The 144179-nt window shown below is 35.7% G+C and overlaps 1 protein-coding gene across 3 annotated transcripts; it reads left to right on the top strand.

Moving 5' to 3' along the window:
* The first annotated feature begins 30966 nt into the window (after positions 1-30966).
* Positions 30967-122322, top strand: PCDH17 (protocadherin 17). Of its 3 annotated transcripts, XM_058670673.1 has the most exons (5): positions 30967-34075; positions 34202-34285; positions 66371-66429; positions 66564-66736; positions 121407-122322. In XM_058670673.1, the coding sequence occupies exons 1-5, from the start codon at positions 31715-31717 to the stop codon at positions 122087-122089; spliced, it is 3360 nt and encodes a 1119-aa protein (XP_058526656.1). In that variant the 5' UTR covers positions 30967-31714; the 3' UTR covers positions 122090-122322. The 3 variants fall into 3 exon arrangements, with proteins under 3 accessions (XP_058526656.1, XP_058526657.1, XP_004577500.2); XM_058670674.1 differs by lacking the exon at positions 34202-34285; XM_004577443.3 differs by having other exon boundaries at positions 30967-34285.
* Positions 122323-144179: the final 21857 nt, after the last annotated feature.

The raw sequence follows: 144179 nt of genomic DNA, 5'->3' as shown, positions 1-144179 counted from the left end.
AGGTCTGGGACAGGAAAAGCCAGGAACCTGGAACTCCATCCTGGTCTTCCAAACTGGTAACTGGCATTTTCCACTGGCACATACAGAAAGCCAGATTGAAAGTGAAATAACCTCCTGCACCATCAAGCAGGGGTGGCGAACCACCATTTTCCTGCACTGATGAGCTGACCAGGGGGTTGTGGGTGGCCCATGTGAGCCCGAGGATATGGGCTTGGGTGAGGGGAGAACTAGGGGCATAGCACCAGTGGGCATGTGGGGACCTGGGAGCTCACCCCTAGGCAGGTGGGGCAAACCTAGGGATTTCACCATATGCTTGGTACTGGGAGATAGGGGAGAGCAGAGCCTCAGGTCAGCATGCTGCCCTGGTGTGCTGGTGGACTAAGCCTGGAGAACATCAATGGACCTGGATCTTGGGTGTATGGAGGGATAAGGCACCAGACAGCACATGGGCCAAGAGCTTGGGACTCTGGTGGGCAGGGCGCTCTGGATCACCACTGGGCCTCCAAAGGCTGGGCTGGAGAACCCATGCATTCTTGGGCACAAGGATTGTGGATTGATTAGGGAAAGGAGCAAGGGTTATGGGTAAGGAAGACCACAATAAGAGTATCTTGTAGGTGAGTATTGACTCCTGAGGGACTCCCAAAGACAAATGCCACTGTACTTGCCTTTAAGTGAGAAGACTGAGATCTGGTAGTTTGGAGGGGAGAGAACGGAAGACTTATAGATCAGACCAATGCACCAGCCCACATGAGAAACCTGATCTGGGCTTGTTAGCATGGAACATTGCTGACCAGAACATGCCAGCTCACACAAAAGCTAGGGATGGGGGACTGTCTGACAGGGGTAGATCCCAGTATCTGACTGATTGTCAGAACAGGAGATGGGTCACATTAGGCTTGGCCATGACACTAACCAGCACACAAGATGACCAGGTCTGGGGAAATATTCTATGGGGGATATGTGGACCTAACCCTGTGGAATTACAGCTTAAGAGTTGGATGGTGAGGGGCTGAGCTAGGTGTGGCTATGGAACCTGCTGACATGGATACTGGGAACAGGCTGGGCAGGTCAGGCTGCAGCACCCACATGTGCACCTTCAAATGGTATGGGGTCGGCCAGGCTGGAACATGCACCAGCTTATACAACAGCAGGGACAGGTGGGGCAGGCTATGCCGGGTAAGGGCCTAACATCTGCTGGCATGCGTGAGATCTGGGTCTGAGAGTGGACCATATGGGGGAACTTGGGAAACTGCTCTAGTGGGTCATAGCTCCCACTGGTGAACATGTGGCACAGGCCTGTGTGTTGGGCAGGCTAAGCAAAGCAGTTCCATTCATTGGTAAGTGTGTGGGTTGGTTTTGGAAGGGGACAGACAGGACAGGGCCAAGCAAACAGCACATTGGCAAGTGCAGAAACCAGGCTGGAGTGTAGGTCATGCTGGGCTAGGCTATTGCACCTACTGATTTGCATGAATCAAGGATGGAGGCAGATGGAGCAGGGCCAGGTTACAGCACCCACCTGTAAGAGTTGGGACTGGGGCCCAGCCAGGTCAGGCCAGGCTATAGCATCTGAAGGTAAAGAGCAAGACAGGTGAGGGGCTATGCCAAGCTGGGTCAGAGCACTGTCATGTGTGAGATCTGGGTCTGGAACAGGCCTGGTTTGGGAGCTCAGAGGACTCCCTGGTTAGGTTGTGGTTCCCATTGGTGAGTGCAAGGGCTGGAGTTGGAGCTGCTGTCTGATCTGGACATAGCTGTAGTATTCCTTGGCACAGGTGTGGACTCATCTGGGGTGCAACAGACTGGACGTCCACTGGTTCTCATGGGTATAGGACAGGCTGGGCTAGGCCTTTGTCCCTACTGAGTCCCTCATGTCTGAATGTGGACCAGACTTGGCTGGGCCATAGCACCCAGAAGTAAGAACCAGGATGGTTGAGGGACCTTCAGGAAAGGCCACTGTTCCTGCTGGGACAGGAGGTGGAGTGATAAAGGCTGGCCCATTGACCTCCTGGTAGGCATGAGATCTGGCATTGGGAGAGGTTCTGATGGAGGAGCTTGGGGAACTCTGCTGCAGATGAGTGCAAGCAAGACAGGGAGCAAGCCAGAACCAGCCAGGTATTAGTACCTACCATCATATATTTGGCTTAGGTCTTCAATGAGCCAGGCTGGGCCAGTTCATTTTTTTTTAAATTATTTTTTAATAATCTTACTTAGTTGATTAGGGAACAAAGTGTCAAGGGCTACAGGGTGAAAGTGGGTAATACCATTGTTTCCACATCAATATCATTTTACCCTGTATCTGGGGTCAGGGAAAAAAAACAAAGGGAAAAGCCCCACCCAACCTCCCACCCATCCCAGATCCCCAACGGTAGGCGCGCTCTGAGGGTCCTGCTCAAACAGTTTTGATAGTTCATTAGTTCTGGATTGCTGCCAATCTCTCAGTTCCAATCACAATGAACCCTATTCAGAATCCACTGGCTGACAGTCTCTTCATGGTTGGGGTTCTAAGATCAGCAGTTCAGTTGGAGGGATCTCCAAAGAAACTTCATCTGAGATGATCCCAGGCCTGATTCTTGCGCGAGTTTGCTAGTACAGAGTCCGACACCGTCCATCACACCAATCAGCTTATGCTCATGCTGGTCGTTGGGATTGCTGGATTCGTTCTGTTTCCAGCCCTGTCTTCCTCGTGAACCAACGGGTGTTATAGTCCAGTTCAATCCTGCCCACTTCATACTCGGTCCTCACACAAACCGGTTGGAGCTGCAGCCTAGTTGGGGCGACTCCCCATTGCCCCCACCAGTTCTGCCCCCTACCCTGGTTCCCATGCTAGCCAGTACACACCGCAGGCTTGTCAAGTCTGTCCCACATCCTGTTTAGCTCTCGCACGTGTCGATGGGCATTGAAGCCCAGCTCAACCCAACCAACCTACTATCCAGCCCACACACCTACTGGCAGGTGCCCTTCTGTACAGCTACCCCTGCCCCTGTCCTGGTGTTTGTGCTGTCCAATGAGAGTGGTAGCCCCAAAGGAGGTGCCCACTATTTCCCTTCTAGGCCACACTCACTCCCAGATTATGCACTCTTCAGGTAGTTCTGGCATTTGACTTGACAGAATTAGCTCCAAGTGCCAGCCTCTGCCAGCTAGTACTGCGGCTAGCTGGGCCAGTTCATATCACCTGCTGGTAAATTCAAGAATCAGAATGGTATGTGGGTTATGCCAGGTTGGGCTGCAAAATCAGCCAGGACTGTGGGTTGTCTGGGCTAGGCTAGGCTATACCCTACCAGCATGAGCTGAAACTGTGGGTGGGCTGGGCCGGGCCAAGCTACAGCACCCACTTGCAAATGCCAAGGTGAGGCAGACCATGCCAGACTGGGCCACAGCACCCAACTAGCACACATGTGAGACCTGGGAGGGCAGGTGCAAACCTGACAGGGGATTGGGGGAGCTCCCCTTCTGCACCATTACTCCCACTGGTGAGCATGAGAGCTAGGATTGAGAGCAGACAGGCTGAGCAGAGCTACAGCATCTATGGCCTGTATGTGAGCTGGATAGGGAGAAAGCCAGGCTGGGTTGACTGTACCTACGGTGCATGTATAAGCCAGAATGAGTGTGTGTTGATTGGGCTTTGCTACAGCATCAGCCAGCAGATGCTGGCACAGAGGGAAAGTTCTGTCAAGCTAAACTGTAAAATCATCAGAAGAGTGTAAGATCCAGGAATGGAAGTGGGCCCATTAGGGAAACAGTGGGTGCCAGCCTCTTGGAGTGCCACACCCATTGGTGAGCATGAGAACCAGGACTAGATGCAATTATAGCTAGACAGTACCAATGTGGACTGGATAGTGGGGCTGGTTGGGGTGAACTAGGCTTAAATGCCCATTGATATGTATAAGAGCCAAATGGGATGTGAGACAGACTGGACCAGTCTGCTCTACATACTGGCAACTATGGTAATCAGGGCAGGGGGCAGGCCTGGTGGGGGTTTGGGGGGTTACTCCAACCAGGCTGCAGCTCCTGCTGGATTATGCGAAGACTGATTGTGTGAGTGACAGGGTCAGGCTGGGCTGCAACACCCAATGGTTTGCATAGAAGTCAGGGCTAAAGACAGAACTGATCCAGCAATTGCAACTACCAGTGTGTGTACAGGCTGGTTTGGGTGATGAACTTTATTGGGGCTTGCATTCGTAAGCACACACAAGAATCAGGTCTGGGATCACCTCAGATGAAGGTACTTTGAGGATCCTCCCAGCTGAACTGCTGAACTCAAAATCCCACCCATGAAGAGAATTGCAGGTTGCATGGTATGAACTTGGAGTGCATGTGTCAGAGCTGGGCCTCTTCAGTGAATTAGACAGAGCAGTGGATAGTATGTCCGGGTGCACATGGAGGATATGGTAGTTCACTGAAGCCTGCAGAGGGCACCTGGTACCATAACAGAGGACAGAGGACAGAACAAATTAATCAACTACCTCAGGCAGGCATTGGCATTGAATACTTGGGCAAATGGAGTTTCTATGTTGGACTATGTCAACCAGTGGAGTCTAGAGAAATTTAATCATGATTGGTGTGGCAAGACTGACAGCAATTCAGAACTGCTGAACTATCAAAACCACTTGCGGGGAGCCTCGGAACATGCCCTACATTGGGGATCCTTGGATGATTTGAAGGCAGGGTGTGGCTCCTCGCTTTATCTCATCCCTCCCCCCAGGTAGAGCAAGGATAAAAGAAAATGTGGAAACAATGATCTCACCCACTTCCCTCTATCCCTTGACCCTTCACACCCTAATCAACTATGTAAAAATCAGCAAAAATTAAAATTTTAAGAAGTGCAGTAGCAAGGACTCCAACTGGCACTCTGAAAGAACATCACAAGCAGCAACTTATTCTGCCATAAGTAGGATGCCAACCTCAGTTATTCCAATTCTATCACCAGCTTTTGACATAGTGGAGTTTGTGTCATGTAGTTTAGGTTTTTCTCGTAGAAATATAAGAAGCATGCAGTAACAATAAACATGACTTTGTGTGATGTAAAACAAAGAGAAATTTCCTTAAAACATAAGATATTCTTTAAACTTATTAGTTTTTTAGATCTATTCATCTTTATTTGAAAGGCAAGTTTTACAGAGAGGAGAGATAGAAAGAGAAAGCCTTCTCCTTTCCCCTGGCTTAGTCCACAAATGGCCACAATGCCAGAGCTGTTCTGATCTGAAGCTGGCAGCCAAGCTAGTCTCTCACATGGGTGCAGGATCCCAAGGTCTTGGGCATTCCTCCACTGTCTCCCCAGGACAGAAGCAGAGTTGGATCGGAGAGGAACAAAAACAGGAACAGTTGCCCAGATGGAATATCAGTGCCACAGGCGTAAGATTAGCCTGTAATGCCACCACGCTGCCTCCCAGGCAAATGTTACTTTTTAAAAAATGGTAACTCTGAACTATTCACACTGAAGGAAATCCATCATGTTAACAGAGCGTATACAAGTGATTCCAACTAAATATTTTGCACTTAGTAACAATTTGGTACCAAGGCTAAAAGCTAAGATAGTTTAAGCTTGAATCTTACTTTTTGTGTATTTCCTCAGTACTTTCAAACTATGGAAACATACATGAGCATGGAATATAAATGTTAATATGCTTCATTTTATAGAAAATTCAAATTGATAATGTTCATCCTTTTGGTGGAAAGGGAAAAATGGAGTAACAGTCTTGTTCATTTGCTGGGATGGAGGAATGATTGATTGATTGCTTAATATTTAAGCTGTTCTTTCATGTGCATGAAATTAACTCCTCTGTTGATAGGGTGGCTGTCATGCATTATGCTTAGACAGCTTAAATAAAGAATTATTTCATTAAAGGAACCAGAGTATCATCAATGTTATTTGTAATCCATACAAATTATGCTACTGATTGTCATGCCATATTTTATGAAGCTTAAATGAAGTTCCTTAAAATTAAGCAATAGTTTTGAGGCAATAATTCTGTGGCATCCCATTTGCAAGACAGGGGTTGCTGTTAGAAGATGTATTTTAATCCATGGCTACAATTTATTTTTTGTATGATAATTATTACAATTTATGAATGATGAACTTTATAAGTGATATTCATAGCTGGTGCCTGGACTAGCTGAAGCCAATCAAGAGGCCATAACCACAGCTCTTCTCTTGATTTATTGTGTGCTAAGATAATCGATTATTCATATTCTTTAATTCTCTTATTTTCAAAAAACTGTTACAGAAGAGGGAATAGAATACAGCTAAAGACACGAAAATAAGTTGGACAACATAATTCACTTTTCATTGAGGGATTATTATCTTTTAAAAACATTGCACTAGCTTCTGTAGGGCACAAGTAAGATAAGTGCCTTTGTTTTCCAGGTCTTAATAATTTGGGTCTGAAGAAACAATTAAAGAAAAGTGAAAACACAGAAAAAAATAAAGTGTGTTTAAGAAATTATAAACACGGGCCCGGCGGCGTGGCCTAGCGGCTAAAGTCCTCGCCTTGAAAGCCCCAGGATCCCATATGGGCGCCGGTTCTAATCCCGGCAGCTCCACTTCCCATCCAGCTCCCTGCTTGTGGCCTGGGAAAGCAGTTGAGGACGGCCCAGGGGAGACCCGGAAGAGGTTCCAGGTTCCTGGCTTCGGATCGGCGCGCATTGGCCCGTTGCGGTTCACTTGGGGAGTGCATCATCGGACGGAAGATCTTCCTCTCTGTCTCTCCTCTGTATATATCTGGCTGTAATAAAATGAATAAATCTTTAAAAAAAAAGAAATTATAAACACAATTGAGAGATTTTACTGAAGAATTAAATCATTGGAAAAATTAATAAACATACTCATGAGTATTTTAGAGAAAACAAAACTCATTATTTTCAAATCCTGACATTGTCACTTACCAGTTATTGTTCAGAAGTATGTAATTCAAAGCCTATTACTGATTTCAACTAAACTACATCACTTATTTGAGATCCTTCTTCCTTTTCCATAAATTGTGTAACACAGATGTGCCTTGCTAGTAATGTTAGCACTAATATGCATTTTGCAAATGAATGATTTGACCAACAGAAAGGCTAAGAGACTTCTCCATGAGTGCACAGCTGTAAAGTCACAACCCCAGATTTTGATCGAAGCTCGTCTCCCAGAGTCTATGCTCCAATCAGTGCATCCAGAGAAGAAATGAGCTGAGGAAAGGAAGAAGGGCTGTCACAGTAAGCAGTGAGTGGCAGTATTTAAAATCACTTTACTCACTTTCACAGGTTAAAGTTTTTATTGGAATACTATACTTACGTATCATAAAATAAGCAGTAGGTAATATGGTATCACTTTAGTAAAGCCATAGAAGTAATTTGAAAGGAAAAAAATATTAGATGAGGATCTTGGTTTTTTTTCCACAAAAATAAACTTTAGAAAGTATGAAATTACACAACTGAAATATCATGAGGCGAAGATTTTGAAGGTGATCTTTCTGTCTTTATCCTCACTGAAAACCGTTTTTGATATGAAAGAACCTGAAGAAACATCAGGCAGACCAACTCCGGCTTTCATGGTTCTGCATATTTCTTTTTATGTAACCATTCTGGGACAATGATCTAGGCAGGGGCACTTCCATTAGATGATTCAATATATCTCAAAGCATTCTCTTTCTATATCCTATCATATAAAGGTAGTCAAGAAGTTTTCTCTGTTAAATTATAGTTTATTGTGCACATTTTAAGAAAATGTTAAGAACATTTACTATTTAATTATTTCTGAAAATAATACATTTTAGATGCAATATAACATTGTACTTTCACGAAGTCACGGAGCACTAGAACATCATATTGAGTAAACTGACTTTACTGAGTACTTATGAGAATGGTTTGAAAAGAACAAAATTGGTTTCAGAGCAAAAGAATATTTTATATAGGTCATTTTTGATCCATTAGTATTCCAGCGCTTGATCCCACTTTTCTTAGATATCATGACCTTTTTGTTTCCTATTCACCATATGTGCTGAATTCAATATATTATGCTTTAATTCAAACTCATTAAACTACACAATTAGCTGCATATTTAATGCTTTTTCCTTACTTTTTTCCCAAAATGATTTTCAAAGATTTACACATTCAAAGTAAATGAAATGTCCTTGAGGAAGGCTCAGTAACTGGGACTTAGTAAATATTATAAAAACAATAGTTTCTTCATCAGTATGTGGGACCACTTTCAAAAAGCTTGAGGAATATAAATTAAATGTTCTCTGGGAGAAATGGAAAAGGTTAAAATTCATCATTTTAACTGATAGGCTTTCAAAGGGAAAAAAAGCAATGCAAAGAATACTAAATACTGTTTCAAGTTTAACACCTTCCCCAACATATTTTCTAAGGAAAAAATGCTTAATTTTTTCTATAATAAATTTGGTTTTATGATATTTTTGCATTAAATTTCCTTACTTTTATGTATTTCTTTTTAAAGTTTTACTTATTTGAAAAGCAGAGTGACTGTGAAAGGAAGGGGATAGAAAGATAATTTGACTGACTCCTCAGATGCCTGGGGTTAGGGCTGGGTCAAGCCAAGTTCACAAGCCAGAGACTCCATTCGGAGTCCCCATTTGGAAGACAGGGATACAAGCAGTTGTGTAGACATCATTACCTGTTTTTCATGTACATTAGCAGAAAGCTGTATCCTAAGAGGAGGTGGGACTTATCCCAGGCATGCTGGTAGCATGCAGACAGCAACTTAGTTTATTGAACCACAACAGTGTATATCAGAGTTGTAAAACTGTTGACAGGATCAGGGTCAGCACCGTGACGTAATGGATTGAGTTGTCGCCTGTAAAGCTGGCATCCCATGGGGACATCCCTGCTGCTTCACTTCTGATCCAGATCCCTAATCATGCACTTGGGAAAGCAGTGTGAGATGACAGAGACAGATGCAGAAAGAGTCATACTCACTTATTACTCTCCACATTTTCAGTTATGGCTAGATAACACGGAAGCCAGGAGCCAGGAGCTCAGTTGAGATCCTCCACATAGCAGTCACCCAGGAGCCTGAGCAGTAACCTGATGCTTTCCGGGTACACAATACCAGGAACTTCAAATCAAGACCACAACCAGGACTCAAAACGAACAATCAGATTTGAGAAGCAGATGTGCTAATCAGTGTCTTAAATACAGTGTTAAAATCTAGCCTAACTTTTTCAAATTTTCTTTTTTTTTAAAATTTTTTATGATACAGTTATTAGGTTCAAGAATTCCCCTCCCCTTTCCAGTCTTAACCAGTGGGGGATTTAGCCCTGCCATGCAAGCATGGTTTAGCATTTTTAAATATATAAATTTGATACACTACATCAAAAAATGAAGAAAAAAGTCATATAGTAGTCTCAATAGATGCAGAGAAAGCATTTGATAAAGTCCTACACCACTTCATGCTAAATACTCTAAGCAAGATAAGCATAGAAGGAAACATTCTACAACATAATCAAGGCAATTTATGAAAAATCCAATGATACCATCATAGTGAATGGGGAAAATCTGAACCTTTCCCACTATAATCTGGAACTAGATAAGGATGTCCACTATCACCACTGCTATTTAACATAGTACTGGAAGTTCTCACCAGAACTATTAGACAAGAAAATAAATTTCATAAATTCAAATCAGAAAAGTGGGAATCAGACAATCTCTGCAGACAAAATTCTACAGAAAGAAGTATCAAAAGACGCAATAAAGAGACTACTAGAGCTAATACGATAGGTAGGAGGGACAAAATAAATGAATGCGAATCAGTGACCCTACTGTATGCAAACTGCAGGGCTGAAGAAGAACTAGTCAGTTCATCCCCTTTCAAAACAACAGAGAAGTCACTTAAATATCTCGGAATAAACTTAGGAAGAGGGAGACCTCCATAAGGAAAATTTCAAAGCACTGAAACATAAGAAGACCTTGAAAATGTTGAAATATACCATGTTCCTGGATGGACAGGGTAAACATAATCAAAATGTCCACAATACCAAAAGTAATGTATAGATTCCACATGATTTCAATGATTTCTAAGCCAGTGTTACATAGGTACACAAAAAATTTAATTGATTTAAAATTAAAAGATATGAAACAAAGCAGAGGAGGTTGGTTCAAGTCCTAGGGCCCTTGAGATCACATGGGAGATTCGGAGGAAGATCCTGGCTTGGATTGGCTCAGCTCTGACCGATATAGTCACTTGGGGACTCAAACAGCAGACAGAAGACGTCTCTCTACAAACTCAGCCTTTCAGTAAATAAATAAATAAAATCTTTAAAAGATACTAACAAATTTTAACTAACTAGCTTTATACACTTGGTATTGGAAAGGCAAAATTAATCACAGCATGTGTCACTCTCAGTACTGGATCCTTTATGCATACAGCCATGCATTTTTAAAGTTCTGTTTTTATTACTATCATATCTATATAATCCCATGTTGCTAATGAAAACCAGGGTGTTGGTGACATCTGTTTTTCAGGCCATTCAGTTTTACTTTGTCTATAGAGCATAACCCAAATTGAAGGCAAAGTGCCCTAAAATTGAATGTTGTCGATTATGAGGCCAGCAGACCTGGAAAAATGTGTTGTTCTTTAGCTGCAACTGAAAGAAACAGAAATGTCTGCATCTGTACAACTGAAATCACTGTAGTTTTGATTATTTTTAAGTCAGTTACCTGTGTAAGTTATTACTGTCTCTCTCAGATTCTTGAAAAAGTTCTTTCATACATGTCATTCTAGGTTGAATGTTTTTAATTTATTCAATGCATTTAATTTGAATAATTCATACTTACATCGAAAGGTAGATGAAAAGTTCATGCAAAACAAAATTAAAAGTTTGTATTGGTGCAATTTGAAATGCATTTTGAAATTCATGTACATGAATGCTTTTTCCAAAGGTCACAGAAAATGCCTAGTGTTAATATATATGTATGTATGTATATGTACTTATACGTATACACACATATATACATATATAGACATATATACACACATATATACATATATACACACATTTATTTCAAAAAATTTTACCAAAATAAAATATTTAATTACATTTTCCCATGAACTTTTTGAAGACCTAATACTTTATTTCACAGAAATGAGTTGTAGCACTTACCGTGAGGACACTCCAGATATTAAGACCTCTTACAAGAAATCTCAACTTCCATTACATTCTCCGTGAGTCCGCAAATGAAAATATTATTTGAACTCATAGGTCAGTTTTCCTTTAGCATTAGGTTTGATTAATGGTCCCTGCTCACGGCAGTGGTGTGAGTTAGGCTGATGATCCCCACAGGGCTGTTGAGCCTTCAGATTTGCACACACACCTTTTACCATTAGTTGGCCTCTGGAAGTGTGACTGAACATTCCACAACAACTTATAAATCATGACAATTAACAACTTCCAAGCTGCCCATCCAGAGCACCTGGCTTGACATGCCATCCGTTACTTTCCCTTTAAAAACCCTCTAGTCAGTTGAATCTAGGGCAGCCATTTAACATTTAGAATGATGTCCTTTTCTTAAGGTGTGTGATGGTTGATGAAGACAAGCTTTTGTTTTAATTATCAACAAATTCTGTGATGCAATATAATTTGTGCAGTGCTAACGGCCCATTCTAAGTAAAAAAGAACACAGCTAAAACAGTAATTAATGTCAAAAACTAGTCAAAAAGGCGCTACTTAATTAAAAAGTTCTAATCTTTGATTAAACCTCATCACATATTCTCTTGATTGCTAACTGTTTCCGCAAACAGTAGTATAATTGGGCACATAGTCTATTGTCTCTACTAAATGACACCTGCAAATTATATAAAATTACTATGGTGTACCCAAAAAGCCAAAAATTAATCCTAAGTCACATATTCATTTTAGTTGCTCTCTTTTTAACAGTAAAAGTGGAAACCTTATTTTCATCGAATTTTATATAAGCTAAAAAACAGAAAGATGAAACAATTCACTTATGCATTTCAAATCCATGTAATCAGAATATTTAAGATTGACTATGCCTTTTGAAGTTAAATTTAAAAATAACTAATAAAAACGTTATTTTTGTAAAAAGGCTGTAAGAAATAAGAAGCATTGAGTGAACTCATCATTACACTTATCTTTATAAATATTTCAAAATCTATTTTTTTCACTCCACATTTACCTTTTCAAATTTCATGTTCTAAAACACATTTTTTACTGCATATTGCAAACACTGATTGAAAATTCAGTTTTCTTTTATATAATGCTTTACATTATGTTTATTAACTTTGTGGTCACAGGTTCTGATTCCACAATAAGACTCACAAGCTACAGCATAAATGTTTTTATTTGATGTAGATTAGTAAAAATTAAACAGCCAAAAACCCCAGAAACATGTTAGTACATCACTAGGAAAACTTTCTTACGTTTGTTGGCAAACAACTACACTATATGCAATATGGCAACAAGATACTCATTCAAATTTGATAATGTTGGTTGTAAAATTGATATTTTATACAAAGTGATTTTGCTCTGCTTTAATCCATGTTGACATTTTTTACTATCCACATCCAACCAATTCTATGGCATTCTTTCGTATGGCCAGCTTAACCTATGTCATTCTAAGTATCACTGCTATGTCCAAAGAATGATTTAAGAAAAGATAGAAAGTGTACACTCATTTATTGACCTCTATTGCACTTATAAGATATTTAATGTTACTAGGTGCAATGTCTATAACAGTAGAATATGAAATATATTTTATTATGTTGATTAAAACAGAAAAAAATAACGAACATTTTAATAGTACTTGTGTTTGCTTACAACAATTTGGTATCTTTCAAATCATCCTCAATACTATGATCAAATTAATGACTGAAGAAACAAGAACGCATTCTTGAGTCTATATAATGGACACTAACACACAAGGAAGTGAAAATAATGCTAATAGCATCACTCTCTCCCTAATAAAACAGCTAAATACACCTTGATAGTATACTAGATTTTCTACCTTTGTCTGCTCCTACAATAAATCATGTACAATGTATATGATGTAATGTATCATGTAAGTGTATTGTGATACACTTAAATGTAGAATGTTAAACTTGTAACTATTACTAAAGGATGGTACTATGTGTAAAAAATATGGAGGGAAATCAGAGAACAACCAGGAAGATGGCATGGGAGCACAAGGGAGGAATTCCATACCTACAAATTGCACCATGGAAAGTAACACAAAAATAAACTAAATGTAAATGAATAAAATGTAATTAAGTACTTGCTTGACATGCACATCACTATGGCATTACATCATTTTTATATATATTGTTTAGTAAAAGTTCCCTAAAATTTACTGGTATCAGTGAAAGGCGAAATTATCTTTATAGGATAATCGAAATAATACAAGTGTAAAAACACATAAAATGATCCTCAAATTTATCTGTTCAAGTATTTAACATATAGTTTCAAAATGATAATCATCCACTTCAAATGAAAATACAAATATAAATGCTTTTTGAATTTCGATGACTTGCAAATTTTACAGATTACTATAATCTTTTTACATGCAGTAATCTAGTAAATTTCCTTAATCTAAAGATAATTTTTATAATGAGAGGTTTAAAGGAAAATTTCCACCACACCATTTAAGCTAGCAATAAAGACTTTATTCAGGCCCCAGTGCGATAGCATAGTGGTTAAAATCCTTGCCTTGCACGCACTGGGATTCCATATGGTTGCTGGTTCTAATCCCGAGTCCCGGCTTCCCATCCAGCTCCCTGCTTGTGGCCTGGGAAAGTGGTCGAGGACGGCCCAAAGCCTTGGGACCTTGCACCCTCATGGGAGACCCAGAGAGCTCATGGCTCCTGGTTTCAGATTGGCTCAGCTCCAGCCGTTACAGCCACTTGGGGAGTGAATCATTGGACGGAAGATCTTCCTCTCTGTTTCTCCTCCTCTCTGTGTATCTGGCTTTCCAATGAAAATAAATAAATCTTTAAAAAAAGAAAAAGACTTTATTCAAAACCATGGTGTTTTAAGAGTTTAAGCAGAACTCTACTGATATAAAAGGCAGGAAAGAATTTAAATGCAGGGATAAGCAAGTTCAAAGGAATATGTATACACATATATATATTCATACCAACATTCGTATTCACACTTATTTATTTTAATATCCATGTTAATTTATATTTATTGGTATTTGTATCTCATTAACTATGTTAGTACTAATAATGCTACTGCAAAATTTTGGAGTTAATATAACTACCACCTACGTCCATACATATGCCTCCCTTCATGAACATAAAGTATGGCTCCCTTAGCTCAACCTGCATCCAGGTAGCCCATTGCTCAGCACTACAAGGAATGTGAAGAAAAACCCCCACATAGGCTATACATTGACTTCAACTTCTTTGGCACAGTATTGCACCTTATTTGGGTTTTCCTAATGGCTATTTTTAAATGGAAGCAGATATGGAAGAAGGACAGAAAGGAAAGAACATATAGCTGTAAATTCTGCTTAAATTAAATGCTAAGAGGCAGGAATTTGGCACAACACTAGCGATTCTTTGCAATATTCACATCGGAGCTTCCAGGCTTGAGTTCTGACTACACTTTCCCATTCCAGCTTCCTACCAATTCACCTCCTGGGAGGCAGCGAGTAGTTGGCTGCATGATCTACACGTGGGAAACACAGTTTGAATTCTGGATTCCTGCCTTCGGCCTGGCCAAACCCTTGTTATTGTGAAGATTGGAGGAGTCAAGCAGCAAATCCAAAATCTGTGTCTTTGTCTCTCCCTTGTCTAGCTGTCTTTCAAATAAATAAACATTTTAAAATATTTTAAAGGAAAGTGAAGAACAAAAGGAATAGAAAGAGTAATCTTTTTCCTTAGTGCAGTTTGGCAAAGTGTTGATAAGTAAGAACTTCCTCTTGTGTTGCTGATTGGTTACTGATTTCACCTACTTTGTTAGCATCATGTATTTTCATGTTTACTTCTCTGTTTTAAGGTGTATCTATTTATTTGCTTGCTTGTTTGTTTGTTTAAAATACAGTTAAGGAGAGAAAGTCTTCCATCTGTTGGTTCATTCCTCAAAACAGCCAAAATAGCAGGGCATGGAGAGAACGAAGTCTGGAGTGTGGAACTCCAGAGCTTCCCACAAGTGTGACAAGATGCAAACATTTGGGCCATCTTCTGCTGTGTTCCCAGAACATTAGCAGGGAGCTGGATCCAAGGAGGAGCATCTGGGACTGTGACCAGTGCTGAAATGACATGCCAGCCTCACAGGAGGTTGCTTAACTGGTGCAGCAGAATGCCAGCCCTCTTTTCTACCCCCAATGCAGGATAGTTCCCTGAAGGGCTAACCTGGTGTTGCAGGGTTCTCTGCTTTTGCATATCTAACAAGTACCTCATTTCTCTTTCACTTCTAAAGGATAGTTTCATTATACTTTGGTTATAATACTCTTGGTTGGAAACTTCCTTTCTTTAAAGACTATGAATGTGTCATTCTACTCTCGCCAACCATTTAGGATGTATCCTGAAATGTCTGCTGTGAGTTTAGTTGTTTTTTTGTTGTGTGTACCTTTATGATTTTCTGTTACTATCTTTGGAATTCTCTTTTTGTCTTTAACTTTTAACAATTTGACCACAATATACCTTAGAGATTTTCCTATTCTCCTTTCCTTCCTCTTTTTCTCCCTTTTTTCTTTCTCTTTCTTTCCTTCTTTCCTTCTTTCCCTTCCTTCCTTCCCTCCCTCCCTCCTTCCCTTCCTTCCTTCCTTCCTTCCTTTTCTTTTTCTTTCTCTCTCTCTCTCTCTCTCTCTCTCTCTTTCTCTCTCTCTCCTTTCCTTCTTTCTTTATGATTTTGTCTCTTCGGGGTCCTTTGACCTTTTCTATATCTAAATGTCAATCTGTCACTCAAGACCTGAGAAATTTTCATTTACCTTCTCTTTAAAGATTAAAAAAAATCCTTAATGGTATAACATATTTAATCTAGACTTCTTTCATTTTCTTTTAAATTCTTTTCTCTTTATTTGTCTGAACAGGTTGTTCAAGAAATTTTATCTAAAAAATGAGAAAATCTTTACTTCATTTGCTCAATTCTGCTACTGAAGTTCTTAATTATGTATGTATGTATGCATTTTAAAAAAAAATTTCACTGATTCAATATTTAACTTCTAAAGTTTCTATTCGGCTCTTTTTAATGATTTTGTTTCCTTAGTGAATTTTCCATTTATGTTATTCATTGATTTCCCTATTTCTTTACTTATTCTGATAAGCTTTTTGCTTACAAATAATTTTGTTCTTGCAGAAAAGTTATAAGAAAATTGAAACAATAAATATAAATGTTAGCAGATTTCTTTTTAAAAATCTATTTTATTTGTTATAAAGGCAGAGTATGAGGCAGCTGAGGGAGAGAGTCTTCCATGTGCTGGTTCACTCCTCACATGGCTCCAAGAGCTGTGACTAGGACAGGCCACAGCCAGTAGTCAAGAGCATCTTTTGGGTCTCTCTCTCACCTCAGGGCAGGAGCGCAAGCTCTTATCCTACACTTCTTTTCTGGGTACATTAGCAGGGAGCTGAATTGCAAGTAGAGCAGCCAGAACTTGAACCAGCACCAATATGGGATGCTAAGTGCACAGTCAGTAGCTTAATGTGCTATACCACAATACTGGTCCTGGATTTAACATAATAAATACTTTAATAATGGTATTCTAAATTTCTCCTTTTTCTCTCTAGATAGAATGCATCCTTAAACATCTGTATCCCTGTGAGCATGTACATATGTATCATGTATATACACAGACATTTTATTTCCTGAATCATAGCTTTCTCTGTTATGATGATTTATTCCTACATATTTTATTAGATATATATCCTCAAAATGAAGACAATGAAGTAATGACGTGTTGTTACCGACATTAAATGCTGTTAACATTGATACTGAATTAGTGTTTTTTTTTCAATACAACAAAGTGATGGGATCAGCTACCTTACATGAAATAGTCTATTTAGCTCATAGGACATCCAAGATCAGATAATTCCATTAGTACAGTCTATTGTGAGGATTTAATGATGAAGGGTACCATAAAAACGATCCTGAGTGGGAGTAAGAGTTCACATCTTGAGAAAAGAAAGAGAGCAAATTATTCAGGACTTGGGCTTACTCCCCTACATTCAACTATTCCCAGAAATACCTTAATCTTTTTGAGGCACCACTTCCCAACAGCACCAGATTAAAGATCGCGATACAAAAACTCTTGCAGATACAATCAAAGCACATCCAAACCAGAGCAATATTCCTTCTCTAATCAATCATGGGCATTCCAATTCTGTTTGCTTATCAAATCATGTCCTTTATTACACATTAAAGTTTTTTAAAGCCAACATTAAATTATCAAATATCTTATGTCTGTTCTAATCAGAAAGAATTCTTATCCTTTCTTTGTCTTTTATGATAGAAATCTTGAAGAATACAGTCCATCATTGTAGACAATATTTGTTTAATACTAAATACATATTATTTTGGTATAGATAATAGATTTCTTAGAAATGAATTTCATTTCTGAAACACTTCTAGAAACATAGAAAATATGTTAATATTACATCATTTTTACTCTAAAGAACACTTTAACACCAATCCTCATTCTTATTAGGAAGGAATGAATTATTATAATGAATCAATATAATGAAATATAATGAATCAATATAATGAGTAATCAATATAATGAATAATAATCAATATAATGAAATATAATGAAACATACTCATTCAAAACACCATCTTTTGATAAGGATATATATGCCTAATAATTGATTACTTGAAGAAAAATGACATCTGCAAAAACCCAATTAACATGATCTCATTTATCCAGTAGTGGGGTATTTCAGTTTTAATGAAACTATGACTAATACACGTTTTGAAAATCAACATTAATATTATTTTGTATAAAAGACAAATTTTAAATAAAATTACTTTTAAAACAAATCTAAATGCTTTAATCACTTTTAAAGTGTTTTTAAAAACTTAGATATTTCACAGCTCAGTAGGGTCCTGACATTAAGCATGTCAGGTACAGGGTATACTGTACCTCTCAATGTATCTATTTTACTCTGATTTCCTTATTTGTGATACCAAAAATACAATATCAAGTATTTTATTCAATATAAGATTTTTTAATAACAAGTTCCCATTACATATTAAGAAAACATTAATGGTTTGGACTATGTAAAATATTATTATTAATTTGATTGTTTTGGAAATAAAAGAGTCGAACTTCACGTGATGAAGCTAACTGAATCTGTATGAAATAGCTATCAAAGTCATTTACAGAAGTTGCCTTTTGGATCAAGCTGCAGAAAGTCACACGTAGACCTGTCCTCTATATAATGAACCAGTGTGTCAATTTCCTCACACCAAAATCATACAACAGGCAGAATACTGCTGCTAATTGGTGTATTTTTTCTTTGAAAAGTGAAAATTCTAACCTTTTATTTGACAGATGTTTGGGTAAAATGCCACATAACATTTTGAGAGCTTATCTATGCTCTTTATAGTTATGTTTATGCTGCCTCACATTCAGAGGCAAACAAACGAAAAAGTAAACAAAAGTAGAAATATGACCTCATAAGCCATTTGCAAAAAACATGTAAAATAAAAGAAAGTTAATCTCAGATATGTAACATATTTGATGAACTAGTCAAATAAAATATCAGCCAAGATAAGCACATTTGTTACCATTTGGAATACATAAGAACAAATGGCATTTATGATGTGCAAGAGATAAGTAAATAACACTTATGAAAATAAATTCATAATTTTTAAATGTTTACTGTATTTATTTTCATCACAATTTAACTATAAACAGCTCATAGTCTAATAATGATGGCAGCTGCTTTTTAGAGCTAGCAAAGCTTTTCCAAATATAATCTGATTCACACAAATGTGGGAGGGAGAAACAGCAGATTTTTATAATATTTTTGAGATGAGAAAATTCAATTTCTGAAAAGTTGATTGACTTTCCTACAGGATCATTTGAAAATCGAGCTTTACTGATAAAATTTTCCACATAATTAATGACACATATTACCCCGAAGAGTCCACCACCACCACTCATCCCAAGATTTTATAAGGATGTATGCACAATGAAGATAGTCAATGATACTGTGATGTATGCTGATCTTATTTCAAAATGTATTGTTGAACAAATTCATCTGTAAATGCTTCCACTCAAGATTCTTATGAAGTCCGCATAAGCCAGTTAGTTTGGTTTATGTTAGTTTATATAGTACTGGTGCCACAGACAGCTTTAATCCATCAGAATAATGATAATGATAAGTGTATCCAACTGAACAAATGTGAAGGTATAATGAAGTAATCCACATTTGCTAAAGGGGAAAAAAATGTTCTGCTATTGGGGCACTGATCTAAGCGATTCAATAAAAAGAAATTAATCCGATCTTGGACTTTACATATACAATAGTATTGAAGCATGATAGCTTGCTATACTTAAAGAATTCAGTCAGAATTTTTTCAAAAGGCAAGTAAGTAACATTTTTTGTTTCTTTTGAAATGTTACGGTATCTGAAAGTCAGTGAGTTCTTTTTTTATTTATTTATTTTTTGTGCTTTGCACTTTTTTTTATTGTATTTTTGTTGACAATCTTTACATAGTTAATTGCGGTTAAAAAAAAAAAGGTTCAGGAGATATAGGGAAGTGGGTAATACTATTATGTCCATATTGTTTCCATCATGTATCTGAGGTAAAGCGGGATATTGAGGGAGAAGCCCCACCCGGTTTCCCGCCCACCCAAGTCCCGGATGTGGGGCATGCTCTGAGATATTTGCTCAAGTGGTTTTAATAGTTCTCCAGTTATGAATCGCTGCCAGTTTCGCTCGATGAGGTCGTCCACTGATTGATATGGTCCATCATAAAGTCACCGTTTGCCCCATATTTCGCTGCCAACATATAGCTGAGATGAATGATTGACTTGTTCTGTCTTCTGTCCTTTTCTGGTTAGAGTTCTGAGTCCAGCAGTTCGATTGGGGAGATCTCCAAAGAAACCTTGAGGTATTCCCAGACCAGATTCTTGTATGTTCTAGCAAGCACAGGGCCCGGCACTTCTTTTATTTATCCATAGGTTAGTCTCTGTCTCACTAATATTTCCTCAACATTACATCATAGTTAAAAATGTTAGTCAAGTACCTATACTGAAGATGCTAATATTCTGCCTAGGAACAAATCATTTAATATGAATGTTAATGGTAGAAAAAAGCAGAGAATGTAGTATAAGCAATTAACTATTTTGGAACTCCAGAATTTTGGAAAGCTGATTGATATCTGTGGGAAATAAACCCTGCCTGGTGGTAAGAAGAGTGAAAACAAACATAAAATTCAATAATACTTCTATTAGTGATAGTAAACTGATGGCAACTAAAGGCGTTAGTGTTGGAAATTGTGTTATCAGGTTATTTATATACTTTTTAAACGTAAGGGATGCTAACAACATTAACTTCTATATCACAGCTCCAGCTAACTCAAAAAATCTTTGTTTACCTTTCCTGGAAATAAATTGACTTCCTTTCCCCCATCTGATTTATTTGTTTAGAATTTCTGCCATTTATAACCATATTTTGAGAATGGTATCCTGTACCTCTCAATGTATTTACTTTACTCTGATTTCCTTATTGTTTCACTCAATCCATTTCTCTAAGTAGTTGAAAAATAGCTGAGCTTTTTCCGGCATTTCTCTATGTCTTCTGTACTGCTATCATGTTATCGATTGACTCATTACGCATTTCGCAGCACTTTCATTCACAGCCATCTATTCCAGTTTAATGGTATCACTCTCTCTGAAAATCATTATGACACCATGAGCTTCATTTTTTTTTAATTTCTTGCTTATGCATTAATTCTACTTCACAGAAATATAAAGCAAGATTTTTCAATGTGATCTTGAAAAGTTTACCTGCAGCACCTGTTATGCAGTATGACACACACACCCTGGTCATCCTTTCAAGGAGAGATCACTAAGGCTTAAGACAGCCCCTTTAGGATATCTCAGACTTGTACTAAACCCAGACAGAAGTAGGGACTTAGTGCTCCAGCACACTTCTCAAAACTGCTACTACTACTAAAAAAAGGGGAAAAAAATCTAATCACCTCTTTCCAAGGCCTATTTTTTTTATTTGTTTCTGCTTTATTCAAATGTGTTTAATTGTGCAGAATGTTTTGTGATTTTTGTTTCCTATTTCTTGCTTAGTTTTATTTGAAAGGCAGAATTACAGATATGGAAAGAGAGAAATAGAAATCTTTTTTCCTACTTCATGCCCCAGATCCCTGCTGGGGCTGTGCTAGACTGATGTGAAGAGCCTAGACATCAGTCTTGGTCTCCCTTTGCTGCCTACCTAAGCACATTAGCAGGGAGCTGGGTGGAAAGTGAAGCACTGGGGAACAGAACCAACATCCATATGGGATGCTGGTATCACAGGTAGTGGCTTTACCTTATTTGTCACAGTGCTCTGCCACCCATTCTAACTTAAAAAATGATAATAAAAAAAAGTCACTTGAGGTGTAGAAAGGCAAATAAACACATAGAAGAAAAGAGAGAGAGCTCCCAACAAATGGTTCACTCTCTATGTTCACACAGGCTGGGTGTGGGCCACAGCTCCCATGAAGGAAACAGGAAGCCAATGCTTCCAGCCAGCAACAGAGATGCAGCCAGCCTCCAGGTCTAAATCAGCAGCTAGCTTGAACTAGGAGCCAGGAACAGATCGTGAAGTGGGATCTGGGTTTCTTAGCCTTGAAGCTAAATGTCACCTCCCATGGAATTCTTTCTATTCTTGAGGGCATGACTCTGGAGTCTGGGGCATTAAGACTTTGAGACTTTGCTTCAATCTTGACCCATTTCATCTCCTTCTATAAACTACCTTTCATTATTCAAATATGCTATTTGCTTTTTGATGATAAACATGTTTCTTTGCTTTCCTTCATTTTTGTGGTAATAATTGCAGTAACAATTCAACAAGATTTGAGACAAAATAAGAGTGAATATAACTACACATGTCACAGATGGTCTTTAAAACTAAAACAACGGTTTTAGAGTTTGCTTCATTTTAAATTGCTTCTCCTTTCAGCTATATAGGCATCAAGAACCAACTATTTAGGTTTGATTCTCTCAAGCAATTTCATTGGTCAGCTGAACTCACATGGGGAACTATATGCTGTGCTATCCAAGCAGTTGCAGTTCTACTTTGGAATCTATGGTTCACAAGGAATTCCATGGGTTGCTTTTTCACGAATGCCCCTTTAACAAATATCTCATATTTCAAGTATATGTAAGTGCCGTGGAAATGGATTTGGGTTTTAAATACATGTAACATGTTCTTAGGAGAGTCCATTGATTCAATAACAGAATTATCACATTCATAATATAGTTAGTTAATTTATATTTGTTGAAATGGCTGAACCACAAAATAAACTTTTAAATACTTATCATTTTCATGTCCTTCTTGGTTCTTTCCTGTTCACATCAGCAGTACCCTTTACCTGTAACTAGAACAGAATTATATTGTCCATCTTTCCTCAGTCACAGAAAGATCTCTATGTCTTAGTAGACACGTTGGTGATAAACGTGAGTTGTAAAACAAGAAGACTGCACCTGCTATATTTTATGCCTCTCTGCTGATTATGGTCTACTTACCTCACAATTGCTACAATCTAGTAAGCTTCTCACTACAAATGAAGGCTCTGGTGATCAGTTTAGGAAGATTATTTTCTTTTAAAATGCACTTCTCAAAAACTTAAATGAATCATTTTGAGTGTAGTTCATTATACAACTTCCTCCGACCTCTCTCAAATTTCATTTTTTGAGGTTTATTTATTTACTTGTGTATCATTTAAAAGGCTGCTTGAGTTGGAGAGAAAGAGATAGAGAGATCACTCAGCTACTAGAACACTCCTCAAATGGTGGTGAAGGCCAGGGCTGGGCCAGCCTAAAACCAAAAGCTACCAACCCCAGGTAGGTCCCGCAGGACCCACGGGAGTGGCATGGACCCAACCAATTGAGTGGAGTTGTCAACTGCTCCTTCCCAATGCTGTACATTAACAGAAAGTCAGGTCAGTAAGATTGAGAGGCCAAGAGTCAAACCAGACACTGCAATGAAGCTGCCTCAGGTGGCAGCATAATTTATTGTGCCTCAATATCTGCCCTTCCTAAAAATCTTAATAATAAAAGAGCAAGGCCACTTGTTTGACACTTTCTAAGCAGAAGTACCTTTATGTGTTTATAACCTAGCATACTAGTCAAGCAAGTAAAATTCCAATATTAAGTTTGTGAATGTATTTGTATAAGCTAAATTTATGGATAACCATCACATTTTCGAGAAGTGGTTCTGTAACATTCAGTGAATTTTAGAATGGGTTCTTGCCACAAAAGAGCATTTTAAACTGTTCCAACTGTTTTATGAATGTATTTTCAGAATATTATTAAGTTATAACTACATAAATGTTTAAACAATGTAACGAATTTGAATTCCTTCCTTTTTTGTACCATTATCTAATTCCTGTGTAATGATCACTTAATTAGGAAAAGAAAAATAGAGCACCCCAATTCATCTACATTTTGCAGTCAATGTTTCCAAAAATCAGTCTATATTATTCTAGGAAATATTATTCAATATTTAAATATTCATCCACCTTAATTACTTTTTAAAATATTACACTTAAAATGATCACATGTTGAACTTTCACTTAAAAATCCATCGGGGAGGAAAAAAACCCCTATCATCCATGCTACTAAAGTTAAACTTCATTTCTCTAACAGCTAAGTAAAATATTACAAATCATGCTATATCTATTTTGGTATTGCTATTTGCAAATGATTCTTCTTTGCCTGCCTATTTTTCTATGATTTTCTAGAAACAGGTGATAATCACTCAGAAAACTGTGGATAGTCTTCAAGAATCTGAGATTAGACATCAGATTTCTGAAGCTTCAGAAATCAGTCAAACCAGGTAATTTCAAAAAGCTTACATTCTAGTGATTCCTTCTGTTTAACATTGTGGACAATCTCAGCAATATCACTCAAGTAAGAGCAGAGACTGCTGTAATAGATGGATATTTGTTTATGTGTGTTTTAAGGGCAAAACCTATACAAAGGTGCTTTATCCAAAACAGAAGTATGCTATTTCCAGGGCAACAGACAATAGCTGTTTAACAGTGCTTGGTTTTTCAATTGTTCTATTCCGAGAGTTTTTAAAAGATGAAAGAAAATAATATGCCTAGCTCACAGTGAAGAGGAATTTACATAAGTGAAACATAATTATCCAAGAAAGACCTTGTCTCTGAAGCTTGGGAGGGCTAATGATTATGATGATAATTAAAATCCGAAGGATTTGTAGAGCACATATTTGTTTTCTGAAGAGCTCAGCGTATTTTCCGTATATTCTTCCCAGATCTCTGCGTGATAGCTATGTAACAGTGTGCGTGAATACTTTAGAACAATGGCAACACATGTATGACTTGTTATAACCATAAGTGATTATAAGCTTTGGATTTCTGCCTTACCTGAAAGGCAGGACCTCCTGTGACACAGCTATTGAAACATCTTTTCAGGCCATTATTGTGAAACTGACTCTGAGGAAAGAGTGCCACCTACTGAAGCAAATTCCTGGGTTCTATCCAAGGGCTGGTCTCCCAGCTATAGCATTGTCCTAACATGTTTAAGCATAGGATGTCATGGATTACTGTGTCATGATAAGAGAATTATATCAACTCTGCTTCAATTTACAGCTAATTTATGTTAATGACTCAGAAATAGCATATGTAAATTATTTCGTTCATCAAATTTACAGTTATTTTAAAAGTAATGTACAAAGATTAAGCAAACCTAATAGACCTATTAATTTTCCAAATGCCAGAATGTCTCTATTGTCAACATGACCACAAGGGGGAGGTGGTGTGTAACTTCTGATGGGGCAGCAGAGTTGAAGTTCTATAATTAATTGAACCCATTTTTTTCTGATTAAGTTAGGAAAAATTCAAACATAGCACTTTGTATTTATTAAGTTCAAGATAATATCTATTAAAAGTACATTTTGCTGAAGGCAATTTAACTCCCCTTGTATCCTAGCAAATATATTTGAAATATTGTAGCATATTTGGGAGCTGCCTCCCCATGGTCTACCAATACCCACAGACACAGTTCATTTTAACTACACTAAATTGCTTTCAATTATAAAATATAAATATAAAATATTAAGTTATATTTTACATTTCTCTCAACACTTCCTAATACAGGAATTGATCATTTCTGCCAACATAGGTTTTTCTTCTGATTTACAGGTTTAGAAATATTTTAGCACTTATGAATTTATTTATTTAGTGAAGTTAAAAATAATCTGTTAAAGTTATAGACTACACCTTTTTGTTAGGTCCATCCTGTATTTACTCTGCATTTTCACTGATAACATATTTTCATGTGCTTGGAGAGGGCACATAATATTTGCATGACAGAGAAGATTAGTACATATAATTTTCTACCTTAGATATTTTTCACATACCAGCATTTTATCATTTAATAAAATCTGTAAAATGTAGATATGTTTAGATGCATTTAGATACCAAGTCAAAAATGCAGTTTATAGAAATGTTTTATAATTATTTACTGTTATAAAAATATATGTATTAAAACATTTAAGTTCTAAGATATTTCTCTTAAAATGTTAAATTATGTAGACAATTTGCATTACTTATTATTGTTTATTTTTGTTACTGAGAAGAAACATGTTACAGCAATTGTCTGGTTAGTGATGTGGATTTCTCAGTTGGTAAAAGGTTAAACTTTGATAGTTATTCCTCGGGGGCTAGGAATTAGAGATAACCACAAATACATCTCAAATATAAGACCAATCAGGGGAGCTAGTCCTGAATGAAATATTATCATTCACTTCACATTTAAATATGATTGTGAAGATTTTTATAATAATTCTAATATCAGTAATTCAGGTATTAATTGTTTTTCTGGAGTACCACATTAGCAAATAGAAATGCATAAAGCCAGGTAATTAAAGAAGATAAAAATGATGGGGGAGAAAAGAGGTAATGGAAACAAGCATTATTTTTCATGCAAATAGCCATTCCATTGAAACATCAGCAACAGAAATATCTCCTAAGAGTTGTATTTTATGGAACGAAAAAATATAGCAAGTTGCTAAAGAATGTTAGAACTGCTCTATCATGACTACGTATACGTGCTCTCAGACTCCTCAGCTACAATTAGTAAACAGAATAATTTTAAAGAATGTCTTCAAAATTGCTAAATCACATAGAGTTCCATTAAATTATACGTTTAAGAATTTTAATCAGTAAAGCTGTCGTGAATGGTAATGCAGAAGTATCAATCATGCTTCATGAGTCTATAAAAACACTGCGGTGTTTCTCTGTGTGGAGCTCATGGAAGCCTTTGACCTATGAACCTGACGGCGACCTGCATGTTTTCTTAAGTAAGCAGAGACCATTTTGAAACATTTTCCAAATGCTTTTTCTGAATAATTGTGCATACATATAGTGCAGATAATCATGTAAGCACTCTAGATGTTCAGCATACATGTATGAAGAAGGGAAACAATTTTAGCTTACCATGGGGACTAATATCTTTATTTGAAATAATGATTATTATCAGTCTCTTCATGAAAGATGCGAGATCCTTATGTAGAACATCACCTTATCCTGGCCTGCTCAGTGTAATGGCAACTGTCCATGGCTTTCTCCACTATGAAAACCAGTACAGTTTTTGAGCTGTTTAATGATATTGATATCATGTTTTCTTTCCAAACTATGCCCAATATTTTAAATGTTGTTAAAGAGACATTCCTCAATAACTAAATTTTAAGAAGAAAAGATAGGACTTGTGACATGCTTAAAAATTAGGAGTGGCCATAAGGTCTGGTTAAGGGGAAGGCCAACAGTTGGAACTAAGATATCGATTGATTAAACCTGATTTTAAAAATAAAACAGTTGTCATACAGAAGAGTACAAATTACTTAAATTCCATTCTTAAAAGCACCATTACAATAAAATACACAAAAAATTATCTGATCAGTTTTTTTTTCCCCTCAACATCCTGTGGTATTTACCTTATGTTTGGTAGTTCTTTTTCCAAACACTAGGGGGAGGTATGACATAATAACTCTGGAGGGGTAATGAGGGATCAGGACAATTTTCGTACAACTGGGTTTCTAATTAGACACCTTCCTCATCTCTGCTCAATTGCAAAATACTTTAGCTCATTAATGCTAACCAATAAACCGTAATATCCTTTTCTAGGAAAATTTCAATTTCCCTGTTCTTTTGTTTTATGGAAGCATCCCAGAAGGATGCGCAGTGCAACACAAAATGCAGTAATAAATGATTAATAAATCTGTGTATAATCACCACTCTTAAATTATCTGTTGCATGTAAGGTCTCAAAGCCTCAGCTCACAAGTCCATGTCTTTGGACAGAAACTACCCCAAGGAGACATGGCCCTACAGTTGCATCTGGTGGTGTGATAACCACTCAAAGCAAAACACCAAGACATCTACAAAGTTCTACCTTCCTTGCTTAATACAGTATATGTATGATAAAATACCTACTTGGAAAACACAGACATTTCAGGATCTTAACGTCTAGCTGTAAAGAGCTTCTCTTTGAATTTTTAAAGTGCAAAATCTCCCAAGGGAGTGATAAATTTTGGATCCAGATCAAACTGCAAATTCAGACTATAGGTTATCTTATTGAAACCGGGAAATAAATAGCTCCTTTACTCGAATCTTTAAGCAATTATCCCAACAACAACCTTCAGAACTTCCTTGTAATTGGTCTGGATTTGATTTTCTTCGGATCGTGAATGATTCATGTTACAGTCTTGTACGTTAGTCATTCACAATTCATAAATGGCAACTTAACTTCGGTATTTATGAATTGCAATCAATACTCTAGCAATCAAAAACTCACCTTTTCTATTTCAATGCTTCAATTTTCTTTTTTTCACTTATTTATTTTTTCTGTTGATGTTTTTAACTCTTTCCCAGAATGGCTGGATCGCTAGCTTGATTGTGTTCACTTGAGTTGGTTGGAGAGAGAGTCGTGTGTGAATGAATTACAAACACAGGCTGGAGAACATCAGCTGGGAATTCTGGTGGTTGGGTGTGTGTGTGTGTGTGTGTGTGTGTGTGTGAGAGAGAGAGAGAGAGAGAGAGAGAGAGAGAGAGAGAGAAGGTGTGAATTACGAATCACGATTCCTAGAGATCTGTCAATCTGCTTTTATGTTTTACAGGTCACTCACTGCGAAGGAGCTACAGAAAATGTGATGTTTCAAGGGCTATTTCGCCTTAAGGAGATAAAAATCAAACTGCCCTGAGGAACTCTGGGGTTGGAGTTGCCCGAAACACCAAAACTGTTGTGCGTGCACGTGTTTGTCTGCCTTACCTTGACCCTGGGCTGAGACGGAGAGGGGTGCGGAGTGAGGAGAGGCTCCCTCAGCGCCAGGTGGGCTGCCTTTCTGCTAAGTGCCAGGGCGCAGGCTGCCTGGGGAGCGGCGGCCTCCCTCTCCAAGGGCGCCTGCGTCTCTCCTGAAACACTTTCATAAGCCAGTGAGTCGCCTCGCGTGGGCGCCTGGGGACGACGGCTATTTCTCTGAGGAAGGAGAAAGTTCGGTGTTGACTGGAGTCCCTCGCGGCGTGTTGGCACCGACCGCGCGGGCAGCAGCGGACCTAGCGAGCCCCCCCCCCCCGAACTCCCACATTCTGCAGCGCACCGGGAAACACGGCCAGCCCGGGCCGAGCAGCACGCACACCGCTCCTCGCTCGCTCGCTCGCAGCCAGGGGCGAGGGCGTGTGCCACACACCGCAGCTCCCACCTGCCGCCAGCCTCGTGTGTGTGCATCAGTAAATCCCCGTGCCACTTGTTTTACTATCAGGGTTATGCGTTCTCTTTCCCGGGGAGGGGGGAGTCGGGGGAGGCCGGCGGCAGGGCTGTTCCCGGGACTGGGAGGGCCCAGGAAGGCGAGCAGCCAGGCAGCCCCCGGCTCTGCCAGCCGGGCCGGTCGCCCATCTAACCGAGCTAATCAATGGCTCGGAGGCGCCGCCGTCTCTGGCTCCGCCCCCGCCGGGCTCTTCGCCACCTCCCATTGGGCGTGGGCCGAGGAGGCGGGGCCTGGCTCCTCGCGCGGATTGGCTGGCAGGGAATCAGTATCAATGTTTAAGCAGCGGCGTGAGGTGAATAGAGTCAGTCAGGGAGAGACGCTGAGGAGAAAGCCGGCCGGGAGCCGGGCGGCTGCGGCGGCGGCGAGGGCGGCTGGGGAGGCGCTTCTCCAACTGTTGAGTTTCAACCCCCCTCCGCTGCTTGGCTGGCGGATATGGATTTATTTGCTTTGCAATCCGCACGTTCTTCACAGGCTTTGGGGTGATTCTGACAGGCACCAGATTGAAAGAGACCACCCGTGACAGAAAAGGAAGAATTAATTTTTTTCAAAACAACAACAACAAAAAACCCTCCACAGCAGACTGCACAATAACTAAGCCCACCGACCCTGGACTTTTTGACTAGAAAAGATTGAAAAAGAGAGAGAGAGAGAGAGAGAGAGAGAGAGAAATCGTGACTGTGGTGCAGGACTAAGCTGTGGGGAATTTCTGGAAGCCTGCTTTTCCCCCTTTTTTTTTTTTTTTAAACCCAAGACTCTGGCTCTCTGAGGTGCCTCACGCCTAACCAGAAGGACAGATTTTTTTTCATAAATAAATAGACAGATAAATAAATACACCTAGCAAAGCAGACGCCTTGCTTTTCCAGAGCCTCGGACTCCGGCAGAAAGAGGTAGAGTAAAAGTGCTGCTGGATTCCTCTCTCGCTCCTTTGGTCTCGCTTTTTCTTTCTTTCTTTCTTTTTTTAACCCCAACACGTAAACCTGATTTTTTTTTTTTTCCTTCTGTAGGGTGAGTCAGAGAAAGCGTTAGAAAGAAGCCGCAACTAGGGTCTGTGGAAAACCGTGAGGCGAGAGCGAATGTGATTCGTTCCGGCGACCGGAGCACCTGCATTTCTGGATGTGTCATTCCCGTAGGTCGAGGCGCCGGGAACACCCGAACTGACCAGCAGAGCGGGGGTCCAGCGTGGCGGCAGAGCGGCTCCTCACACCCCCAGCCCGCCCGGGGAGCCCAGGGAGCCCGAGCCAGGGCGAGACTGCAGGACACACCACGCCAGACCGCAGCCCACTCCTGCAACTGAAACATTAAAAAAAAAAAATTGAAGAAGAGAAGGAAAACCTGCACGTTTTTCGTTTCCAAGAGTCATCACTTTTCGTTCCTCGCCAAGGTTTTCCTTTCTTGATGAAGAGGACTGGGAGGCTGGGCCGTTGGAAGGAGATGCTGAATAGAAAGAAAAGAGAGGCACTCGACAGTTAGGCCCTATGAATGCAGAGACTGTTTCCCTTCTAGCGAGAGACTGAGCGAGAAAGAGAGAGAGAGAGAGAGAGAGAGACTGTGTGTGTGTGTGTGTACGCGCGCGCGCGTGCCCGCGAGGACTACGAGGGTGGCTCCCCCTTCCTTTTATTCCGCCTCCCCCTCCCCCTTCAGATCTGCACGTCCAACCATGAGTTGCCTGTTGATTTCCTTTTGCCTGGGAAGAATAGCAAACTGGAATTAAACTGCTTGCAGAGAAGTCCTCGCAGGCGGGGAGAGGATGGGGTGGTAGCGGCGGTTGCTGGCTCGGCGTAGGGAAATCGCAGTGTGTTCTAGGAAGAGGGGAGGAGAGAGATAGCTACATATTCCCTCCTCCCAACAGACTCACACCACAAATGCTGATCAGGCTGTGGCTTTCTTGATTTGGGGGTGGGGGTGAGCCTTTTCCGAGGAAGAGAGGGCGGAGCCTGCAGGGGGAGGAAACTACAAATCGGGACAGTTCTTTGCGCTGCATTTCCCCTCCTCTATTTGGCTGCTGGGAAGAGAGAGAGAGAGAGAGAGAGAGAGAGAGAGAGAGAGAGAGAGAGAGAGAGAGAGAGAGAAACGCTTGGCTGGGAGATGCAGTCCACCGCCGCCGCCGCCTCAGCCAGCAATGCAAGATTAGATCTCTAAATGCAGCAAAACACTGCCTGAAAACAGAGCAGCCTGCGCAGCGAGCAGACATTTCACGGTGCGCCGGAGAAGATTCTGAAATAATCTGTGACTCTCGCATCCCCACCAATTTCATCACGGTAGACCAGTAACAAGTAAGGATTTCACTTTCCGATCTGCCTGGAGACACACCTCCCCTCTCCTCCCCCACCCGATGGGAAGACTCTTCCGTAGGCTGTCGGCGGGAGTGGATTTGCGGCTCCCTAGCGGGAGAGAGGGAAACCTACTGATTCTTCCGCTCATGATCAACCCTCCCAGGCGTGATTTCCTCCTTCTCGCCGGCCTCGTCGTTCAAGTTTGAGCCTCCCGAAGTCCGAACGGCACGGACAAAGCCCCGGGCTCGCCCCCAGCCGCAGGGAGCCGCCGCCTTGCTCCCAGCCCCTGCAGCTAGCTTCGATGCACCGCTGCTCTCGCCCAGTGCGGATGCTGTAGATCAACAGGTTCGGGGGGAACTTGAGCGGAATCCGGAGAGACTGCCCAGTGCCGCAGCCCGGCTGCGGAAGAACCGAAGGACCCACAGACTTGGGACTCTCAGCTCCCGCGCTCGTGGAGCCCGGGGCCCCAGCCTGGCGCGCACCCGCCAGTTCTGCCCTCCAGTCCGGCTGCTCCTGCCCCCACCCCGCCGGTCTGGGATGTACCTATCCATCTGTTGCTGTTTCCTCCTATGGGCCCCCGCCCTGACGCTCAAAAACCTCAACTACTCGGTGCCCGAGGAGCAAGGGGCCGGCACGGTCATCGGTAACATCGGCAAGGATGCTCGCCTGCAGCCGGGGCTTCCTCCGGCTGAGCGCGGCGGCGGCGGGCGCAGCAAGTCCGGCAGCTACCGGGTGTTGGAGAACTCGGCGCCGCACCTGCTGGACGTGGACGCGGACAGCGGACTCCTCTACACCAAACAGCGGATCGACCGCGAGTCCCTGTGCCGCCACAACGCCAAATGCCAGCTGTCGCTGGAGGTGTTCGCCAACGACAAGGAGATCTGCATGATCAAGGTGGAGATCCAGGACATCAACGACAACGCTCCCTCCTTCCCGTCTGACCAGATCGAAATGGACATTTCCGAGAACGCAGCCCCTGGCACCCGCTTCCCGCTCACCAGCGCGCACGACCCAGATGCGGGCGAAAACGGCCTCCGCACCTACCTGCTCACCCGCGACGACCACGGCCTCTTCGCCCTGGACGTCAAGTCCCGCGGCGACGGCACCAAGTTCCCGGAGCTGGTCATTCAGAAGGCGCTGGACCGCGAGCAGCAAAACCATCACACGCTGGTGCTGACGGCCCTGGACGGCGGCGAGCCGCCGCGCTCGGCCACGGTGCAGATCAACGTGAAGGTGATAGATTCCAACGACAACAGCCCGGTCTTCGAGGCTCCCTCCTACCTGGTGGAGCTGCCCGAGAACGCCCCGCTGGGCACGGTGGTCATCGACCTGAACGCCACCGACGCGGACGAGGGGCCCAACGGCGAAGTGCTCTACTCCTTCAGCAGCTACGTGCCCGACCGAGTCCGGGAGCTCTTCTCCATTGACCCCAAGACCGGCCTCATCCGGGTCAAGGGCAACCTGGACTACGAGGAGAACGGCATGTTGGAGATCGACGTGCAGGCCCGAGACCTGGGGCCGAACCCCATCCCAGCCCACTGCAAAGTCACAGTCAAGCTCATCGACCGCAACGACAACGCGCCGTCCATCGGTTTCGTCTCCGTACGCCAGGGGGCGCTCAGCGAGGCCGCCCCGCCCGGCACGGTCATCGCCCTGGTGCGGGTCACCGACCGGGACTCGGGCAAGAACGGGCAGCTGCAGTGTCGGGTCCTGGGGGGAGGAGGGACGGGCGGCGGAGGCGGCGGGGGCCTGGGCGGGCCCGGGGGCTCCGTCCCCTTCAAACTGGAGGAGAACTATGACAACTTCTACACGGTGGTGACGGACCGCCCGCTGGACCGGGAGACCCAGGACGAGTACAACGTGACAATCGTGGCGCGGGACGGGGGCTCGCCTCCCCTCAACTCCACGAAGTCGTTCTCGGTCAAGATCCTAGACGAGAACGACAACCCTCCCCGCTTCACCAAGGGGCTCTACGTGCTGCAGGTGCACGAGAACAACATCCCAGGAGAATACCTAGGCTCGGTGCTGGCCCAGGATCCCGACCTGGGGCAGAACGGGACCGTGTCCTATTCCATCCTGCCCTCCCACATCGGCGACGTGTCCATCTACACCTATGTCTCCGTGAACCCCACCAACGGGGCCATCTATGCCCTGCGCTCCTTTAACTACGAACAGACCAAGGCTTTCGAGTTCAAGGTGCTGGCGAAGGACTCGGGGGCACCCGCGCACCTGGAGAGCAACGCCACGGTGAGGGTGACCGTGCTGGACGTGAATGACAACGCTCCGGTGATCGTACTGCCCACGCTGCAGAACGACACCGCGGAACTGCAGGTGCCGCGCAACGCCGGCCTCGGCTACCTGGTGAGCACCGTGCGAGCCCTGGACAGCGACTTCGGCGAGAGCGGGCGCCTCACCTACGAGATCGTGGACGGTAACGACGACCACCTGTTTGAGATCGATCCGTCCAGCGGCGAGATCCGCACGCTGCACCCCTTCTGGGAAGACGTGACGCCCGTGGTGGAGCTGGTGGTGAAGGTGACGGATCACGGCAAGCCCACCCTGTCCGCCGTGGCCAAGCTCATCATCCGCTCGGTGAGCGGCTCCCTGCCCGAGGGGGTGCCCCGGGTGAACGGCGAGCAGCACCACTGGGACATGTCGCTGCCGCTCATCGTGACTCTGAGCACCATCTCCATCATCCTCCTAGCGGCCATGATCACCATCGCCGTCAAGTGCAAGCGGGAGAACAAGGAGATCCGCACTTACAACTGCCGCATCGCCGAGTACAGCCACCCGCAGCTGGGCGGGGGCAAGGGCAAGAAGAAGAAGATTAACAAAAACGATATCATGCTGGTGCAGAGCGAAGTGGAGGAGAGGAACGCCATGAACGTCATGAACGTGGTGAGCAGCCCCTCCCTGGCCACCTCCCCCATGTACTTCGACTACCAGACCCGCCTGCCCCTCAGCTCGCCCCGGTCGGAGGTGATGTACCTCAAACCGGCCTCCAACAACCTGACTGTCCCGCAGGGGCACGCAGGCTGCCACACCAGCTTCACCGGACAAGGGACTAATGCGAGCGAGACCCCTGCCACTCGGATGTCCATAATTCAGGTAGGACACTTTTAGTGTAGCTGGGACTTCACTTTTTTTTTCTTTCCTTCTGCTTTTGGAGCTGTCCTGAAATCTTTTTCACAGGACAAGCCACACTATCACAGCAGTGACGGGGATGTGGGAGTGGGGAAAAGTTTGGAAAATGAACTGGTTTACACTTCTGACAGTGTGTATACAATATATTGCGCATATAGCCCTTCCCGTATAAATAATCGAAGATCCAGTCCAAAGATGTAAATGTCTTAACTTCTGTTCAAGTTTTAAAGTTTATTATTACAGGTTTATAAACAGCAGTGTTAGGATTCATTTTTTTTCCTTTGGTATTTGTCCACCTTGCTTTCCATAACAAACTGTTCTTAGATTTTTTTTTTTAAAGCTTTAATTATTACATATTTTCAATGCCAATTAAAAACAGGCCAAAAATGAATGAAATTTACACTCAAACTTAAGTAGTGAACTTCTAGAAGTAGAAAATAGCAGCCAATCAGAATTCTAGAACTTAAATCAATTTCGGTTGAATTCTCAACCCTTCAAAAAGTCAATTTTATATCTCAAAAGTGCTTAAAAGAACATGAGTCTCATTCTTCAGCTGAAACTGCAGCATCGTGCATTGGTTCAGCTGAAGCTTTTGAAGTGTGAGTTATAATTTGAAACATCTACAGAAGTGTGAATAAATGCAGTCTTGGGGTCATGATCATCAGCTACGCAGAGAAAGTTGCTGTTTTTTGTTTTTTGTTTTTTGTTTTGTTTGTTTTTATCTGGTTTTTGGATTCACTGGGAAATGAGGAGAGCACACCTCTGGGTCGTAGGCTCATTTTATGCAATTGAAAATGAGAAGCAAAGTGCTCTGAACGCCTGGTTGTGTTTCCCTTGCATACTGTATATTTTCAGTATATCTAGGTGATATTTAATATGAGCTATATAGTATGATACAGAATTACCATAATGGCAAAAACTAAAGGCAAAGCGTTAGGATTGGCCCTAACATGGGGGGAACTGTTTTGTCTTTAGTCACTGTCTAATGTAGCCACTATTGAGTTGTGACAGAGGAAAACTTAATTCTTGCTTATTATGAATGTGTGTTGCTACAAATTACTCTGGATGAGCAGTGCTTGAAATGCAAAATTGAACTTAACTAAAACTGACACTTCAGGAGGAAAATTAGTTTTGGGTAAATGAAAATAATTTGTTATAATTTTATGCTTTGAAAGGCAAATAACTTTTAATGACACTTGAATCTGTAATGTTTTCATTGTTAAAATGGAGTCGTAAAACTTCACAATATTATCTTTTGTAACATAGGTGTTTATTTACACTACTATCTAGCAAAACATGTTTCCTATGAAATTATGATGTCCCTAGCAAAAGCTTGATACTACAAATCTTGGCTAAAGTATCAAATATTAAATCTCACTTCTGTAGTACTTACTGGATATCCTTACTCATGTTTTTGAAGTGTACATGAGCCTGAAAAGATTCATTGAAAGTTTTTCTTTGTGTAAAATTGGGATTTCTGGTAGCGTCTGTTTAGAAAGAGATATGCTAAAACATAAATCCACAAACCTGATGCATTTTATAAAAACACGAGTCTTATCTATCCTTTTTGTGATTCTACCACTAAATATAAAAAGATGTGACAGAAAGTTGGTGATTAATCTTCCATCTTAGTTGCCATGAATTGAATTCTCTGCTAGTTTCTGGCAAAAATGAAGCTGATACAAGCTTTGCTTTTGGTCAAGGTAGTCCAGAACAATCTTGGATTGAAACATCCAGAAGTTTTTGAGAGGTTGCTGGTGCTTATATGCTGTATCTATAGACACATTTCTTTCCACAATATTCTTCTTGAAGGTGTCCATTGCTTAGGGTTGTTGTTGATCATACTTCTCCTTAGCAGCAAAACTTAAAGCAAAACACACATATACACAGGTTAAACCAAAAACACAAGACCAACCATCATAGTATTCTTCTAAAATTTTAACCCATACAAAAAGACACAAAGTGAGGTTATTTCTAAGTCTTTGAAATTCTTTGCAAAGTGGATCAGTTTTCTATATTTTTATGTGAGTTTTTTTTAATTCCTCCAAGGAATGCTGTGTAATTTGCTACTGTACTGATTTCCTTTTAAATTGATCAGATTTACCCTAAAATACATCCTGGAGAGTGTATTAACTACTATGTCTTTCTTCACCTAGTGTGCTTCAAACACATTGTGCTGAAGTGAAATACTTAAAGCATTCAAGTATCCCATAGTCTTGTTCTAGGTGCACTTATTTGTGTATATATTTCATACAGTCTGTTATGGAACCACACTGATAATCCACACATACTTCTGAAGGCAGACTTTTGATCCACAATGGGTACTTATTTTAACAAATTTAGTTCATCTTAATTTTCTGGAATCTTGTGTGCTTTTTAGATGGTTCACAATATATTCTGATTTTTGAAGGGTAAGCAATTTCATAATTTTGTTATAATATGCTGTTACTTTGCAGTAATGAGAAATTTTAGAATTTTATTAAGTTAAAGGCTCATATTACAGTTTAGGTTGAGATATCTTTATAATTCAAAGCATTTCTGTGCATCCTGGTTCTAAAAAAGTTTATATTTGCAGGTTTATAGTGATGAGAGTATTTTTGCTGAACTTGGGTGCAGAATAATGGTACAAGCTGGTGCAGAGTCAGTGCTTTGTGAGGAGAAATTTTGCTTTAGGTATTTTTCAAATTCCTCAAGCAAACTAAAGTCAGTCAGTGTTTACATAGCAAATAAGTGAGTAAAATATCCACTATAGTGTGAATCGTAATGCGAGAGTTATAATAAAATAGTTTACTCATATAAAGTGATAGAACTAATTTAATAAACATGTAATTTGTAATGCATAAGGCAAATAGACTGCCATACAAATCTGTAAAAACAGATTTCTAGAAGTAATTTTGTTTAAGTAGTCTCATGTGTTAATATGAAATCTAAATTTGAGCAGAGATCCCTGTTAATACCCGAGAGTAACTTCTTACTATGGTTTATCCAAATTAGTTGTTAAGACTCAGGGTAACTTTTCAACAGGTGTTTGCAAAGAAGGTCTCTTTGGGAAAAGGGTGAGAAAGCCAAGGACTTCCTAGTAATAGGACTTTTCAATGTGTTTAAACATCTGTTTTGCTTCTTTGGTAGCACTACTAAGACATACTTTCAAAGACAATATATTGAGCCAGCAGTAAAAGTTCTATGTTAACGTTTCATAAGGAATACATTCTTACTTAGTAAGTCCTAAAGATTCACACTGAAATTGGCCTTAAAACTTTTATATCAAAAAGGGAAAATTCCTTGAACTTATTTATGTGGCCTTTTCAATAAAGGAAAACCAATCTCATGGTAAATTCATAGAATCAATACAAAAACATAAACATAAGATTTTTAAAAAGGTGTAGAGCTCAAGTATAAATAATAAACTATGTGTATCAGAAAGGTGTGAGAAGAAAAATGCTTTCTATAGCACAAATATCTACTTTCTGCCTTCATCCCCATTTCTTTAACAAAAGAGGCCCTAGAGAAACTCATTCAGGTTATTCCCCAAATCATGATCTTCAGTATTCTAGTGGATTAATGAAGTTAGTAACAAACACAAAATATGAGAAGAATTTCATCATTTATAATTTTGGATATAGCTTGCTGTGATTTTTATTCTGAGGGATCGCTAATTACTTCCATCAATTAGTTTCTGTATATTTCATTGACATCTCTATTTATAGGGATTTTGGTGAGCTGCATCAGAAGAGAATGTGTTTTTCTTACTACATGCCTTCTGGAGTGTTGATTACTTATTTTTGTTAAATATTTTGAAAAGTAATTTTTAGTCACTAATATAAGTATTCAATCATCAAATATTTTCTATTTTATTATACATTAACTGTAATACAAAAAAACTAAATAAAACTAATTACTATTTAGATGTTTTTTGAAGATTTAAATGCAAAAGGTATTACTTTTATCTTTATTTTTACTCTTGTTCTTAATTTTTCTTATATCTATGAGAATTTTAGCTTCCCTGCAAATCTATTTGAATTTCTCCATTTTTACCACAAATGACAGCCTAGAAGGTATGAACTAGAAACCTACGTGAACTAGAAACCACAGGATTTTGTTTTTAATACTAGTTGATGTAGCTTCCTACATTATAACTTTTTATTCATCAATTCTTGGTTTACAATAAAATAAATGCCAGCAAAGTGACACTTAATCATTCCTGCACTGAAACTGAACAATGTAGGAGTAAGATAATTGTTCATTTTACTTTGGTTGTACAGGTAAAGCTTTGTAATTTTAGTAAATATTATATGCAACTCTACACCATCAGTTTTGGGATTTTATTCTTGCCATTTTTTAAAAAATAATTATGAGGTACTTTTGAAATATGTAAGAAAAATGTTTTTGATAATTCTTACTTAAGTACTTGAGCATAACTCAAGTAAATAGTCAAGAAAAAAATACATTTCCTAAAACAAGTGGCATCCTTTGACTGTATTGTTAAGCTTCCCTCAGCATATTTTGTAGAAAATTTTCTCCATAAATTCACACCATTATGTTATTCATTTTTTATTATATAGGCACAAATTCTAATGAATGACATTAAGCAATTTATTTTTTGTCAGAACAATTATTTTAAAAATAATCCCAGCTTTATCTCTACTAAGGACAACTATATACATTTTAAGAGTGAAAACCTTCAAGATCTTCAAATAAATATTTAATAGTATTTAAGAATGCAACATATTTTTCATATTTAAGACTTTTACAAGATTTTGAGGCTTCAAGTTTTCTGTTGTTATTGTTAAAGAAATATACTGTGGTAGAATTATATCTTTAAGCACAAAGGCATAAATTAAACATATTTATAATTTTTAAAGTTAATAAAATTTTCCATGTGGCTATTAAGATCAATCTGCCTTTATTTATGTTAACAAAAAAAACTTTTTGAAGCACTTTACTATGTGTGCAAATGTGTATATGTATTTATATCTTCATTGTTATGTATATACTCATGCAAGCAGAAATATTAGTGAATTTTTCACTTTTACCTGAAAAGTACGTGTTTAAGGAAGTGACTCAACTTTCTCCCTTGAAAATATGTTAAAATTTGAAAATGTCATGGTTTAATTTTGGTCAATTTAAAGTACATTAAAATAGAACCAATCCTTTTAAAGAAGAGAGGGTGTTAAGAATTTTAGTGGGCATTAGTTTTGAACTGAGGTACCTTAAGGGAAAAAAATTCCTTTTATGCAAATCTCTTGTTTGGGATGATCAAAGGATTGCTGAAAGTGTTATGATAATATATGCTGTAAGCCTGATGATGAAACAATCAGAGGAGAAAGAGAAGCCACTGTACCTGGGCCCAAGCCAGTTAGGAAGTTAAACTTAACTCCCTAATGCTGAAAGTCTTGCAATACACTCAATAGCAGGTAAATTCTTGCAAATGCACCCATTAATTATGATATTAGTCATTGCTCTAGAACGTATTCCCTTTGGTGATACTTATGTTTAACAAATCCCATAGGGCATTATCGTGCAGTCATATTTTAGTAAAGTCATTAGGGAAACAATATTTTTTTGTATTGAATTCCTTCAACCAGTGATGTTGGAGAATGGCATGAAGTTCATTTTGCCCATCATTTTGAAGAGAGTGTGACTTTTGCCACCCACCTACCAACACTTACAAAGTTCATCAGACCTACACTAATCTATTGTCAACCTACTTTAGTAAAGAAGACTTTGACAAGAGTTTTCTTCAGTAGCATTCAGTATTTTATAGTTAGTCATAGCTTTCACCACTAGCTTTGACAGTGATGTATTGCTATCCTTTGGTCTACTGAAATAAATCATCGATAATAAAGAAGTGTTTAATGACATCAACATCTCTGCTGTGACTAAGCAGAAATGTTTCCTTTATTTTTGTTGCTACAGAAGTAAAACCTCAAGATTTTTTAAGAAAGGAAAAAAATCTCTAATAAAATTGAGTTGCAAAATTTTAGCTGTGTAAGATTTGTTATCTACTTGTGAATAATCAGTTACTCCTGTGATAGACAATAAACATTGTTTTAGACAATATGTAAGAGAATTTACTGATAGAATTTGTCTGTTCTGGTTCTGGTAACATTCGGACTACTGCATTTGTAGGGCTTGCCCTGAATCTATCTCAAGCAGTTTTATTGTAGAGTAATTGTACTTAGCAATCATTGAAGACCTGGCATGGCCATGCTTAGCATGATTGGCAAGTTTGCATATATTTATTGAATAAAAATAAGATGGCTAAACAGCATACTTATGGGAAAATGAATCACAACAATAAAAGACCATTCAAGTTAACAAGCTTTGTGATCAAAGGATAAATACAGGTTGGCTAAATGAGACTTTAAATGTAACTAATCAACATAATTAGAATTTGGTCTGATTAGAGGAATGGAATATATTAAAACAATATAATGGCATTAGAAATGAATTTTATTTCATTCAATTTTACATATTTAAATATATATTTTCTTTGTATTTCTGTTGATAAAAGAATCTCATTATTCATATTTCCATTGTGTGAATAATATGCAAGGTAAATATAATTTTATGCCTGTCTAATTTGAATATATGCTGTCTGAGCAATATTTAATAATGTTTTCAATTTGTATTATATTTGATTGAGTTTAATTAGTGCAATGCATTAAAAGGACCATTTAAAATACAATTTCTTATTCTCATTATCAGCCCAAAACAGCTGATAGTTTGAAAACTAAAGCAGTACAGATAAATTCCAACTTTTAAAGCTATACATGTATAATTCTTTTGTAGATATTTATTATTTTTAAGAAACCCTGGCTATGTGATTGTAAATTGCATTCATACATCATGCAGATTACTACTTCAGGCTTTAAAATAACAAATACAACTCACAATCTGACTAAATGATTTCTTTCCCATGATTGTACTGATTTAGATATATTTTCTTTAGCCTTTGGAACATGATCACTTCAAAATGAAATTAGGCATAAAGTATAATTTGATCTATTTCTTTATATTATTTCTACCTGAAATCTTAATAATTCTTGCTAGTCAATGATCTGATTATATATATGCATTAAAAGAACATGTTCTTCAATTTAATAAAACTTAATGTGTAATATGTACATTTGAGATTGCAGTTACATCCTAAATGTCAACAATTTGCTTTTATAAAATGAAACTGTGATAGGTATTTTATTGCAGGCAGAAACAGTTAAAGGGACCAAAATATTTTTATTGTTACAGTATAGTTTCAGTTTGTAAGTTCTTAAATTTATGTTTGCTGAATATTTAAATTAATTTTAAAAGCCTGTAGTCATATTTTCTACCCTTAAGATACATGTCTAATAACAGTATCCAGTGTAAATACCTTTGCCAAAAGATGTTTGTTTTATTTTTCACACAGAATTTTATATCTGAGTACACTGAAGTTATTTTATGACTGAATATTTGATATATTTTTGGTATTATTTAAACACAGAAGACCAATTACATAAGTCAAGCTCAATTCCTAAAGCAATTCACCTTCGATTTTCATGAGAATTATGTAAACACATATGTAAAGTGGCAGTGGTTCATATTTCAATCAATAAAAGTAGAATTAGAGTGAGAAATAAAATAGTTAAAATTTATTAAGAAAAATATAGCTTATATGAACTTTGGGACAGAAAGAAATCACCTTCAAAAACTAGATACTTTTCAAGTAAAATCTGATAGTGGCTTAATGAAACAATTTTATATAAATACCAGTCTTTCAAACTTTCTACATATTCTTAAAAAGATTTCTCTGGATTTTCACAGTAAAATACATATTTCGGAGAATTGTATTAGCTTAGCTTTCTGGGGCATAATATTTCTTCTTTTATTTTGCTGTTGCAGTTTTTCATTTATTTTAAAGCAAAGTCAGAAATTTCTGAGTGTGTAAAGAAATGTGCATTAACACCTACATGACATACTATGCATGAAATGCATTTACAGTTTTATAAAACAGTGAAAGCATCTTCGTGTTACAACCCAATCCAAGTATATGGTAAACTGAGTGAAGATACATTCGAAAAGATACTTAGTGAGGATATTTATGAAAACAATACACATTTTAAAACTGATGTTTAGATTGAAAAATAATTGTCTATAATCATGTACCTTTAAGTGCTGTCAGGTGCAATTATTTGAAATGTTTTCAGTTCTTGACCTTAGGAAAGCTAGTGTTCATCATGGATGAGAATAAAAGTGAAAATCAGGGAAATACAATATCTAAATCTGACTCAAAGAAATTTTCGAGACTCTGCCATTAGCCGACTCTACATTGTGGTCCTGATATTAGATGTAGCAATACTACCAAGTGAAGCACCGTGCGTAGGTAGAGGAAAATGGAAAAGGACAAGGAATACTTTTAAGGAGACTTTCTCTTTCCTTTTGATTTTCAGCAATAGGCTTTCCACCATTTTTTATAATCAAGACAATTACATAGTAATTTGGATTAGAATGCAAGCCCAGTTCCCCATCTGAAAACCCAATTTGTTACCACCTGTGGCTATTTCTATTAAAAAAAAAGAAGAAAGAAAGAAAGAAAGAAACATAATTACTACGAGTCTCAGCAGTCTTAGAGTAAATTTTTGCAATTACACTACCTCCCTTGGACAGATGTGTGAAAATGGCAGATTAATTCCTGCCAGTATCTTTCTGTTTCTCGTGCATTTTTAGGTTTGGTGTCGGCTACTTATTAAAGTGACTCTGTTTGCTCTGGTTAAAGGTTATGTCATTGTTTCTATAGTAAGTCTGTAGAAAGAAAAATCCACAAGCCAGTCATTAAATTTTGCCCTAGGCAAAAAGTTGACATGTAGTGTCTCAGCAAAGGAGTAGATATTATTTTTCATCATACTCTTCTGTTACCTGGTTAAGGTTGATATAAACGGTACTAAGACCATTTGGCATTGTTAATAAGGGAGGAGTTAGACTAGCAAGTAAAATGAAAGGAAGAGGTTATGTAAAAATAATACCTAATTCAGCATAGCAGTGCAAATATTTTCTGTTCAAAGTTTATCTCAAAACTGCATGATAGCTAAAGATTTTTTTATTAATTATTTTGCATTATGTGACAGTTTCATAGGCTCTGGGAATCCTCCCACCCCTCCCCACGCCCCTCCCCCCTGGTGGATTCCTCCACCTTGATATAGTATTACAGTTCAAATTCAATCAAGATTCTTTCCTTGCAAACATATACCAAGCATAGAGTCCAGCTACTTATTGTCCAGATGGGTTGAACAGTTTCTTGGGGGGACCATTTCTGTTCTGAAGTTAGAGCTGGTAGAATATCATCCCAGTCAATTAAGAGTCCCAATATAACATCAACAGCAATTTGTAACATTATGGAATTGACATGGTTTTGAGTAACCAGTATGTTAAAAAAAAAAAAAAAGCAAGTTCTTAACCACAACCTATGATTAGCTCATTGACATTTCAATTTTAGTTTATATACAGGACCGGCTGCTATATACCTTAAAATGGCTATAAGGTACCATTCAGCTGCCTTGTGTCTATTTCATTTTAGTATTTAGTCATTTGTTATGTTGAAGTATAATTTTGCTGATCTTGGCAGATTTTAGGATAATCTAGACTGGCTTGTAACTCTAACAAGACATTTGTCAACATTTAAGGTGCAGAACATTTTGTTGGGGGGGGGTGTGTGTGCAGGAAAATCCCCAACACCATGGTGAGGAGTGACTAATCTTTGTGTCCCACCCAGCGAGGCATGAGCCAATCCATGCCAGCTCTTTCCTGTCAGATTCCAAGCTCTACTTTCTGTTGTTTGTCTATTTATTTTAGGTTTTTTTAGTTTGTATGATTGTTTGTTTGCTGTGAGGGGTTTTCAGAGCCTCCCCGATGGTCATTGCGAGGGAGGGTGGGGGTCCAGAGGTGGAGCCAGGCTCGGACCAGAGAAAGCTCTCCTCCCTGGTCCCGAAGGACATTTATTGTTCTTCTGTTTCTGCGGACCGCTCAGGGCTTCTGGTTGTCTTTCCGATGACGTTGGTTTCTGCACGATAGTGTTTGGACTTCTTTCATCCCCTGCGGAAGCTCCGGTTGGGGGTGGGTGACCTCAGAGTACTCGGCCTCCAAGGGCATCCAATTCCCTGTGGCCTCCTTGGCAGTTGGGATATAGTCCTTGTTGCTCGTATTAATAGTTTGTGGTGAAGGTCTGGGAGTCTTCATGGCTGGGATCCTAGCTTCCTCCTTACCACCTGCTCCACTCTGGATTGTCCCCCTGCTCCACGCACATGACCTCCTGTTAAGAGGTTGTCAGGATTGCACCCGATTCCCCTCTCATGCATTGGTATAGTAGTTTTACTATTGTTTAGTGCTGCTTTGAGTCTGTTGTCTATGAATTACCAGATTTGATCTTGATAGGATAGCTAAAGATTTTTAATGCCAGTAATATGGATATGCATTGTGGTACAAATGAAATCACTGCTTATAATAATCACATTCTATATCAAAGTGTTTGGTACCTGGCTCTGTTTCTAACCCAAGTTCCTGTTAATATGCACACTGGAAGGCATCAGACGTAAGTTGAAATGCTTATGTCAGTATCACCCACATAGTAAGATCTGAATCAAATTCCTAGTCCATGCTTTGGCCTGGTCCAACCCTGGATGTTGTAGGCAGTTTTTAACTCTGCCTTTTTAACAGACGAAAGCAAACAAGAACAAAAAAAATTATCATTAGATGAAACCATTATAGAAGGGAAAAATTATGAAGATTTTACAATTAACTGGCTAACAGGTAATTTAGCACCCTACTAATTTCATTTTATTTCATATATATGGAAATTAATGTGTGTATAAAATATAGATGTGATATATATGCTTTGTTTTGAATAAGGATCTGATTAATTTACAGACCATATAATGGAATAGATTGTGTTTGAACAATTTAACAATGTAAAGTTTCTCAATCAGTGTTTTAACTCTTTATTAAATAATTTGTTTCAAGGAAGTGTGTATAACAAAACACATTGATGGGATTCTACTCAGTAGACACTTATATAAATATATGAATTGTTTAAGAAAAAACTGACATTTCTATAGTTAAGCTGTTTTCAAGATCACTAATCAGTTTTGTATTAGAGTTGATATCCAACACAGATCTAAGCTAGAGCAAGGTCTAGCACATGCATTTATAAATAAGAAGTCAGAATAAACAGAAATAATGCCTTAGTGGAAAATAATTTTTTTCAATATGGGTTAATTTGACATTTTTTGTAGTTCCCACTTTTTAAGTGAAAATGATGAAAATTGCCTTTTAATTCTTTTGGTACCATTACAGATTCATGGATAAAATCTGGTGTTCGAGGGTTACAAGCATCACAACACAAATAGTATGTCCAGAAAAGCATGTGCTGATTATAATTATCTTTGTATCATGTGTCCCTCTTCCTTGGATGGCATATATACTATTCAATTCAGATGTTGTATCTATTTATCAAGTCTTTAAGGGTCACCTAGTGCCAATTTTATTTGAAAGGTAGATTTACAGAGAAAGAGAGAGAGAGAAAGTTCTTCATCTGATGGTTCGCACTCCAAATGGCCACACAGGCTAGAGTTGAGCTAATCTGAAGCCAGGAAACAGGAGCTTCTTCCAGCTCTCCCAAGAGAGTGCAGGGTCCCAAGGCTTTGGGCAATCCTCCACTGCCTTCCCAGGCCACAGGCAGGAAGTTACATGGGAAGTGGAGGAGCCGGGACGTGAACCAGTGCCCGTTTGGGATTCTGGTTCCTAAAAGGTGAGGATTTACCTACTATGTTATTGCACTTGAAAATGTAATTTTAAAATGTTTAGGATTCATTATCAGTATTCACAAGCAAGAGAGACTTTCTGTGAGCTCAAACCAAGGTTATTAATCATTATATAAGATCAGTTTCCAATTAAAGTGTTCTCAATGTAGATATGTATATCCACATTTGTCTAAACATTATAGTTCAAATCAATCTATAAATTCACCTTAAAATATTTAGTATTGTTTGGGGGGAAAAAGGCACATCAGCAATCAACCCTACTCAGTGCAGCTGCATGGAATGTAGCATATGCTTTGGCATAAGGTTACTGCAGGAAAACTCTGTTTCAGGAACACATGTCTTCTTAGATATCTTCAACCATAGAACCTATATTGATCTATTTGTTCACAATTTCTTTATATGTGTGACTTAGTTTTTACTACACACATGTGTTCATTTAAATAGCATGGCTCAGAATCTGGTTTGAATACAATTTCCAAAAATTGTAGAAATCTGAATATTTAATCAGTATTTACATCTTCAGTTGTCCACTAGTCTTCACATTGAAACATATATTAAAAATAATTGGATGGGTGTTTGGCACAACATGCATCTCAAATCAGTGTCTTGGGATTTGGTTCCAGGTTCTTCATCCTGCTTGCTTCCAAAGCATACAATGGAAGCAAACACATACTGGCTGGAGCACTTGGGTTCCTGGCACTCATGGGGCAACCCATACAGGAATGTCTGGCTCTAGAATTCAACCTGGCATTTATAGAGGTTGGAAGCTCTCTGTTGCTTTTCTTTTCAAATAAAATGAAAATAAATCATAAATTAATTTCAAAACACATATATGTGGGTCCCTCTAAAAGGTCTTGGAGACGAAATTAAAAGAAATTAATTTTGAAACACATGCATTTATAGAGCCTTCAAAAAGTATATGGCCCAATGTGTACTACGAAAATAAAATGCATGCACTTACAAATAATTTGCACCGAAAAGAAACTTATCTTTTAATTTGAGTTTTCACACACTTTTTAGTGTGTGTCCTCACATCATTTGCGTAAAAATGTTGAAAACATCTTGAAACATAAGGGAAGTATTATACATAACCCAAAATGTGCAGGGAATCAAAGGGATGGAATTGTTTATGTCTTACACTGCCCTGTTTTCACTTTGTTCTCTTCCTTGCTATCTTCTCTTTAATTTGTAACATCCCAGTCAAAGATGCACTTTTCAGTAAGATATTTATGACCTTTTATATTTACATCTGATGTAAAATATTGTTTAAAGCCCATGTGTGTTAATCAAGAATGATGGCATTAATGCTTAGCTAAATGTGCGTGTATGCCTAAAATCCATACAGTTGATTCTAACATAGTAGGTATCTGTTGAAAAAAGTAATAATCTGTTCAAAATTTTAAAAATATACTTAATAGACCAGAAACTTCTATTTGCTATTTAAAATGAAATATTCATTCAATCTCTTTTAACTAGGTTTGAGTATGAATTTCACGAAGCAATAAAATAGATCTTTACATGAGTCCTTCTCTTCATGAGTGTGCTCTGATAAGATATAGTGGAGATACAATTTTTTATTTATATATATAATTTTGAGGTATATATAGATAGATATGTATATACGATATATATATCTATCTATATATACCTGAAAGGAAAAATTAGAGAGAAGGAGAGACAGTGAGAGAAGCAAATCTTTTAACTGCTGATTCACTCTCCAAATGGCCTCAATGACTGATCAGAAGCTGGGAGCCTGGATCTTCTTCTGGATGTCTTATGGATGCAGGGGCCCAACAACTTGAGCCATGTTCTGCTGCTTTCCCAGACCATAAGCAGAGAGCTGGATTGGAAGTGGAATAGCCAACACTAGAACTAGCACTTGTATGGGGTTCTGGTGCCAAAGAGAAGCTTAGTCTATTTAATCGTAACACCAGCATTAGGTACAATTCTCATTCTGTCACTTTTGAAAATAGCGTTTTTCTTTCTTTCTTTCTTTCTTTCTTTCTTTCTTTCTTTCTTTCTTTCTTTCTTTCATAAGAACTCCTCAATATACTTTTTTTTATGTTAATGCCTGCAAGTCAGGGTTAGCATATGTGTCAGCTCCTCAAACTTCCTATGAATCCCTGAACTTAAACTTGACATTTGTTTTCACTCATTCTTTCACCTGAGAAATCTGATTATACATAATACATGATATTGTGGTTTTTGTTTTACTGGACACAAGTATGAGATGAAGAAACCTGTATTGACATCCCTAGGTGATGTGGATATCAATAATTGCAAGGTAGAAATATCATTGCATTTGTTTCACTGTAATAAACCTGTTATCTTGTTGGAGCATTAAGGGTAAAGTCAACACATGGAGCCAAAGAGTATACATGAACGTACTTAAATTCAATCTTCATATTTCATTTCACCCATCTGCTCCAAGGAAATATAATCAGAAATTGGATTCATTGATCTTTAGCTGCTATTTTGAACCAGTTTTAAAATTTGGGTTTTTAAGCTTGTTGATGAAGTCAATATGCTAAGAGCCATACTCAGTGTATTTTTAAGTCAATTACTATTTTTAGTTTTGCAAAATCTGAAAAATAAAATGAGGCTTAATGGGCTAATGTATATTTGATAGAGAGCTAAACCTAGTTATTTAATCCTTAGCATAGTTAAAAGCAACTCATGTTCAACTTCATTGAAGTTTCTATTTAGTAGCGAACTGCTCAAGTTTTTACTATTATTTTATGCACAGGTTTTAGCTTGTCATTGGTTATTCTCTGGACCCAAGAGTCTCTAAAATTATGCTTTACAGCATCCAGTTACACTAATTAGGTATCATAGTGTAAGAAAAAAATCAATACAGCTTTTTAGTATTTCAAAAGGTTGTCAAATTTTGAAATCATGGATACCCGTCACACCTTTTATCAAGCAAATACAGTACCATAGAGCCTTTCTTGGATATTTGTTGTGTCTTTACTTAGAAGAATGATGTATGAGAAAACTATGTACCCAGTATAAGAAATACCTTATTTAAATTGATGAAGATTTCTCGTCAGCATTTGTGCATTGCTCTGCTCACTGAAATTTTTGTGTCTTGGAAAAGTGTCATGATTAGACAGGTGTTTCTTCAGCCTTTTAGATCAGATTTCTGAAATATTTATATAATAGTGAGCCAGATGTACATGGCTTAACCTTATAATCCCATTTCACGGCTTTTCTAAATATTTAGAAACTTGTTACATGTGAGGCTGATTGTTTTGGCAGCATATCTCCATTAATAGGATTTAGATATTTCTTATTTGCAAGCCAGTGCTGTTAATCTAATCTGTTGCATTAAATCAACAGAGAAGTTGAAAAAGGAGAATCTATCCAAAGTGTAATTGACAGAGATGCTTTCTTTATGGCCTTTAAATCTTGTTTTTATTGACTCCATAATATCAGAATATTTCTAGTACAGTGAATAATGTATTTTTTTGGATATTCCACTAACTCTGATTTTGTTGAGAAGTAGTTACTGCTCACATCTCTTCTATTTCTATCATAATCTTAGTATAAGCCATGTAAGATCATGCGTCTGTTCTTCAGTGGTACTCCATTCAGCATCATCTTAATTGCAAAGCTTACTATAATTTGACACGTGAAATTATTTCAAATGCGCTCATTTTTTAAATGAATAGAGGCAACCGAGTAATGTAATAATGTGTCAAGATTTTCATTATGCTTATTTATTGGTTCTGCAATAATAGGAAAAAAGCTTATTGTTATGCTTTCAGCTTCAGCTACTTATGTGCTGTAGTATTGGGTGCACCATTTTATATTTGCAATGTTTTGTCTTCTGAAGATACAAAACATAAGATTAGGATCCTTAAACTAGTTTAGGAAGAAAAGACTTTATATATATTATGCAAATGTAGCTGGGTCTGACTATACTTGAAAAAAAAAACTTACACGCCTCCAGAAGAAGGAGGAAACCCATTTTTCCAAGGTATATATGACAACTTGAAATCTTTTGGGGGGTAGAAGGGAGGCTTAGGGAAGCACACAATCAAAGAGAACAACTATTTTTTTTTCCATTTCTTAGGGAAAATTATGTGCTTTGCTACTTACATTCACGTTTATACAAATCTATATTTAATGCATAGATGAGAAAGTGATAGAAGTATTAGAATTGAGAAGCCTATAAAGAAGAATTTTTGAAGCATTGGTGAGATGTAAATACTAGAGATTTTGAACACTGAATGTTCTACATGACAGAGACGCCAGAATGAAGCTATTCCACCGAAATGTTGTACCTCTAATCCTTTGTTGTTGAGATTCAGGAGCTGCTAGTCAGGCATGTTCTGGATTTAACCAGGAATTTGTGGTTAACCTCCAGGGGTGCATCACTGGCATTTGACTTAAAGGCCAGTTATCCTTCTCTTGTTTGACTTTCAGTGATTCAGTAATTACCCCACCAAAAAAAAAAATTTCTCTGAAGTAAAATGACAATTTCGCAAAATCCTGATATGCAGGAATTCATGTTTTGCGTCAAAATACTTTCAAGTTGTTTCCGAGTATGATACAAGATTTTGAAGTTCTTTTTCATATTTTAAAATTTTAACTACATTGTTTGCCATTTTAAGTGGAATTCTCAGTTTAAAAATTGTACTAAAAAACTGATGTGTACCAACATCTGCTCTATATTAAGAAGTCATTATATAATTATGCACTGGAAACTAAGAAAGTTGCACTTACATATATTAATTGCCTGTAACTTACTACTCAGAGATAATTATTGCCAGCCACTTGTGTGGTTCTGTAATTCTTTCTCTTCAGCCGTACTGTCTAAAGGACTGAGGCTTGATTTCAGTTAAAATGATTTATATGCTTGGTTTATTCTACTTAGTGTGTTAATATTTTTCAATTAGGACAAATATATTTTTCAAACTTTCATTGTAACTATGAAAGCCCTTACAGACCACATCTCACATCTGAAGGCAAGGATTTTGATTAATGGCTTGTGAGCCTGTGTATATTGTCTTCATTTATGTGCAAGAGCACATGTTTAAACATGTATACATGACTAGAGATTTTACAATAAATGTTTTGTACATATGTATATTTTTTAAAGATTAAATTTTTATTGGAAAGTCAGATTTACAGAGAGAGAGAGAGAGAGAGAGAGACAGAGAGAGACAGAGCGATCTTCCAACGTCTGGTTCACTCCCCAAATGGCCACAACAGTCAGAATTGAGCTGATCGTAAGATAGGAGCCAAAAACTTATTCTGGATCCCCCATACAGGTTCAGGGTCCCAAGACTTTGTAGCAAACAAATAAGCAATAATTTAAAAAGCTTACACTGGGCAAAAAATAAAGAGTACTTTCTATAAAAGAATTCTTGTAAGATAATAATTATTAAAATCGATATTTGCAATTGCATCTGCTTTCATTCATATTTCTTTTCCTATAAGGAAATTAAACTACAGTGGTCTTTTCCATATATGTAGCCAGTGATGAATACAGAACTATGGTCATCTTGCTCAGGGGTTATGTTTCTTGTTCATAAAAGCACTTGGGATGTCTTGATGGGCATACATTTATCATACTGAGCAGTCTACAGAGTATGAGAACATCATTTAGCATGAATAACTACTGCTATGAAGTACTGCAGCTTAGTTCTAAGAGTACAGATGAATTTGGAGAATTCTTTAAATCTTCCATAATTCTAGCCACAAAATACTCTTCTGGGACCTATATATTGTACAGTGCTATAGGGTCTTTCAAGTAAAAGTCAACAAAATTTTAAGAGCTTCTCTAGATTGTTATAAACAATGTCCACATTTTTGAGATACCAAAAGCAAACCCAGGATTCTCACATTTAATCACGGAAGTGACTTTCAGTTTTTAACCTAGTCAAAATTATCTTGGCATTCTCTTGGTTTTCATTAGTTTTAATCTAATTCAGAGCTGACCAGTTGCAGGAACAAAGCCGTTTCGCAATGTGTGATCTGACATTAGAAATTTTGTGGGGAATCTTGATTAACAAGCATTGTTAGAATAAGAGTAATAAATCTGTGAAATACATGTGACAGTGATAAATAGAAAAGAAAATCCAATACACACAAAAGCCAGCTGAATCATATATTACTTAAAAAATAGAACACAATGGGAAATGCTCAAATTAGGAACTTGCTTTGGAGACTCCAAAAGGCCTTTCATGAGCCCCATAGGCCTCAGTTTCCCAATCCATAAAAAAGCACTAATTACAGTCATCCTCTAAATGAAGTTGAAAAGTGATAGTTAGCTCCATAAAATAAGTAAAAAATCCTCTGGTACAATAGAACATATTCTGGATATAAGAATGAATTCTTTGAAGGAATCAAGTTCTGAAGAGCAATGGTGTTGGGAAGTGAGGGGTATTTACTCGCATCCGAAGTACACTCCAGGGGAATTTGTAATATACTTCAAGAAACTCCATGTGTCTAAGTGCATTTTGTTTTCAGGTGTTCCCATGGTGGTACTGTTTCTGCAGTTTTAAGAAGTTTGAAATTCAATATAAGCATGCTGCAAATCACCTAACACTGAAATTCACCTAAAAAATAGGAAGAGCTTTCCAACCGTATGCTTTTTATACGAATACCCCATGAGAAAAGCTTAAATCTCACAAAGAAATCACTTTTTTTCTTTTTTTCTTTTTTAGACAATAACATAGGATATGTGTAGAAATCCCTCATTAATATTTTATCTGTATGTATAATAAGAGTAAAAATTTTAATTCTGTGAGTAAAAATTGAGACTTGCACTTTTTAAGCAAAGCATAAACAACGTTCTCTGTCAAGGGCCAGATAGTAAATATTTTCGGGTTTGTGGGCCATGAACCTCTCGAGCACGATGGCAGCCATGAGGTCACATGTAAATGACTGAGCATGGCTCAATTCCAAGCGAACTTCACTTTCAAAATCAGTGGGCCACAGGCCAAACACTAGTCTGAGGCATTGCTTTCAAGAATGCTTCTGAAGTTTTTTATTTTGTTTGTTTATTTTTTCATTTAAGTGTGTTTAAGAAAAAAACTACATCGTGTAGTTTTTAAAAAATTCCTAACAAACCCAAAATGATTCTTATTTTTATGTGTCCCCACTACAAGCCTATGCTAAAAACAAGTGAGGCTTATTGTCTTGTCTTAAGTAAGATTTTTTCCTTTTATTGGAAGAGAAAAAAATGAGAATTAAAAGATTCAAGCCAAGAAACACCCTGGATGCTTAAACTAGACATTAGTAATACTATGATAAAGAGGAGAGGTATTTAACTTTACCTTGTACTAATGTTTAATTAAATGTATGTTAGTATTAGTAGAGACACATTTCTTTATTTTAACTAGGGATATGGATATCTACCTAGAATAGAATTTTTCCACTGACTCAAGTGTTTTGAATATGATTATTATTCTTGTACTTCAGAAAATAAATGATACATATTTTGGTAATCTAACACTTAAAATTTTTATTAACCATTAACTTTTCCTTCAAATTTAAGAGTATCTTTTCTTTTGTAATAGTTGTTTCTAAGGCAGAGCATACCAGTAACTGTGTGTCCTAAATCTCAATACTAATTGCCTCAAGTTACTACCATGTTTTAAAATCAGAAATTCAAATCCAATGTGTCAATTTTGGTGGGATTTAAAATTTTATTTCTTTTTATTTTATTTTTTTTGCTTTCTGGGAGCAGTATATAAAATCACCTCTGAAGCCCATGCAAAAGCTTGAGGATTTCATAATGCCTCCAAAAGCATTTAATAATAGTTGGTTAACTGATTTACTGTTTATGAGTGCAGATCTATTATCTATGTCAGTCAGGACAGAAAGGGAACAATTACAGATGTGTTTTAGCTGTACATTTCACTTTGAAATTCCATTTTCCTGGTAGGAATTAGCATGTGCATGTAAAGTTAATGACTCGAATGACTGAGTTAAAATCAGATAGAAACCTGAAGATATAAGAAATGTTCTATTTTATTTCATTTGCTAAATACACTAAATATAGTTTCTTAGCTATGTAACAATTGACTTTATCTTTAGAATAGTGATTTAATATTTTGATTTGCAAGACTGATGAGCTTTGTTTAACAAAATCACTGCATTCAGAAAGTATTAATTTTAGTGGGTTGTGGATAAGCTGATGAAATCTAACAGATATATGTACTTGGTTCATCTTCAAATATTTGGGGGAAAGATACATAATGACGGATAATTTCTTTTGTGCTTATAAGGTGAGTATTCAGAAATATCTTTTTTTTCACAGTTTATATGAGTATAACGATGGTGAGTTATCATGCTGATAAGGCTAGTGAGTGCATTAGAATATTTGATAATAACTGGCCATTACTACCTTTTATGCTATTAGTCAAAGAAAAAAATCCAGTTATTACATTACTATATAAAGTTCAGTGTATTAAGATAATTTAACATGAAAGTATAGAAAAGTAAAAGTGCAGATTCTTTGAAGAGTCATCTGTTATTAGCTTTGATAATGTACTATTTCTCTTAATCATAACTTTTATAAGTATTTCCAAGAGAACTTACATTCCTTGTAGAGGTGCATAAACATTACCTTTGAGTCCAATGCAAAAGCTTAGGGACTGCAAAATGCACTGAAAGCATTTATTACATTCATTTCTAATCAACTTATTTCCAAAAATGTTAGGATTGTTTATTATTTTTCTTCTCTGTGTCATATAAGAAGTACTAAACATGACTGGTGCTGGCAGTCTCTGGTAGGATACATTGTTTTACTATGAATTGAGTATACCATGGGCAGTTCTATCAAAGTAACTTAGCTGCAGCTTCTCTGTTTCAGAAATGTTGACAATAGCTCCACTGTGTCTCTGAGTAATTGAGAAGAATGAATAATAAACATTAATAATAGTGTCTTGTAGATTCTAATACAAGAGTGCATGCTCAAAATCTCCAGGAGTATTGTTGTTGACAATCTTTACATAGTTAACTATAGTTGAAGGAAAATCAAGAAAGAGAAGAAAAAAAAAAAAAAAAAAAAAAAAAAAATCTCCAGGAGTAGAATGCACACAATGCCAATGACATGCAAATGCATTCAGATTTAGTGTAGCTTAGTTTCAAAATATTTCCGTAACAGCTAAATTTATTAGACTAAAAACCAGTTTGAATATAAACACTTCATGTTGTACTTTTTTGGTTGATTATGAAGCTTCTTAACCTGACCAAATATGAATAACTCAATGGTCATAGTGATAGTTGTAAAATAACATCATCAATTTGTTTCTTCTCTTTTTTTTTTCTCTTCATATATTGAAATATTGGAAGCAGGTATTTTGAAATTGTAATGCATTTTTATTGGTCACATTTAAACCTTGAGTTTTTATTCCTGGGGGTCCAATTGTAGAGAATCCAGCTGCAGAGTTTCTTTCCAGTCGGGAAATCCTTCAGTATTATTAATAGAGATGGAAAGAGAAGACGGGAGAGGTAAAAAGGAGAGGGGTCTCCAGAGATGAAAATTCTAGCTGAGAAGTAGCACAAGGCAAGAAAGAAAAGGATTTTGAATTTCCCCTGCCACCATTGGAATCAAAAGGAAAGTCTGGGTATTGGCTAGAGCTGAGATGGGGAGCGGGCCACACTGCAGGGAATGGGGGAATTGAGGATGTTGGTGTTAGCAATAATCAAGTAGATTTTGATTTCCTTCCTAAGACACAAACTCATTGAACAACACTGTACCGTTGTTAAGGAGAAAGCAGATCCTTCAACAAATATGTAAAGGGAGATGTGTTTCATTAGTTACCTAGTGAACTTTAACAGATATAGCACTCAACTTGCCTTTGGATTATCTTAATTTTTTTTGTTCTTGTCAAAGATGATTTTCTTCAAGATTCATAAATTATTAAAATTTTGAAACAAGTTTTTAGTGTTATCGGTGTCATTTATGAAATAATTAACATGTACAAGAGATTTTAATATATAGCCAGATCATTTATAAAATAATTCCAATCAACCACATTAGCAAAGATTCAGAACTCTTAGAGGATGCAGTTGCTCTGTCTTGCCATTTTTAATTTAAAGGAACACTGTTTTTTTGCTCAATGTAGTAAGGCTATCCTATGCTTTTATCATACCTTTAGTAACAAAACACAAATGCCAAACATTCTATACTTGTATAAAATGTATTATTTTGAAAACCACTGACAAATAGTTATTGCCATATTTCATGCACTTTAAAAATTTGAAAGCCATAGATGCTGTCAGATAACTTTATAAGTGGTAGCTTAAAATGCTGTTGCTACTGCAACAATGCCTAAAGCACTGCACCATCTATTCTGTTGAAGGCAATGCTTTCAGAAGCAATGTCTGTGTGAAAAGGTTTAAAGTGAATTATTTGCCTCTTAACACTCGTTTGTGTTAAGTCTGCTGCAAAAAGAATGCTTGTTATCAATGCAAAGGTAGTGCCTTTGAATGCATAGAAAAGTTCAACTTGTTTTGTTTTCTGTTCAATTACACCTATGTATGAAATCAAGCTAGTGTCTGTAGTTGGAAGAGACGTTTCAAAATTCCACTCTTCAGTTCCTCAACACTGAACATCCAAGTTTAACAGAATTTAGGAGTACAATTTAACACCTTATCTAGCATCATTTACTTTTCAACAACACACTGTTTCCCCAACACCTCCAAGCAGATTCATTTTTGAAAGATAAATTGATTTCTTCAGGGACTTCAAAGAGGCCGACTTACTTTTTTTTTTTTTTTTTTTTTTTTAAGATTTATTATTATTGGAAAGCCTGATATACAGAGAGGAGGAGAGACAGAGAGGAAGATCTTCCGTCCGATGCTTCACTCCCCAAGTGAGCCGCAATGGGCCGGTACGCGCCAATCCCATGCCAGGAACCAGGAACCTCTTCTGGGCCTCCCACGCGGGTGCAGGGTCCCAAAGGTTTGGGCCGTCCTCAACTGCTTTCTCAGGCCACAAGCAGGGAGCTGGATGGGAAGTGGAGCTGCTGGGATTAGAACCGGCCCCTATGGGATCCCCGGGTGTTCAAGGCGAGGACTTTAGCCACTAGGCCATGCCGCTGGGCCCGAGGCCGACTTACTTTCAATTTCCCTCAAGAATTTATGTTCTAGACAAATACATCTGAATTAAAGTTCTCTTCATCATTATAGCTAGTTTTTAAAAATATTTTTTGATGTATCTATTTACCCTCTAATACATTATAAATCTATAAAGGCAGTGTAGGCACAAACATATAGCCTATATAGATGTTTACAAAAATAAACCTGATATTACAAACAGTTATTGAGGCAAACCCTTCTGGAACCTGCAGTGAAAGGTGAGTTTTCTAGCTCAAATGTCTAACCTACTGCCAGGTCTATTTAGTGTATTTTGAATGTAAAGGAGAGCCATTTTTATTTCTGGAAGTTTCTTTTGGATCTTCTTAATGTCTTCCATTTACCTCCTTGGGGTCTAAGATTAAGGTGAAACGATAAAAAAATTAAGGTACAAATTCTAAAGATGCCTTTCTTTACTTTCTGCATTTACACTCCTAAAAAATGAGGGGATCCTTGATGGTTCATGGAAAATGCCTAGTATAATGAAACCATGCATGAATTTCCAAAATTTTTTCAATGAAATCAATGTTTTCAATTCAGGTTTTCTGTGATCTTTGAGCTATATTTTTGATATTTCTAATAGGTTTCTCAGGTTATTATCAGTTGATTTAATTAACTATCATCCTTTTATTTTTATTTATGATTTTTCTCCCAGGTATGAGTTTACTGCATGCCTTGTAATTGCTGATTGGATCGCAATATTTTGAATTTTACAATGTCAAATATTGTTTTTTATTTCCTATTTTCAGAACTAAATGCATACGTAAAAAATGAATTTACTTACTAGACTGAACAATACACTCCGTCCCGCAGGTCTGCTCTATGAAAAAGAAACAGAAAGGCAAGAAGACCTCAAGAGTGCTGAAAGATTGATTCTTTCCTACACCAATCACTCTGGATATGCCAGATTGGTCTTGGTGTGTCAAATTTGTAGCCTGCATAGGAAATTTTCTATCATGTGGCTCTTAAAAGAATCACATAATACCAAATAATTAATTCTAGGAATATATTTTACTTATTTAGTTACCAGAGTTTGATCTCAATATCACATATTGAATTCTAGCAACATTTATTAAAATTGTGTATAAGGACCATAGAATTCATTTTATTAGTGCTCATATTCTTTCTTCCTTTGCAGGGTTTTACATATATATATATATATATATATACACATATATATATATGTAGTATTTTGAACTTGTTGCTTAGAATTCATTACAAATAAGACTAAAATAATGAGGCCTTTGTTTTTTCATCCTACAGGTACCCCGTTTTATAGACATCCACATATCATTTTAAACTTATAATACCTTTATCCAGTTTCATCATTTTGTGATCATTGCAGTGTCTGGCATAGGTTTTTAAAACTTACAGTGTAAATTTACAATATGATTGAGTTTTCTTACATTTTCTTACTTAAGCATACAACCGTGTTTTAGCTACTATTATCTTATTTTTAACTTTAAAGTTATAAAAATTGCTTTCAATATTTTGTAAACATTTTTGTACATCTTAGATATTAATTACTTTAAATTACATGTCTTTTTAGTCTTTACAAAGCAATACCATGTATCAATTACAAATGAAGAATCAATCTTAGGAATTACTTTCTAAATTTAAAAACTTTCCCTTTCTGAATGTGGATTCCAGTTTTTTATAATCTATTAGTTTTATTTCCTATGTTAAGGAATCTCTTCTGTAATAAATTTAAGATGTTAACTACTTTTATTGGAAAGTCAGATATACAGAGAAGAGGAAAGACAGAGAGGAAGATCTTCCATGCATTGATTCATTTCCAAAGTGGTTGTAATGGCCAGGGCTGCGCACATCCAGAGCCAGGAACTCGGAGACTTTTCCCAGTTTCCCATGTGGGTGCAGGGCTCCCAAGTCTTTGGACCATCCTGTACTGCTTTCCCAGGCCACAAGCAGGGAGCCGGATGGGAAGTGGGGCTGCTAGGCTACTGTGCCAGGTCCTCAATCTGAAATCTTTAAGCTACCTATTAATGGCTAAACAAACATCTATGCACAGGAAAATATAATCTTTTCTTTTTTTAAATTTATTTATTTGGATTACACAGAGATTCTTTTCCTTGATCCGAATGTTTTTGTTTCTGTCATTTCTTTTTTTTTTTTTTTTAAGATTTTTATTATTATTGGAAAGCCTGATATACAGAGAGGAGGAGAGACAGAGAGGAAGATCCTCCATCCGATGCTTCATTCCCCAAGTGAGCCGCAACGGCCAGTGCTGCGCCGATCCGATGCCGGGAACCAGGAACCTCTTCCGGGTCTCCCACACGGGTGCAGGGTCCCAAAGCTTTGGGCCATCCTCAACTGCTTTCCCAGGCCACAAGCAGGGAGCTGGATGGGAAGTGGAGCTGCTGGGATTAGAACCGGCGCCCATATGGGATCCCGGGGCTTTCAAGGCGAGGACTTTAGCCGCTAGGCGACGCCGCCAGGCCCAGGAAAATATAATCTTAAACAGAAATAAAATTTGAGATAAATCATTCACATTGGAGATGATTGCCTTACAAAACTATTGTTCTATTTGCTGGTGTGAAACATCTCTACATTTCTACTCCATTTGTATTTTATACACATGAAGATGAGTATTTATAGAAGATTTGGAAGCTGCTGTGTATTATTTTAAGAGACAAGTTCATAATCAGTGCTTGCTAAGATTAATAAAATCTATATTTTTACAATTATTTTCTATGAGGTAAAATAATTCTGAGCATATATAAAATGTAGATGATCATGTTAGGCATACTTTGTTATTACTGTTATTAAATTAATATACAGCATGATCAATAGTTTTGGAGTGTATAGATTTTTTAAAGACCTTATTTTATTTGTAATGGAAAGACAGATTTACATAAAGAAGGCAAAAAGGAGAGAAAGACTTCCATCCACTGGTTCACTCTCCCAATGGCCACAAAGGCTGGAACTGAGCTGACCTGAAGCCAGGAGACTTCTCTAGGTTTGTCCAAGTGGATGCACGATCCCAAGCCTTTGGCTTACCCTCCACTGTTTTCGCAGGCCACAGGCAGGAAGCTGAATGGGAAGTGGAGCAGTTGCAACAGGAAACAGCGTTTGAGCTATTTCATCAGGACAGGAGTGTATAGGTTTCTTCACGTGTGTAGATTCATGAAACAAACAAGATTCTCAAAAGCCCCATCACCCTAGAAGGTTTCTTTATGCTCTTTTATTAACGCATTTCTTCAGTTGTAAGCGTGAGCAGTTGTTGAATTTTTTTTTTATCACAACTCTATCTTAAAAGATACTTCTGAAGTTTTCAAGCATGCAATTTTGGCATCTTTGGTTTGTTTATTCCATGCAGTTGCATCAACATTTCATCCCTTTATTTGCTAATCAGTAACTTATTGTGAATAGGCACAGCCTATGTATTAAGTCTGTTGAAAGGTATTTAGGCTAAGAAAGCTTTAGTCAAGGAAAACAATTCTAAGTATTCCTGTACAAGTTATTGTGTGAGTAGAATTCTGAGTTTTTAAGGTAAAGGCCTAGAAATAGGATTGTTGAGTCATATAATTTTTATTTTATAGGTAACAGCCAAATTGCTTTCCAGAATAGTTGTGCCCATTTGATTTCGGATGCAGATGTATTGAAATTCAGTTGTCCTTTATCCTTGTCAGCAATTAGTCTTGTTAACTGAAAGAATTTATCTAATCTAGTGGATATCTGGTAATATTTTACTGACTGTAATTTGTATTTCCCCAATTTCTAAATAGAGAAAATACATCCTTATATTGTGTATTTTAAATGAAGAAGTGTCTGTTCAAATTATCTCTTTCCCTTACTGTTTAATTTTTTTCATTATTAATTGTTTAGAATTTGTATACATATTTATTCTATTTGAAGGGCAGAGACACATGAAACGAAAGGGACAAACAGACGTACAGATCTTCCATCCACTGACTCACGCCCCATGTGCCGTTAGCAGTCAGGGTTCAACCACACCAAAGCTAAGATCAAGATCCTAGAGCTTGGTCTGGGTTTTGTACATGAGTGTCAAGGACACAAGTAAAACTGTTTTCTGCTGCTTCCAAGAGCACACGTTAGCGGGAAGCTGGAATCCGAAACAGAACCAGGGACCTGATGGTGTGGCTTGGCTAGCAGAGCCACAGCCTTTAATGTTAGCATCCTGTATGAATAATAATAGTCTGTGTCCTGGTGGCTCCACTTCTGATTCATCACTCTGCTAATGATCTGGGAAAAGCGGCAAAAATGGCCCCAGTGTTCACAACTCTGCCACCTACAAGGACCCAATCTAAGCCTGTTTTGGCAAATTGGGAAGTGAAATGGCAAATGTATTTCTCCCTCTCTGTCTGGCATTATGATTTGCAAAATAAACAAATAAATAGACATTAAAAAAAGAAAAGAATAAATCATGCCAATATGTGATGTGGGCTTACAAAGCAGCATATTAACCATTATGATGAAGACCCACCCCTTTTCACTGTTTAATTTAGAGGACCTTATGCGCACTCTATTATAGGTATTTTCTCCAAAACTGTAGTTTAATTTTAAATTATGTTGAGAATTTCTTTTTTTAAAAACCAATACCCACTACTTTCAGTCCAATTTTTTTCACTCCTCTATGGATCATGCTTTAGCAAGAAGTCTAAGGGCTCTGCTTAATGTCAGGTTGCAATGATTTTATGTTAGGTTTGCTTAAAAGTTTTATAATTTTACACTTTGTATTTATCCCAAAATCCATATTTAGACGTAGGTCATGGAGCATTTCTACTGAATGATCAGTTAAATTGGTGTTTGTGTAGGTCTACTTCTGGATATTTTGTTTCCCTCTTTTATAGGTCCATTTGTTTGGCACTACTCTCTTCATGAATACATATTCTATAATACGTTTTTAATTAAACCGTGTTGTAGTAGGTCCTTTTGACTTGATTGTGTTTCTCAAATTTTTTTTAATTTACCATGATTTATTTACTTTTTCATGTAAATTTAAGGAATCTTGTATTTGCATCTATAGAATATCCTGCTTGGAATTTAAATGGAATGATATGGCATGCATGAATTATCTGGGAACATTGACATTTTTATTATTCTGAATCTTGTACTCTGTAGACACTCTGGATTTAAAAAAATATTTCATCATTTAGCGTATCTTTTCTACATTCTTTTTGTATTTACTAAGCATTTGATTTTTGGGTGCTGTTATAAACACATCATTTTGAAGTTTAACTTTTCCAATAGTGTATTCTAGAATGCAGAGATGTGATTGATTTTGTGTGATGAGCTGGAATGTAACGATTTTGCTGAATTTAGTTTTAATTACGTCTCAGAAGTGTCTTTTTAAAAAGCAGTAGTATCTGTAACTATAATAATGTTGTTTGCAAATCATTTTTCTTCCCTTCTTAATTGTACACTTTTAATTTATAGCTTATTCTGCCTGATTGAACTTGATAAGGTTTTCAGGACAATGAGGAGTTAGAATTGTGAGAGTGGAACTCCTTGCCTGGAGAAAGGTTTCCATCTGTCATCATTAAGCGTGATGGTGGCTATAGCTCTACTTTTCTTTTTGTAAATACTTTTGATCCAGTTGATGAAGTTCCTCCCATTCTCAGTTTGCAGAACATTATTTTTAATAGAATTAATAAAATTTGCTTATTTGGTGAGGTTTTTTTTTTTTCACTTTTTAATCGTAAAAAAAATTTCTCCTTTGACTCAATTCTACTTTCAGGTCAACTTCTTATGGCACATTCAAGCAGCCATTTAAAATTTACTTCAACAAACAAAGAGCTTTCCTAATTTCAACCAATTATAGTTCACTATCACAAGGTGCTTTTTGGGGGAACTTCCTAGGAGGCACATTGTTTTGAAATCATGATTTGTGTTATTGGGTTCTAGTAGAGTGTACATTTGGACAGGGTGTCGCAGTCTATTTATTTAATAGTGCTGACAAAGTTTAAATACCATTTGTAAATATATTTTAGTTTCCTGGTTAATGGTAGAAAAATGAGTCAAGCGAAATAACGAAGAAAAATCATATCCTGGAGACTTTATTCACTTCAAATGTTAGATTACCTGGTTACTAAATTTGTTTCTTTGTTCCCTGAACAAAATTTTATTATCATTAACAAGTAAATTTTGTAAAAAAAAAAAAAAGAAAAAGAAAAAATAGGACACAATTGGTTTTGTGTCAGTTCAGATCTGTTTTTATAATTAGCAAATAACACCTTAAAACGAAAACTTAAAAATAATTTTGCTTCACTTGTTCTTAAATATTGAAAGAATAAATGAATATAGTTAATTTTTTCATAATGTCAACTTAATAGCATTCATGTTTATATCCTCTAGCTCAAACTACCTTATTTTTATTATAAAAACTACGTATTCCTGAAATAATAGTTAAAAGTGACTATGTTTAAATTAAGTTTCAAGACAAAACATTGTAGTAATTTGTAAGAAAGAAGGTAATATTTTCAAAAGCTATAAATATGTATGTATAAAATTATTCTGCAGAGAGTTGGAAAGTTAAAAGAATATACCCTAATAATAATTTTTTCTGCGACTTAAAAAAATGTAGAAACTAGAATTCAGTTTTGAGAATGCAGTGTTGTAAAGTATCTGAAAGTACTATACTCTTCAAGTTAAATGATGCTGCGATATGCTTTTCCTCTTTTCAATTTTTTTACTCAAATAATGTTATTTGGTATCCATATTTTAAAATCGAGTTTTGAGATACCCTTGTAGCTTCCATAATGAACATGTTACTTTCTGTATTAAACTTGTGTGGTTTTCATAGTGAATTAATTACATGTTTGTTAAAAGGCAAATGGTTACTTTCATTATGATAATTATATTCCCACTCTCAGAATTTCCCATTCCTAATCCTCTTTAATGGATGAGTTCAGACATTATAATAAACTTTTGATACTCTTTTACTTAAGTTACAAACCTTTAAATCGCACTTCCTGAAATTCTGCAATCGTATGCAACATTTCTTTCTCTCTTTCTTCCTTTTATTTTTTTTTAATTAGCTTTTATTTGCTTCTCTTGGCTTCTCACCTGGTTTCCTTCCCTTTCTATGTATTTTTCTTTCTCCTTTTCTTTTACTCTGCATTTTCATGTGCTTTTTCATCTATTTTTATTTCTCTGTGCTTTCTCTTTTTCTTGCCCCCAACCCCCGTGTTTCTCCTTACCTCTTGCTTTCTTACTTTCATCAAAACAAAGTTTGGTAGCAGCAGCATTGTGCAGTGTTCTTCAGACATTCTCATTCTTTCTAGGTCCACACTCACACAAGGAAACAGATACAGCTATCACCCTTGTTAGTTCTTCATTCAATTGGGCATGTATTTTATTTCTTCATGTGTTTCTTACTGTTTTACAATTGTTTAGCTTTTTAATACATTGCAGCATTCTTTATACTATTATTATTAAAACAGAAAAGTGTCCATTTATTTCTGTCCTGTAATCAAATAGGCCTTCTACTTGATTAAAATCACAAAACTCTTTAGAATGATGAATGTTTTCTAACTAAAGTTTCTAGTTTCACATTGCATTTTATCTTTTTCCTTTCTCTTCAAGATTCTATTTTCCTCAAATGTTCTGACACTTCTGCTAAGCTTTTAACTGACACCAATAATTGATTAGATGTATGTTTTTTGATCAATTCAAAGGGCTAGCTAAGGTCTGCTAAATTTGTGAAGTTTCCAAGTAATCATTGTCTTAAAATTGGAGACATTTTCTGGAAAACATTTTCTCCACGGAGTTCAAGCTTCACTATTAATTATATACGCAGGGCAAGCTATTATTTAAATTGATAATTTATCATTAAAGTCACAAAAACTAGTACAACATGATAATGAAAATATCCTTGCCATGTAATAGTTAAAAGAAATGAGAAATTAATCTGCTCCACTCCCCTTGATATTTACACATAGTTTAAAGAGAATCCTTTGGACAAAAAGTATATACAGAAAGATTACAGACTGAGAAATTTTTAGGTGGTTTCCTTACATCTAAACTCCTAGTAAACACTGAAACTTAGCATAAGGCTTGAAACTATTTGCCTTAACATGTTTTTTCAATAGTTCACAAAGCCAAATTAATTATCAAATAGAAAGAAACAGAATACTCTTACTTTAAACTAGCCTTGTTGATATAGAAAGCACATATTGAACTACATTAAGCCTTACCTTGGGCCCTCTGCTTCCTGTGTTACTGATACTTGTGTGCTGGACGGTGTTGTACGGACCCATAGCTGCTGCAGAGCATAATGGTGCGATATGAAGCGATGAGAAAACAGGCGAAGCTTTGTCACCGAGTCAGCTGCAAGAAAAAGGAATGTGTATGAATGTACAGTATAGGCAAATCTATGAAAGATCCAGTCTCTTTCTCCCAAAAGACTCTGTTCTGTGATACAAGGAGAATTCAGTTCTTTTTGGCAGACGTCCACACCAGTTTGGAAGCAGTATAAACAACCAGAAAAACAAGAAGCCTAGTTCCTTAACGTCTTTACTCTGCATGTTTTAAGTAACACTAATTTTTATTTTGTTTTTTCTTTCAATATCCAGCAAGAATTACATTTTTCCCCTACTGAATTCTTTGAATATTATTTCAGTAATTGGGATATAGTTAACCATGAATGACAGAGATGAGTTCATCCATATGTGATATCTTTGTATCAGTTACTGGCAAAGTTTGAAGAAAAGGCCCTGTATCTGTTAATTGAGCAGTGAATGCCTTCGTATGATACTATATCAGTAAGGACACAGAATCTCAGCAGATGAGGTAATTATGCTTAAAAATGAGTATTATTAAATAATTCACATTTTTAATATGAAGAAATGAGGTCATTTTTCCGCTCCTCCCACAAATATTCAATCTTAATATCTAAGTAATGAAACAACACAGTACTATCTATCCTGGTGCTAACAGAGAATGCCAGTTCTGACAGGCTCATTGTTTACTTTAACAGGTAATTTGTGGACCGGAATCATTTAATTGTTCTGAGTACATAATTACATGTCAGCAATTTCCAATTTAATTAAAATGTACAAATCTGAAGATTAAGGGAATTTTTGAATTATTAATCATTTTTCCACTAGGAAATCTTGTTGCTCTGCAGGAGATTTGTCCAGTGTACAACTATACGTATTTTTTTCCTTCTCTTTCACAGACAGACAATTTTCCCGCAGAGCCCAATTACATGGGCAGCAGGCAGCAGTTTGTTCAAAGGTAAGGCCTATTAAATAACTTTCTCAGCTTCCCCATTTGCATTCCTGTCAAAATTGCTTTGCAAAAGACTACACTTCAGATTCAAACTAGTAGAGACAACACTTTCTCTTCTTTTTCTTTATATTGTATTTCAGTAGCTCCACGTTTAAGGACCCAGAAAGAGCCAGCCTGAGAGACAGTGGGCACGGGGACAGTGATCAGGCTGACAGTGACCAAGACACTAACAAAGGCTCCTGCTGTGACATGTCTGTTAGGGAGGCACTCAAGATGAAAACTTCTTCAACTAAAAGCCAACCACTTGAACAAGGTGAGTGATGTCTTCGAATGCTTACAAAATATAAAGCTTAAGCAACCATTATAAACCTATTAGTATGAGCACTGTAGTTTATCACCGGAAAATGGATCCTTGTTAATGAATCAGAGAAACAGAAAATCCTGTGATTGTCCCCAAACAAAAAAGCACATATTCAATATCACTATTGCAACCAAAAAGTGAAGGCCATGGTTATTAGACTTTAATCCTCTTAAAATGAGAACTTGACCTACTTGTTCTTATTTTGTGATCATCTCCTGAACTTTCCTATTTTGAGTTTAATTCACAACAAAAAATATGAGACACATTAGCTAAACATGTACACTACAACATACTAATTTACATTTAAGAAATTCAGTACATTCTTGGTGAAATGATAAGTTCAGTGGAAATATACAGTTATAACCAGTAATTATTTTTGTTTGGGATTTTAGCTTCAAAATACTCCTCTTTAAAAATATAAGGAAATATTTCTTTATTTCTTTGAATGGCAGAATTACAGAGCAGTTGAGATCTTCAGTCTGCTGGTTAACTCTCCCAACGGCTGCAATAGCCAGGGCTGGGTTAGATGATGACAGGACTGAAGGTGCTCCATGTGGGTGGAGGGCCCAAGGACATGGCCATCTTCTGCTGGTTTCCCAGGCGCCTTAGCAGAGAGCTGGATTGCCAACAGGAGCAGCAGGAAGATGAACTAGCTGCTGTGAGGAATGCTGACATCGGAAGCAGCAGCTTAACTCAGCCTCAATAAGGCCCCAAAATTGGCTTTCAAGAGTGTTAACTAATGTCTAAGTCAGAGTTTTCGCTCCTTCTTTTGATTTATATCTAAGTCTTCATGAATATCAAATACAAAATTGTTTACACTAACATAGTAACCATGTCAATACAGATTTATTAAAAAAATCTCTTATTTATTCATTTGGCTTTTTATTGTAGTTTATTTAGCATATTAAACACAGTGAAATGTTTGCTAATGATTCATCTGAAGATAAGCTATTTTTACATGTAAGAATTAAAAGACCTAAATATGGCTTTTTTTTTTTTTTAAGATATATTTATCTGAAAGGCAGAATGCCAACAGGAGGAGGAAAGAGTCAGAAAGAGAAAGGCATGGTTGGGAGTAGAGGATACAGGGAAAGAGTGGGAGGAGAGAGCTTCCATTTGTTGGTTCAATCCCTATATGCCAGCCACAACCAAAAGCAAAGCCTGGGTAGGCCAAAGGCAGTAGCCAGAAACTTTATCTGGGCCTCCCACAGAAGCATCAGGGACTCAAATGCTTGAGCAATCATCCACTGTCTTCCCATGATGATCAGGATGAAGCTGGAGAGAAAGTAAAACCAGTTAGGTACAGGTATCCTAAACTGCCGCTCAATATGCTTTGCCACCAATAATAATTTGCCTTAGTAAATAGGTTTTTATGTTCCACTGTAAAAAATGAAAAGGTATGTTGTAAAATTAGACTTTAAAATTACAACTGTATTAGAATAGTTGACATAAGTCTTCAAAATACTCATAGCTTTTAAATACATTTAGGTTTTATTATTTCATACTTTTTAAAATGAGAAACTTAGAAATTTAGACTACACACAGTTAGCTTCTGAGTTATTTGTTGATTAAAAATTCCTAGAATGTAAGATTTTCAATAGTTCAGAATATACTTCTCATACATACACCAGCACATACATTATTATTAATATTTGAAATTTTAATGCAAAAATACATGTAAGCCAATATACAAGTACATATTTTTAATTGAAAAGAAATAAATATGTACTCAATATAAAATATATATGTTAACTTTCCTTCATTGAATATATATCACTAGGTTTATTTTAAAATTGACTTCATCGTGAACATTGTTAAGTAAGAATTATAGACCAATCGACTTTTTTCCTTATATTTTTATCATGGTAGCTTTCTTTGTAGCAATGCAATGCTGTATTTGAAATTATTTTTAGCAGAAGCAATTCACAAATATACTCAATATTACAATTCTTACAAATATATATGTTTACTTGAAATGATCTAAATGGATATTATGGGTTGTGACCCTGCGATACTGTGATATATCAGAATTTTTAGCAGCATTTTTACTTGTTTGCTGAATCATAATAGAAGGAAACACAACATAAGATATGTCCATCCGTATATATGGCACATTAAGTGATTGGTGGGTAGTTCATTGGCTAGTGTTTGAAAGACTGCGTAAGATAATTTGCGTTTATCATCATCTTTAAGAAGATTATTCATAAAAAAACTCAAGCAAAAATCCTCTTGTTCACATTAACTCTTTAATTCAAATCCATCCACCAACTTAGTGATAAATTTGATTTCAGGGTATCATTTTCTGCAATAGAAAAATCAAACTTTATCTCATTTATTATGCCTGAAATGTAGTTCATATTGAAAAGGCCTATTTATAAACCTGATACCAGAATTAATGTCTTAAGAATGTGGTCTTCACACTTAAGAAAAAGCAAAAATTGGGATATATTTTAGTTAACATAACGTATAATGTATTTCTAGTCTAAGAGTACGAAATGTCTATCAAGCAAGTAGTTTTAATGTATCTATTGGGAAATATGAGGAAATTTTTATGAATCTTCTAGCTACATTTAAGTAATCTGTGAATCATGCAGGAGTACAGACTCACTTTGTCCTATTTAAAACATGCTTTTTAAAGTTAGCTAAAATGATATTTTATTTATTGACTGACCCACTGGTTTTATTTACTTCCTTATTAAATATCTGCTAAATTATTTGAAGCTATAAGAAAATGTTAGACTGATCAAGGTTTCAAAAATGTATTTTAGAGATGAAAGATCTCTTTGTCTACGTCTGTGTCTCTGTTAGTCTTTTTTTCTCTCTCTCTCATCACTTACACCTGCCATCTATTTCCCTATTTGCCTCGCTATATAAATCTCACCTATCCTTGTATCATTCTCCATTATCTATGTCATTTATGTATTTTAGATCTAGCTATGTATTCTAGTTTATATCCATCTGTCTATCTATCCAAGTTCAGAGGCAGGACTTGAATTTATTGAATTCTTACCACTTACTATCAATAGTGCAAACTTAATTCGAACATTTACCTATCTAACCTGAAAAAAATATAAAAGCAGTTTGTGTCTATCTTTCATGTAACAGAACTGATCTTTTTGGAAATGCATTAGTCAACACAGCAGTTGGAGTTTACTCTTAAATCTAAAAACAGGCAAAGCGTGTGACTTTTGTGTGTATCTTTGATTCAAAATAGAAGAATTTGCTCAAATAACCATTGTGATCCATTGATATAATGTGATAGCAAATAAGTATGGAAGAGTAAGTTAAGAACTGTTTTAAATCTGCAAATCAAGGGGAAGAAGATGAGTGTAACTCATGCACATGACGAACAGCTATTCACACTTTGCTAAGCAGTTAAAATAAGTCATCCTACTTTGTTTTTATACCATGTATAGGCAGGTGGGACACTTAATAAATATGAGGTAACTTTTTAATGTTCTACAGCTATAAATGGTGAAGTCAGCTTTAGAAGCACTTTATTTTTGCTTTGTTTTGTTTTGGTAATACCTTCAAAGCCTGCCCTTTTAGCCTATATGTTACAATATTCACATAATTTTTGTTTAATCAGAAGCACTTTTAAGCTGTTAAAGTAGCTATTGTCTGGGTCAGTTCATATTGTGAGTTTCCCTGAGAAATATTCTGAGAGGTGAATGTACATAAATGTAAAGAAGTTTCTTCCTAGATGACTGATAATAAAAGCTGCACATCACATAGACCCTGCATGTTAAACCCTAAGTTTCCTATTCTAAAACTGATTCTAAAATGTAATACACAAAGCTTCTGTAAGGAAATGAAAAATACAGGTAAATAAAAATAGATCTATCATCTTTTTTTTACTAGGAAATTGTAGTGGTTGAACAACTTTCAGTGAAAACTCAGCAGCATATAGCAGTTCATATTTTAATGTTTAGGTAGATTATATTCCTATGTAAATTATCTTATTTTACAATTGCAGTGTTTCATGTTTAAGTTGAAATATTCCTTTAAAATGGAAGTTTCAAAACTAATCACATATTAAATGCTATCCTCTTTGCTAAGAATGATTTTCTTTCGGAAGAGACTCGGATCTTTCCAGATGCTATTTGATTAGCTCAAATGTTACATTGTTTCTCCTTTCTTGTGTTATTTTTTTCCCCATGTGTTCTGTTCCTGATTTCTGTGCAGTTTGACTGCTATCAACTTAAGAATCCCAAATACATAGGAACATTAGCCAATACCTATCTTTTTCTTTTCTGTTAGCAAAAAATGTTTGGAGAAATTCAACATTTAAAGAAAGCTGTTATATATGTTACTATACCTAAAAATAACCATCAGGATATTATGCAAATATACCATCTTGCTGAAAGAAGTTATTTTAGTTTGTTTTACTGCAATGAAAAAATTCTTGAAGTATGTTCTTATTTTCTGTGATTGCATTTTTTGCTCTGCTTCTCTATTTGCTAACTAGATTTTCTTTCCCTATTCTGTTTATATGTTCACTGCATATTATAGTTCGTTGGTAGGCAGGTGGATATATAAAGTAATCCAAATGTAGATGAAAGATAAATTTGTATTTTATATCAAAGCTTTTTAATTTACAAAAATATGCAGAAAATTGACACAGAAAGAAAAAATGATTTATAATGACAACTAATCAAATATATCTGTTATTTCTTCTGTAAAGAGTCATATATAGCTTAAAAATGACACAACTCTTCTAGGAATTCTGAAATTATATTATCTCTAATACCTCAGAATTTAATTCACACTGTGACTTCTTCAAAGAAAGACTTTTTTATTTCTCTCCTCTAGGTGCTCTGCAAGTTATTTTGATTGTTGATAGTAACACTTAAAGATTTCATAAGTATTAATCAAAATTCAATAATCTCAATTGATTCCTAAATGATAAATATGAAGTCTTCATAAATGCTTATCAGCAGTTTCTCTCAATTCCTTATTGATGACCAAATGATACTTCCTAATTGTCCAGGGCAATCAATCTTTTGATATCTTTATAATTGATTGAAACCAAGTCCTTGAATTCTGATGCCAGTGGAACAAAATCATTTCTCTTAATTCTGTTGGTGGCTTCTCTTCAGGATAGCAGGAGGAATGTCACAAATTCTCACACCAGCTCTGAGTAGCCAGCTGTCCGTTCCTCACCCTGTAATCAGATTCAGAATTTTTTCTGTTTTCCCAGGATTTGTTCTGTTCAATTTCTTTGAATTTTATTACTGCTCTTCTAATTTATAGTCAGTTTTCTGGTCAGTTTTGTGGCTATCTTGTCCTCTTTCTATTGTTAGGAAATCTGAATTCTTAAATTGTATTCTGAGTTTAAAATATCTGACAATGGAATCTCTGATTAAAATCTAATTTGAAAAGTTCAGAAAAAAACTTGAAAATAATAAAAATATGAAATTACCTTGATTTTTCATGGTTGATCCCAGTTTTAAAATTAAATGACTTTCTTATGGATTGCCTTCCCTCTCCCAAAAGGACATTTAGAAAATGATAGAAAAATGATAATTTTTATTAATTTTCTTTAACTCATATTTGATTTTTTTGGATGCTATAACCAAACTTAATTTAGGTTGGTTTAAAATAACTGCAGTATTTGTTATGCCATTTCACAAATTAGAGAAACCTTTGAGCCTTACCTCTTTAAATCCCCTTCCCTAGCTCACCATGCAATGACTGTAGTTTCATGTTATCTCTAATTGTGCCTGGAAACACTTTAAGGGATATTTAACAACCTATAATTTACTGTATGGGGGGAAAAACTATGAGGAAAACTGTATTAAGGAAATGGAAGAACAAAAATTAGAACGTTTGCTCTCCCAGAAGAGTGTAGAACCATCTATTCAGATATGGGTGGTTTTTCAGATTGTAATTTTGTATCTTGAAGCCTCACTTCTGTGTCCTATTTTGCGTTGTGCTTATTGCAGTTCTGATTGTGCCACCCAAGCAGTCCCTTTTCCCAGCCCTCTTCTGACAGCCAGCAGCACAATCCAGTAGCACAAATACAAGAACAAGGTGGTGACTGCATCCATCCTTGTTAGTAACCTTCTGCTCATTTCTGAAAATAATTTTAAAGAAAATAATGCTATGAGCTTATTAAAAGTAGCTTTACCTTCTAAATGAAATGGAAAATCCCTGGCATTTATGGGAGACAAAAAGGGACTACTGAAAATTCATTCCCAGAAAAACAAATCATTTACACATTTTTAAAGGCACACAACTTTTAATTCACGTGGGTGGCATTTAAGTCATTGTATGATGTTTCCTGTTACTTTTCAAATCCTGGAAGTCTTGATTTAACTGAATTCAGCCAGCAGCACCTTTATCTTAACATTCTAGCCTCCTGTGTTCTCTTTTAGGATTTTCACAAACTCATCAAGCTAATATTTTATAAGACAAAGTATTCCTCGAATTTTAATCCATTTTAGTTAATCTTTTCTTATTAAACATCGAGGCTGTCCCACAGTTCACTCAACTTTAAAGGTTTAGTGGCATCTCTTTTTCTTTTGTGTAATCATTTGCTTTTTCCGGCCCAACAGCTGGTATCATGAAAACAAGATTTTATCATCCTCGCCTTTGTTGCTCAGTATAAAGCCATGTAGTAAGTTTTTCATGATTTACTGCAGATTAAATCTGCTTTTGAGCTTCTTATCTTGCTTTAACTAACGCAGCAATGACTTTTGCTATAACACTCCAGTTAAGGAATAGCCCGAGAATATTTTCCAAAGGTTAAAATGGACCTCCTCTGAACCCCAATACAATCAAAGATTTTTACCTTTATAATTTTATATATAATAATATTTTTAATTTTTGTAAATAATATTCTGTTATTATTAAGTACTACTTCATAAAGTAGGAAAATGCCTAAAATTATAATTTCAAGTTATTATCAGTTAATTTGTTAAGTACCATAAAATAATTTTAATATAATAAGTCTAAAACATTCTCCAGAAACATTGATGATATATCATTTGATAGGCTATTTTAGTATTGGAAGGTATAGTTCTCTTGATAGCCACAATAGAAAATATTACAGGAAGAAGATTCCTTTAGGTACAACTCTTCATTTATAGGCAATAAAAATAAAAAAGCTTATGTCATCTTTCAGGTTACAGTTCTCCATTCTAAACATTCAGTCGTTTCCTGCCTTTTTTCCAAGTCTCCATAGTGTGCCTGTCATAGCACCATTTATTTCTTTATGAATCTGAAGATTAAAGGAGTCATATTTGAGTACTTGATTGCTGATTCGTTGACATGTACAAGCACTGAATAAAAATTCTAAAAGGCCAACTCAGGATGTAGTCATTTACATTACTTCATTGTTTATCACCAAGCACTAAAATATATGAATTTGTTTAATCTCTGCACAATATGTTCAGTTCTTCTAACTGTTGGTATTTGATATTTCCTTTCATTACCTAAAGACTGCTGCTTGCAGAAGAGATTTTTGTTCATTCACTTATTCATGTACCCATTCTTTCTTCAACACATTACAGTGCCAGTGGACTCAAAGATGACTTAAGGCACAAATGAGTCTACAGGAAACTCACAGACTAGTAAGTGCATTTGACATATTTACCATGGAGTCAGTGCAGTGAGAAATGCATACACAGGATTAAATGGAGTCATAAGAATGAAAATCCAGACCAGATTTAAGGGATCAAGTGAGATTGCTGGAATAGGAGAGAGATGAGTGTGTGCCTTTGCGAGCTTAGCGGAAGCTAACTGGAAAGAAGAGGATGAAAAGCATTCTCAGAATCACAGATGAAATATGGGAAGTCATATGTGCTGGACAAGCAGCAGGGTGTCTAGAAAGCTACTGATAGGAAGCTTACAAATCATTGCTGCAGATGTTCAGGAAGTAACAATTCAGACTTTATTTTAAAAACAGAATTTTCTGACAATGTTTGCAGAGATAGGGATTCAGTTGGAATGCTGGAGAAGTACTCTAAGGCAGGAGAAAATTAAATCTAGAGTAGTAAAGGAGTAGCAAGAATGTGTTAATAAAAAAATTGAAAACTTATTTTGGTAGATGCCACAATTTTATAATTTTAGTGACTTGTTTAATATTTCATTTGAAGTTGATTTTAGTGTAGAAAGGATTTCTAAATGAACGGAGAAGTATTTGCTGCTCAAATAAATGGGATACCATTGGAATTATTTGTCTTAAGTTTAAACTTGCCTTTTGGTGTTTGTTTTTTTTTTTTTTAAGAAAAAAGTTACAGAAAGAAGGAGAGACAGAAAGATTTTCATCCATTGGTTCACTTCCCAAATGGGCTCAATGGTTGGAGCTGAGCCCATCAGAAGCTAGGAGCCTAAAGCTTCTTCCAAGGTCTCCCACCTGGATGCAGGAACTCCAGAACTTGAAATATCCCCTGCTGCTTCCCCAGGACATAAGCAGGGAGCTGAATCAGAAGTGGAGTAGCTGGGATACAAACTGGATCCTATATAGCATGCTGGCACTACAGGCAGAGGCTTTGCTTACTGTGCCACTACACATTAATTTTCTGCAAGCAATCAATGCTTTTGAACACATAGAGCTGACTGAATTTTATGGGTCATTTGAAACTTTATCATTGAGACTTATTAATATAAAAATTCAATAAAACAATTTCATTCAATCATTTCTTTGATGGGATCTTTAGAGTATAGTGATGGAATTTAAAACTTTATATGTTGCTGACTACCAGGAATATGACTGATGTAAATTCACAGATAGTTCAACAAAATCAGGGTGACCTCACTGTAAGGAAATTTTTGAATAATAAGAGAACATAGTTAGAATTTAGACAACCATGTCAGAAAAGTCTGAGCCTTCTATGAAGTATTATTAGGAGAAGCACCTGACAACTGTAGCTCTGCAATCACAGAAGGCATAATGTCAAAATTTGGAAACTGCTGACCTAGAATAATACATAAATCAAGCACATTGATGAGAATGAGTTTCAAGGGTAAAGAGGGACTAGGGAAAGGTCCTATAGGAGAGTTAGAAGTTTGAAGCTGGAAGAGCTTGATAATAATGCAACCCTTCCGGGGAAGTGCTCATTGTGCTCTGTGGGAACCCAAAATTTGAACACCTCCTGATCATCTATTCGACTAAAACCGTGAGATTTTTGGATTTCCTTTGCAACCAAAACAACTGTAGCCAAATTAAGTCCATTTGTTTATTAGTTTAAGCTCTTTTTGATTAAAACACAGTGATAATAAGCTTTTTGATTAAAACACAGTGATAATAATCTGACTGTATGACTCACAAACTGGTTCTGAAGACAATCCTAAATTTGTTGGTCTGGTTCACTGATGTAGATGTGTAATTTCTTAAACTTTCTATTTTGAAGGAAGAACCATCACAGTTTGAGTTTTTAATTCTTTATATAGTGACTATTAAGCATATGAAATTATTTTGGTTTCTAGGTTGAATATTTATTCAATGAATATTTATTGGGTTTCTGGGAAGTGCTTGGCATTATTTCAGTGTAAGAATTAAACAGTAAGTGAAACAAATGTTGCCATTCAGATGGAACCTATATTCCAATGAAGTTATGTTTCACTAGCATAACTTCTTGGGAATCAAGAAAAATATTTTTAAGGCACTTATAATTTACTGATAGAAATAAAGCATCTAAAGCAAAATAAAAGAAATGGCATACTATAATGTTGTTTGGGAATGAATAAAAGAATCTGAGTTGATTTTCAAAAAGTGGCTTGGAATACTGATTGTTGCTCAATGAAGGTTTAATGTAAGATAACTTTTTTTTTTCAAATTTTGTTTTATGACACAGTTTCATAGGCTCTGTGATTCCAGTCAGGAGATTAAGCCAAATAAATCCATAAATTGGAAAATTAGCTAAATAAAAAAAAGATAACATATGAGCTTGGCTTAGTGGATAAATTGTGTTTTTATTTTGAAAGAGAGAAAGAGCTCAATAAAAAGCATAAATACAACTCATGGAATATGGAAAGTTCATATAGTTCTTTAGGGATAAATAACAGCCTTGTTTTAGGTTCAAGAGGATGGGCAGAAGGAAGACGAGTTAACAATCCAAACAAAAGCAGGATCGATGGTAAAGAAGGGGGCAAGCTGAAGTTGGCATTGTGGCTTAGCGATTTATGCTGCTGCCTGAAGTGCCAGCATCCTGAATGTGTATTGATTAGGGTCCCAGTTTCTCCAGTTCCAATTAAACTTTCTGCTAATGAGTTTGGAAAAGCACTGAAGGATGGTCCAACTGCTTAAGCCCTTGCACCCTCTGGGAGACCTGAATCAAGCTTTTGGAACTTAGCTTCAGCCTGGCCCAGACTTAGCCAGTGTAGTCATGTGGTGAATGAGTCAGAAGCTGGAGGACTTCTGTTTGTCTCTTTGTCTCTTGCTATGTCTCTCACTCTACTTTTTCTTTAAACAACCCAAGAAACTCAGGCTGAAAGGACTGCATGTAGAATCAGAGGAATACCAAGATATTCTACTATGATTTACATATCCTTCAAAACCAGATGAGTCCAAAATTTCTTATTTCTTGTTCGTAAGATGTGGTAAATAAATATCTGCATTGTGAACTAATAGGTTAAAAGAGTGTTGCACTGCTGGCAAACTGTACTGCAATGCTGCTTCCTGACCACTTATTTCCTATTCAGCTTGCTGCTATTGTCCCTGCAAAGACAATGGTTGATAGCTCAGGTACTAGTACCCCTTCAACCTATGTGGAAGACAAAGATGAAGCTCCTGGTTCCTGGCTTCTGCCTAGTTGAGATTTGGCTCATGAAGTCATTCGAGAAATTAAGCAGAAAGTGAAAGAATCTCTTCCTCCCTTGTTCACCATTTCCCTTTCTGTTGTTCTGCCTTTCAATCAACAAATAAATAAGGAAGAAATTTAAGAAAAGTAAAGAAACAGTAACCTATAATGTATCAAACTGAATATAATTACATTTATACTAATTCCTTTTTTATATTTCCATCATTGTCATTGAGTTTAAAACATTTATTTATTTGAAAGGATAAGTAATTGTGATAGAGAGTGACAAGAGCCAGATCTTCCATCTACTGGTTGATATCTCAAAGCAGCCATGAATGGGCTAGACAGAAGCCAGCAGTCAAAATCCTATCTGGATCTCTCATGTGGGTGGCAGGATATCAAGTACTTAGACTGTTAACTACTGCCTCCCAGCAGCATTGGGAGGATATTGGATTGGAAGTGTGGAGCAGCTAGGACTAAGAGACACTCAAGTGGTACTTAAAATTTTATGCCACAATGCTCACTCGTTTCAAGATGTTTAACTTGAGTTGCATTTTAGAACTTTTCTTTTCTAAAATATTGAGAATAAGTCTTTCTAGTGATAAATCATGTAAAATTACACACACACACACACACACACACACACACACACACACACACATATTTACCACTGGGAGACACTATTTATTCCAGAATCTTTGAAATCCTAACAGACTGAGCAGTTGGGATTTTTGTCTCAGACTAAATAAAGGAAAAGAATAGCTCATAAACACTGCAAGAGTTTTGAGATGCTTACTTTGAGAAGTTATAAAGCAACCTTAGCAAATGTGAATGTTTAATCATAGCATGCTCATTTTTAAAAATATTTATTATATTTTTATTGGAAAGTCAGATCTTCAGAGAGAAGGATAGACATCTGCTAGTTCACTCCCCAAGTGACCACAATGATCAGAACTGAGCTGATCCAAAGGCAAGAGCCAGGAGCCAGGAGCCTCGAGCCTCTTTGGGGTCTCCTACACGGGTATAGGGTCCCAAGATTTTGGGCCATCCTAGATTACTTTCCCAGGGTCAAGCAGGGAGCTGGATGGGAAGCGGGGCTGCTGGGATTGGAACCAGTGCCCAAATGCGATCCTGGTGTATGCAAGGTGAGGACTTTAGCCATTAGGCTACTATGCTGGGCAGAGCATGATCATTTTGAGTAATGCTTTTTTTTTTATTCCAAATTCTCTGTCAATTTTATTTTTATCTCCCCAACTCCCATTATACCAATGATGTTTGAAACTTTTGAGGTTGAGTAATACTTTTAAGTTTCTCAGGGCAGTAAAACAAATGTGCCCAATGTATGGTATTTGGCTTATTCTTGAAACAAGTTGATTTGTCTGCCCTTAACTTTTATTTTCTTTGAGTTTCTAAAAATTTTTATTGAGGGCATGGAATGATTTTTTTCCTTTTTTTGTCCTAAGTGATTTGTTTCCCAGTTTTAATTATTGATTTTATTATATAATATAGAATAGAATCTAAGTTTTCACTCAGACTAAAAGTTTCTAAAATATTTAACGAGGCACAGAAAATCTTAGAAAATTTTAATGATTATAAAACAGCTTTTTAGTGTACAAAAACAACCCATCATACAACTAACCATAATCTAATCTTATTAAGTGAGTGTTATGATATGTGTAAGATAAAATTATTTCTCATATAGAAAATAATAATTTCTGAATGAGCTTTTGAGGGTCTAGAAAATGGGATAAATTGTGAATTTAGGGTGTAAAGATGGGATGATAGTATTGTTGAAGAATTAGAGAGACATGACATGTTACTGCATAATCCAGTAGTTTTTGTTGGGAGATGAGTGTACAGTTAAAATTATCTACTGGACTCTGAACTTGATTAGATCATGAAGGATCTTTAATGAAATATTAAAAAATTAAATTTGATTCCATTGGCAGCTAAAAACTTTTATTTGAGTCTCCTAATCAGATTTTTGCTTTAGGATGATTAAAAGATAAGAGACCTCAGGAGGGATAGGAATAAAAAGGGTCCACTGGCCAAACTGGTCATTCATCAAGTTCACAAAGGCAGTAACGTGGCTAATATTTTCTAATTTATGATACATAATAATTTTTATAATTTGATTGCTATAGTTGAGATTTTTACTCAAATCATCCCAAACGTTAAACAACTCAGAAAAAAGATTGTGCAATTCATAATACAATCTTTATTTGTTGACAGTGATCAAAGTTTATTTTTGTCCTTTCTGTTTTTGTTTACAGCAGAGTTGAAACCCATACCTTAAAATGCTTTATGCTGAAGTCCTTAAAATGTTAAAGATATAGGAGACATTGTATGGGGTTAGAATATTCAATCAGATAACGAAAAATTGCTAGTAATATTAGGAAATTGCACACGTAAGAAAAAACACTAACCACTTGTTATTATTAAGGAAATGCACCAATTATTTTGCGGTAGATTTAGCCTTAGAGTGAAGGTATGACTATTATGACCTTTAACAGATCAGAAATCTGTGTCCTGGAAAAAAGCAGATGCTCCTGGCAGTGCTGTAGTTGTCTGTCTGTATGCATGTGTGCTCTTTCAATTGTCATCCTTTTTGCGTGTATCTGTTTTTAATAATAATATTAAGAGGAGAATTTGCAGGACAGTTACACTTGCATATACACTTGAATACACAATGTGAAGAGTCAGTCGGTGGTTTTCCTGTCTGCAGCCACAAGGTCCACCTCTGAAGATGTAACCTTGTAATCCTACCTTTTACTTCTCTTTTCAGTCTTTCTGTCTTCTTCACTATACCTTTTGAATTTCTACTGTTGATATTGCTCAGTTTACTTGGAATCTCTTCAGTTCCTTTGCCTTTGGTGTTTCTCTCCAGCCTATGCTGCTGCTTTAATATTTTCTCAGGTTGACTTACATGTTCTTTTCATTATCAACAACTAACAAAGCAGTGATCCTCTTTACATGTGAATTCAACGTTATTCCTCCAAGTTAAACCCTTTAGTGACCTTCTAACTTTGACCTACAAGCCTGCTGTCACTCCCACTGGCTTGCCTTACACTAGTCTTGACGTTCTTTCAGTACAGGTCTGTATGCTGAGATCTTCCTCCAGAGGCCTGCATGTTCTATGTGAGAAGGAAAAAATTTAGATACACACATGTACTAGTTTTCATTTTTATATACTATGGACAAAGTAGTTATCATTTATATACACATAAATAAAAATTAAAATCATGGCTTAAAGAGAGGATTTTAGAAAACCTGAAGTCACTATAGAATTGTTAGAGGCTTTTTGAGCTGATTAATGATATGATACTGAATGTATCTTAAAGCTTTAGTGAAATCAGTCTTTGTAGTCAGAAACAGGTCTAATATGTAATGTCTTTTTGAAGAAATGAGAGATGTTTACTTCTGTAAACCATCTCACTTAACATAGGTGATTTTCACTAGTTCTGTAAGACTGGCATTATTACTTCCATTTTAAGTAGAGGAAGTGACACTTTCAAGGTCACCAAGATGTTATGTGTATGAACCAGATTTTTTCGTTGGGGCAACTAGTTCTATGCTTCATGGGTATTTTAATGATTTTACAGACTAATATCTCATGTAAAATATAATGAAATGCTAGCCAGTCTGAAATATAGGTGATGCTTAGGAAGGAATCATAAGGTTGATTAAATACGAATACCAGCTTTAACATCCTGATAAAATGTAAAAAAATGTAGTCACATTTTTCAGAGTTAGGCGTATCCACAGTTTTCAACAATATTACTGGACTATAGACTAGAATTGGTTTGGCTAACATAATGTACAGAGAAAGAAAAGGACTTGAAAAGAAAAAGAGAATGTCGTAAAAAGTGAACACAATTCATTTTGAATTGACTACAGAACCTCAGAACAAATGTACTATCCAGGGAAAGATGGATAAATTATGGCTAGCCTTTAAATGTTCAAAACTCATATTGCACTATAAAAATAGGCAAAAATGAGAGGAAGTGTTAAGCTGACACATTCAGGAAAACAGTAAATCCAGTCTACACAATGCAAAAAAAAATCAACATTAAAATCTTATGCTGATAAAGATTCCACAAGACTCAACAATGACATTTAATGTTACTGGACTCAAAAATATTTGAAATGAAATAATAAGATTTAAATACTCACTTAAGAGGGTTTATTGGTTTGCAAAATACTAATTAAGTCAACCATGTTTGTGTACTGGTTTTAAAAAGTTTTAATAAATCTTTTTAATTCTACAGCAATACAAATGTAGCAAAAGTAAAGGCAGATGAACCATTTGTCGAAAGGAATAAGAAATCATTACTAAAAAAAGAAACAGTAGTAAGGTATTCATTTATGTAGTAATTTGTAAAAAGAGGCATAAGTTTATTTTCAGAGTGTGATGTGAGATCCCCTTGAGTTTAAGAAGAACATATATTTAAAATGATAAAGGTTAAAGAAGTAACTCCTTGGAGGATAGAGTTTTCCTAGGTTTCTTTCTTGCATTTCACTGAAGACGTGAGGACCATGTTTTCTGTATACATTTTCCCTCTGTGACAATGAGACTTAAAATACTTAGGCTACACAAAACCTCGAAGGTTAAGAAATAAATCTCTTGGATTTTTTTATAAGGTGCATATTTTTGCATCTGTTTGCTAAGTATTTTCTGATTTATATTCACATGCATTTGCATATGACAATACATGATTTCGTGATTACAATTATATATTTATGTATCCTGGAATTTTAGTTAAGTATATTCTATTTTTTAATTCCACTTACCCTGTAGCCACCAGAATATTGTTAACTTCTTATATATATTTTAATTGTGCTGAGAAATTATACTAGGTTATGAGGGACTTGTCCTTGAAAGCACAAAATGTATAAAGAGAATGTGATGCGTTTTCACAAGACTTATGAGCACAAGAATATGTAAAACCTGTAATTTGTCAACCTAATTATTTCTAAATTCACATGACAATACTTTATTAACCACTGTTTTTAAATATTTAATGTAGTAAATGGTACAACCATTTTCAAGCCAATTGTAAGTTATTTGCTTTATGTTACAAGTGCATAATACATTTTATGAATAGAGATTAAATAGTTGCTTAATTAATGTTAGAACTATGGAGTTGTAAATGGAAATATGTACATTCATTTTCATATATTTTCACTCAGTATCACCAGTTCATTTGAAAATTCTGATACATTTGTTAGTATCATCAGTGAGAGATAAACTATCATTTTCTTCAAACATAACCAATTTTTCACTGATGTCAGTTAAAAAATGACAAACTATTCAAATTCACTTTAATAATACAGTGTAATAATTAATTCTACCTTGGAATGAGCTGTCTGCATCATGAATGGCATTAAAAAAAGTCCGATTTTTATTTGCTTTGATTCAACTCACACTAAAATTGAAATTGAGTCAATAATATGTTGCTATATAAATCCTTATTAAAATCTTCAAAGATGAATAAATTTGATAGATAGTAATTAGTATGTTAACTATAATTTGCTTCAAAACTTTTTATGGGAGACTAAAAGCAGTTTTTCATCTTTGTTTAGTAAGAAACCCCTTATAATTATATTTATACTTTAATATTTGTGATGCGTTAACATATTGAGTAAGGTAATAATCTGCCTACTAAACTACAGTGATGTATGTAGCATTTCTGATTATTCATAGTGACATTCTTTTTATCTGCTCAAATATAGTCTGTATTAACTGTTTCAACAATAAGGTACAGAGAGTTGAGATCTACTACAAAATAAACCAAAGTCCTCATCTCATGGGCCTGTTTTAACTTCGTGTGTGGTGTGCAGTGCTTTTGAAACTGATCTAATTTGATGTTCTAGTACAAACCGAGAAAAACCTTCCATCCACCATGTGAATATCAATGAAAGTACGACAATTGACTATAAAAATCTGATAGAGTGAAAATTTAGTGTAGGTCAGGTGTGGAGAGTTGAAGGATGGGCATTTTATTTCTATACTGTAAATGCAAACAATTGAGCAGTGAGATATTGCTGGAATGCCCAAACAGATAAAGGACATGAAGGAAAAATGAAGTACATCTAGATAAGTATGGTATCTAGTCAACAATACAGGGGTCAACATTAGTTTTGTCAGAAGTTCCAACTTTATCTGAGATACTTGAAACTTTTGTAGCATCTTTTTAATTTTTCTATTAATCTAATGCAATGCAGTTTCTTTTTTTGCATTAAAAACCGAGTGGTCGGGGTTGTGGCACAATTGGCCACTGAATAGCCACTAGCATCTCATTTCAGAATGCTGCTTCAAGTCTTGGCTGCTCTGCTTCAGATGCACTTCCCTGTCTAATGTGCCTGGGAATTCCTGCCACTCACCTGCTAAACCAAGGGAGAATTTCTGTCTTTCAGTCTGCTCAATTTGGCCTGGCACCGTCCTAGCTCCTGTGGCCTTTTGGGGAAATGAAACAATGAATGGAAGATCTCACTGTCTTGCTCTCTCTCTTTCTCTCTCTGAAACTCTGTTTAAAAATAAATAAATAAATCTTTGAAAAATTGTTAAAATCTGGCAAAAAAAATGTAGACTAATGTGAACATTTGCAGTAATCAGTAGAGAAGCTGCAGGCAGGAGACATTACAATTAATGCAGTCACGTAGGAGTTTTTTTTCCCTATGATGTCATACATTGTCAATTACCTGTATGTAAAATGATAATCTCGAAATTCATGTGGTGATTGTTGTGAATGTAAATTAAAACTAGGGTAGTCTGAAAATAAATAATTACCAATGGTTGGCAGTACATTTTGTTTAAAATGTATAAGTGAAACAAAATCTGGATGATTTATGGAAGACATTTATGACATAATAACCTGATTTAGAACAGGAAAATAATATGTATTTCATACTTTAAAAATTGTTGTACCTAGTGAAAAAGAGGATACATTTTCCTTAAAAGGCTAAATGTAACTTTAACTATTTCCTGTAAGAATGTTGTAGGAGCTAAGTAGTTTGAAAGTTCAGGCAGTGAACAGAAATTTGGAGAAAATTCTCAACTTAAAAATTTTCAGTAGTGTATTTCATAAAATCTTATTATCATTATGATCTTTTTTATTGGGAATAGTGTCATTTTCACATAAACACAAAATGAGTGAAGCTTTTTATTGTATATTAATGCAATTAAGGGTTATTATTAATTAAAATGAAATTTTTTAGCTATCAGATGGACTAGTTTTAATGTGTACACAGAATATTAATGATGAGAAAGTCTAAAATAGTACGTTGTTGCAATGTCAAACTTATAAAATTTGCATAGTTAATCTTTATTTTCAACATTTGTACTTTTCATTATTGAATTTGATATTTCATCAACAGAATAGGACATTAGCTGAGGCACTTTTAGAGAAGTATAAATGGTTGGAATTAACTAATTTGAAAGTGACCCATAAAACACCAGAAAAGGCTTAAAAGAGAGAACTGGAACTTATTCCCAGGTGTGTGGGACAATTTCCTTGATGTCAATTGAGATTCCTAGAATGTTTTTGAAGGTAATTTGACTTGTTGAAATCAAAAGTAACTATTAGATTAAACACCATCTCAATTAGATATAAATGTGCATTTTATAGGCTTGGTTGACTCCTTGGGCCATTCTTATTAAAGAAACAACTCTTCATTAAAACAAAAAAAAATCTAAAAAGTCATTACTGATTTCTACAGTGCTTTTCAATTGGGTTCAGTAAAGCATAATTATAGTATTGCAATTCAGCTGGATGAAAACGACCACCAATCCAGCCATGAATATCATAAAAGTACAATAGAATTTTTGTCCATATATATTGACCATAATGAAGTGTTCTCAGATCGTTCTTTGAGCAATGGGTTACAAACATCTTACACATTTTTTTCTCTGATAGAAAAATGTAATTTAAATATTAATCCAGGCCAATCTCAATTTCTTTGAGACTTTAGAGTTTGTCAGCTCCTTTGGATAACGTTTTGGATAGTTAGGTAATTCTGATTTGGGTGGGGGCACTTATCCTCTAAAAGTTAAGTATAGGGCTCTTTCCTTTTTGGTGGTGATCTTTATGCAATTAGGTATTTATTTATGTAAGAGAAAAAGCAAATATCATGATTATTTTTGTAAGACTCATGTTTCGTTTTAATTTAGTTTTTATTTGTACATGTGTGTTCTATTCAAGTGCGTCATGACCTTAGAGTGTGAGTTAAAGTTGTGGAAGTCCCTTATTCTGTATCATCAAATGTACAGCAACAGACAAAACTTTCTATCTCATCGTAATAAATTCTGTCATCAGTAGACTCAATTTCAATACTGACTGAGTAGTAATAACATTTTCATATTTTTTACTTTGAAAGCTTCTTTACTTGGCCATATCACAAATACCTTGCCTTACCATTTTTTAGAGGGCCAAATTAAATTGATCTAACTTGTGTTCCCACTTTTACATTAACAAATACACAAATATTGAAAATTGTGATGTTTGCCATTGCAAGTTTGATTTGACAGTGTCTGCTGAAATTCCACCTATTGTTTTCTTGACATTAAAAATAAGTGATGAGTTCTCCAAGGATAATATGTATAACCGAGAATTTTTTTAGAGATGAAATTAATTTGGTGTTTTTCAAAAATTTCAATATCTAGCTGTTGCAGTCATGACAGTGACACGTAAGCAATTTTGTTGTTGTTCTTTCTTTTTTCTTTTTACACTGAGTGTCTGCAGTAAGTTATGTTGGAACAAGGAAAAACAGGGATCTTCATTGAGAATATGTCATTTAAATCAAGACTCGCAGGTAGTGAGGGAGTGCAGTCTTGAAAGTAATGACATAAAAAAAAAAAAAAAAAGAAAGTAATGACATATGCAAAGCCAGGAGCTCTCTCCAAGGAAAGAAAATGACAAGTGTATTTCCATTTGTCTTGTGTGTGACATAAAAAGTGGATAGGCCAATATAGCTCAGGTACAGAGGAAATGAGCTTGAGCTAGGAGGAGGTGTCAGGTAAGGGAGATGGGGGGTGGAGGGAGCAATTGAGTTAGTAGGAGATATCAGACTAAAAAGGGGAAAGGTGGAAGATGAATTATACACCATGTTGTAGATTCCTTTGAGTGTGTGTGTGTGACAATTGCATACAGGTAGTTTTTTTTTTTAAGATTTATTAATCTGAAAGGCAGAGTTACAGAGAATAAAGATGTGTGAGGGAAAGAGAGATAAGGACATTTTATCCACTGGTTCACTCTCCAAAACCCTCAGTGGAGGGGCTGTGCCAGGCTGATGTAAGGATCGATATTAGTCTCTCATCGGGTGGCAGAATCCCAAGTACTTGGACCATCTTCCATCACCATTCCAGACTTATTAATAGGGAGCTGGTTCCTAAGTGGAGCAGCCGCAACTCATATGGGATGCCAGTGTCACAGGTGGTAGTTTAACGCTTTGTGCCACGCTGCTAAGTTTTACATCCAAATATTTGATTTGTGTGTTTCACTTAATATTGCATATTGTTCAAATCGCTGGTCCTATATTTATACAGGATCATTAGTCTGATTCAACTTATAAGAATGGTAGTTGAACAATTATTTTTTGATACATGCCTCTCATTTGGGAACGGTACATCATATATCTTTTACAATTAATTTTATAAGTAATATTATTCTAAATGCTTGTAGATAATATACTGCTGAATATATGTCTTGTGATAATTCTGTAATGATTGTGATCAGATATAATGCTATACCTATAACATTGTTTCAAAGAATGTAGGTAGGTTTAGATTCTTCATAAAAACTAAACATCCATTAAGAAATTTAAGTAAAATTAATAAACTATACGTTTCTGAAAATATTCTCATGTAATATCAGCATCAAATAAGGAAACCTTTTTAGGAAGGATAGTCATATCTTCATATTTTATATTTAATTAGGTTTATGAAATCATTTGTGACAGAATAATTACTTTGGTCTTGATCTGTACACTAAGGTTTTGCTATACTATTGGCAGTCTATGAGCAATAATATTTACAGAAATTGATTTTCAGAATTATTTGTTTTAATGTAGTAAAGATTTAGAGTATTCTAATCAGAAGTTCTCTAATTAAAATACAGAGGTTATTTAATATTGTGCAAAAGGGTTCATATTCTAGATACAGCAATTTAGAAAACTTAAAATTATGAACATAATATTCACAACTGAATGTACTTTATTCTTTCATATTGTGCTTCTGAAGCTGATTGTGGAAGATGGACATGAGCATAATAAAAATTTTAAATAGGTGAAATATTAAAAATGTAACCATAATAAAAGAATATGATTTCTGAATGAAACTAGAAACTTTTGTGGAAGTTATGGTGCAATAAACAATCAATTTCTGCAAGTTTCTGAGAGTATAATTTATATGTATAATATAAATCATGTGCCAAGTATAATTTTCCCTATAATCTAACCACAGTATGCTCACTAATTGTATTACTTTAACTAGCTATGCTGTGTGCCCTTCACTTGACAGTATAACCGTATAACCTTTGAAAATGGAATCTCTTGTGGTTTTTAAATGCAGTATCAACGTTTTGGCAGAACCGTTTTGCAGACATTTAAGTTACATGTCTTTGAGTTAAAAATTACATCCTTAGAAAATTGTCAGCAATCCAATTTTTTTGGTTCACCTATTCTTGCTCATTGAAAGCATATTAAAATATTAGTTCTTTGGTGGCAATTTTATAATTCATTAGGGAAAAGTATTTCTGAGTCATATATGGAGAAATATTGAAAAATAATTATTTTTAAAAATTTCTGTTAGAATTTGAATAAATACACAAGACAAAAATAAATTAATTCATTTGAAGTGAACTTCAATCACACATTAATTCATCACCATTTTTACAGAATGTGGTGACTGTATTTAGCAGTGTGATCATGTAATTTGTTATATAAAATGTCTAATTTATATGGAGGGAAGAAATATTTTTAATAATGTCACTGAAAATTTCACATCAATGTGAATTTATGGCAATCTTCATATAGAGAGATTATTCAAAATAATGGCAAAAATGGATTAGACAAATCAAATATAAATAAATGGAGAGATTAAAATGAAAAGTTAAACCAAGTATCATTTTACTTGATTCTCTCATAATTATTTTTTAATGTCAAAGCTTTTAGCATTTGCATTTTAATTTTTAAAAAGATTTCAAGCTATTTTTGTTACAGATAGATGTGCACACATCAATTAAAAGTTTAATAGCTTTAGAAATAGCTTTGCACATTTCCCTTGTGTATATAGAAGAAGGAATAAGGAAGTTAAAAGGAATCCATAAGAAAACATTATTTATATTATAATTCACAGATAAAATGACCTGTGGTACAATGCTAGTTGCTAGTAATGTGTAATGTTTTCTTTACATATTTTATGTTCTTATACTAAATAATAAACAAAATTACACCAACTGATAAAGTTACTTTCTTTTTGAATTAAGGGACAATCTTTATTTGAATGCACATCAGGCTGTGTCTTTCTATTTTGAAATGATACTAGAACTTATTAATTTTTAATACAAGTAAACCAATTTAAGGTGACTTATGGTTTAATAAATGCCAGTGAGAACAGGAAGTTAAAAGGCCTATAAAATTTAGGAACATGATTTGAACTTGATAATGCTTCATTTTGCAGGTGGTGAATGTTTTCTCAATATTTCTTTTTATTTTTTGTTTTCTGCTATGCAGACATTGATTTTTTGCATTTACATACTTTGAATAACAGTTCTATATTTACTGCTGAATTATCTGTAATAGTATATAGAAATAAATGAGAGATTTTAGATTTCTCAGTCTTGTCCAAGAAACATTCTGCCAGTTTTCATTTCCATATGTCATTAATTATTTCATGGTTTATCAAAAGTTACTTGTATCTGCAGCCATTTATTTTAAAATTTTACTTTTTCTCATACAATGTTTTGAGATTATGAGAGGATAATCTTATTAGGTTAAGAATTTAACGCTTTTGTATTAAAATGAAAAGCAAACCAAATTAGTTTCATTGTTTTATAATTTATCCAATATATGAGCTATATCTGCAAATTTATACTTATGTATTTCATGTTTTATTGTAGCATCTCTGAAAGTGAAAATCTGAAAAACAATATTAGATAACAGAATCCAGAAAAAGGAAAACACAAACTTGTATCTTAATATTCAACTATTTTAAATACTTTAATATTTTCTTCTTACTCTTTTTGTTATTTATAGCTATTTATTTTCAACCCTTTAAAGAAGGAAGAATAATTGCTGATTTATTTTACCTTGTCAATTTTAAAAAGTAAATCTCATTTTCTATCTTGCTATTTAAATAAAAATTGTGTATTACATACAATATGTTATCTGATTTACATTTTGAAATTATTTAAAATTTTTCTTAATATAAAGAGAACAAATTTCACACATGTTGTAGTTACAATTCCGAGTTATATCTGCCTCCTTCCTCTCTCTCCCGCAATCAACCTCCTTCTTTCTTGTCTTTTTTCTTTAATTATTGCAAAGTCATACCTTTAATCCTCTCTGTAGTCACAGACTTAATACAACACTAACCACAATATTCAACAACTTAAAAAATACGAAGATCAGCATTACACAGGAGTTTATACAAGATCTAAAAATGGCACTTATGATCAAATTATCTGTTGACTGTTTTCACTATGACTGCTATATTATAGCAGTTGCCTTCTTTACTGTAAAGAATTATGTCAGTACCTGTATGCTTATCATAGGGATCAATTGTTACAATCCAACATGTAAAGTCTTTGAGAATTAAGGACATTCTCATATATTTCATATATTTCATTCATATTTCTTATGAAAAGTGCATGTCCAGAAAGTATTTGAAACAGTACTTACTTCAGTTTTGAATAGAAAATTTCAAACTTCAAAATATATATTACATGAAATCATTCATTGTTGAATAATTCTAGTCTCATTCCTTAAAGGAAACTGTGCAATGTTAAATTCTGTCCTTTTAACACTCTGCTGAAGTGAAGACCTTGTCATGAAACCAGGATCTAATTATTGTAAAAGCCACATTTTTGTTGTAAACTGAAACCAGTTATAATATGTCATGGTATAATGGTTTTATTTTAATAATCTATTTTCCTTTAGTCTTTGGAGAGATCCTATGTAGGCCATTGCCAGTTGTGTCATTCTACAGCATATTAATCAAGCATCTGAATTAGAAAGTCAAACCCTGTGTGTCCAAAGAGCTAGGTCAGGATGTTTCTGTAATTCCCAGATGAGAAGTCGAAAGATATTGCCGTTTTGTGTTACATAGAGTACAGTGTTTTGTACTGTATTAACCATTTAATGGCTATTTAATACAACCATTTAGTTGGACATCCATTTAATCTAGCAAAAATAAAAATTTCCCTTATGTAATTGAATAGAATTTTATTGGAAACATTGCCTAAAAGAAATGAAAAAAAAATGTTTTTTCCTCTTTATAAATAAATGAGAAACAATCATATGGACAATGGAAGATTAAATAACCTTTTCTGTTTTTAGAGCATCTGGTGTAAAGCAATGGCTTCAAGTATGTTGATCACTTATGTTAAAAACATGTTCAAAAAAGGAGGTAGATTATCATGTTTGCATCGTTTGTAAGTCACTGCTTCCCATTTAGCAATTCCAGCTTAACTCCTTTCTTTTGAGATAGTGGCCAAATTAGAGTTCTCTTACAAAGTTAAAATCAGATTATGGCTAAAATATAAGAAAAGAAAAAAAAAGTTAAAGGTGGTAAGGGTGGCAATGAAACAAGGATACAGGATGCAATGATCGTTTTCTAAAGGTAAATTATATCTTCAGTAGAAATAAATGTTATCTATTTTACCTAAATGAACAAGCTTTTTTAACTCACAGTCTCACAATCACTTTTTTCCTCCACATAACAAGCTTTCCTGACTAACCGTTTATTTTAACAAATTTCGGCAAGTTTAAGCATTATAGGCCAGTGTAATGGAATATATATCTGCTGATTATTGTGTCCCCACTTTATACCTGGCTCTTTATATGTGTGTGTGTGTGTGTGTGTCGTGTGTGGGTGTGGGTGTATCATAATCTGTCCTACAAACATTGCTGTAATTTAGATGCTGTTCCCATGCTGCTAAAATAGAGATAATTCTCAAATTGTATTATTGTAACTTTAAATTATATTGTTGTTTCATACAGAAATTGACACAAAACAGAAAACCTGAATTCTAGCTTAATTTGGTTCATTATACATAGCACAAGTTCCTATAACTCCTTGAGTTCAATATCTGCTTTTACAACTCAGAACTAGCAGCAGCTTCCTTTTCTTTAGAGATTAAGTTCAAGTGTTTTGGTATATGTGAATATCATGAGTATTCTTTGCAAGAAACAGGATCTTCACATTTTATGTTTAACTGCTGCTTTATCAGTTACTTTTAGATGTCAGCCAGCAGCAGTTATTAAAAATACTGGCTATCTTGGTTAAAAAAGTAAAAACTGCAGATGGTATAAAATGTTTAAATGTTCATTTTTAACAATTTTTTCTTTATACTTATTCAGAAAGGATATCCAGCCTGCCAGTTAAGCACCATTTATGATGTTTGTCTCCCTATCAGAGTACATGGGCTTAATTCATGACTCCAGTTTCTGAGCCTAACTTCCTTATTATGCGTACCTGGCAGAGCCTGTAGGGATGGTTTTCATATTTGGATTTCTGCCACCTAAATGGAAAATCTGGAACATAGTCCTGTCTTTAACCTCCAGGATGCAGCAAGGCCCCCAGCCATTGCTCATATCTGCAGAGTGGGCGAGCAGATAGGACCACTCTATTTCTTTTTGCACCAATTTCTCCGTCTCATTGTATCTCAGATACCTACCTACCTACTGAAAATGATTTACATCCTCATATAAATTATTCTATTCTGAACCTAGCATTTCAAGAAGAAAATGATATTTGTAGAGAAGTATGATAAATAGAATTGACAGAAAATATCAGTGTAACTCCAGATAGATTGATTTAACAAAACAAAATGCGGATACATATTATTTTACCAGGTTAAAACAAATAAGAAAAGTAACCAGACTATTCTTAAACATTTTAGAATGAATTTCTTACTGATTAAAGTATATTCAGTTCACATATCAAAGCCTTGAGATCAGAAAATATCTATCATTCACAATGAAAAAAAAGTAAGTAGTTATCTTTTACCAACAAGATATGATTATTTTGCACATTTTGAGCATTAACAATGGAGATTAAAAGTGATAAATTGAAATACACAGAGACGAACCTTGTCTCCTTGTAAATGGCAGTGAAACTTCTAGAATTTTTTGTCAGTGTAATTAGAAAAAAATGAGTCAATTATCAAGGTTGGGAGTGCTTTCATCTGCTTAAATTCCTCCCACATTCATAGCTGATTGACACTCTCAACAAATTGATAATTGCCCACTTGGTTTGTTTTAAATAATTCTTATAATTTTTGGATTTTTAAGTAGATTTGAAGAAACCATTATGAAATGCTTACATCAAATGAGATCACTTGCTTTTTTAAGGTAAGGAAGTCATCATTTGCGGAGGCAATTTTCTAGCCACTGGGGCACTTATTTAAATTTTCAGATAGTTCCGTTTGATTTATCAATTTAAAACCATGAATTTAGGGCTTGGTGTAATGGCTAAGTGGCTAAAATCCTCACTTTGCATGCACAGGGATCCCAGTTGGGAGCTAGCTTGTGTCCAGGCTGTTCCACTTGACATCCAGCTCCCTGCTTTGGGGCTGGGAAGGCAGCAGAAGATGTTCCAAAACCTTAGGACCCTACACCCACGTGGGAGACCCAGAGGACGCTCCTGGCTCCTGGCTTTGGATCAGCTCCGCTCTGATCATTGCAGCCACTTTGGGAGTGAACCAGCAGGTGTCTATCCTTCTCTCTATAGCTCTTACTTTCCAGTGAAAGTAAAATAAACCTCTAAAACAAAACAAAACATGAATTCAGGCTATTTTCCCACTTTCTATCAGAGTAGCTTTATTCATTGATAAATCAATCATTTCCATATGGATAATTCATATTCCCAAACAATGAGTTGGCAGATTTTGAATGGTTCAAGCTAGGAATCTAAAATGACATTATTTTCCTGACAAAGTATCAGGACTTTAAAAGGTTTGCCTTTTTACATGTATGTGTTATAACACTTAATGTACATTACTTACAACATTTTTAAAAAGTCATTATCTTGCCAGATAGGCAAAATAGATTGAATGTTAATATGTCAACTGATTCTTTTATCAGCCATGAATATCTTTTATTACATTTTCTACTTGCAGTGACATGTTGCCCACCCGTTTCCAAAGCACACTACTTGAATAAGACTCTCTTTATTCTGTTTATGGAGTCAGTCAAAAATATTCTAGCATTATAAGGCTTAATAAAATTTATTGGAGTAGTTGTTTGGGGCAGCGTTGGAACATCCACACATATCGGGGTGCAAGAGTAAATGCTTGGCTCTGCTTCTGACCTAGCTTCTGTTAATACAGACCCTGGGAGGCAGCTAGTGGTGCCTCTTATTTTTGAGTTCCCGTTACATATATAGGAGACCTTTATTGAGTCTTGGTATCCTAGCTTCAGACTGTTTCATTTTAGGCCATTTGCAGGAATTGGTGCAGCGAGCTAAGATGTAGGAGATCTGTTGCTCCCTCTCTCTGCATTTCAACCAAATAAAGTAGCAAATAGATTTTAAAAATAGATTCGATGGAATGCAAATATAAATTAATATGTCAATAGAGTTGGTCCTCATCCTACTGCTTCAAACAAAAATTAATTTTAATGAAATGGAATATGTGGGAAAGAGAGTCAGAAGCAAAACTCAGGGGCAAAATTTCTAGTTTAGGTTCTTTACATTGACTGAATTTAAATTAACCTTATAATAAATCGTATCGATTACAATTTTTTTGAATTTCTATGATTCTCTTAAACATACTCAAATGCATTTGGATTTATCAGATAATCTTTGGTTGCTTCCACAGAGGCATGTTTTCTTCAGTAGCACATCTGAATTCAATGACAGGAAACACACATAGGCTTGTTATAAAGCAGTAGAATGTACAATTTATTGTAACCATGGTATGCAGATATTTTATCAAAACTTTCTTCTTGAAACTGTATGCTCTGTGGTGTCATAGATCTGTAAAGTGTTTTGAACTACCATTCCTAATTGCATTTCTGAATATACAGTATCCCCATATACAGAGAAGTGTAGAGATACATACATATAAACACAGACAGTTTTTGCATGCTTTATGTTAGCTTTTCTTTTTAATAACTAGAGATTGATATGTGTTTACTTGAAGTATTATTGTTGGAAGATATTGTTTGAACAAACTTTTTTTGTTGACCTGAGAGGAAAATTGAAGCTGGAGAACCTGTGTATAAGTTCACAGCTTGAAGAAAAATCAGGATTCATATGTTGGTTTGCAAAATCAAGCTAGTTTTTTCTTGATATATTAAGAAATGGGAATTTATTATAGAGTTTGCACAGTTATTCCAACTTACGTCACTGAAGGATACAAATTGCCATATTGCTTTTCACAATTTCATTTTTAAAATTTTTACAACATTATAGAAAGTAAACTTATATATTTACATGGGAATCATTTAATTTTGTAAACCACTTAGAAAGTATTCCAACATATTCTTTCTCACTGTGAAGATGATTCATTAAGGTCATACAGATACTGTAATCAGCGATGGTACCTAGGACCATAGTAGAATGGCTTTGAAATCTGCCTAATCAGACTTTCAGAACTGAAGAACTCAAATGAACTGGCACCTTCATGTGATGTAGAATGTCTCTCTTTTTTTTTTTTTGCAAAACTGAAGTGGTCTCTGGCACCTGTAGAATACCAGAATAAAATACCAACTAGCTCTGTCCTGTCAAAAATTGAAAAAGGAGAAAAGTAATTAGAACAACCTTGAAATCTTTCCCCCACTCTGATTCATTTATATGTAAACAGAGCTCCATTTTGACAAATGTTTAGCTTGGGGCACAGATTGAAGTATTAGAGGTAATGGCAGATTTATTAGATTAACGTTGTCAAGATCTCTTACTGTCCCAAATAATTACTAGCTCTGGTGTACCTGAATGCTTTTGGCTTGTATTACTGTAATATTGAGTATATACTTATAGATATCCATGTTGTGTTAAAGAGATATTATTAAATTAACAACACTACTTAGTTATGTTTCATTGAATTTTTTTAAGTTTCTGTGTGTGAAATAATTTGGATGTGTTTTTCTTCTCCATATCAAAAAATGGGCATTTCTATTACTTTAGTGAGCGTTAAGAAACTACTGTCATCCATCTTTATAATTTTAATTATTGATTTGTCATTCTTTGATTTTCCAAGTCAGCCCCAGAAGAATCCCCTCATCAAATTTGCACATTCTGTTTCTCCCTTCTGTTTTGTAGGATTAATTTGCACTGTCTACTTGAGTTTTCCTTCTGCATCAAATGTCTTTTTACGCTTCTTGCATTAGTATGTTGCTGACTAATGTTTTATAACAGATTTTCCACAAGGCAGGTATTCATTGCTGCATTAGGTCTTAATTTGAATTAAGGTCTTTAGAAATTTTTAAATTTTAGAAAGATTTTTCTTAGCATGGCTTATTTTTGTTCATGATTATACAGACTGTTTTCCACAAAAACAGTAAAGATTTTCTTTGTGAATGGACAGAATCTTACGTGTAGTCAGTGTAGTATCGTTTCAATTTCATTTTGCATAAACACTTTGAAGTACCCTGGCACATTATTTTTTCTACTTTTAGTAGTTTAAAATCTATATTTTAAATTTTATTTGAAAGACAAATATAGTGAAAGAGGTAGATGGGGAGAGAATTCTTTGATACACTGGTTCACTCACAGGAGTGAGCTATGATGCAGGAACTCCATCCATGTCTGTTACATGGTTGGCAAGGGCCCAAGTCCTTGGGTTATCTTCCCATGCTTTTCCAGGCACATTTTCAGGGATTGTAATTGGATCTGCCAAGACTGTGATACAGGATGCCAATGGTGGCTTTACCTGCTTTATCAACATGCCAGCTTCTCAAATTTTGTATTATTTCTGAGAAAAATAGTTGTAAGATATTGAACTCAAATTTGAATTATTTTTTTAGTGACTTTCAGAACAAGGGATACTAAATTTAATCTTTCTACTTCTCATGTATATAGTGTTTATGTTTTGGTTTACTCAGAAAATTTGTATGGGACTGTTGTTTAGATAAAATTATTTTAACAATTTATTTATTTTAAAGGCAGATTGAGAGAGGGAGAGAGAGAGAGAGAGAGAGAGAGAGAGAGAGAGAGAGAGAGAGAAAATAATAATAATAATAATAATAATAAGAAGAAGAAGAAGAAGAAGGAGGAGGAGAGAGAATCTTTCATTCTCTGAATTACTCCCTATATGTTCCTGACAGATGGAGTTGGGCTGTCTGAGGCCAGGTGCCAGAAGCCTCCTCCAGGTCTCCCACATGGGTGGCAGCAACCCAAGCTCTTGCTTTCCTTGGTGTGTTAGCAAGTTGCTAGATTAGAAGTGGAGCTAATGGGACCCAAGCAAGTGCCTCAAGGAATATTGGCACTTCAGGTAGCAGATTTTCCTGTGATAGCATGACACTAGACTTAGGTATAATTATTAATATTGCACTTTATTACTTTCAAAATTACATTGGTTTATATGATATTGCATGTGATTAATTTGTTATGACTAAGAAATTAATCAAAATATGTATAAGTACTTTTATAGATGTGTATAGTGTAGGGACAGTCTAGACTTGATAGCAAGCACTTCAAGAAATACAAATCTTTCTGCAGTGTTCCTTGAAGAGGTAAATAAGAGGTAGTATTTGGTATCATTTCTTTCAAGGTCAACAAATAAAATGCAAATATTCAGTAGTAGGTCAAGCTAAAAATAAATCTTCCTTATTATGCTCTCCCACTATTACATTCTATTAGAAAAGAATGTTTTAACAAAAATTTGGTCTACTAGAAAAAAAATCAACTACCCAGAAAAGTTAGCATCAGCTTTTAGAATGTATCAAATTACCTTGTAACAGCACTACTTTACACTTTTCCTCTGCCTAACATTTGGTCCTTAAGTTGTAAAAGTGGATATAAGGGCTAGAGTTTATACGGTAAATATCAAACATGCATTTTAATCTCCAAGCTACTTCTGATTAGTGTTTGGTTCTGGCCAAATCTCTTTACCATTTTGCGATTTTCCAGAGTTTTTTCTGGAAAAGTGTCACTAATATTTGATGAAAAGCCACATAAGTTTTCTTTGTATTCTGCAGTTTGAATTTTATTAAAGAAAAAGTCATGTTAATTTTTTATCTCAGTTACATTTAGGAAAATAATCCATGTCTATTTTTAAAGATTTATTTATTTTTATTACAAAGTCAGATATACAGAGAGGAGGAGAGACAGCGAGAAACATCCGTCCGATGGTTCACTCCCCAAGCAGCCGCAACGGCTGGAGCTCAGCCAATCCAAAACCAGGAGCCTCTTCTGGGTCTCCCAAGCATGTGCAGGGTCCCAAGGCTTTGGGTCGTCCTGGATTGCTTTCCCAGGCCACAAGCAGGGAGCTGGATGGGAAGCAGGGCTGCCGGAATTAGAACTGGCGCCTGTATGGGATCCTGCAGCGTGCAAGGCGAGGACTTTAACCACTACTCTGTCGCGCCAGGTCCCCATGTGTAGTTTTATATTTGATTTTGTTTATCCTGAATAGAGTTCCCATTTACAGAATCATGTGAATAGATGATAAATATTCTGAAATTGTGAATTCATTTGTTGTAAAAATGATCCAAAGAAAATATAATTTATTAAAATGATTTCCATTTTACTTGTAAGTTAAGACCACTACCAAAATATGACTCATCTTGCTCATGACTTACTTAAACTGAGTATTTTATTAAGGATTTTAAAAGCAAAAGAAATAATACATTTATATGCTTTACATTGTAATACTAAAATGTAAGAGAGGCTTTTAAGAAATTTTTGGATGCAAGCACTGAAATGTTGCATGATCTTGATGCCCATAAAATGTACAAACATAACATGTTCATCAGTTTTTTTAAAAATAAAAGAAAAATCTTAATGGGAAATGTGAATCTAATGTTTAATTATTTGTTTGATAGAGTGAGAGAGGGGAAGACAGAGAGAGGGATTCCAGTTGCTGGATCACTACTCAGATGATTACAATGGCTCCCCTGTGCCAGGCAAAGGTAGCATGGAGGACCTTAATCCTGACCTCCCACTTGGCTGGTGTAACCATTATTACGGCTTCCTAGGTTCCTCATTAGCAGAAAGATGAAGTAAGGATCCAGTGGCAGGACCCAAACCAAGGCTCTCTGATGTGGTATAAGAGTGTTGCAACTAATTTCTTAATTGCTACCCTGAACATAACCCTACAGTGTTTTAATTCCATCTTTCTTTGAACTTTCTGAAGTAACCTGTAAAGCCCTGCAAATAAGTGCCTTTGACTTGCAGAAGGTTCTTTATAGAAATGGAGTCTGTGCCATCTGTATTTTTACTTCCTTTGAGCTCCTAATCCTTTTTCATATTATAATCTACTTTCAGTATTCTGAGTTTTCTCATGAACTACCGAGTGTTTCATAAGTATATATGTCTGTAAACCTCACCTTGTGAGGTCATCACCATTTCACACATGAGAGACTAAAGGAACATAAAACTTGCGAAATTTGACCTAGAACCATGGAGTGGAACTTTAAATGCAGCTACGGAGAGTTACTAAATTTAAGCTCTGTGCAATAGGCAAGTGCATGTGACAGTCTTGCAATTGCTGACTTACAAATGACGTACATGGATCCACAGAAGGGCAGTACTTTCTGACGCTTGCTATCTTTGCCACAATTCTGACTTTGCTGCTGAGAGGAAATGTGAAAACTGGTGGAGAGGAAATAGCTACTAGAAACTTCACATTCAAGGACGCTGGAGGTTGCAAGATCACACTGGCCTTATTTCCTTTTGCCAGGGAAAGAAGGAAGGAAGAAAATGTATGGTGTGTGTGTATGCACCTGTGCATATATGTGTCATTCAAAAGAGAGAAAGGGACAGAGAAATGGCATCCTGCCAGTTGGTTGGGACAATTATTTAGCAGCAAGGAACTTAATCCAGGCCTCCCACATTTGTCACAATTCTTGTTCCAACTCTTATTCTAATCACTAAAATCATCCCAAACTCCATGAAAGATTTACATTGTCAGAAATCTGGTCTCAGGAAGCAGAGCTGAGAGTATAATCCTGGCACACTGAACACAGATACAGGCATCTTAACCGGACTCCATCATGGAGTTAAACACTCAACACCTGCTCCCACTTTCCTATTACCTGTTAGTTTTTATTAAAATTTCCCAGTGAGTGCAGGAAGTGGGCTTTTTAAAGTATTGCCCTGCTCTTTTTAAAAGTACTCTTCACTAAAAATAAACTATAGCAATTTATAAAAGGTGCCTTTTCTAAAATGACAAGCTAGTTCGCTTATTAAGTTGAATGATTTTGGATATAACTGTTAAAAAACATTTATTTGAAAGAGCTACAGAGAGAGGAAGGGACAGAAAGAGAGATATTCTATCTGCTGATAAACTCTCCAAGTGGCAGCAAATGAGCAGAGCTTACTGAAGCCAGGAACCAGAAGTTTCCTCCAAGTCTTCCACATGTGAGCTGGGACCCAAGCCATTGGGCCATCCTCTGCTGTTTTCCCAGGCACATTAGCAGGGAGTTGGATTCAAAAAGGAGCAGACAGTTCTGTAACCATCACCCATAAAGTATGCTGACACTTCAGGAAGAGGCTTAACTTGCTGGGCTACAATGCCAGCACATCTATATAACAAAATAAGCTTTTTTTTTTTTTGCCCCATGTTTATTAGCTATGAGCGTGACATTTAGAAACTCTTCCACGAAGGAAGAAATGACTTTAATCTTCAGGAGTAGTTAATAGGCCAGCATATTATTTCTTAATTGAAATAATAGATAAGGGCTAATACATAAAGGTGTGTTTGAAATAGTGTCAGTCAAGTAGAGGAAAGAAAAGGAGAGGAAAGAACTTCACAGAGAAACAAACTTTGCTTCATTCATTATAGCTTTTTTTGTGCCTGGGAATGGGAACCTGTTCTTTTCTTACTTCCTTTCTATAAATTTTGCAAATTTTGTTAACTAACTAAAAATCTATTTAACTATAACCTTTCCATGTAGAAAAATGTGTTTGCAATTCGGAGTAAAGGTAAAATAAACTTCAGGAAATAATCACAAATATTTAATTTTTATTTTAGGAATACTCAGTAGTTTTTATTACATAGTCTGCCAGTGATGTTTGCTTACTTCATTGCATATTAGATATTCATAGATAAATTTTCAGATAGAGTTTATTTCTGATGTTATTGATATTTTTGTATTCTTTACTACCATTCCCCTGGATGTAAGGCTAAATTGAATGAGAATTTAACTGCATAGTTTTGTAGTCTCTGAAATTTAATCACAACTCAGTCTGTACCCGTCAGTGTGCCATTTTGTTTTGACATCAAAGTGAAATGGTTTAAATGATTTCTCTTTTCTTTATAGCCATTGTCAAGGATAATGATGATTACACGGCTTATTATGTCTTCATGACTTTTTTGGGAATTGCAGATAATAAATTTTTTTCACTAAGGTAGTCTGTTAGATAGCAGAAATTCTATAGAAAACCAAACACTTCTCAAGCTATTTTCTGCTTTGATTGTATTTTTGATAATATTTTAAGCTGTCTTGTTAAATGTAATCTGGCATTGTGTCTTTGGATCACAATAATAATTGATAGACAAAAGTAAGATCATTTTTAATTTAACATCTCTTCCTTATTGTAAAGGATGGCTTTGTAACTCAAATCTCTATCAAAAACACTGAAACCTAAAATTTGGGTATAATATTTGGAAAGTGCTGTTTAAAATAAAGCAACAGAGAGTAATTTTCTATACTACAGTAAAACATGCATTAATTTTTTGTTTAAAGAAACCGAAATAAAACACAGCAGATACATTTTGTTGTGAGCAATATCACTAAACAACAAATGCATATTCTGAATTTGTGTATAGGATACTATTGTCAGTTTTGAAACACCTATAGGCTCAATGTTTTTGAAATATATTCTAACTTGATAAATATTACAAAGATATGCATGTATGTGTTACTCAAACACATGTTTCAAAAAGTTTATAGAAAATAGAATTTCAAAATACATTTATTTTGCTGAAGAAATGTATTCATATATAAAACCTACTTATTGATTTGAAAGGTGAGTGATACAGAGAAGACAAGACCAAACAGATTTTCCTTCTACTGGTTCACTCCCCAAGAGATAGCAATAGCTGGGGATGGACTGTGTTGACATCAGAAACCAGGAACTACATCCAGGCCTCCAATGTAGGAGGTACTTGGGCCATCTGGAGCCTTCCGGGTCACCTTGGCAGGGAACTGGTTTGGAAGCAGAGTGGCAGGGTCTCCAACAAGCCAAGGTTAATCTGGCTGAGTCATAATACCAACCCTACTAAAGGGCATATCTGAAGGTCTGTGACAGCTCTGATATTGGGTACTAGATGTTTATGCCACAGGGAGATGCTTAATCTGATGCACCACAACACTGGCCCTACAGTTCTTAATATCTATTTTCCATGAGTTTTTTGAAGGCCACTTATGTGTATATATGCGTGTTTGCACTTATGAAACTGACTCAATTTGTTTGTAAATCTATTCAGTATTTACTTTTTGTTCTTACACCTCTTATTTTCTTTCAGGGACAATCACATCTTAGATAAGAAAAATATATCATAATATTAATATATAGGGATATAGATATTAATATATAGGGATATAGACTCCAATAGAAACATTTGTGCGTACTGAGCTTAAAAAGAAATTCCTTTGCTAATAATGTATATAATTATTGATAATCATTCTGCTAGAATCCATCATCATATTTATTAAAGCAGATTCCTGCACATCTACCTTATTTTTCCATGTAAACAACTTCACACTGTTTCAATACTACACATCTCTAATATATAAGTTCTTATTTTTCAGTAAAGTAACAGCAGTTATTGTTGTATGATTTGGGATTGTGTTGGGGCACGTTTATTTGAAACATGTATTTAATATCCATGTTACTTCTGATAAAGAAATATATGATGCTATACAGAGATATATTTTCCCCTATTATTAATCAAAATACTTATACACATTATGTATATTTATCCAGTCATCATTTTTGATTCACTAGTATATATGAAAAATGTAAGAAAATTTACCCTTGAGGTTGATATGAGAAATGTGATATACTGTACATAAAAATCAAGTGTAACACAAATTGACATGAGAGGGCTCCACTGATTTAGAAAATAAGACAAATGAGCTATTAATTTGCAATTGCATTGTGAGGAAATATTCTACAGGTGCTCCTCAATTTGTAGTAGTGTTGCATCCTTTCTCATCTGCTGGTTCATACCCCAGATGGATGGCTCAGCTGGAGCCAGGATCTCAAAATCCAGCTAGTTTCTTTTCTTTTTTCCTTTCTTTTTTTTCCCCACATGGGTGATTAGAATCCAACTGTATGAATAATCACCACTCCTCCTAGGGACGTGGCTAATGTCTGCCCACCGAAACTGCATTTAATACACAGAACCTTTGGGACTTCAACCCTTATCAACATGATGATTTGTAGAGCACAAATCCTTTACTGTCTTGGGTAAGTGATTGATCTGGACTGAGACTGTCTATGCCCAGCATTGGCAGAGAAGAATTAGCCTGGAAAAAAAACCTTGTAATTTGAAGTACAATTTCTACTGAGTACATATTGCTCTTCCATCACTATAAAGCCAAAGAAGGTTTAAGCTCTACCATTTTAAGTCAGAGATCACATGCACTTCAAAGTGTATGATATGATTTGGAACAGTTGCATGTGTATCTCCTGGATTATTTTAGTGAAATCTTAGAGGTAGAGCATAGAAGCACTGTTGTTTTTATTTTTATTTATTTATTTTTTTTTACTTATTTCTTGGCAAGTGAACTTAATGTATTTTGCCCTTGTTTTAAATTCTTTTTTTCTCAGTTTCTACTTGCTAGTTTCCTCTGCTGCCGTTGTCAACAACACTTATTTTCTCTTGCTCTCTGGATGCTGTGTATTTTGAAGTTTGTTTTTTGACAGCATGCATTAGTTTCCTGGGGTTGCTGAAACAAAGCAGTGCTGTCTAGGTGCCTTAAAATTGCAGACTCGATTCTCCCACAGTTCTAGAGCCTGTGGAGTTGTGCTCTCTGGTGGCCCTGGAGGATGATCCCTCAAACCTTTTCCTAGCTTTTGGTGATTGCCAGCATTCCTACACACAAATTCCAGTCTCTGCCTCCGCTTGCCTGTGGTGTTCTCCATGCTTGACTGTCTCTTTGTGTCTGTTTTATTTTCTTACAAGGACACGGTCTTTGGATTAGGGCCAGCTCTAATCCAGTATGACCTCATTTTAAGTAATCACATCTGCAAACACCCCTTTTCCACATTAAGGTCATATTTGGAAATTCTGGGTGCACATGAACTTGTGGGACGCACCAAGTCCACAACAGGTAGTCTTTTTTCTCTCCAACTAGATGAGACATATTTGTTTAATTAAGGCAGTTTTTCCTTTAAGTGATTTGGTTATGTTTAAGAAATGTGAAATTTTTGAATCTATGTATACATAACACATTAGATATTGATTACTAAGCTTGGACTATCATACAATGAATATGAAGTACTGCTTACATCTTAAAAATGTGAAAAACGCTCAATTGTTTAAAGGATTGAGAATTTAAGGGAATTACACCATATACAAAAAAGACAGATCTGGTAAAAAAAAATAAGGATAAATGAAGGCCATAGATGATAAATTATGTTTTATGTTTAGTTGGCAAGAACTGTTATTCCTACAGAATTTAAAAATGAGCATGATAACAATGTGATTTAGAGATTATATCCCCTTCCACTACACAAAGCTTCTGTATGTTCTACGCCTTCTTTTTTGGCTAAATATCACAATAGGCATAATTTAAGCAAGTGCATGAAGCAGACTTATTTTCAGGTTTTCCATCTGTTGTGGGAATACCCTTTAAGAACAAGGAAGAAATATATACAAATTAAACTTGAAGCCAGGGAGGAAGGAAAAATCAAGCAAACATCTGCAATACAACAGTGAAAAAAACAGCTGAGTTGCCCATTGCTAACTATTCGACCTGTTTTACATGGAAATCCTGCATAGTAACATTTCAGGGAGGAACAACAACAGATGTTAAATAAAGGTTGAAAATAAGAAAACGAGACTATTTTAAAAACAGTTACTCTTGTTCACCAACAGGCATTTTTTTGGCAGGATTATTTAGGAGCAATTGATTTTTCATATTCACTGTACATTTCAATAACATTAAGGCAAAACAGAATGTTCTTTCCTTTTTGTCCTGATGTAAGAAGGATATCAATTATGCATACCCATAATATACCGAAGTTGAATGTTCATTAAAAAATATAGCATTTTGTCCGTTTTTGAATCGATCTTGCATATTACCAAATAAAAAAATGTTGCAGAAATTATGTATGGAGAGAGAGAGAGGCAGAGGGAAGACTGTTGAAGCTGATGTGCTGTCATAAAAAACAAAATTACTAGTATTCTGCTGTTCTCAGTTCTAGACAACATACATTGTATAACTAACATTCAAATGCAGTGATACACACACATATATATTACAGTAACATATATATTACACATATATGCAAATGTATACATATTAAAGTATTAGTCTTTCAGGGCATTGTAGAATAGACAATTTATGATTTTAATTGTGGTGATGTGTTTGTTTATACCTCCTACCCACTTGTATAGAAAATGATTTGTTTTATTTAAGATGAAGGAAATGTATTGTCATCAGAAGACTATTTTTTTCCATTGAAATTGGTTTTCTTATAGAGTTATTTGCATTGTTTTTATCTTATCTAAACTGAGCTATCCCTGCCCCCTTCTGCCAAGAGTAATTTTATCCCCATAAGACTAAGCCTTATGTATCATGGAAAGTGTCACCGACCATATTTTCAGGAGTTGAAAAACCTAAGGGATTGTAAGATAAAATTGACAGTAGTAAAGAAGAACCCATGATGCAGTTGGCCCCTTTATCTCCACTTGGTTTTCTATTTGTTAACTAAAAATATTTTATTTTTCAAGCATTCCCGACTTTGCTTTCCTTTGCTATCCTCACCCTACACACCATCACAAGTAGACTTCAGTCTGTTGATCTGCTTCCTCCAGGTGAGCAATTTCTTCGTCTGCTAGCTTTCTTCTCTGTGACTCTCTTGTTAGACAATGGCACTCTTGACTATACATTTGCTAGGCAGAACTTGTAGACTACTTTTTTAAAGGACAAAATGTAGTAAGTCATTTTACTTCCTTATCTCTACAGTCATGCTGTTCATATCTCAGGAAAAACAATGCAGTTATGTGGTTTTAAACAAGATTCTAAATATTCATTTAATTTGAGGTTTTTCATATTTATTAAGTGGGCCTATGTTGGACAATTCTTAATGAGTTCTGTAAAACATTCTGCCACTTACACTAATTGACTTTGAAGATAATATGAGAAATGTTAAGGAGAGATTGATGGAATAGGGAGTGGACTGGTTCAGAAAAGAGGCACTTGATGATAGAAGTTGTAGCGGGGAGAGCAAGCTGCTTGGTTGTTGGAGTCTGAAGAACTGTCTCAGCTGAGAAACTGGACCTCAAATTCTTCTTTCTGATTGGACAGCCAATCCTACATTGTATTAGATAAGAGCTACTTTGTAGAAATATATGAAAGACTGATTTACACTTTATTCTTAAAGTTCTTTACATAATGCCTTGTAAAACTTTTTAAAAGGAGGGCAGGGCCAACTTTCCATAAATGTCAATAGCTACTGAAGCCCAATGTTAAAATAAATTTTTACCGTTATACTCTAATCTCTAAGTATGTCTTGGATATGATTTGGATAATCTGGGAAGGGACATTAACATTTGAAATAACTGAATGAAGTGAAAAGTAGGAACTAGTAATTCTATATCAGAAAAAAGTTAGCTCACCATATCCTGTTTTCAATGTGTATTTTCATATTGTCAATGTCTGAATCATCTGAATGCTTTTGAGATGTTTAATTGATTTCTGAGTAGTTTGCTACTTATATGAAGAAACTTAAAGATCAGAGAAAATAATTGTATCTGATTGTTGCTATGTGCAAAGCCCATCGTTGTAAATTACAGCATCGAAGTGACATTATGCTTGTGTTACTTTGTTAATGCAAGGAAAAGAGAGGAGATATACCACTTCTTGTGTGGAAATGAATGGATATGGGGGGAAAAAAGAGAAGAAAAGAACTTAGGAAAGTTACAGTTGTCTCTGGTTTTGGGGTGATGAGAAACTTGAGAGCACAAACGTGTTCATATGCACATCACACAAAATTTTACTTGTTTTCCTTAAATAAATACTCTCACATAGACTAAATATTTCACATCAAATCTTTTAAAAATATTTATTTATTTTTATTGCAAAGTGAGATATACAGAGAGGAGAGACAGAGAGAAAGATCTTCTCTCCGATGATTCGCAATACCGGTATTGTGCCAATCCGAAGCAGGGGCCAGGAGTTCTTCTGGATCTCCCATGCAGGTGCAGGGTCCCAAGACTTTGGGCAGGCCTCCACTGCTTTTCCAGGCCACAAGCAAGGAGCTAAATGGGAAGCAGGGCCGCCGGGATTAGAGCAGGCGACCACATGGGATCCTGGCGCGTTCAAGGTGAGGACTTTAGTCGCTAGGCCACGCCGCCGGGCCCATCACATCAAATTTTAATCAGTTAAGAAGAATAGTTATATTTTTAAGTTCTTCAAAAATTGAATTTTAAAATTTCACGTATTGCGTATGCTAATTCATTGTTTTAGTTTTTCAACATAAATTTTATGCATTATTTCATATGCTCTGAAATATGTTTGTCTTGATCTGCCATATATATTTGCCTCTCATGCAACAAAGTGTTCACTGGTATGTCAACACATATGAACACTTATGCTTGTTTAAATTCATTAATTGATTAATTAATTAAATTCATTAATTGATTCATTCATTCATTAATTGAATATGGAGACAGGTAGAAGAATGTTATCCATCGGTTCATTTGCTAAATGCCTTCAACAAGACTCGGCTGTGCAGAAGTCGGGAGCCCAGAACACAATCCCCAGTACTGTAGGAGAGTGGCAGTCACTGCTGACTCCCAGGACTTGAATTAATAGGAAGTTAGAATCAGTAGTCAGAATTAGAAATCCAACACAGTCACTCTGATGCCGGATGCAGCATCATAACTGGTCTACTTCTACACCCTTGCCTAGCCATGGTCATTTACCATCATGAAACATGGCGCTGGGTAACGACTGTGTCCGAGTGCCAGGCAAAACAGAAGATGTTAGCAGCTAGATTAAATCTTGCTTTTACATTCAATAAATAATTCTAGGAATTTTTTGCCATTAGTCTCAGAATTTTCCATTCATTCCCACCGGACACCAGATTTCTGTTTTCTATCACAGGTACAAAGGTGCATTTCCTAAGTTCATGCAAACTTGTTTTTTTTTAGTTGCATTTCTTTTGTGACAATTGTGTCATGCGCTTGATGTAATTCTGTCATCACCAGACTTTTCTTTTATCACTTAAAATAACAAGATAATCAAGTAGGTGAAACTCCCACGTATTTTCTATCGTCACATATGTTGTAATAAACTCTTTGATTCAGAATATAACTATTAACAATTACTAATTTTGCCCTACATTTCGGCACATGATGATTATTATAATTGAATTATATTATACATAATATTATCATTTTATAGTTAGAAAATAACATGAATAACTGTATCTTTCAATATTTACTTAAATCATTATCTCTCAAATTGATGCTTTTTATAGATATTATTCTTGTGTTTTATAAATAATAAGCAGGCCAATGCATTATAAATTTAAGAATGTTTCTTTAAATGTATTCTGTTCCTCAGTGGATACTGGGTTTTAGTTCTGGACAATTTTAAATCTAAGAAGTAACTGGTGTGAATCTGCTAAATTGTTTCCTGCAAGTTCAATATTAGTTTGACATACAGACTCAGTGGATTCTGGGTTTTAGTTCTGGACAATTTTAAATCTAAGAAGTAACTGGTGTGAATCTGCTAAATTGTTTCCTGCAAGTTCAATATTAGTTTGATATACAAATTCAAACTACTCTCTCGTTTGTTTAGATTTTGTGATGTCAACTATGTGTCTGATAGAAGTTGCTACTTCTCTAAATGACACTGTTTCAAAAGGAATTTTAAGTTCAGCCAGAATATTGCTGCCATGTTCTTAAAACATTATACAGATTTGTTGTGAAAGCAAATATACGAATTTGACATGTTGGATTTTAAGTTTAGTTTCTTCTTAACAACAAAACTACCCACAGAATTTATTCAGGACCGATTATGGGAGGGCTTTGAACATCAAACTGAGTAGTTCATATTACGTCTCTTTTCAACTGTGACCACAGGAATTGTTAAACAGCTTCTTGAAAATAGCTTTGGCAGCAACAAAATTCTAAATTCCAGCACATGTACTTTTAAAGGGAAAATGTCAAACATAGTCTGGTTAAATCACAGAAGGTTGCCTTGATGGGCTCTGCTTGTTGTTCCTGTATGAAATTTTTAGATTAGGATTAGATTACAAGATATTTTTTCTTTCTCTGTTATTATTATTCATGAGTAATGCACTTGACTTTTGCAAATTATTGCTTGCTCTGAGTCAGGTTGATCAACAATTAAACCACAAAATACATGACCCACTATTTTTTTTTAAGATTTTTGGAGAGAGAGAGAGAGAGAGAGAGAGAGAGAGAGTGTGTGTGTGTTACCATCTGCTGGTTAGCTCTCCAAATAGCCACTATAGCCAGTCCTAACCAACTAGGACCTTCATCCGAGTCTCCCATGTGGTGACAGGGGTGTAAAGATGTGGGAACATCTTCCACTGCATTTTTTAGCACATTTACAGAGAACTAGATCATAAGTGAAGCACTTGAGACTGTAACCTGTGTCCTTACAGGATGCCTATGTTGCAAGCAATTTTTTAATTTGTCACTCCAAAATAAACCCCCAAAATTATTATAAACATCACTCTAGGCACCTTCTTCCATATAGGCTGTTATATATGAGGAACAGTTAGCAAGGGTTTTTTTTTAATATTTATTTTTGTTAAGGCAGATTTATAGAGACAAGGAGAGACAAAGATCTTCCATCTGATGGTTTACTTCCTAGTGGCTGCAATAGCCCCTGCTGAGGCAATTCAAAGCCAGGAGCCTCCTCTGGGTCTTCCATGTGAGTGGGTGCAGGAACCCAAGGCTTTGGGACATCCTCTACTGCTTTCATGGGTCTCAAAAAGGGAACTGAAAGGGAAGTGGAACAACCAGGATATGAATCAATGACCATATGGGATCTTGGCAATCCACCGCGAGGATTTAACCTTTGAGCCATCGTGTCAATCCCAGTTTTCAACACTTTAAAACTACATATTTAAGTGTGTGTGTAATTCAGAGCTGGTCTTTCCGGGTGACTCTTCTGACCCTTAGTTTGATGCAATACCAAGATAATCCAGGTTGGTGAATCTCTTTTCTGTGTCTGAGATTCCTGAACACATTTCCCAATTTCTTCATTTCATAAGCATTTAAACAATTGTAACTTGAAAAAATTGTGATGACTCTGCCAGGGAAAGCCATTACAAGAATGGTTTCTGTATATTTACTCTGGATCATGGATATGGAATACATTGATTTTGCTTTAATTCTTGAGATGACCCAATTATCATGGATGAAAAAGATAAAAAATCACGATATCCCATTAAACATATAGCACATTTGCAAGTAATATAAAAATGGCTTTAGAGGAATAATTCTAAGAATAGCTTTTTATTTGAAATATCAATGATCTTTCCTTTGCTTCTCTCTTTTTCTCTGTTTAGATACATATTATCTAGAGTAACAGTAGTATTAATAGTATTGATTTCAATAGGTTGGTAGTAAGGGCTTTTGTTGGAGTTAGATCAAGACAAATTTATATGGTTTTGTATACTTTATTCTACGGTTAGTTTTCAATTTGAATAGCTCTCTCAAAAATAGTATACTTCACAGGATGCATTTTTCTACAAATTCAAATATATATTTTCATGAATATGTAGAAATGTGTGTGTGTGTATACTTGTATACATCCTAAATGAAAACATTAAGTTTTGGTTTACTATTAAAATTTTTGTCTTCAAATTGTTTCTAGGTAAGTGATTTTGGTTGGAGTCATTTATGGAGAAGTACAGTTTCATAGATATTCCTACCATTTTAAATCTTAAAATATAACTTTATTCCTTCAAACATGTTATTTTTGAAAATGCTGATTTCTGCAAGGTATTCATCTTTTCAATTAGAACCTTGTCTACCTAATGCAAGGCAAAATTAGAAACTTTTTTTCTACCCCTGAGTGAAATTCTGAGGGTTTCACAAATGGTTTCTGAAGTCTGGAATACCATTGTAAATATTAGTATATTAAAATTTATTAAAAATCTTTCTGTTCAATTGGATACTCCTGTATCCTACCTACTGGTAGGCATTAATTGCTAAATAATAAGAAGGTGAGAATTGGTTGCTTTGAATGTACTGTAGTCTATTTTCTGGGAATGCTGAAAAATGACACTTCATTCTGTTTACTTGTTTCTAGCAATCAAAAACAATAAAGTGCTAGAAATAAGATGAACTGTGGGAATTAAACTGGTAAATAGATGTATATCCCAACAGAGATCAACAGCAGACATGAGAGAAAAACACTAGTAAAACTGTCTTGCTCGCTTCTTGCAAAGAGTTTGGCTTAATAGCATGTTTTTATTGACCTCCCTTACAGGATTACCACTTTGCTAGGAAGATGTCTTGCATCTTAGATGAATTCCTGCATGTCATCAAAGATGCTGCCATTATCAGAGGCGGGGTTAGCCCAGAGTCAATAAAGTCACTATAAAGACAATATCCTCCCTGAAGAAAAGAAATAGCAACAGATTTAAGTGGTCTTTGGGCTGAAAATCCCAGTATAATTTAAGTTGCTAGATTTTTAAATTTTACTAACTACTGCATGCCAGAACATAGTTTTCCACAGCATATAGATCAGGTTCTCTTTGAAGCTTTATTTACCCTTTCAATATGCTAATATGAAGGACTTTTAATTAATTCATATGTTAATGATACATGTCAGATTAAGTATAATATACATATGCGATTAACATAAAAAGGGTATAAGCATCTCATTTGATGCAACGACACAGTAAAAAAAATAAAGCACAAAGAAGAATTCTAAGAGATAAGAAACTGAACAGGTGCTGAGGTATTCGTTTTCAGGATGCTCATTGTTTCCTATAATTTAAAATTGTAAAGAGGTGATCTCTTAAATGTAGTTTTAGCATTCAATATTCAAGAAAAATGTCACTGGCTGAAGAAATTCTCTAAAGTAGGACTATTTTGAGTCCACGATTAAGTGGCGTCTACTCATATATCAATCAGGACCTCTTTCCCTTGAAACTTAAAGTAGTAATCAATATGAAGAAGAAATTTTGGATTTTATTTACATATAATATTTAATAGATACACTATTATGTAAAATGAAGTATATATCATAGCAACAGAGTGCCATTATAGGCAGTATTATATAGTCCCTGGTAACACTCTGAAAAAAAAGACATTGCAGACTCACACATAAATGATTCTGAATTGAAACTTTGTAATGAGTGATTATTCCTATTGCAGATTTTAAATAATACACCTTTCAAATTTAACCTTCTTTTACATCAATCATAGCACTTATTGCAGTCTGAGAATTTTATGTTTGTATTCTGTGTTTACAAGTGGCAGAACACTAAATACTATAACTTGGCATGTAGCTACTCCACAGTTATTACACAAATGAAACAAATCGATTTTAAAAAATAACAAGGGTTATAGAGGAGTCCTAGAGTATAAAATTTAATGGTTAAGTCAAGACATCTTCAGTCAAAATAATGCTGCCTATTTGGAGAAAAATTCAGGAATTTCTTTATTTTATTTATTTCATTGATAAGGAGTTTTGATTTGTAAACATCATTGAGATTCAACCTTTGCCTTATTTCTTGTCATTTTCTGCTTTGTTGAAGTATTTCTCATTTCTTTCCTAAATACAGAAAAGTTCTCTATTATTCACAACTTTTCCTTTTATGGTCCTTTCAATATTCTTTAATCTTTCAGATATATGATCTTATGCAATATCATGGTAGGTTAATAAAAACAGGAAATGAAAGAAAGAGGAACCAAAAGACAAAGTGTGGAAAGAAAGAAATGTTTTTCAAATTCAGTTGTAAAAGGCGGGGTTTAGGTTGGTAAATAAAAATGCCAATTGAAATTTTTATTTAATTTAGGAGAGTTAGGACGGGATTTAAGCTGAAAGACAAATTGTGGACTGTAATGCCAGCATCAGTGAATCATGGTCGCACCTTATCGGAATATGCGCATCAGGATCCAAACTTTAGAATATCTGTTTTCAGTATTAACATTTATTTGAAAATTCTTTACATTTTATCACAGTTTTTTAAATCTGTAAATGTCAGAATTTTCTATCCAAGCATCCAAAAAACATGTAAGAATAAGTTATTAAATTACAGCCCAATTTTTTGCTGTGTTGTTTGTTTATTCATTCAGAAATGTTCCATTTTTCTTCTGATCCTAGCTGTTTTCCCTGATATTGTTATTTCATTTTTGGGTTTACAGCACCAAGTCTTGACCTCTACAGCTGGTATCTCATTCTACTGTGAAAAGCACTTCCTTTTCTGATATTTGTTTCTCTTTTTAATCCCTCCACTTGAGCACCCTCCCCTACTTTCCAAGTTGTTGAAATTCCATTAATAATTTAAATAATCCATAAAGCACCCACCTCTTGCATAGTCTTTCATAACGTTGCAATGTAAGCTTTTCTTTGCATCTTTGTTGCTTAACATTGATGTGATATAGTTCAAGTGTAACTGCATATGAAATTTCTTCTGTGCTGTCTTCAAAACTGGTTTCTAAGTTTCCACTGCAAGTTTTAATGAACTTTTTGATGAACAGATACAATGTTACAAGTTGGGAAAACGATAAGCCTGCCAATACCTAGGTTTATTTACCACAATCCTCTGCCTGACAGAGTGCCTGTCATACAGCATTCTATTATAGATGTTTCTTTTCATCAATTCTAATACCTAGGCACAAAGGAGGTAATTAATGCATTTTTTGCATGTGAATTACTGAGTAAAAGCTCTTGAAATAACTACTGAATTACACACATGTATTATTCCCATAGAATCTAAGCTGTTATTACTCTGTGGAGACCCTGATTTGTATTGCTTTTCCTTGAGAGGGTCTGTCAAAGTCATTTTTCATAAAGGAAACAAACACCTTGCCCCATTGGTATAGGATTCAGCATTAGAGCCAGTTCTCTTCAGGATACAGGGAGAAGACAGCTCTGTTTAGCCGCGCTTTCACTTCCAAGCATCTGTTGCTGCCCCCAGGTGATGGTTGTGCCTACAAATAGGATTGAGGAAAGGGATGAACTAAATTTTAAATGTTAGTCTCAGAGCAATATGCCGTGGGGCACAATTATGTGGGCTGTAAATTTCCTGTGAATGCTTTAGATTCTTATTGTTTTATATTCCTAAGACTTTTGTATCAAATTCCCTCATACTTAATATAAATATAATTTCAATGTCTCTTAAATTTTCTTCAATTCACAGCTTTATTTATGTGTTGTCAATAAAATACCAGAAAATTCCACGCTGGTAGATGTTGTACTATATCCAACGGGTTGCACTTAAAACTATCCCTGAAGGTGTGCAGGTGCTTTGAATAGTAAGTGAAAATGCTCCAAATAGTTCCAAATACCCAGCTGTTATTGGATTCACCGTAACATGATATAGGCCAGTGGTTTCTGGTGTCTGAATGCAGCCGTGGTAATAGGTTCAGAAACATTGTGCAATGCAGGTGCACGCTAGAAGATCAGTACTTCAAGGCAGACGTGATTTGATTATTTGATGATATTATAATAACTTCTTCAAAAATGTTCTATCTGCCTATCAAAAACAGATAGAACAACATTTCACAATGAAAGTAATATCTGAAAACTTGGTTGGCATTGAATTCACCTTCATTTATATATATTCATATGTGTTTAGTTATGCATATCATTTAATTTTTGTTGTATGATCTGTATTCCTAAATTATGATTCCTTGTAGCTGATCATTAGGAAGTCCAAAACTGCAGTCTTAAGAAATAAAGGAATTGTAACAGAATACATACCTCTTGAGATAAGAATAAATAAAAACAGTGAAGTGTATCTTACATCCTTGTGTCTGTATGTCAGTTAGAGTACCCAATTAGTACAACAACATAAATACCTGTGCTTCTATGGGTTACATGAGAAATTCACTGAAATAAAAGAATTATGACTTAATAAAGCTATTGATTCTCTCATGTCATATTTTTTCTTTCCTAAATCTGTTTTCTCTTGCATAAAGAATACAAAATATGTTTAAAAAGAGTGCTGAAACGAAGCCTGCTTGTTATTGTGAAGGATTGTAGGGGGAAATCTGCATATGATGAAATTGTAACAATAGAATACTCCTCCGTTTTAATTTTGATACCCGAAGAAAGTGTATTGAGATAGTTTGTTTTTCCTGCAATATTAGCAATGATATTGAAAGTGAATTTTTTTACTTCTCTCCTGGGCAGAATGAAATAAGCCAGAAGGTGTATTTTTAACTTTTAGACAGTAAATGGGACATAGAAGTCATAAATGGAATTAATGAGCACAGCTTGTTAAGATGCCATTTGTACGAAATGAGTCATCCTGCACCATAGCTGGTATAACAGTTTATAGAATGGCAAGAGGAAAAAGTGAATAATCAATCATCACAGACAAAAAAAAAAAGAAGGCACCATTTATGTTAGAGACATGTCACTTCAAGATGTTGTCAGTTATACAAACTTACTGGGAGAAAAATCCGTTTTATTTGATGTTTATTGCACTGTATTCTGGCAAAATTTCTATTTTAGCATTGATATTCTTGATAATATTAGGATGTATTGAGATAAATCATAGTTTTTTGAATACATAGAAATGTGTGCAAGTGTTGTGTTTAATTGCATATTGCTGATGAAAGAAATGTGATACTTAATAAGAGGTTGTTACACCACTGAAACCACTCAGCCAAAAGCTGCTGCAAAAGAGCTAGCATTGACAGATCCCGGTTTTCTTGGTGGCCAGGTGAAGAGACATTTATTAGATCCTATGGAATTAATCTGCAGGCCCCCAGTGCCACACAGAAATAGAAATGGATTCCTGCTGTCTGTATTTTCTTTTTTTTTTTAAGATTTATTTTATTTTTATTGGAAAGATATATATACAGAGAGGAGGAGAGACAGGAAGATTTTCCATCCGATGATTCACTCCCCAAGCGGCCGCAACGGCTGCAGGTGCGCCAGTCCGAAACCAGGAGCTCTTCCAGGTCTGTCACGCAGATGCAGGATCCCAAGGCTTTGGGCCGGCCTCAACTGCTTTCTCAGGCCACAAACAGGGAGCTGGATGGGAAGTGGAGCTGCTGGGATTAGAATTGGCGCCCATATGGGATCTCAGCATGTTCAAGGCGAGGACTTTAGCCACTAGGCTATCGCTCCAGGCCCTCTGTCTACATTTTCGAACAGCTAGTTAGGTATTGTAAAAGCTTATGAGAGTGAAAGGAGGTAATTCACAAATATATAAAAAAAATGGGAGTAAAGATTTGGCCTCGCTTTATAGAACTGTCTACTTGGAAACAACTCTTTAATTAAGATGCTGTTGAAAGAAGCATTTAAACCCAAGGTACCATTAGAATACTACTGTTCCTGCTTAATACTGTTTATGAAACAAATAAAAATTGTTGCGACAATCATAAAACACAGAATATTTTCTCTTAACTACTCTTCTCCCATGGTCACAACACCTTAGAACTTCTCCATTGATGCCCTTGATTTATGCAATTTGATTTTGGAATTTCCATGCAAAAGGCTTTTTCACTATTGAAACAGTAAATCAGAAGCAAATGCCACATAGGATTCTGAAAGTTTTAGATGAAACTATATGCTTTTTTTCTCAGGCACACATAAGTGAGTCCTGAGGCAACGGGTAAGTTTGAAACTAAATGGCAAAAATCTCACAAATCTTGCTCTAAGTTAAGGTTAGAGCTTAGGCCTAGTTTTAGTTGCCTTAGCTTTCTGTTTGGGTGGTGTTTTAAAACGTTTTGAAGACTGAATAAATAAGTTTAAACTTCTCACTTGTGATACATACCTTCCTGGGAACAAAACGCAATAAAGAGGTAGAGGCACTCTAAGAAAATTGAAGATGTATCCTTTTTTGTTTACTCCACAAAATCGAGTGGTACAAGTTTCCTCTGAATTTTCCAAGGTACATATTTTTTACATAAACCCAATTAATTTCTGTTAATTCTTCCTGATTTAAGAAATGTTTTCCTTCAAATTTAAGTCTTTCACATGGCAAATTTTGACATCCTCACTGATTGAAATGCTTTTACATGTCTAATGACGAGTTAACATTATTGTGAAAATCACACTGTACAAGTTAAATTATGGTAAATTTTGAGGAATACTATTAAAATACAATAATTTGAGTGCAGCTAAGCATATTGTTACTCAAATACACAGAATTTAGGAAAAGTTCTTTGGCAGGATAGTTTCTTTCAAAACATATTTTCACACAAATTGATACCCTGCTTGATATCCAAAAGCTTGAGTAGTTTAACTTCTGATAGGAAAGGAGAAATTTCAGGTAAATCAGCAATTTAGAATTTGCATGTTGCGAGTATCTTTATGTCCAAATCAATTCTAATTACATAAAATTTTGAAATCAGAACTAAAGCTCTTGATCTAATCACATGTTTTATGTCCATGATTGTAGGACAAGATAAAAAATGCTATTTATTGGTAATTTTAAGTCTAAATTTATGCTGCATATGCACATAAATGTGTATTTTTATTTACTTATTTAAAAAAATTACTTGAAAAGCAAAATGAAAGAGTTTCCATTTTTTGCTTCTTCTGCACATGCTCACAGTCTCCAGGGTTGGGCCTGGCTAAAGTCAGGATTCCTGAACTCAGTCTCTGTCTGCTTGGAGGAATATGACATGCTGCTACTTTTTTTTTTTATTAAAATAACGAAACATTATTTTAGTTACTAGATGGAATTCCTTTTACTAAAAGTAGAAATTTTCTTTTAAGCCACCTGTATTCTTCTTGTGGAAAATATTAGGAATTAATATCCCGAAATTCACTGGCTGTCATGTTAAGATTTAGAGGAGGCAATATTTAGGAAAAAGCTCAATGCTACAGCATACATAACAAAAACTTGTGTGTGTGTGTGTGTGGCTGATTGTGAAGCTGATCTGCAAGTACTATTGTCATTTGATTATATTATTAGCAATGATATTGCATGATCATTTTATGTTTTTTTTTCCTTTTTGGAGTGTGTATAATAATGTAACTATAGGAGTGAGGAAGATAATTATTAATACTAAAGACGCGCTCCATGTCACCTGATTGCAGCATATTTCACATAATTTTACATTCAAAACAGTAAATACTCTAAGTCCTCCCCCTATTTCTAACTTCCAACTATTGAATAGTTCCTTGTTTGCAGTGTAAACATATAGCTCTCTTAGCTTCTCGCTTGCATACCATTGGATTTCTTTCCATCTTTCTTGACAAGGGGAGACTTTTGTGAAAGGGTGATGATGTTGTGTTCAGGAAAGGTTGAAAATAAAATCAAAAGGGAAAAGTAAATATTGGATCAATTATTGTGCTTTAATTGTTTCTGTCCATGTTTTCCGAACTTGTTTTATGACACAAGTCTCTAATCTGTGCAAGTAATTACTATCAACAGCATTTGCTTCCTTTATTATTGGTATGGTTTATAGTTCAATGTATCCATTCTCATTTTCAGTGTCCCTAAGATACACTTAGATTGTCTACTTCTACAATAGTGGAGCAAGAGAAAATGTACTATTATTTATCAACATACCTCAATTATTAAGAGGTCTCTAAATGTATAGTAGAAGGTACAAGTAGCAGAATTCCTCCTGATGAAACTTAGCTTGTCTTAAACGCCTGCTTTATGGCAGTGTTTAACCCCTTCTTATCTTGTATTTCTCCCCCGTCCTCTTTTTCTTTTTTTCTCTTTCTCTGCTTTCACCCCATCAGTCCTCCAATTTCTTTTCCTTTCCCTTCCCTGTTCTTCCGTTTCCCTTTCCATCTTGTCTCCCTATTTTCTACCATACTCATTTTGTCTTTTTGTATATAGTCACTTGTGGTACATTACCTCTATCTTGTTTTCTGCATCTACCTACACATCTATCTACTTACATTTCTGTAGAAATGATTCCACTGTCCATAAATTCTCACTTGACTCTTACATTTGTAGTTCACTTTGTGCTCATAGGTTTTGCTGTTTGTACAAAGTATCCATTCGATTTTCTTCACTATCTCTGAACTGCTGCTATCAAAATTACAGTCTAATCACAAGGTGAATAGCTCCTAATGTTTCATAATCAATACTCAAAATTTCCTTCCTTGGGTGTGACATAAAGCAGTCAAGTTTAAAGCTGTGTATTTTCAGCTGCAAAGTGCAAACAATCATTTTATGTTGGTAGTTTCAAATTCAAGGTCAATTCACACTTTTGTACATCTGCATTATTCTGCCTCTTGCCTCTTAAATTCAGTTTGAATTCATTCAGTGCTGACTATCCAAGCAGTTGAAATGGAAGCCAGTCAATATTGGAAAATAAAATGATGTTGGCATATTTGAAAGGAAGCACATTGGTTATAAATGAATTAAGGTAAAATGTGCCTTTAAAAGATGCAAACGTTATCCAGTGAAATAGATTGTGAAGTCTTCTACTGTGATCTTGATTGATAAAATTGGTGGGATGAAATGATATTACTATCCCCAATGCCTAATGACAGATATAGATTGAGGTAATATTTGTGATTATCATGAAATATAGATTAAACAACTTAAGCCTGATTGTGAATTTTTCTGGCATTGTTTTGTTTTTTAGTCTCAGCTGTAATATGAATATTTTTTTAAAAAAAACTTCTTAGAAGATATTTTATGCCTCTCTGCGCTTGCTGTTGTTGTCATACAACAATGTTTCAAATCTTAGCATTTCTATCTGTGGTACATGGCTCACACTGAGACTGTTTTTTAGCATTCATGTCAGTTATATGTACTCAGTGGTGACTATTTCATATACCGAAAGGGTGATATTTATTTTAAAAATGAGAAAAATACGATGGAAACCAAATTTATATCTAACATTATGTAAGTGTACAAGACATATACTTTGAACTACTACAGCAACTTTGAGATGTTAAGACAGTTTTTATTGCTTCCTAGAAAAGTTTTGTAAGAAATTATTTAATTGGAAAACCATATGAGATAAAACAGGTGTGTGGTTTTGATCGGGAATTATATTTATGGGTTTTAAATAAAACTCATTTATGACTGAAAAGCAATTATGTAAATATAGTGATGATTTTAAACTTGGTATTCTTTGTTGTAAATATCTTCTATGTAGAGTTTTTTTTTCTTTGAACTGATACTGTAAGATTGTAGGGATCATCTAGTCTTAACTAAAAGACAACCTCAAGAAGTCTTAAATGCATAAGGAATTCTATTCCTTAAATTGTGAATACCTTCTGCTGAAAGTCCCAGATTTTATAGTGATCATTAAATGTAATGAGAACAAACGTTTGTAGAGGTAAGATGCAACAGGGGAGATGAGATTTAATGTCACACTTTAAAATGCTGGAGCCAATGAAAGTATTTAACTATTGTCATAATGAAGGAATTTTCTTTTGCATTTCTTTGTTCAGCACTTAGGCTGTCGGGATATGGGTTGATGAAGGAGAAACGTAAGAAACTGTACTGAAGGAATTATTATTTAAAATAGAAAATTTGTCACTTATCCTGAACTATACCTGTTGAGTAAATCCATTTTAACTTACTTATACAAAGAACGAAAGAAAATTGATGTGAAGATAACTGATTACATGATCATATGCATTTCTCATAAAAGCATAGCGTGCACTTCTTAACAATCATATTCCTAATACCTTTTGATAGAAAATTCTACTTGCCATTTGCTTTTTATGGAAAACCTTTATTTCACGACTATCACCCCCCCCTCCAAAAATTACAAGCAAATAGAAAAAAAAATCATTTTTTAAAAAAAGTGCATAGGACTTGCTGTGAAAGATTTCAATCCAGGTTTTACCCTGTTATTTGATTTGAAAAAAAAATCTTGTTTCTAGGATGGGGTACAGAGAACAGAAACTTTACTGATATCCCCAGGAGTTCAGATGACAGTGAGCTCTATTCTATTGAGAATTATTCTCCAATGGCCATTTTTTTTTTGCTTCTTCCTAGGCTATGGGAATTCGTTAATAACTAGAGAATAGATAAAATAAGTCTATTGTCTCAACCAGCAGGTTTATGCAACTATCATGAAATGTTTTAATTATTGTTTTATTTTCCTTTTTTAATTAAGAGAGCAGTGGTCAAATAAGCCCACTGAGAGCTAATCACAGCCTCTGTCGAAATTTAAAAGAAACTAATGATTGGATTTGCTGTTTTCTTTTTTGTCTTACAGAACCAGAAGAGTGTGTTAACTGCACAGATGAATGCCGAGTGCTTGGTCATTCTGACAGGTGTTGGATGCCACAGTTCCCTGCAGCCAATCAGGCTGAAAATGCTGATTACCGCACAAATCTCTTTGTACCCACCGTTGAAGCTAATGTTGAGACTGAGACTTACGAAACTGTGAATCCCACTGGGAAAAAGACTTTTTGTACATTTGGAAAAGACAAGCGAGAGCACACTATTCTCATTGCCAATGTTAAACCTTATTTAAAAGCCAAACGTGCCCTGAGCCCTCTCCTCCAAGAGGTCCCTTCAGCATCAAGCAGCCCAACCAAGGCGTGTATCGAGCCTTGCGCCTCGACAAAAGGCTCCTTGGATGGTTGTGAAGCGAAACCAGGAGCCCTCGCCGAAGCAAGCAGTCAATATTTACCCACTGACAGTCAGTATCTGTCTCCCAGTAAGCAACCGAGAGACCCTTCCTTCCTGGCTTCCGAGCAGATGGCAAGGGTCTTGGCAGAGGTGCATTCCCGAGCAAGCCGGGATTCCTCCGAGATGGGCGCTGTTCTTGAGCAGCTGGACCATCCCAACAGGGATCTGGGCAGAGAGTCAGTGGATGCAGAAGAAGTTGTGCGAGAGATTGATAAGCTTTTGCAGGACTGCCGGGGAAATGACCCTGTGGCTGTGAGAAAGTGAGAAACAAAGAAGCATTGGCATTTTCTTGTGTCTTCTGCTGATTTATAAACGATCCCTCCTGGTGACAGCCCATTTTACAGGGAAGAAGAAAAACCAATGCTGCTTTAAGGCTTTTAGTGAACATCTGAAGTGCCCACAAGTATGTCCTTTTCACTGCTGTTTCTTTTTCAGAGGTAACAATGGGTTTGTTTTGACCAAACTTAAAGTAGGACAGAACTAATGATGGTTAAAGAAGGAAGAGAGAAAGGAGAGAAGAACAAGAAGGAGGAAGCAAGTCACCTTTTGACAATCTGTAGGAAGGTGTGCAGTGTGAGAATCAAAGTATTGCTGATCACTCTTAAGACTGTCCTCCGTGATTGACGCTGACTTAACTGTTTACCTATAAACCCCATACAATGCAGGGTCAGAATTTGTGATCTGTGGTGGATTTTAGCAGTCATCACAGGCTTCTACTGAGAGTCCTGAAGAGACCTTGCAGTAGTCCAAGCTACACCAAACATTAACACATTTGTGGTAAACATTTCTGTATAAAGTTACCTGCCACACATATAAACATGAACAACATTCCGTGTCATTAAACAAAAATAAAAACGAAAAACACACAAAAAAACCCCTTGATCATTTGTAAGATGCCTCATTCCGTATAAAGGTTAAATGTAAAAAGATATAGTCCATTTTGTCCTGCACACACGTAGACTAATTCATTTCATTAAGAAAAAGAAGAAAAAAAATTAAGATTTAAAATGCCTATGTAGCATTTTAGTGTCCAACAAAAATATGACTCATGATAAGTGTGTTTTAAATTTGACATAGAAAAGCCCTGAAAAGTAGTTACCATTGAGTGATTTAGCGTGATTAATGCATTTTATTCATTTATGGACACTAAAATAGCTCAGGAAAGTAAAGATGTCTTAGACATACACAAATCACATAACCATTTAAATGTGCAAATGTAAGAAGATTCAATGTGTTTACATCAAATGACATATTTTTTATTGATTTATTGCAGATTCCGTGCATATGAGCCAAATTGTTGAGTGTATAAGAGCTATATTGTGTATTTTATTAAATTAATATATAGTTGTGTTGCAAAAATATTTGGGCTTATATTGTAAATGGCAAGTGTTGCCTCGGTAGCTGTCGAACTCTATGAGTTTTGTTTTTTCCTGCTTCCTTTTCCCCATGGAGTGTGGGAAGCAGTGCCTCAGAGCAGAGTCTCTTGTTCAATGTATAGTCTACCAAGTACTACAGTACATAATCTGTTCAAAATGTGTTTGAGTGAGCTGATGAAGCTAAGGTAAAAAAAAATACATCCATTAGTCATGGTTATGTGCAAGTCCTTGTACAAGCTTTTATTAAAGTCATGCTAAATCACAAGAATTACATTTGTACCAATTTCTGAAACTTCATGTTTCTTCTACTTTTTTTTCAATTTTGATTATAATCTTTGCCTATATAGATGTCATACCAGGTTGGTTCTCAAAAGTATCTTAAGTGGTTCAAATGTGTGCTCTCATTCTCTTTTCAAATCATGAAAACGCTTTAATGCATGTCTGCTACCAGCGCTAGTTATTTGCATTGTATGGTGTCTTTCAAGAGATCTGGGTCTTAACAAAATGTTTTTCTTTTACCGCAGTGCTCCTCTGCTTTTTCTTATGGGTGTCCTTTGAGAACAATACACCTTCTATTCTTCCATTTGCTTGCACCTTTTCTTGTAACATTTAGCACATTTCAAACTTACTTCCATATGAGGCTAAGAAACCTCAAATTTCAGGAATTGGGAGAAATTAAATTAGCACTTGCAGAAGTAGCAGCAGATGGGAAAATGCCTTGATTGACATTTTCCTTCAGCGTTTAAAAGTTTTGGCATTTTACAGCTTCATGACAAACAGTTTTGAGCCCATACCTTTGAATATGTGGTGCTGAGTTAAATAAAGGCTGTTTGTGCACTGGAGCAGAAAAATGCATTATTTGCAAACTGGTGGAGAATTCTGTGCCTTCTTTTCTGGCCACCAAGCCAGTGTAGAAACAGCGTACATGTTGTAAAATCCTTATATTTAAAACAAAAGCAAAAGCAAAAACAAACACTGAATCAAATTAAGTTTTGTAATTTTAAACCTCAAAAAATTCTACTGAAAATACTTCTGTCCAATGCTGTCAGGATTTTAGACTGTACCTCGTTGGCAAAACTGCTGTGAGAGGGTAGCGTGGACAACTCCCATCAGCCTTATTCTCTTGAGAACTATATTTGGTTCCTAGTTACAGCCTTTCCAAAGCTCTACTCTTGATTTTTATTATCCGTAAATGTTTGAATTAGAGAAGAAGGGATCTTGTACTTGTGAAACCTAACTGACTATATTTTGGACAATTTATGTAATTGAAAGGTGTTGTCTCTGTTATATGATGTTGTTTTTGCCAGGAGACTACAGGTTGATTTAGCTTGATAGTGGAAGTTTAACGGAAAACTGATTTCCATTTAGTCTTACTGAATGTTACCTCTCTCTTACTTGCCAGACAACTACTCAGTAAAATCTAGAAGTATGTACGTGAAATCCAGAAAGAGAGTGGAGTTTATTTTTGAACATTCTTAACTCTGAGTAACTAGTTGTTCGGTTTACTGTATGTTTCTGAAGACATTGAAACAGTACGATTTGATTCTAAGATTTGGTTGTGCCAAGGTGTGAGAGATTTCCTTGAGGCTCTCTGCCACCAGTGGTTTACTAGCCCTAGCTGCTTAACCCATCTTCTGTGTTTAGTAGTGGTTATTTATTTACAAATTGGTGATAATTCAGCAGCCAGGATGTTAAGCCTTTATAGTTGAGGGAATCTTGCTTTTTATTCATTTGGCTGGCAACTGCCTTTATCACAGACCTCTGGTGCTTGGCTTTGAAGGAAGCCGATGAGATGCCAAAATCACACCTTTTGGGAGCACTTCCTCTAACGGATGACCCATAATCAAACTGATATTTGTATGGGTTTCAGCATAATTTAGAATAAGAAATAAAAACCTTGATTAATATCTTTCAAATGCTAACTCCTCTGGAAAAATATCCCATACATTCAAAGGGAATAATTTCATACTACTTTGTTAGGTCCTTCAATAACTGAACACAAGCACAGAAAATGAGCTTTTTTGCTGATGAACTAAAAATAAAAATAATTAACAAAACTTTTAATTAAATATTAGTGATAAAAAGTTTTAAATCCAAGTTAAACATAGTGAGAACCAGTGTTAGTTGTTACCGATACCAAAGTAAACATTAAAGAGACATATCATGCAATTTCAATGAATGCTTTCATACTGTTTCTTAACCCGACATCCTTATCCTTATTACAGGCAGAATACAAAAATTCGTTAACTTCTTTAGAAATTTAATGAATTTCTAGCTGGGAAATTGACTTGTTTTCTTTACCCAAATTAGCTGAGATCTTGTAAGACATTACTTAATTAAAAAAAAAATGAAATCCTAAAAACAAGTCAAGAAGGAATGCAGACATATGCTTTACTAGAACGGGGTTAAAAGCTGTTTGCTGTCTAATGGAGTAGAAGTTGCTGAGGTCAAGAAAAAGATTGAGGTCTGGCATAATATATGACCACTCATTATTTTCTAATTGTCTTCTTTTGACAACAGACAGCATAAATTCAAATGAGAGTTTTGGCTATCAAGATGTGTTGATTAGAAACATAATTGAATGAAAACTGATTGCAGTCTGACTTTCCTGGCCCTAGTGTTTTGCAGGTTAGCTCCGCCCATGTATCATCCCCATCACTCCATAAGGTTCCTAGCCGCACCAAGTGATTGGTGAACAAGGACAACAACAACAAAAGCAGCATACATTGTATGGATTTATCTCAATGCTATTGTTTAATGGCTGTGTTTAATGTGACCTATCTGGAAAATGAGGACTCCGAATAAAAAGCTATTACTAATAGTGTGTTGCCTTCCCTTGAATTCATTAATATAAGTACAATGTGTTACTTACTACGTTCCACAGGGATGCTGATTCTAATTGTTTTGGAAAAGCAAATGTGGCACATAAATGTTTTTGCTACTGATCTGTTTTCAGTAAAATAAGATGTTAAAGATTTACTTAACAATGATGTAGTAATTAATATCTCAATATGAGTACAGAAATATTCTTTCAGGTGGCTTGTGTAAGTTGGCTCTTCGTATAATTAACATGGCATCAGAGTCTAATGATTTGCAACTTTTAATATTTCCGGTTGGTGTAAAGATGATTTGGTACAAGATCCCAAAGTATTTAAAATGATCAATTTATAATCTCTCACATAGTTTTTCATATGAGATTGAAGCCCGGATTTATGAGTGACATTTTAAAGTTAACACATGTTGGTTAGAGCAATCTAAGATACTAAGTGTCTCTTGCCATTGGCTTGTCAAAACAAGGCCTCATCATTGGGTGATGATCTGGTGGGAAAAATGGCTACAAAGGCTACAAAATGGCTACAAAAAAATGCATACAAAGGCACTGGTTTTTACAAATTGGATTGAACTGGTTGCATTCTTCCTCATTTAATCCACCTATGTTATTTTCTGGCTACCTTACTCACAATGGTGGCATTTCCTAATTTATAAGCCAACACAATATTCTGTTTGTTTCGGCTTTTCTAAATATGGGTTCCTTTAAACAAAACACATAAAACAGTGCATGACTTTTCCAGGTTTAGAAGATAATGTGGGTTAAACAGTCAGATAGATTAAAAACCCTGCTTATTCTCTTGTTCAGTTATTTATTGCCCTCTCCTTTCAAATTCAGTATCATTAAAATGGTATGTGCTAAATAACGATCTTAAGATGCAATGAAAAACTAAGGTTTACAGGTTGCCCCAGAAACCTAGTAATTAATGTTTTGGTGATAAAAGTATATGCCTACTGTGTTGTAAATTGATTCATGTGTGAGGGTAGACTAAGCTGCGAATGAGTTGTCTGAAACATTTGATGTATCTTGAAGGAGCACCGAGGCATTCAGCTGAGGAGGTCTAGTTGGCCATGTTACACATAGAAGGAAATTATAAATGGAACATATATCACAGACTAAATAGATCAACTAGTCAATGTATCATTTTCAAACTAGAAAAAAAAATCTATTGGTGATTAAATTATCAGTATTAAAATAAGATGTAGCTTAATTTCCTATCTTTACATTATCAGAAACAGATAGCAAAAGCTAAAATTTTTATTAGACTGCTTTAAAAAACAATAATTTTTCTATATCCAAGAGTTAATTAAAGGAGGGAAGATGTTAGTAAGCTTTCATAAATCATCTGGCACATACGTTGATTTATCATCAGTGCCTCAAAATAGATGCTCTAGTTTCTGAATTTAAAGTGAAACATCCACTTTGAGACAAATGATTTGTTATTTATTCTACTATCCTTGTGTGCATCAAATTATTTATAACCTTCTAGTAAGTTCAATTTTGTTAATGTTATTCTTAAAAGTCTGTTCTCTTGAACTTCCTGAGTCAAATACTTCACAGTATTTTAAAATTTATACTCTTGATATAGATTTATACCCTTTATATAGATTATCACTGCTTTTGTTGCTAAAAATTGAAGCCTTTTCATCTTTGTAATAATGTTGAATCTAAAGATTTACAGTGTTATCCTGGCCAACTAGCTGAACAATTTCACGTATCTACATTTTAAAATCTTTACTTATTGATTGATTTAAAAGCAGCATGAAAGAGAGAGACAAAAAAAAGAGATAAGGGGAAAGAGAGAGTGAAAAAGAGATTTTTTTTCATCCACTGTTTGACTTCTGAGACAAATCACAGCCAGACTTGTGTCAAGTATAGGTCAAATGTCAGCACTCCGTCCTGGTTTCCTGTTTGAATGGCAGAAGTTCCTCACCTATTGCCACGTCAGGAATATTGGCAGTGGTGGCTTAATTTGCTGCACAACAATACTAGCTCCTCAGAGGCTAAATTAACACTGATAAATTCTGACTGTAGCCACTATTGAATTGACACAGCACTTTTACAGATTTACAAAGATTTATAGAATTAATGACTCTTATGTTCAGAAAGTATTCAGACTTTTTAAAGGCACTAAGAAAGAAAGCCATACACAGATTTATAAGTAAAAACTCAGTCTGTTTTAGATTTTCTGAATCTTACAATCTTTCACATTTATCTCTCTAGTATCTTCAATTTATCGCATGAAAATATTTTAAGGAATCAAATAGTTTCCCTATTAAATGGAAAGTCATATGTTGGCTTTAGGTGTTATCATCGTTTTATAGCTTAGTGTAAAATCATTTGAAAAACAGAGATAATCCCCAAGAAAGTGAAATGTGAATTTGTCTCTTAAAAATGCCTTCAATTTGCAAAATGTTTCAGAACTTTAGTGGTATCCTATTGGAGAAATATCCTCAAATATTAGTGTTTCCCAGATAAATTTTGTCCATTCTCAAGTGGAAATAACCACGTTCACTCTATTTATGTTAGGAAGTTTTGCTTTCCTAAGATAATACAATTGACTACCTTCTTGGAGATTATTATGGAAATTCCACATTAGAAGGATACTTAAATATTTAACCACATATGTGGTTCAATGTGTACATATAAAGATGTGAGAGTCTATGAATTCCACAAAAAGAGGAGGGCAATTGAAGCATCAATCGTATGCAAGATAAATTCCACATTTTAAAACTTTAACTTGCTTCATCCACACCGGATAATCTCATATTATTGACATCCTCAATACAACATTGAAATAGCCATCAAATTCATTTTCAGATGGTTAGTCAAAAGTGAAGTCTAATTCTGTTTTAATTTAACCTGCTAAGTATTTGTTCAATATCTTTTCCTATGACTTAGAAAAAAAAATAACCTTTTCAAGATTTTCAGCAGTAAATCTGTGCCATGCCATTTTAACTCCAATTGATTGTTTTGTATTTCAGAATTTTAAGCTCAAACAGAATGAATGCTACATTCTAATTACTGGACTGATCTGCTCAATATCTCAGCACTTCATCTTAAACAGTAGCAAACCATATTCTGTTATTGCTTTTTGTCATAGATACAGTTTAAAGACTACCTTAAATATAATTTTGCGTTTAGATAACATTTTTGGACTTCTTTTTCATATTTTACCTTTAAAAATCAAATTTTAGTCTGCATCTCTTTGTTCATATTATTAAACATTCCATAATGTTGGATAATATCTCCCTATGCAAATATTCTCTTATCATCTTTGTATTATAAATTCTCTCAATATTAAATACATATTACATAATATTTCTCATCCATGTGTTGCTCCACTAAAATAACCACTTTATGCTCATGCTAAAATTTACTGAAAGAAGAAGTGGTGACTTAACTAATAATTATGTGGACAATATCCAAATTATTTTTGAAAGCTTCTAGAAAAAACGAAATTAATTTTAGATGTAATCTATTTGTAATGTAAAACAGTGTGTACAATGAACTGTAACAGGAGAAACACAAAATAATAAATAGTGGAGATGGAGAATCTTAAATAACATCTTTGTGCATGGGTGCTTAGCTATCTTATTGAAACACTGTTGTTATAAGGTCAATTTTAGTCTACTTGCAACAATTCCTACTAAGAAATCTTCATTTAAATTATCATCATGTGAAATGTTTGACTTTGATTAAATGTAACAAAAAAACCTTTACTTAGATATTATGTTCTTATGATTTTGCAACCTATTTTGCCCCTCAAAACATCTTTGAAATATTTTAAAATATTAGAAGTACTTCATTATTTCTTTCTTTGAACAACTACAAAAATCTACTGATTTTATAATCCAGAGGAGGAAAGCAAATAAGTAAACGGATCAGACGTGACATCTCTGATGCCGTTCTTTCCCGAAATCAGGACAAATTCAGTTAAACACTTCATTTGTTGAACATACACTGCATATTTTGACAAGGTGAGGTATATTGATAAGAACAAAGTTTGTTGCTGCCTCTGTTTAGACAGTATCTTGAAATAATAGTGTATTATTTATAGTTCATGACATTGTGCAATTACGGGGTTAAATTTTAAGGGACAGGGTCTGATACAGTGTTTAAGGCACCACCTGGGACATACACGTTTCCTATCAGAGTGCCTGGGTTAAGTCCAATCATTATTCCCTGTTAGCTTCATGCTGATCACATGGGGAGGAATGGATCGAGTAGTTCAGTCACTGCCACCCACTTGAGAGGTCTGATCTGAGGTCCTGGCTTCTGGCTTTGGTCTGGCATAATCTGAAATGCTGTGGAGATTTGTGGAGTGAATCAGCAAATGCAAATCTTTGAATAACTTCTTTTACTGCTTCCCTCACTCCCTTTTATCTTACCAAGTAAATGATGATGATGATGATGATGATGATGATGATGATGATGATGTCAAACACAGATGATTCTGAAATCCAAGGGTGGGAAAACATGCGGATGGGGTGGGCATCGTGTAGCAGTTCAGGTTCCCATACAGCACATCAGTATGCCTAGTTCTGAGTTCTGACCCTGTTCCTGATTCGAGCGTCCTCTTAATTTGCACCCTGGACTTCAGTAAATAGTTCAAGTAGTTCGTTCCCTGTCACTGCTTCCTAGAAATCTAGTTTCATGCCTGGCTCCTGTCTTTAGTCTAGCTAAGTCTGAGCTATTGTGGTGTTTGAGAAGTGTTGAAACGTTGAGGTAAATGAAAGATTCCTGTTTCAGTCTCTCTCTCTCTGGCGTCTTTTTGCTTTTCAAATACATTGAAAAAAAATTCCTTGAAAAAAATGAATTTCAACATTTTATTCCAAAATAAGCCTCTTCTAATTCTCTTCTCCACAAACTTTCTGAATTACCATTGTATAAGCTGCAGTGAAAAAAGAAAGATATAAAGATAGAGAGTGAGAAAGAGAAAGAGACACACATAGAAAGAGAAAGTAGAAAGAAATCAACAAAGCTGAGGAAATCTGAAATGAGAGGAGGGAATCAATAACAACTTTCCTAGAAGAGACAGCAATGTTTGAATTGAGCAAATCAGGTGAGACAGGATTTTGGCAGCAGAGATGTGCAGGAAATACATTCAGGAAGAAGAGACAGGTGGCACGTACAAACAGGTTCAAACTCAGGAAATTTTCAATCAGAAAATTAGAATTGGAAAGTTAATTTAACTTCATGGGGGTGGGCTGTGTGTACTGAATGAAGAGATGCCATCCTAATATCTATCCTAAGAAAGAAGAAGCCTAGGACACTTGAATTCACTTCCCTAGCTTGGAAAGCTCTGTAAACAGCTTGCCAAGTTGAATGCGAATTCAGGAAAATAACACCAGGACAGCTTGCTGCTGCCTGGAAAGCCATTCTTTGTACGTTGCTGCCTAATAGCACCTTGTTCCTGGGTCAGGTCCAACCGTCCAGAGGCAATGCCAATGCTGCTGAATCTTGCAATTCTCAGCTCCAAGCCATCACTAGAGTGTTTATGTGTAAGCTTATAACTTCCCAGAAAATTTCTTCCTTTGAAATTTGTAATCATGCTTGAAGCTTCGAGAAGCAAACAGACAGAAGAGAAGGTAAAAATCAATGGCATCATTACTGATTTTCATTCTTAGAAATGTAACTTTTTATTATTCTGAATTCTTTGAGCATCTCTTGGGACTTGCTATGTGAGAATCTGTTAGAAAATATAATTCTAATCCTAATCATTCTTGTGGCACTCTCCTGGGCCCTGAAACTGGCAGAGGTATCTCATTTTAGTACTTCCACAACAGTATCTACATAGAAATTTAATTTTTAAAAAATATTTAGATCCTGATACAAGGGCCTTAGATGAACTGTTCACAACTCAACAACGTTTCCCTATGGGATATTCAATGGTGCCTTTAGATTATTTTGATTGCCGACACTTGGCAGAAAGGCACCCTTATCTTTGGCCTCTCGTGGTCAAAGGCTAAGGTTGCTGCTGAACATCCTGCAAAACACAAAATAGTCACTCAAGGAAAGATTTAGCCTTTTAAAAAATGCCAATAATGCTGGACTTAGAAATAGTGAGGACAGAAAGAGTATAGTTAAAAACAAGTGTGAAAAACACTATGGTTTGGTTATTTTATATCCATCTTTAGAGATGACTTCTGGAAATTATTCTAAATATTTCAGTATAAAAGACTTATCTTGACCTTGTTGTTGAGTTTTCATCACTAGATATCGGCAGGTCCAAAGTTTTTCCTGCAGCTGAGAATATGATTTCTGACTTTAGTCAGTGCCAGCAACCTTCATATTGGAAGAATTTTCACAGGATGAAAAAGATGTTTGGAAGGATGGCTTATTCCTTTTGGTGGAAACAAAAGCCAACTTCCTGCGATGGGGCATGTGAAACAGCGTTCACCAGCTGTAAACAAAGGAAGAAAGAGTGTGCCTTTAGGATTGTGTCAAAGATTAAAGCTTCTGTCACCTTATGGTCAATTGGCATGATCAGTTTATCCCCCAAACTGAAGACATCTGTCCTTGGTGTGTATGTCACCCCGTCCCTATCATGACACTGAGTTTGAGGAGACCAAATTAAGGAAAGGTGATATCAGGACGTATGTGACAGATCAAGAAATGATAATATTCAAGCAGAGGCGAGATGATCTTATGTGTGCCTGAATACTATAAAATAATTATTTCCGTTGTTCTCTTAGGCATCTTTCAACAGTAAATATCGATTTTAAGTCTTTCAAAGTAAGGCATGGATTTCCAATAAAAGTTGATTTTCTAAATGAGATTGAGAAGAAGGTGGGTGCAAATGGTTTCTTCAAAATTTTATTTCTCTTGACACCTATTTTGTTTTACCTGTATGTATTGCAAGGTAGATGGTTTTAGTGCACATTGTGAAGTTGTACTTGAAATGACTCTAGTTTTAAAATAATAATGGTAATGTGTTTAAAATAGTGAGAAGAACACCAGGGGCAAAGTTGAGAGTCTATGAATTGACAGGACAATTAATATAAGTAATAATTAAGGTAGCCAATCCACCACAGAGATTGTATTTTATTAGGTTAATATATGCTAATTGTGTTAGAATTCAAGTTATCACACATCATAGTGAATAACAGTGTTACCACCAGAACAGGAAATTTCGAGCTTCATGAAGAAGCAGAGGAAGATGAAGATGAAGACAATGACTAAGAAGAAGAAGGAGAATAGCTACTGCAACAACCGAAGTAGGGGCAACATGGACTCAGCAGCCTTGGCTATGACCTATAGAGGGGAGACTTCCACAAGACAATGCACAAAGTTAGATGTAAAAAGGTAGACATAGAAGGATATTTAGAAAAGGTTTGCCTCAGTGTTTAAGGTGGATGAGTTGCCTCTTTGGACACACATTCCATAATAAAGTGCCTGATGTGAGTCCTGGGAAGTGGCCTGTGAAGGCTCAAGTAGCTGCATTCCCAGCACTAATGTGAGATAACTGGATTAAACTCCTGACTTCTACTTTTGGCCTGACACCACCTTAGCTATTGTGTGCATCTGGGAAGTAACCAGCGTGTGAGATCTGTCTGTCTCTTTGCTTTCCTCATTAAAAAGTTCTGTAAAAGATAAGACTTGAAAAATTCTTGGGAATGGGATTTAAATATCACGTTTTCCATGAACTTTTGGAGACAGCCAGTGTCTTCCTATCTTAATTTTTTCTACGTTAAAAGCGCACTTGTGACATACCATTACTGCTCAAACTGATACACTTCCTAATGTTCTATTTCCATATTGGAACTTGCATTTCATTTTACAACAAGTGTTATGACTCCATCTAGATTTTTTTCAATAGAAACCAAAACTAAGAAAGAAAGTAGAAATAGTTGAAGAAGAGTATGAAAATTGGAAATGTCTCATCCATCCATCCACATTTGGCTGCACTGAATCTGGCAGCCAGGATAGGGCATAACAAACTTTGCTCACATACAAACGTACTGGTTTTCTTTTTTTTTTTTTTTTTTTTTTTTTTTTTTTAACGTACTGGTTTTCAATTGTCTCCAACTCCCTGCCGTCCTCCTTCTGTCTCTTTTACTGTGTGTGTGTGTGTGTGTGTGTGTGTGTTATGGATATACTTACTTTTTCAGTTAAAAGAATTTATTTTCACAGGTCAAACAAAGTTATGGAAAATTCACCGTGAGTCACATGCAGACCTAGAATAATTTAACTACTGACAGTATGGCTCCTGTTTACCTGACTTTTACTGGCTTCAGACAGAGGTTCCAAACTATAGATCAGAGCCTAAGAGAGTGAAATACGGCTTCTGACTCTTGCATCCCTATTTCAAAGTTCAAATCTTAAGGTGACAGTTGCCATTTAAAGGTGACTTGTTGCAGTCATTTAGAGTTCCTATACAAATACTTAGGAGTTTGTTTCTGAAGGAACATTGACAAGTTAGACTTCCCAACAGCTTTTGATCATGTCATCAAACTTAAACACATCTGTCTATTACCTTATTCCATAAAGCTAATGATATAATGAGAATTCCAAGGTGTTGATTTAAAAAGATATTAATTAGCAAAATTATTATAAAATAAAAAATGTAGGTGAAACTTATTTAACATGTTATTTCTCAGTTTATGGTCAAGCTTCTGAGTTTTTTTTAAACTGAATTTTACATTTATGTTGTTACTGAGGAGAATTCTTAGGTGTTTCATAAGTAAAAGCATTACAAAGAAAACTGACAATATCAACACCAGAAGGATCTAATTAAAACAAAGCCAGTTTTCTCTTTGAAAACTACGACCACTGCACAATACAGGTTCCCCTTTGAATGGAATTGGAAATTGTTTCGAAGAGGAAGTAGGGGATGCTAGTTAACGTCACCAGTTGTGCAGATGAACTACCTGAATTAGAATCACAGCACTTCCCATGCACTCTGCAGCTATGTGACCTCACACTGGCAGTGAGTAAGATAGTCACTGAGCCAATTCCAACCTCAGTTTGTTTTTGTAAATGAAGATTTATTGGAAGTCAGCCATTCTCCTTTGTTTACCTATTGTTTCCAGCCAAAGAGTTGAATTGTTAGAATAAAATTGTGTGTTTCACAAAGCCAAAAGTACCATCTGGTACTATATAGACGAGATTTGCAGGCCCTGTGTTAAGCAACTACTATATATTTAGTGTCTTGAGCTGTAAAATGTGTGTGATCTGAACAACTCCTGAGAAAATTAAAAGGAATGAACGAGGTAACACACATACATGAAAACCTTAGAACCAATTGGACACATTATAAGCTCTTAATATTATCCATCATTGCAGACAGAATCTTTTCAGATGTGAACCTACCCATGCATTAACACAATGTGCACATCTGAGATCTTGATGAAAGTCTTTATTCTAAAATAAAGCAAAAACCAAACAAAAAAAGAAAACCACAGACAAACAAAAACACAACCACCCTAATAACAAAACCATTCAGGGTTGATTCAGTTAGCTATAGTTTCCCACTCATTATGAAAAACTATATTCCTTGCACAGTAACAACCAGTAAGTCACTTAAGCATGACTACTATTTCACCAGAACCCTGGAGCCCTTTACCTTGTTTGCCATGAGTTTGTGGGAGTCTGTGGTCCATGGTCAAATGCTTCTCAGTAAAGTTAAGCAAGTGGCAGCTGGCACCATACAGCTCTGTTATAATGAAAACATGAGGTGGCTGCCATTACACAGTCCTGCACTAATGAGAACAGTAGGAGGCGAACATTACAATGGTCTAATGAAAACAGGAAATGGCTGGCATTAAACTGGTATAATAAAACAGGAGGTGGCTAGTATAACCCTGGTAGAATAAATAAATTAAAAGGTGTCAGGCCTCCCTGTTTTTATCTCCGTTGTGTATGACCACAGTACCCACATTTGAGACCAGATTCACTCAAAGTCAAACCAGTGTTGGATGAAAACACTATTTGTCATACTATGCTTCCAAGTGTCTTTTGTTTCCATTTGTATTCCCCTCAGGCCAAAGCAAGCATGTTGTAAAATAACAATAAAATGTGCAATGAGTTATTTTTTTCACCCTTAATTCCATAAAAAGCAACAAAGCAATGCAATTTTCAACTCAAAAGACTGGTTAGAATAAAATGGAACAATTCAGAATTTCTAATTTTATCTTTGCCTTTTCCCTTTAGATATTCAATTGTGACTACTCAGAGTTGCATAAAACACTAAAAATGTACACAGAAAGGAAAAAAAAGTTGTAGAAAGAAATGAAACAGAAACTCAATAATTAATGGATTTTTTTTCTGTAAAAAAAGGTTTCTTATACATTGACTTTTAAAAAATATGAGTGTATATATAGAAGGTTGTTGTGTTTAGTGTTCAGACAGCTTTTCAAGAAACCTATGCTCTATTGATTACACACATGGAACTAGCTGTATTTGATTCACTCTGTCCCTTCTCTTCCCTACCCCCTTTCTCTCTTTGATTTGGGTAGAAAATTGAAAACATCAGCACAGTTCAAGTTCAGGTCATTCATCCTTTAGCATCCAGGATCTCCATATTAGTTGCTTCATTTTTTGAATAAAATGCAAATACATTCATATGCAATTGTGACTTCATCACAGGAATAATACGGACTTTTTAAAAAGATTTATTTATTTTTATTGAAAAGTCAGATACACAGAGAGAAGAGACAAGGAGGAAGATCTTGCATCCAATGATTCACTCCCCAGTTGGCCGCAATGGCTGGAGATGAGCCGATCCAAAGCCAGGAGCAAGAAACCTTTGCGGATGTCCCACACAGGTGCAGGCTCCCAGATCCTCGACTGCTTTCTGAGGGCACAAACAGGCAGCTGGATGGGAAGCTGAGGGGCTGCGAATAGAACTGTCACGTGCAAGATGAGGCCTTTGGCTGAGAGGCTACTGGGCTGGGCCCATAATGCACACATTTTGAAGAAAACGTCCTGCTTCTTCTGCAGGCCCTGGTGTCCAAAAAGAGGAAGTCTTTTAGCAAGTTATCCAGAAGAGAAAACCATATGATACAAATAAGCTAGAAATATTGATGATCAGGTGAAACACTTGCTTTTAAAAATAATCCATTCATTTATTTGAAAGGCAGAGTGACATAGGAAGAAGGAATGAAGATGAGAAAGATCTTTTCTACTGACTGATTCATTCCTCACGTATCTGCAATAGAAGGGCTAGCTAGCCAGTCGGGAGCCAGAAGCCAGAAATTTCTTGAGTGGCAGGGACCCAGGTATTTAAACCACATCATTTGCTCTCTCCTGTGCCTCAGCAAGACACTAGATCAAAAGCTGAGGATCACATACTCAACTTGCACTTCAACACAGGATGTACATGTCCCAAGCAGTGGCTTAACGCAGCACCATAATGTCTGCCCAGATAAAATGTTTTAATATAAGCACTGGTGTCTTGGCTCAACTCACTAATCCTCTACGTCCAAGTGTCAGCATTCCATCTGGGTGCTCATTCATATCCTGATACTACACTTCCCATCCAGCTCCCTGCTTGCAGCTTGGGAAAGCATAGCAGGATGGTCCAACTCCTTGGGACCCTGTGCCCATGTGGGAAACCTGGAAGAAGCTCCTGGCTCCTGATCTCAGATAGGCTTGGCTTCAGCCCCTGTGGCCATTTGAAGAGTAAACCAGAGGATGGAAGATCTTTCTTTCTGCCCTTCTCTCTGGAAATCTGCCTTTCCAATAAAACTTATGAAATAATAAAAATAAAACACACCAAGTTTTAGTACATTTTAATTTGGTGACTTTTTGTTTCATAAATTTTAGTGTTGACAAAGTCTTCTAAGTTAGCATAATAAACAAAGCCCATTTCACTGCTACTATACAATAAAGAAGCAAGAAACTGAGGAGAAAAATAACTATACAATTCCCTTCTTATTTCTCTATCTAAATTACACTAATTCTTTTCTTCTTGAATCTGCTTTGATTAAAAATCATAACTGATATGAAACAGCTGAAACTCATGGAAGACAAAAAGTTAAACAAATTAGTGATAATTATGGACAACAAAAGGTTAATTAACTTTCCTTTTTGTTTTTTTTAAATTGAAAATATAATGTAAAAAAAAGACACAGTAGTTCTGTCACATTTGAAAGGCAGAATTAAATCAATGAAGCACTGAATACTAAATACATGTCTTGCATAAAAGCTGGTGCTGGGCTTGCAAGGGACTCACAGACATGGCTTAATCGAGACACAATGTGATGTGTGCCATGCATTCAAAATTAGCATCTGGCCCAGGGCCACTAAATTTGGCATCCCAAGAACTGATTCTATCCTGTGCCAGTTTCTGCCCCTGCAGAAACAAGACTCACTGAATTCTGAATCACAGTCTCTAATTTCCCCTTCAACAGAATCTCTTTGAATTGTGGAACCAGGAAACTTGCAAGTGAATGTAAAAATTGAATGCAGAATACAGAACTTTCCAGATGAAAGATATTTGCAGAATGTGAAATATTTTCAGTTAATCAATTGTAATAGCGAGCTGCTAATAGCAAGCACAATGTATTCAAAACTACTTTTTCCTCACAGAAACAGAAAGTAACTTATAAGCTGTCCACACTGCCAAACTAAATGTAATAATGATAACAATAATACATGAAAGTTTATGAGTTCAGCAGGTCATAAATTTACTTGACAGACCTTATCACAGTGTAAGGAGATATTTTTATTAGTTAACTTTGTGGAAGAAATGACATTTTGCCCTATATTCAAATCAATCAATTTTGTCAATGTCTGACATCTTTATTATATTATTAAATACCTCAGTCAATACTACCCAGTGTGATTGAGTTTTGCCATGTCTTGCAGTTGTTGAAACTATGGATTTTTGCTTTCAGAGTCAGATCAACAAGCAAAAATATTGTTTTAATAAAAATGTTAGCATGTATGTATAACTGCAGCACCTATTAATGATTTAAACTAATGAGCTGACCTTTCCCCGACTGTGCTCAAAATCATTTATAATCATGTTCCACTGAAATTATTGCCTTAAGCATCTGAGTGTACGTATCAGCTTTGTGTGGTATCGGCAGTTCATGAAATCGGCACCTGGAAGTTACAGAGGGCTCATGAGGTGCCAAATGCCAGAGAACTTGAAAAGACTTCCTTGGAATTGAAAAGGAGGGAAGGAAGGAAGGAAAAGACTATATAGAAGAAAACAAAGAAGCAAAAGAAGCTGTATTTTGGATTCTTAAAAAAATCTCTAAAAGAAAATGCTTAGTAAGTTTTTCTGAAGGTCAATACAATGATTTTTAAAAATAAGTAGAAAAGATGCTAACAGAAGACATTTCAAAGAAATAAACTACAAGTGTTTTGTTTCCTTGCTTCCAAAACTCATTAGAAGAAACTTAAGGGCCTACATAAAACAATGCCGTAGGATTAAGCGTCCAGTGGTAAAATCTGATTTCTTAAGAAAGAAATCAGTATTTATTCTGAAAAACACACCTTAATCTCCAATGTCTCCCTACGTTTTCAAACTTCACCATTTTGTTATGATTTTCAAACTGAAGTGAAAGATTTTAAATTGGATCATGAAAGATTCAAATTCTCAAAATAAATCAATTGTATTGTTAACATATCAGAACTGTTAGCATTGATCATAGAGAAATTTTGTTAACAGTCCACACTGGTTATAATTCACATGTGAGTTACTTTACCTTCAATTTACCTGAAAATGAGAAAACAAAGTGAAAGTTAACTAATTGAAATTGAAAATGCAATATAAGAAAGCATACATTTATTATTCTATTTTTAAGTGAAAACTGTAAAGTCACATCTGCAATGCCCTGTCATCGTTGCTGCACCACATAAATTGTACTCATACATGGTGACAGCAAATGTGTACATCAGAACAAGAGTAGTTTGGTTTATACAGTGTTGTTAGGAAACTATTTTTTACCTTATGTAATGAGTTCCCATCATATTTTTGTAAGAAAATTAGTTAAAGTAGATATCACAGATGAATTGCAGAAGCACATTCATGTTCATTTTACATAGTGTCTCTCAGAATGGGCTAAAGTGGGGCCTGGGAACACCATTTGTCATAGCTCTTCAGAGAAAATATACCCAGATACAGCATAATGTTATTGCTATCAATAGTGAACTCCATACAATAGTGTGCCCACTTGGTTTATCTCTTAATGCCATATAACCACAGTCTATGGAAGTGTATTTCATGATGTTCACACAACAAAATCGCTTAATAGCATATTTTCAAGTTCATCTCCATCATTGACACATGATTGTATATAAACATAAATAAGCATATAGAAAGCTATGTTTGCTAAATTTTTCATTATATAAGCAGAAAAGATTGCATGTATTTCATAGATACAATTCTAAGATGATCATGCTTAACACCTTCTCTCTCCTCCTAAAATCCGTTGCTACCTTTTTCTCTAGTTTCTGAAAAACATAAATTTCAACCTATTCCATGATCAAACACTTAATGAATCACTAACCATAGAATTCAACCAGTAAAAAGGAGAACAATCACAATTCCACAGGAACATGAAGGGCTAAAAGCAACAATCAAATCACATTAATTCAATTGACAAAGAAAAATTGCATATTTATGGCATGTGATGTGATATTTTGGAACATATACATTGTGGAATCACTAAATTGACCTAATATATTCCTTATCTCATATCCAAAGAATCAAATACTAGAAGTAGACCTAATGAAATATTGAATGTAATTCACATTTGAAATTCACACATATTTTTAGCAAGAGTTTTGTGGCCTAGGAGGCTAAGCTTTTGTTTGTGATTCCCAGTTATCCATTTGAGGACTGTTTGCTCCTCATCTAAACCTGATTCCTGGTATGACATCTGGGAAAGCATCAGGGGTTGGGCCCTTGTTAGTCATATGGAACCCCAGATGGAGCTCCACTCCTGCCTAGCTGTTATGGCCATCCGGGGAGTGAACTAGCAGACGGAATCATTCTCTCTCTCTCTCTCTCTCACACACACACTCTCTCTCCCTCTCTTCCTCTCTCCCTTTCTATCTTTATCTGCCTTTCAAATAAAATAAATAAATAAAATAAATAAAATAAAATAAACCAATCTTCAAATTTCTGTTAACATTAATTCAAGTTTAAAAACAGACATGATTATATATATGTTTCTGCAAAGCTAGTAGTAGATTTTGAAATAATTATCATGGGAAAAAATCCCCGAAATCACCTGAACAATCTCTGTTAAGGCTTTCACACTTTCATTTCTATCAAGTGAGAAACAGCATTTGGAAATACTGCATATTGGGTGAAGAAGAGAGGATAATTATATGACTACGACAAATCATAGGTCCACCCTTTACCTGACAGAAACAGGTAATATGACCGACTCCTCATTTAAAAACCCACTGAGAGACCCAAGGGAATACTTTCTGACAATGCAATGTCAATAAGTATAAAGACCACGTGTTGTCTTTCTTAAAAAGTTGGATTCTTTGGCTGCTTTTTAGTTTCTTGGCTTAAACTTTTCTCAGGAAACTGTGCCTATTCAATCTCACTACTATTTCATTTCAGAGGTCTTAAGAAATACTGGCTAAATCTGAAGCAGCTCACAACATACTATTAGGTGATTGAGGCTTAGTTAATCCGTCGCTTGGAAGGCAATTGGGAGCAAGACTAGCCATGTGCTGGTGCACAGCTGAGTCAATTCACTAGAGGCTCGTGAAGGACACAAGTGGAGTAGTATAAGAATGAAGAAAATCTTTTAAAGCTACTTTTCATGTTTACCATTCTAATGTCCAAATGGAACATAAGATGAGTGAGATAATGAGTGTATGGCATCAAAAATACATTTTTAGTATGCATTTAGTATTAAAATTACATATGAAAGAAAATGGTAGTTACCTTCATATGTCCGTTTCTTATTTTAATCACAAATCAATAATTTTTTATGTGTTATCTCTCTCCTAGTGACACTGTTTCTATGGATAACCCCCACTAATACAATATTGCAAAGGTATTTCGCAATATGTAACTATATTGTTGTATCATAATACTGTCATTGCCTTGGGCTGATTTGTTTAAAGCTGGTTTTGATTTTTTACAACAGTTGAGAACCATGTCATAGCATGTAACTTGGATGAATTTTAGGCCCAACGCACACAGAAGTTGATTTTCCCAAATATTCTTTTTCCAAAATAATTGACACAGGAAGCAATTGCCCATCCCTTTTAAAGGATAAGTGGAAGCTTCTGTAGTGAAAGGAGGGATGGAGAAATGGATGAAAATAATAAAATTCTAGAAAATAGAATCATTGCACACTAAACCTGAAAGACTGTGGCTTGTTTAGAACATTGTATTAATAAGAACCTTTGTACTAGAATCATTAATTGCTGTCAAAAACTGTCATCTGGTTGAGTGATTTCTTGGCAAGTATATTGTAGAGAATACTTTTTCAATATTACTTTAGAACATCCTAACATTTTTAGAAGAAATTCTATCTACAAATCTAGTTATCGTAACAAATTGTATTATTAACTTACTTAATTTTCTATAAGGATAAATGCAGGAGTAAATGTGACATCAACGCATTTCTAATTTTAACTAAAAATGAAGTTTCCCAATGATACGCAAATGGCAATACAATATGTTAAGACTCAAATTATCTATAATGCATTTCAGATGATGAGTGGCTGTTCTTATTTTTAAAGTGAGTTTATTTATTTTTTTTCAAAGGCAGAGCTATGGAGGGAGAAAGAGGAAAAAGAGAGAGATCTTCCATCCAGTGGTTCACTCTCCAAATGATCACACCTGGAGCCAGGTCTCCCACAGGGGGCAGGGGCCAAGCACTTGGGCCATCTTCTGCTGCTTTCCCAGCCACGTTAGCAGGGAGTTAGACAGGAAGTGCAACAGCTGGAACTTGACCCAGTGCCCCTCTGGGATGTCAGTATGCAGGCAGCATACTGTCATAGCTCCACCTTAAACGGCTATGTTTCACTGAAACCAAACTGCCACTAAACATGACAAAATGCTCTGTGCAGGGACTGACTGCAGGTGGTTTCAACGTTGGTGTGCGTCATGACTCTAACTACTCACCTCTTCGTGATCTATTGCATCACATTCGTTAGTACACACATCCTCGTTTTTTTTGTTGTTTTTTTATTATTTATTATTTTTAATTCATTAATTACATTGTATTATGTGACACAGTTTCATAGGTACTTGGGTTCTCCCCACCCCTCCCCAATCCCTCCCACCATGGTGGATTCCTCTACCTTGTTGCATAACCACAGCTCAAGTTCAGTTGAGATTTCCCCATTGCAAGCATATACCAAACATAGAGTCCAGCATCTTATTGTCCAGTCAAGTTCAACGGCTTCTTAGGTATACCCTTTCTGGTCTGAAGACAGAGCCAGCAGAGTATCATCCCAGTCAATTGAAAGCTCCAACATACCATCAGCAAAAATTTACATCATTATGGAATTAATTGACATAGTAATGAGTAACCAATATGTTAAAAGTAAATGCGAGTTCCCAGCCACCTTCTGTGACCACCTCACCTACAGTTCAATTTTAGTTTATACACAACATATAACATTCATAACATAACATGTTATACATAACATCATCCTCGTTTCTTTTGACCATAGTATTTACATATTCATTCTCTTTCCTTTCCTCTCTTTTTAAAAAAGATTTATTTATTTTTATTGGAAAGGCAGATATACAGAGAGGAGGAGAGACAGAGAGGAAGATCCTCTGTCTGATGGTTCACTCCCCAAGTGAGCACAACGGCCAGTGCTGCGTCGATCTGAAGCCAGCACCAGGAGCTCTTCTGGGTCTCCCACATGGGTACAGGATCCCAAGGCTTTGGGCTGTTCTCACCTGCCTTCCCAGGCCACAAGCAGGGAACTGGATGGGAAGCAGGGCCGCTGGGATTAGAACCGGCGACCATGTTGGAGGTGAGGACTTAAACCACTATGCTATCATGCCGGGCCCTTTCCTTTCCTCTTTTTTGAAGTTTTTTTTTTTTTTAATTTAAATGTTAGACTTACAGAATGATAGTGAGAGAGATAGAGACAAAGAGAGAGAGAGTGAGAAAGACTTCCATTCATCAATTACTTCCTCAATGGATGTAGGCTCTAAAGCCAGAATACAGGAGTTTGTGTTGGGTTTTCAGCAAGGGTT

This window comes from Ochotona princeps, chromosome 12, assembly GCF_030435755.1.
Source record: "Ochotona princeps isolate mOchPri1 chromosome 12, mOchPri1.hap1, whole genome shotgun sequence".
Taxonomy (NCBI): domain Eukaryota; kingdom Metazoa; phylum Chordata; class Mammalia; order Lagomorpha; family Ochotonidae; genus Ochotona; species Ochotona princeps.
This window is presented reverse-complemented; position numbering and strand designations above follow the sequence as displayed.

Bases quoted from the DNA above. Each gene is read 5' to 3' on its own strand.
- PCDH17 (XM_004577443.3), top strand. From the start codon at position 31,715: ATGTACCTATCCATCTGTTGCTGTTTCCTCCTATGGGCCCCCGCCCTG. The intron at 66,430-66,563 runs GTAAGGCCTATT...ATTGTATTTCAG, and splicing joins AGGCAGCAGTTTGTTCAAAG to TAGCTCCACGTTTAAGGACC. The intron at 66,737-121,406 runs GTGAGTGATGTC...TTTGTCTTACAG, and splicing joins AAGCCAACCACTTGAACAAG to AACCAGAAGAGTGTGTTAAC.